This window comes from Bufo gargarizans, chromosome 10 (assembly GCF_014858855.1).
Source record: "Bufo gargarizans isolate SCDJY-AF-19 chromosome 10, ASM1485885v1, whole genome shotgun sequence".
NCBI classification, from domain to species: Eukaryota; Metazoa; Chordata; class Amphibia; order Anura; family Bufonidae; genus Bufo; species Bufo gargarizans.
In genome coordinates this window covers 39,754,192-39,898,370 of record NC_058089.1, presented here as the reverse complement: position 1 = coordinate 39,898,370, position 144,179 = coordinate 39,754,192, and the positions used below count along the sequence as shown (strand labels likewise).

Genomic DNA, 144,179 nt, shown 5'->3' with positions numbered 1-144,179 from the left:
AAAAACAAAACAAAACACCAAAACACATATGAAAGGAAGCCTTATGGTAGTTTCAGACTTGTGGTGGTGGCGTAGGTCTGCACCTTCATCAGTCTCATTCACCCACTGCAGTAACGGAGGTGAAGTATAAGTAAAAGCTTTAGGCTTCTGAATTTGTGGTTTTCGATAAGAATAGGACTAAAGGATGTAAAATCTGCCATCTGTTGATTAGATAGGATAAAAAACAAAAACATCTAGCCAGAAGCAACCTGCACTTACTTCATGATCCAAAGCACAGAGATTGCCAACAGTGAGAGGTAAACTCCTGGTTGCAGTGAAAGCCATCCACTCTTCCACCAACTTTTCTTTATTGAACCGATGAACAGAACAAAGTTCCACCACTGCAGAAAAGATTTTTTGAAAAAGTCATTAAAGGGATTTTCCGAGATTTTAATATTGATGGTCATTAGTCCGGATAGGTCATTAGTATCTGATTAGTGGGGTTCAGATACCAGGGAACCCCGGCAATCAACTGTTCGAGAAGTCAGCACTGCAACGTTGTGACCTTCTTGCTGCTTTTCTTAGGCCAGTGATGACACGTTCATCGGTCACGTGGTCTAGGCGCTGTGCTCGGTAAGCTGTGAGAAGGCTGCGACGCTCACAAGAGAATCAGCGCCTTCTCAAACAGCTGATTGGAGGAAGAAAAAATAATAATATCAGAGAGACATATAGTGAACCTTCAAGGCCAAAACTACACACAGACCCTTGCCTAAGGTACGTTACAATGCAACACTCCAAGTACACGAACAGGGACCCCACCCCCAAATCGCTGTAGGAAAGGGACCCTGCAGTGCAGTATGAGAAGGTAAACTAACTACTGTCATCATTTGGATATCTACAGGGTGAGTCAAAAGTCTCAAAACACCTCTGACACTAAAGGGAAAATGAAATACCTGAATACCCCAGCATGTAATGGGTGGGGAGGGTCCTATCTTTTAGGCTATATCCGGAACATGGCCGCCATCTTGGATCAAGGGCAAATTTTTCCAATGGGAAGGGGATCATGTAGCATATACCAGAATTTTCTCCGAAATCGATTGCCGCAATCAGGAAGTCAGGAACCTCCTAATAGCCCTATATGTCCCTGACGAGGGATAGATACCACCACCAAAGAGAGACCTACTGTAATTACTGTCCATCAAGATATATATAAAAAAAACAACAACAAAAATCTCTTAACTCACACATATTCTGTATGCACCTGAACCTCCAATAGCATCAAGGTATTTTGCTTACTAATAGGGAATTGGAGCACACATAATATGTTCCAAATACTAAACTTTGTTCTGACGTGTTTCTCTGATCCGTTTAATAGAATCAGTTCATCATGGGACCACATTAACATAGATCACCTCAGCCAAAATAACTTACTGCCTGAAAAAGAACCGTTAAAAACGATTTTATTTCTGTTATCATTAAAATGTGGCTACCCACCAAAATAATCAGATCAGGCTGAGTGCAGGAAAGTGGCGACCATCTGCTATAAATATTCTTAAAGTAGCCACCTTTCTGTCACACACAAATACTGTCATCCAATTTGGAGATATATATTGTTCAACATATGTTACACTGTTGGATACACTGTATCACCACACAGTGTTTCTCCACTTATAACATGGACAACATCTTAGGCTACTTTCACACCAGCGTTTTCAATTCCGCTATTGAGATCCTATGACGGATCTCAATAGCGGAAGAAAATGCTTGTTTTGACCCCATTCATGGCCAATAGGGGCAAAACTGAACTGAACGAAACGGAATGCTCCAAAATGCATTCCGTTCCGTTTGGTTGCACTCCCATCGCGGACAGAATAACGCTGCAAGCAGTGTTTTTCTGTCTGCGATGTGGTGCGGAGCAAACGGATCTGTCCTGACACACAATGTAAGTCAATGGGGACGGATCCGTTTTCTCTGACACAATAGAAAACGGATTCGTCCCTCATTGACTTTCAATGGTGTTCATGACGGATCTGTCATGGCTATAGAAGACATAATACAACCGGATCCGTTCATGACGGATGCATGCTGTTGTTTTATGGTAACGGAAGCGTTTTTGCAAATCCATGATGGATCCGCTAATGGGAAAGTAGCCTTAGATCTAAAGGAAAAACCAACAAAAGAGTGCAGCAGCACATCAAAATGGATCCTTGAGTGGTGGTGCCCGCGGTGTCAGGCGCCAGTCCGTAGCACCCCGTAGCATACAGCAAATACAAAAAAGTATATCACTGCTCACAGCTGTAATTTGGTGATTAAACGTTGGAATTATGAAGACATGAGAGTGCCACTGTATACTTTTTTGTACTTTTTTGTATTTGCTTAGATCTAAAGGAGCCATTACTAAATCTTTATGCCTATTGGTGAGTGCTATATATTTTTTTTTTAGCTCGCAAGGCCTACAGCACTGCTAACCACTAGCCCTAATAACTCCTAATCGCTACTGTATTTATTCCACAAAAATCCTTGTATGATACTGCGTCTACTCAACGCGTTTCTAATGCCCCCCTCACTTATATTGGCATGTCCTCACAAGCAAAGAGAGCAGAACACAAGGTCACATAAACACTAACCTCCCATATACTTAGCGTGCAGTTATTCTGTAGACACAAAGAGAACGCTGCATGCCTCTGATGCCAGGAGTGCAACACTGATGATGCGCAGGCTTCGGGAAATGTTTTTACAGTACAAATTAATTTATGAAGTTATTACCTGAAGTTTTGCGAGATTTCACAAAGCAATAACTTTGGCTCATTGGAGCCAATACATTCTAATGCTGTAATGGAGCTCCTGCTCCCTACAGTAATGGAACGAAGTTTTATGCAAAACATCCGAAGTTGATTCGCTCATCCCTAGCTGTCAGTGTATTACCAGTGTAACACACTGATAGCCTGCTTGTCTGAGAGACCCAGGGGGTTGGGTCTCACAGGCTTCCGATGAAGGCACCCCTGATGCCTGAGGAAGGCATTGGGCTGCCTTCCCTCCACTAATCCCATGCATGTCGCGGTCAGTGCTGACCGCGGCATACAGAGGGTTGAAACGCCAGCATCTGTGTTTTCACCGATGCCAGGGTATATAGCAGGGGATCGGCTGTCAGTGACTGCCAGCCCCTGCTACTAATTGGGTGCACAGGTGTAGAGGTTATGGTCACTGGGTGTACAGGTTATGGCCACTGGGGTGGGGCTAGGAGCTCTAGTCTAGCAGTGTGTTGTTTTTTTTTTTAAATATATTTCTGTAACAGGGGTTGACATATGCTCTCCGGTTACAGGGGAAACCCAGCCCTCAGAGAGACTGTATGCCCTAACTGGGGAGCTGATTTGGGTCTGCTAAGACCCAGCAGTTTGTGCAGATGCCCAGCCCCAGTGATCACATAAGCTCTGTGTAAGCTCTGCCATCTCTAGCACTGACAGCAGGCTACTGCTTTGTAGCTGAAGGCTAATAGAGCAGCTGCAATCTCCGCAAGGACGTTTACAAATGTCTGTTCAAAAAGATAAGTACCGACCGTCTGGGTGTATGTAGTCAATGTGTGTTAGGCAAGCGGTTAATCAGTAGCTTGCACTCAAATCGCCTGGCCAGTGGCGTACACACAATCCATGGGGCCCCGGTGCAAAACTGAACCATGGGGCCCCCCTCCCCGTCACCGCCCCCCCAACATCCCTCCACCAATAGCAGAGTTAGGCTACTTTCACACCTGCGTTAGGTGCGGATCCGTCTGGTATCTGCACAGACGGATCCGCACCTATAATGCAAACGCTTGTATCCGTTCAGAACGGATCCGTTTGGCTGCAAGCAGCGTTTTGGTGTCCGCCTCCAGAGCGGAATGGAGGCTCAACGGAGGCAAACTGATGCATTCTGAGCGGATCCTTATCCATTCAGAATGCATTGGGGATGAACTGATCTGTTTTGCACTGTTTGTGAGAGCCCTGAAACGGATCTCACAAGCGGACCCAGAAACGCCAGTGTGAAAGTAGCCTAAGGCTACTTTCACACTGGCGTTTCTGGGTCCGCCTGTGAGATCCATTTCAGGGCTCTCACAAGCGGACCAAAACGGATCAGTTTAGCCCCAATGCATTCTGAATGGATAAGGATCCGCTCAGAATACATCAGTTTGCCTCCGTTGAGCCTCCATTCCGCTCTGGAGGCGGACACCAAAACGCTGCTTGCAGCCAAACGGATCCGTTCTGAACGGATACAAGCGTTTGCATTATAGGTGCGGATCCGTCTGTGCAGATACCAGACGGATCCGCACCTAACGCAGGTGTGAAAGTAGCCTAACTCTGCTATATTTCTGTAGCCGGCAACCTCTGACTGCCCAGTTGGGCTGAAACTACTACACCCAACATGTTCTGGCAGTAATAGTAAATGGATATTGGTGTAATTCTGAGCTACTAGTCTATATAATACATATGTATTATATAGACTAGTAGCTCAGAATGGCACCAATATCCATTTACTATTACTGCCAGAACATGTTGGGTGTAGTAGTTTCAGCCCAACTGGGCAGTCAGAGGTTGCCGGCTACAGAAATATAGGAGAGCTAGTTATAAAGCCAGCCCCCAGCAGACCCTACTCTGAGTCTATTCTGAGCAATTATGAAGACCTTTTTTTTATTTTATTTTTCTTTACAAATCTAATCTTATCTTCATTTTGGACCGGCACCTGCATCTTCGCGAGCTTCCGGCGCCTTCTCCCTTCTGCGTCTCGGCGTCGTTGTGCGTCTGCGCAGCCTTGGGAAGCGTCATGTCCGGTGCGGCCGCCCAATAGGAAATGACGAGGCACGCCGCACCGCCGCACCCACGGGAGAATCAGGGGGAGGAGAATCAGGGGGAGGAGACTGAAGGAGGGTAGGGCTGGCACATAGCACATAACACTGGGAGGCGGGCCCGGGAGGCGGGCCCCGGGTCGGCCGCCTGGTTTTTTACAGGCAGGCACAGCACTACTGCAGGGCGGGGCCAGGGGTCCACAGGCGGCCGGGCCCCCTGGAGGGCCGGGCCCGGTCGCAACTGCGACCCCTGCGACCCCTGTATGTACTCCCCTGCGCCTGGCCCACTAATGAATTGACAGTGGTAAACTGGACACAGGCTTTTAACTCTGCCACTTTTGCCATATAACCAAAGCATTTCAGATGGGAATGTACGCTTTTTATTGAGGCACTGACTCGCCCCCTAAGATTCTGTGGTACATGTACAGCGGCACTTACAGTCTACACACCCCTGTTAAAATGTCAGGTTTTTGTGATGTAAGAAAATGAGACAAAGATGAATCATTTCAGAACTTTTTCCACCTTTAATGTGACCTATAAACTGTACAACTCAATTGAAAAACAAACTGAAATCTTTTAGGTGGAGGGAAGAAAACAATAAAATAATGTGGTTGCATAAGTGTGCATACCCTCTTATAACAGGATGTAACTGTGTCCAGAATTAAGCAATCACTATTAAATAGTATTCAGCATACACCTGACATCATTTAAAGGGCCTCTGATTAACCCCAAATAAAGTTCAGCTGCTCTAGTTGGTCTTTCCTGAAATTTTCTTAGTCGCATCCCACAGCAAAAGCCATGGTCCACAGAGAGCTTCCAAAACATCAGAAGGATCTCATTGTTAAAAGGTATCAGTCAGGAGAAGGGTACAAAATAATTTCCAAGACATTAGATATACCATGGAACACAGTGAAAATATGGCACAACAGTGACATTACCAAGAACTGGACGTCCCTCCATAATTGATGAAAAGACGAGAAGAAAACTAGCCTGGGAGGCTACCAAGAGGCCTACAGCAACATTAATGGAGCTGCAGGAATATCTGGCAAGTACTGGCTGTGTGGTACATGTGACAACAATCTCCCGTATTCTTCATATGTCTGGGCTATGGGGTAGAGTGGCAAGATGAAAGCCTTTTCTTACGAAGAAAAACACCCAAGCCAGGCTACATGTTGCAAAAACACATCTGAAGTCTCCCAAAAGCATGTGGAAAAGGTGTTATGGTCTGATGAAACCAAGGTTGAACTTTTTAGCCATAGTTCCAAAAGATATGTTTGGCGCAAAAACAACACTGCACATCACCAAAAGAACACCATACCCTCAGTGAAGCATAGTGGTGGCAGCATTATGGTTTGGGGCTGTTTTTCTTCAGCTGTAACTGGGGCCTTAGTTAAGCTAGAGGGAATTATGAACAGTTCCAAATACCAGTCAATATTGGCACAAAACCTTCAGGCTTCTGCTAGAAAGCTGAACATGAAGAGGAACTTCATCTTTCAGCATGACAACGACCTAAAGCATACATCCAAATCAACAAAGGAATGGCTTCACCAGAAGAAGATTAAAGTTTTGGAATGGCCCAGCCAGAGCCCAGACCTGAATCTGATTGAAAATCTGTGGGGTGATCTGAAGAGGACTGTGCACAGGAGATGCCCTCGCAATCTGACAGATTTGGAGTGTTTTTGCAAGAAGAGTGGGCAAATCTTGCCAAGTCAAAATGTGCCATGCTAATAGACTCAAACCCAAAAAGACTGAGTGCTGTAATAAAATCAAAAGGTGCTTCAACAAGAGGGTGCAGCATGTATTGCCAGCCATTTTCGGCATACATGCGCGTTCTCCGGAGGGAGAGCGTTTTGGGGGTTTCGCCGCTGACGGCGCGGTGAGTGGCATTTCCCCGCCATTCCTTCACCATTGTCTGTTTGGTGTTCCCTGTACTTTTCATTCCCTTACCGTGGTTTGTTTGGTGTCCGGTTGCACACCTTCGGAAGAGGGTGCAGCATGCATTGCCATGTCTTGTGGGGTGCATGCGCGGTCTCCGGAGGGAGAGCGTTTAGGGCAGCGGTTCTCAACCTAGGGGTCGCGACCCCTTTGGGGGTCGATCGGCCCTTTCCAGGGGGTCGCCTGAGGCTTCCTATTAGGGCTGCACGATTGTAGCGTTACATTACCTTACTTCGTGAGATTTCCCTACCTCCTGACTTCCCGTCGCACTGCTAATGACGTGAGGAGGCGTTCCTGAGTTTTGACGATCTGCGCACGCGCAAACCGGCAGTTTATGGAAAATCTCAGCGGAGTTCAGCTTTACACCAGGACACTGCGCATGCGCCGGCCGGAGTTAGCCGCGCTTGCGCACTGGGCCGTAATATTTCCCTACTAAGGCTCTCCATCGCATGCGCAGTGTCCCGGTGTAAAGCTGAACTCCGCTGAGATTTTCCATAAACTGTCGGTTTGCGCATGCGCAGATCGTTAAAACTCAGGAACGCCTCCTCACGTCATTAGCAGTGCGACAGGAAGTCAGGAGAAATCTCACGAGGTAGGGTAGTATAACGCTACAAATAGGAGAGAGATTGTTTCACACAGGAGTAACATACTTTACACGCAAAGACAGTTATGTGCGCAGTTTAGGACACATGAGGGGACACATAGGGCCATGAGGGGGACCAGCATAAGATGCTATATGTCTTATGCGGGCCCCCCTCATGGCCCTATGTGTCATAGCACACGTCCCCTATAACAGCGTACTCCACAGATCCACCCCATAACAGTGCCATCCACAGATCCCCCATAACACTGTCCTCCACAGATCCCCCATAACAGCGTCCTCCACAGATCCCCTATATGTCTTATGCTGGCCCCCCTCATGGCCCTATGTGTCATAGCACACATCCCCTATAACAGCGTACTCCACAGATCCACCCCATAACAGTGCCATCCACAGATCCCCCATAACACTGTCCTCCACAGATCCCCCATAACAGCGTCCTCCACAGATCCCCCATATAACAGCGTCCTCCACAGATCCCCCACAACACAGCGCCCTCCACAGATCCCCCACAACACAGCGCCCTCCACAGATCCCCCACAACACAGCGCCAATTACAGAACTACCTAACACCTTGTAATAGACTGGCATACATCCTGCATATCAGATATTTACATTACAATTCATACCAGTAGCAAAATTAGTTATGACGTAGCAAGGAAAAAAATGTAATGGTTGGGGGTCACCACAACATGAGGAACTGTATTAAGGGGTCACGGCTTTAGAAAGGTTGAGAACCACTGGTTTAGGGGATCACCGTTAATGGCGCGGTTGGTGGCTTATTCCCCGCCACCTTACCTTGCTGGTCTCTGGTTCCTGTGTGTTGCTCCAGAGGCTGGCAGTCGGATCCTGGTTCCTGTGTGTTGCTTCAGGGTCCGGCAGCAGTCCTGGGGAGACTCGCATACACTGGCGCTGTTTCCCCTATTTTTCCCTTCTCCCATCCCTTTTTGAGTTCCTCACTATTTTCCCTTTTTTTTTGGTGGGGGGGCTTTGAGGGGTGGGAGTGTCACGACCATGGGTATGGTCGTGACTCTTGATCCGCATGCGGTTGCCTGCGGTTTGGTATTGTTGTCAACCACATGGTGAGCGCTGCTTGTCTGTTGCCTCACGTGTGGTTGCCGCTAGCAACATTGTTACATTTGGCAGTATAGCAGCCTGAGCTGTTGCTGGGCAGCTTGCTGCCAGGTGCATGCGGTTGTACCCGGCAACCTGTCTTTATAGGTCTGCCTTTTATCTGTTTAGTGTGCATGGGGTTTATATGTGTGTGTGCACTGTGTTGTTCCTTTCACTTGCGGTTGTCTGCAGCAACGTCGTGTCTGTGTACGTGTGGTGGCAGTGTCTCAGCCTTCTGGCTGTTTCCTGGACATGGTTGCCACGCATGTCGTTGCCGGCGGTAACAGCTGCAGTGTGATACTTGTGTTTGTATTTCCCTTTAAGTGGTTTCACTCCCCTGGTTTGTGTTGGAAGGGTTAACTCCCTTTCCTGTGTGTTTCTGTCTGGGTGTGGCCACTTTGGGCTATAAAGCCTCTGTGGAGATCAGAAGTCTGAGTGGTACTCCAGGCATGTTGCTGGAGTCATCCTCCTGGTATCCTTTTCCATCTGCCAGTGAGGGACACCCTTGTGGTCATAAAACCCATGTATGATGTCTAGTTGATGTGTTCCTTTCTATGTTTATTACAGCTATAGATGTCCTGGTTTCCTGTGTGCTTTGTGTGTTCTGTCTACTTAGTGTTTGTGTGGACAGCAATACCTGGTGCATGGGTTCCAGTCAGCAAGGCTGTGGCAGGTTAGTTTGGAACTAGTGTGGTTCAGCTGCCATATCTATATGTCTGTATATGTCTCCCTCTCCTTGCAGCTTGGCCAGTGAGACTCCCGTTCCTCCGTATCCAGGAGGAACAGGTCGTCTTACCATGCTCCTAGTTAGGGCCACCCTGAGGGCTAGTAGGGACTTAAAGGTTCCGGAGTATGAGCCCTCCCACCATCAGGGTCGGCTCATACAGCTAGGAGTCAAGGTCATATTAGGGATGTTATAGGAGGTGACCTGCTCCGTGATCCTGTGCTCCTGGCCAAGTGGCGACTAACATCTTCTGGCATCGCACGGCTGAGGGTTTTCCCCATCCTCAGCCATGACAGCTATGGGTACTTCCCTCTGTAGCGGAGGCAACAGGTCTCCTGCTCCTCCTCATCCTTATCCAATTCGCGCTGAGAAGACAAAATGAGGGTGGTCTGGCTATCACCCTCTGTTCTGTCTTCCTACATTTCCACCTCTTTCACATGCAAGGCGTCCGCCTTCATTGTGAGCAGCGAGCGTTTGAGCAGATACAGAAGAGGGATGGTTACGCTGATAATAGCGGCATCGCCGCTCACCATCTGTGTTGATTCCTCAAAGTTGCGTAAAACCTCACAGAGGTCAGACATCCATGCCCACTCATCACTTGTGAAGAGCGGCAGATGACTGGAAAGGTGATGACCATGTTGCAGCTGGTATTCCACTGCTGCTCACAAAGTCTGGCCAACATGTGGAACGTGGAGTTCCACCGCATGAGCTGGCAATTGCAAGCACTGCTGCAGCGCTGCCAGACTGGTGGCAGCTGTAGATGACTTTCGGAAATGGGCACACACGTGGCGCACCTTCATCATTAGGTCAGGCAAATTGGGGTAGGTTTTGAGAAACCTCTGAACCACTAAGTTTAACACGTGGGCTAGGCATGGTATGTGTGTGAGCTTTCTAAGCTCCAAAGCCACCGCCAAGTTAAGGCCATAAACAGACACAACCATGTCTGGTTGTAGGTTGAGTGGCGAGAACCACAGCTCAGTCTGGTCCCTTATACCCTGCCATAGCTCTGCGGCGGTGTGCTGTTTGTCACCTAATCAAATAAGTTTCAGCGCAGCCTGTTGATGCTTCCCCACTGCAGTGCTACACTGCTTTCAGTTATTGACTGATGGCTGCAAGATGACAATTTAGAGGTGGAAGTGGAGGAGGAGAAGGGGGGGTTGCAGCCACTAACGTAGGTGGTGGTGGAAATCCTGATGGAAGTAGGGCCGCAATCCTTGGCGTTGGTAGCACCTGTGCCATCCCAGGGTACGACTCGCTCCCGGCCTCCACAACGTTCACCCAGTGTGCCATCAGGGAAATGTAGCATCCCTGGCCACAAGCACCTGTCCATGTGTCAGTCGTTAAGTGGACCTTCTCAGTAACTGAGTTGCTCAGGGAGTGGGTGATGTTACAGGACACTTGCTAGTGTAAGTCGGGGACGACACACAGGGCAAAATAGTGGCAGCTGGGCAGTGAGTAATGAGAGACGGCACCCGCCATCAGGCTGCGGAAAGTCTCAGTGTCCACATGCCTAAATGGCAACATTTCCAGGGCCAGCAATTTGGAAAGGTGCGCATTTAGTGCTATGGCCTGTGGGTGGGTGGCTGGGTATTTGCGCTTTCGTTCAAAGGCCTGGGTATAAACATCTGTGCGCTGAGCTGGGACACAGAAGTGGATGTGCTAGCTGATGGTGCTTGCGAAAGTCCAGGTGCAGGGCGCCATCTTCTTCTGATGCTCAAGAGTTTGGGAATCAAGGCACAAGATCTCCTCATGTCCCTCTTCAAGCGGGCTTGGCGAGAGGCCCAAATTAAGGAATGGCAATGAAAAGAGCTCCTCGGAATATCCGAGTATGGGATTGCTTATTGGCAAAAACTCTCCATGGTGGGAGGAAGGAGGATCAGGGCGAGGATTCTGTTGATCAGACTCTTGGCTACTGATACTGGCCTTTGTGGAAAACAGGGTGGTGCTTAACCGACTGGAAGCATTATTTGCTGCAATCCAACCGACCACCTGGTCGCACTGGTGTGACGTCGAGGGTGGTGTCCTGTGCTGCCCTGCAAACTGGGACATGAAGCTAGGTATCGTGGATGAGTGTGTTTCTTGTGTATGCTTATGCTTCCCTATATCCACGGATTATTGGAAGGAGTCTAAAGTGGTGTTTTTCCTGCCTTCTGGAGAAGCCCGGTCTAACTGGAAAAAGGATTGAGATTTATGTGAACTGTACCCACTTCACGATTGGTACCTGCGACACAGAAAAAGGCAACGTACCAGAGACTATTTTATTTATTTACCAGTAACCAACATGGCTACGGCATTATAGTGAGTGGTAGTACTTACCTGCACGTTTATTGGCTGCGTAGCAGTCAACAAACGTGCGGGGAGGAGACTCAAGCATCGCGCTCCAGCACACGCAGTATTCGGGCGAACACTGCCATGTGCCGAGCATCACAATGCTCGAGCCGAACTGGTGTTCGGCCGAGCATCCTCGATCAACACTAATGAATATGCTTTGATCTAAACCATTCCATTGTAGCTCTGACTGTATGTTTAGGGTCATTGTCCGGCTGAAAGGTGAACCTCTGCCCCAGTCTCAAGTCTTTTGCAGCCCGGTTTTCCTCCAGGATTACCCTGTATTTAGCTCCATCCATCTTCCCATCAACTCTAACCAGCTTCCCTGTCCCCGTGGAAGAAAAGCACCCCCACAGCATGATGCTGCCACCACATTTCATTGTGAGGATGGTCTGTTCAGGGTGATGTGCAGTGTTAGTTTTCCACCGCACATATTGTTTTGCATTTAGGCCAAAAATGTCAACTTTGGTCTCATCTCATCAGAGCACCTTCTTCCACATGCAAATTTCTTAAAATTTGTTTTGTGTTCAATTTGATTGATGTCTGAAATGATTCTACCCTAACCTAGAACTCATATTTTTTTCTCTTTTGCAAAATTTTGCCCCAACCCCTCCTTTAAGCTCTTTAACACAATGACAACAATGGCTAATTATGTGACGCTAACATTCCAAAATCTGTCCCTTATTGGGGGCACATGGTGTTCTTTTTACACTAACACTTGTTACATCTCCATGAGCTTTTGCTTTGATATAAATACCAGGGGGTGACATTGTTTATGCTCCAGTTGTCTTTGCTGACAAATTTAGTACCCTTTTTGAAGGGCCTGAGTATTTATTTATTTTATGCACTTATATAGCGCTACTATATTCCGCAGCGCTTTACAGACATTAGCATCCAACTGTCCCCAATGGGGCTCACAATCTAAGGGCCCTATCATTATGTCTTTGGAGTATGCAACTGATCCACTGTATAGCTATTCTTGGCCAGGCCAACACGTCTGACACAGCATGGCAATGCTTCACTTTACACATATGATAGGAGGGAGAGGGACACGAAGCAACGCCATCTTGTGTTTCTGTTGGAGGATGTCCATGGAGGCGGCGAATAAGCACCTGGTGTGGGATCCAGGTGAACACAGATGTGGAGGTGTCCTCCAAGTCCTGGCCTTGTTGCGACAATACTGCATCGCTGCTACCGTGAAAAACATTGACCCAGTGGGCCATGAAAGACATGTACTGTCCCTGCCTGTAACAGCTGCTCCATGTTTCCATGGTGGCTTGCAACTTGCTGCACAGGGTCAATTGCAAGGAGCAGCCCACCTTCTCTGCCACATGACAGTACAAGTTTGAAAAACCACAGGCGAATCTGAATTCCACTCAGTGATGAGGGGAATAGAGAAAACAAGAGGGATGGGGCACACAATAGGATAGTACATTCAACACAAAACAAATTGATTTGAGAATAAAGGTGCTCACCTTTTTCTGGTTGTGCTCAAAATAGGCACAACCCTATTGCAGACATGTAAGGCTACTTTCACACTGGCGTTTCAGGGTCCGCCTGTGAGATCCGTTTCAAGGTTCTCACAAGTGGCCCCAAATGGATCAGTTTAGCCCCAATGCATTCTGAATGGATGCGGATCCATTCAGAATGCATCAGTTTGGCTCTGTTCCGCCTCCATTCCGCTCTGGAGGCGGACACCTGAATGCTGCTTGCAGCGTTTTGGTGTCCGCCTGGCGGTGCGGAGCCAAACGGATCCGTCCTGACTTACAATGTAAGTCAATGGGGACGGATCCGTTTTCATTGACACAATATTGGTGCAATTGTAAACGGATCCGTCCCCCATTGACTTTCAATGTGAAGTCAGGAGTCCCTATTTATATACCATCGGATCAGAGTTTTCTCCAATCCGATGGTATATTTTAACTTGACGCGTCCCCATCACCATAGGAACGCCTCTATGTTAGAATATACCATCGGATTTGAGTTAGATCGTGAAAACTCAGATCCGACAGTATATACTAACACAGAGGCGTTCCCATAGTGATGGGGACGCTTCAAGTTAGAATATACTAAGAACTGTGTATGGTACATAACTGCCCCCTGCTGCCTTGCAGAACCCGATCTCTTACAGGGGGCTGTGATCCGCACAATTAACCCCTCAGGTGCCGCACCTGAGGGGTTAATTGTGCAGATCTCAGCCCCCTGATCGGGTGCTGCCAGGCAGCAGGGGCCAGACCCCCCTCCCTCCCCAGTATTAAAAGCATTGGTGGCCAGTGCGGTCCCCCCTCCCTCCCTCCCTCCCCAGTATTAAAAGCATTGGTGGCCAGTGCGGCCCCCCCTTCCCTCCCCAGTATTAAAAGCATTGGTGGCCAGTGCGGCCCCCCCTTCCCTCCCCAGTATTAAAAGCATTGGTGGCCAGTGCAGCCCCCCCTCCCTCCCCAGTATTTAAAGCAAAAGTGGCCAGTGCGGCCCCCCTCACTCCCTCCCCAGTATTAAAAGCATTGGCAGCAGTGGCCACAGGCTAACAACCCCCCTCCCCCCCATCATTGGTGGCAGTGGAGCGGCATTTATGATCGGAGTCCCAGTTTAATCGCTGGGGCTCTGATCGGTTACCATGGCAGCCAGGACGCTACTGCAGTCCTGGCTGCCATGGTTTCTTAGCTTATACTTACCTGCGCTGTCTGTGGCTGGCCGGCGCTCATCCTACTGGTAAGTGACAGGTCTGTGCGATGCGCCGCACTACTGTGTACTGGGTTTGATTGTTAGTGAGGCTATTTATCCCTCCTTCCCCCAGTGGCCTGTGCGGGTTATAGTTCTTTCCTTTGAGCTCTGAATGTGTGGTGGATGGTCTGCTCCAGCTCTGCTCAAGATAAGTCCTCTCCGTTATTTCCCATTGTGTCTTTATCTAGGCCTCTAGGGAGACGCTTGCTTCCTCTGGGTTTGAAAAAGCAGGTTGCCTCTTCCCTTTTCCCTACTGCTTAGGGTTTGCCCAGGGTGTATAGGTTTAGGCACGAGAGCATGTGCATATACACCATTAGGGTATGCACATGGGCATAGTAGTTTAGGTAAAACTTTTAGGGATCGCTAGGAGGTGACCTTTTCGCTCTAGCTTTTTGGCCTAGTAATTTGTTCTGTTTGTTTTCCTGTGTTTGGTTATTTCCCCGCTTACCTACCTATCATGACATTTTCCTCACTGAAAAAACGCACATTCTCTGCTACATGTGCAGATGGCCTTAGTGTGCATTTCCTGACCTGCTTTCTAGTGTTGTTGCACCTATATTGTTTATCTATATTGGGTGTGCTTTTACTGTTTTCCTTCTCTTGTTTTGTTTTAACTATAAGAAAACACAAAAAACAAGCAACATTTAGGCAACCAGTGCTTTTCTTTTAGGGCACAAGCAGACGGTCCAGTTTCCTGATGCAGTTTTGAAAAACAAAACCAGGAGTGAATTCAAAAAAATTTAAGTTGCATCTGTCCTTTATTCTTTCCTTTTATGATCTACTCCTCATCTTGGCTTCCAAAACTGCATCCAGGTACCTGAATTTGTGTGTACCCTTAGGATATGGTCACAAGTGGTGTTTACTGTATTGTGCAGATTTTCAGCAGTGGAATTGCATGTTGAAAATCTGCAGTGAATACTTTATTAGAAAAATGAGCGCGGAATCTGCACATAACCCGTCATATGTTGCAGATTTTAAATCCACAGCATGTCAACTGATGTGGATTTCACTCCACACAATGCAGAGGGTGAAATCTGCCGGTAAGTTATGCATATTCTGATGCAGATTCATCATGGATTTTGGTACAGATCTGTGATTAATTTTTCAATTAAAATTCACCACATAAAACAGTACCCTTAAAGAGGACCCTTCACAACTCCTGACATGCCCATTTTAATAGCTCCATGCATTCCCCACCTACTAACAATTCTGGAGCATCAATTCTTATGACTCTATGTTGTGCCATTCCTTTATTATTCGCACTATAAGTTATAAATAAATCGCTATTAGCCTTCAGTAAGGGTACAGATGGGTGGTAACCAGTTGGGGGGGTGTGCCTGCACAGACTGAAAATGGCAGCACTGATTGGATAGATTCAGACTGTGCAGGGACACCCCCCCAACGGGTTACCTCCCCTCTGTACCATTACTGAAGGCTAATAGCAATTCATTTATAATTTCTAGTGCAAAAATAGAGGAATGGCACAACATAGAGCCATAAGAATAGTTGTTCCGGAATTGTTAGTACGTGGGGAATACATGGAGCTATTAAAACAGGAATGTGAGGAGTGGTAAAAGGTCCTCTTTAAAGGGTTGTCCCATCGGGACCTATGGTCTATTAGGAAATATGGATTTCATAGAGCCACTGTGGACTTAAGCCATCCACCATTCTTCTAAATGGCTACCAGGTAATACCATAATTTCCCGGCAATGGCAGGACATTACCATTTTTAGCTAAATCGGTTTGGGATCACCATTGCTGCAGTCAGATTAAAGTCTCAATCAGACATGTTCGTGATGACATCCTTGACAAGATGGTCAGTGGTTCATCCGTTAAGATTTCTGTGAAGAATCCATGTTTGATCTGTGTGTCCCCCCCCCCCCCTCTGTTTATCATTCGCATACCACATACAATGCTAGGCTGAAAATTTATTTCCAGTTCATCTTCTACCAATGGTCCATGGAAATCACTGACAGAACACGGATGTCTCTGTTGTCAGTGGTTTTCACAGACCCATAAACTTCAATGGGAGTGTTTGGTCCACATCATGGACAAAAGAAGTGCAAGTCTCCATAGTTTTCACTGATGTATAAATAAACATGTTGAAATCAATCAGTATGTGTATGTTATTCACTGACGTGTAAAAAAGCCTTACAGGAGCCGTTTGTGATGCCCTTAGGGCCGCTTCACACGAGCGGATGCCGTGCGTGGCATCCGCTCCGTGAAAGAGTGCCAAGACCCGCTGCAGACTGCAGAGGCACGGAGCAGTAACATGACTGTTAATGCTCCGTGCCTCTCTGTGATCTCTTTACTACGAAATCACAGTGACAACTTTATCTTACTGTGATTTCGTAGTAAAGAGATCACAGAGAGGCACGGAGCATTAACAGTCATGTTACTGCTCCGTGCCTCTGCAGTCTGCAGCGGGTCTTGGCACTCTTTCACGGAGCGGATGCCACGCACGGCATCCGCTCGTGTGAAGCGGCCCTTAGGCCTCATGCAAAATGTGTCGTTCTGCATCCATGTGGACAAGCTGCAAAAGATAGGACATGTCCATTACTTTGCTGCAGCATAAGGACCCATGGAAACCAATGCACTTGGCATACACACAGTCGGTATTGCAAAAAACACAACTGGTGCAAATTATGTTACAAATCTGGGCAGCACGGTGTCTCAGTGGTCAGCACTGGTGCCTTGCAGCGCTGGGATCTTAGGTTCTAATTTGAGCAAGCACAACATCTGCATGGCGTTTGTACAGGTGAAACATTAGAATATTGTGCAAAGTTCATTTATTTCAGTAATGCAACTTAAAAGGTGAAACTAACATATGAGACTCATTACAGGCAAAGCGAGATATTTCAAGCCTTTATTTGTTATAATTTGGATGATTATGGCTTACAGCTTATGAAACCCCAAAGTCACAATTTTGAGGAACCCTTTGCTCAGGGGGTGATGGACTAATTAGCTGACTAGAGTGTGACACTTAACTCTAATTTTAAGCTGCATTAATGCAATTCCTTTTAATTTGCATTACTCAAATAAATGGACTTTTGCACGATATTCAAATTTTTTCGAGTTTCACCTGTATGTTCTCCCGGTGTTTGCGTGCGTTTCCTCTGGTTTCCTCCCACACTCCCAAGACATACTGATAGAGAACATAGATTGTGAGCCCCATTGGGGACAGCCTGATGCTAATGTCTGTAAAGTGCTGAGGAATAGAGATGGCTTTGCAGTTCGCCCGGTGGTCGTTTTGTGGCGAACTTTGCTCGTTCGGTGTTCAGCGAAAGGGCGAACATAAGGCAATGTCCACTGGCGCCATATTCTTTTATATTTTGAAGAACTTTGACCTATGACACATCCATCAGGTGGTACAGGACAGACAATTAAGATGTTTCAGCACATGGACATACCCCCTACCTTATAAATAAACCCCTTCTGGCCGCCATTTTACATTCAGTCTTTTGCCAGTTTAGGGAGAGGTTGCTGTGTGGAGCAGGGACAGACTGTTAGTGACACCAAACGCTAGCTAATAGGGCCACAAAAGTCCTTTTAAGGACTAGTATTGGTGTGCTATACTGAGGGGTGTGATATACTTATAATATACTTTCTAGCATAGAAAGTATCTTATAGTGCATTTGTATTGTGCAGCAGTTGTGTGCGGTTCTGCTGCGATACTACACAGAGGGACAAACGCTATTGGAACAAATAATTTCTACTGGTGTGATATAGTGATCTAAACAATTGATTGAAGCAGGGGTGTTATATACCAGAAATATACTTTCTATATAGTGCATTTAGGTTGTGCAGCAGTTGTTTGCAGTTTTGCTGTGTTACCTCTGCTACAGATAGCGACAAACGCCATTGGAACAAATAAGTTCTACTGGTGGACATACCAATTGCCCCTCCAAAAAAGTGATTGAAGCAGGGGTGTGATATATCAATTATATACTTTCTATATAGTGCATTTGGGTAGTGCAGCATTTGTTTGCGTTTTAGCTGCGTTACCGCATCTACAGATAGTGACAAATGACATTGGAACAAATTATTTCTACTGGTGTGATATACCAGTTGCCCCCCCCCCCAAAAAAAAGTGAGAAAAAAAAGTGGGCTACAGTAAAATCGTTATTCAGTGACCGCATAATGTACCTCGAGCCACATAATCAGAATATCTTTTATGTCAGGTGAATGCCTAATTTTTAAGGCCCGTACTCCTGTGGCCTAAAATAACATTTTCTAGGCTCCAACAGGGCACATTTCAGAGAATTTCCCTTTAAGACTCAAAAAATGTCCCCTGATTAAGACACATATTTTTTGTTGGAATTTTTGTCATTGATCCCCCTCTAGTATGTCACTGTCCATGTTGTGGGACTATTTGTGCACTTCTACTATGTATTTGGTGGCTGCAAATATGAGCTGAAGATTTTTCAGGTTCGCCTGCCATTAAAGTGAATGGGGCCCGCCGCGAACTTGCGGTTCGCGAACATTTGATCGTGTTCGCGCTTTCGTGAACCGTCCCGGCCGATGTTCATCCATCACTACTGAGGAATATAGCAGTGCTATATAAGTGAGTATTATAAATAAATCTAATCTGAATTTTTATTGCAAATATTTTTGTTGTAACAAAAAAACCTATATTAAATATTTTTTAGAATAGGTTCTGTTCTACAATAAGCGTGTCTCTTCTGAATCATGGGACCTGGCTCCTGTATGGACTTTTTGTACTTTTTCTAGAAATAAATTGTGATTTTATTGGACTAATTCTGGTGCTGGATATGTTCTGCTATACTGCTGGTCTGAATCATTACCTGAGCCGAGAGCGCTTTAACTTTCATAATAACAGCTGTTAAGAAATCAGTGACTATTGCACAAATAATGGATAATCACTGATGGATCAAAAAAGAACTTTGACCCAGAAAGCTCAAATCTAGTTCAACCAAGTATGGAATGTAAATGAACTGGATATGAGTAGTAGACTCATTTAGTAGTAGTAGACTCAGCAGCATTTCATCAGACAGAGTCACAGTGCAATGCAGCATTAATGAAACTTGTGCACAATGTCAGTGTTTCCTTATGAGGGACAAGTTGCTCAACGGTCAGAAGAACTCCAATATGGTTACTTTTATCCTCATAGGCCAGGGGAGGAGAACCTCCACCCCAAGGGCCGCATACGGCCCCTGGGATCAATTCATGTGGCCCCCGGCCAGAACATAAAGTGAAAATGTTAATGAGGGAGGCAAGGGAGGTGAGAACACGACTGCACTGGCTGTCCTCACCTTCCCCCGTCTTCTTCTGGCCCCGCTCTGCACGTAGATGCGCACTATGACCTGACGCTGTGCGCTGTCAGGTCACAGTACAGCGCGGCAGGAAGAAGACCATAGAGGGTAAGTGAATGTGCCAAGTGGCAGCGCCGTCCGGAGCTGGAGATTTAAGTTTATTTTATTTTTTATCGTCTTATCTGAGGTCTGTTTGGATGCTGGGGGGTCTAATACGAGCTGATCTGAGGCTAATTGAAGATGGGGAAGTCCGATCTGAGGCTGAGGGGTCTGATGGGGTCTGATCTGATGCTGGGAGGGGGACTGATCTGAGGCTGAGGGGTCTGATGGGGGCTGATATGAATCTGGGAAGGGTCTGATCTGAGGCTGGTAGGTCTGATGGGGGCTGATCAGAGGCTAGGGAGGGTCTGATGGGGGTATGATCTGAGGGTGAGGGATCTGATGAGAGTCTGATCTGAGGCTGATGTAGACTGGGGGGTCTGATAGGAGGCTGATGGAGGTAAGGGGGCAGATAATTTAATGTAAAATACATAATACATCATCAGATGAATAACATATTAGGCCTATGTTATCTTTTAGGCTGTATATATGTGTTATAGACTAGGCTGCGGATAAACTTTATTAAGCCTGTTATATACATGCTGTCTATGACCACTTAGGACGCAGACTGTGTATCTCACGGACATCCGGGGAATTCCCACATATTGTTGTACCACGCTGTATAGTCCCCCATTGGGGTGTTATTTACCATCAGTGATACATACTTTGGGTGCCTGTGAGTCACAGTATCTGACCTGGTACCCATTAAGTGCTTATTAGCCTTGTGGGGATACATGACAGTCCAGCTGTATATTTTGCCCTTCGCTTCTCTGTATACTTTTTTCCATCTTGCCTTTTTCTACATATTTTAATATACAATACAATTTACATTATTTTGGATATATTATCTCCACTGGCTTTTTTTGTTACAGTGAACAGGTAAACAGTGAAGAGAACGCAGCTCTCTCATAAGCGATACATGCTCTTCAAACAACGGATCAGTAGGGGTGCCAGGAGTCGGACCCCTGCTAATCGATATTGATGACCAAACCAGAGGATAGGTCATCCATATTAGAAACCAGACAACCCCTTTAATATGACAGAAAGACCTTAGGTTAGTGTTCTTACACTGGACTCTAAGGGGCACGTTTATTAAGACCTGCATTTTAGACGCTGGTCTTAATAAGGCCCTGCATTGGCGGTGGATCTGCTGAAGTTATAGAAGCGGTCATCAGCATGTGGGAGGCACAGGAAGATGAGAACAGCACTGCACTGGCTGTACTCACCTTCCCTGGTCTTCTTCCAGCCTCGCTCTGTGTCCTGACACGTACAATGTCGTGAAGTAGGTCACGGAGACGCACACTATGACCTGACGCTTTGCGCTGTCACGTCACAGTACAGCAGGTCGGGAAGAAGACTGGGAAGGGTAAGTTAATCTGCCAAGTGGCAGCTCCTTCCAGAGCTGGAGTGGTAAGTTAATTTTTTTTATTGGATTCTGGAGGGGTCTGATAGGGGCTGATCTGAGGCTAATGGAGGGTCTGATGGGGGTCTGATCTGGGGCTGGGAGAGGGTCTGATATGGGTGTGATCTGAGACTGGGGGGTCTGATGGTAGCTGATCTGAGGCTAGTGAGGGTCTGATGGGAGTCTGATTATTATTTATTATTAAAGCGCAATTCATTCCACGGTGATGTACATATGAAAAGGGGTGTACATACATAATACAGAATATTGCACTAAGCATGTACAAGACGAGTTACAAACTGGTACAGAAGAAGAGAGGGTCTGCAATCTATGAGGTATGGAGGAAGGACACAGTAGGAGAGCCTGATCTGCTCTGAGGCAGATGTATGAGACATAGGAGGCTGATGAAGGTGGGGGACAGATCTGATGCTGAAAAAGGGACAAAGGCAGGGTCAGTTGTGGGATTATCTTGGCTGACATTAATGCCAAAAAAGAACAAAATATATAACATTCTGAACTTAAAAATTAGACTTCTATGTTTGGTCAAAATGGCGCCTGTACTATATGTAATATTTTGTGATGCAAAAATACAATGCTCTAGATTTTTTTTTATTGAAGCGCAATTTATGTAAATTACCCCTAAGTCAATTATATGTTTAACTAAATATATCAGTCAAATTTTTAAGTTGAGTATTTTGTATGACCAGCAAAAATGTTCCCCACCCCTGATTTAGACCATTTTCTACACCTTAACCAGACATATAAAATGGTAAATAAGACGGGCCTGCTGGCCCTTCCCGGCTCACACCATGGCCACTTTTTTAGACCTGGCGTGAGCGGGGAAAAGTTGTAGAATGTGGCGCAAAGGACCTGCACTCTGCGCTAGAAATATGCCTAATTTAGGCGTATTTCTGTTTAATAAATGACCCCCTAAGTCTTCCTAAAGGCCCTTTTTACATTAGTGTATTGTTGGCCGAACCCTCCAAGAGCATTTAGTGTGCATAGGAAGCTCCCAAATCGTCCCCCGACAGAAAACTGGTGTAAATGATACATGTGTTGGGCCAATGGGCCCAACCATGTTGTGGCCCCACACCCCTTTTAGAAAAGCAGCGAGGGCAGCACCCTTTTTTTGATAGTTGACAGCTGACTGATGCCAGTTTGCCTTTCTTCCGAATCTTTTAATCTGGTGTCACATTTTTGCTGGGTGACGCGATGATGTAGGCACGCTACGTTGCACCTCCCTCCTCCCGCTCCACCTACCACGCCGTCTAACTTATGTACCGCTCTGAACGACCTGGGGGCCTCACCGCTGGTGAACCCTGGTTCTGCTCGGATTCTCAAGGATGCTCCTCGTCTTTCTGCAGCGACTGTTCATTCCTGTTCGCTGCTCCATGGAGGGCTCTTGTCTCCAGTCTTTGCCTGCTTAGATTTGCCTCTCCACTCCCTGCTCCTCCGCCTCCTGCCGGTCTTGGGACTAAGGTTTGAGGAGACGCTGTTTTGTGTCCTCCCTGGGTTTGTTCGCTTGATTCTTCCTCCCTGCTAATTCCTTCTGTGTGTCCTCCGCCTAGGGTTGCCACCTTTCCCAACAAAAAATACTGGGCAAGTTAAGCCACGCCCTCACAACAACACCCCTTTTGGGGTGTGGCTTAACTTAGCTTAACACAGGGTGTGAAGTCGCTGTCATACTGTGGCTCCCCAGGAATAATAAAACCCCCGCTAGCACCCCCAGTAATAGTAATGCACCCAGTAATAGTAATGCCCCCTCAGTAATAGTAATGCCCCTATTAGTGTGGCCTAGTAAGAGTAATGGCCCTATTAGTGAGCCACAGAATGAATAATGCCCCCTATTAGTGCTCCCCAGTAAGAATAATCCTCCCAGTAAGAGTAATGTCCCCATTAGTGCCACCCATTAAGAATAATAACCCCATTAGTGACCCCCAGTTACAGTAATGTGGCCCTCATCCCCCGGTAACTGTCACTCGGGGCCGGCACAGTGACTGTAGAGTGTTGTGTGAGATTCCGACAGCTTTCCTGGGCCCAGTAACGGAGACCAGGGGAGAGGGGAGGTGTCATGATAGGAAAGGAGCGCAGCAGAAAAGCCGGGGATGGGAGGAGCGCAAGCCCGCGTCTCGTCTCATTGTTATCCGTCCTGACCTGGGAGTTAGAGCAGCTCAGTCCCGGCGCGGCCGCCATGCTGTGGGGCAAGGGTTTGCTACTCTCCTTCAGCAGCGTCTTCGTCCTCCTGCTCCTGACCATCCGCAGCCCCTAGCTCTCCCGCTTCCAATCCATCCTGACCGTCAGCCTCGTCCTCTTCAGGTTCGAGCTGGTCCCCGAAATGCCGGCCGCTCACAGCTTGCCGCCGCTCACTCGCCGCCAGCTGTCAGAACCGTGAGCGAGCAAGTCAGACAGTCTGCACTGCAGTTTGAAATTAATCCTGTGTCCGGGTCTTAGAAAGGCTTGTACCCAGACACAGAATTACAAACCCGGTCTGTCCGGGTCAATCCTGTATGGGTGGCAACCCTACCTCCTCCCCTCCTGTGTCCACTTTACTACAACAAAGGCTTGTTATATTTATTACTCTTGTGAATATACTATCGGACTGAAACTGGTTTTATCTTGGGTAGTATTTCCTACTTTGGTAATCAACAAAGAGGGGAGGGGAGGAAAAGAAGGGGGAGGAAGGAGAAAGAAAGAAGGGAAAAGGAAGGAAGGAGGAAAGAAAAGGAGGAGGAGAGACGAAAGGGAAGTAAAAAGGGAAGAGGAAAAAAGAGAGAGAGAAGAAAACGAAGAAGGGAAACGGAAAAGGAGAGGGGAAGGAAAAAGGGGGAAAAAAAATTAAAGAAAATGGCCCCCAAGCAAAATAGGTGTTACTGCTAAGTATACATCTGCCAAAGCAGGTCAGAAATTGGTAGAATCGGACAAAATTGAACAATTCTTGAAGTCCCCAAAGGTTGTAACTACAAGAACGGGACAAAAAGGGTTGTACGATTTGGATGTAGAAAAAAAAACTAATCTAGAATGGGAGAGGTATTGGATCGTTACATCCAGGAGGTGGGGGCGGAGAGAGATGATTTAAATGTTCTGTCTAAAGATGAATCCTCACCACTGAATGAAATTTTGGGTGCAGTAAAAAAAAAAACGGAGAGCTAATAAAAGACATCTTAACTCAACTTGGGGTAATCCAGACTGATGTGGCTTTGATAAGAGATGACGTCTCCAAAATACGGGGGGACAGAGTAACTACCATAGAAAAAACTGTGGACTTCTTGGAGAACGAAGTTAAAGTCTTTAAAACAGAAAACCCCATGTTAAGATCTGAGGGTAACATCTTTAAAAAAAAAAAGATGTCCGATCTTGAAGATAGGTCTTGGGGATGTAATGTCAAAATTGTGGGCCTACCCGAGGGAATGGAAGGAGACAATCCTGATTACATGATACAGAATTTAATTTTGGAAAGGTTTGGAAGGGAGCACTTTACTCCATTATTTTTTGTGGAGAGGGCCCATCGGGTTCCAGGAGGTAAACCAACTCCAGGAAGGTATCCACGGACACTTCTGGTTAAGATTCTTTATTTCATGTGATAGAGACATGATTTTGAGAAGGGCAAGGGAGTGCCCCCTATTCTATACAATGGAAATAGACTGTCTTTTTTTCCTGACTTTTCTAAGGATATCCAAGAAAAGAGATGTACTTACATCGAGGTTATAAGACTACTTTGTGAAAAAAAAATTAAATATTAATTTGTCTATCCGGCTAAATTGCGGATTATCTTTAATAGTGGGACTTATTTTTTTTATACTCCTGACCTTGTAGTAGAATGGCTTAATCAAAATAACATCTGATCCTTTTTTTCAGCTTTTTCATTGTGGTGGGTGGGGAGGGAAATGAAGAGAGGTGGTCTTAGTTGAGAGATATGTCCTAAGATGGTGGGGGATCAAGAGCTGGTGGTTTTGGGGGGGGCGTGATGTATGCAGTTTTTGGGGGGTGGGTTGCGATGTGTCTCCCAAGTTGTGGGGGAAAGAGGTAGGAACTGTTAATCTTTTTTTATTTTATTTTTTCTTTGATTGATATTGGTTAGAATCCTAACTTGGAATGTCCGGGGTCTAGGTGATAAACTGAAAAGACAGGAAGTTTGTGTTCGGGTTCGGAGACATCTTCTAGCAATTGTTAGTCTACTGGAGACCCACTACTGAGGGGGAGATTCCTCGACTCGGTGTGGGATTTACCAGCTATTCAAGAGGAGTAACAGTGTTAATTCATAAAGGGATTGATTTTGTCTGCCGGGCCTCCTCCACCGATAAGCAGGGGAGATTTGCCTTTCTTTATGGAAATGTATCTGGGAAATTATGCATTTTGGCTTTTATTTACATTCTTCCCCCTTTTTCTGAACCTCGACATACTCACATTTTCACCCAGGCAGCCCACCTGATGTTAGCATCGGAGTATCTCCTGCTCCGATGTGCTCCCTTGCCCTGGGCTAGATCGCGCAGGACACAGGCTCTTTTGTTTACAATAACACACTGCTGGGTGGAAGCTTCCACCCGACAGTGTGTTCAGTGACGTCACCGGCTCTGATGGGCGTGCTTTAGCGCTGCCCTAGCTGGCAGCCCCATGGAGAGCCCAGTTCGTCACCGGAACTCCTGAAAATGCCTTTTCCCTGAAAGATTTAGTGCAGGGCAAAGGAGAGCATCGGAGCATTAACTGCTCCGATGCTCAAGTCAGGGGGGCTGCCTAGGTGAAAATGGAGGTATGTCCGGGTTCAGCGTTAAACCCGGACAACCCCTTTATATGTTTACTATTTTTATGGACCAGTGGCCTGAAGGCATTCAGCCCTGTCATTGTGACAGGGGACTTTAATTGTGTTATTGATATAGAAAAGAATAGGGTTTCTATGGAGACAGATAAGTATACTTCGCGCTAAGGGTCTCTTTTGTCCCATTTTTTGCCAGGAATCTGGCTTCGTGGATATATGGAGATATCTAGGGAAGGGGAAATGATCATATTTTAGTGTTAGTAAATCTGGGAGGTCGATGTCTAGAATAGATTTAGCCCTGATAAATAAAAACTATCTGAAATATATAAAATGTATGAAATATGATGCTAGGTCTTTACCCGATCATTTACAGGAGATCTAATTTTTTGGGGATACCAATTATAATTCAGCAAGGACCTATTTGGTATTGGATGCATTTAAGGCCTTCATTAGGGGGATGTTCATTAGTAACATCTCTAACCTAAGAAAGAGCTATGCTAAGAAAGAGATTTGCAAGAAGCAGCAGCAGCTAGTATGGATGAGTTTTCCAGTAAAAAACACAGAACAAACTACGGAAATTATGCAGAGGACAAGTCAGGCTTTTTCAGACTTTCTTCTGGATAAGGCCCAGCAAAGGCTTTTTTTGAGAGGACAAAAGTACTTCTCTGAATCAGGTCGCCCCCAGGGAAAATGCTAGCTAGGGTGATCTTGAATCAGGATTCCAAAAATTGAGATAGTTAGTATTCGCTCTTCTTGAAGGCATAATAATTCAAGATCAGGAATGCATTAAAGAGACATTTGTGAAATATTTTTTTGTCAGATATATAGAGTAAATCAGAAAATAGTGTTTCAGATGAAGCGATTGATTCATATCTGGATACTATCTCTTTTCTAGTCCTTACAGATATTCAAAGAGAATCCCTCCCTTGATGCGGACCTCTCTTTGCAAGAGCTAGAGGCCTGTACGGGAAACTCTTCTCCAGGATCTGATGGTTTCCCATATGAATTTTATTGCAAATATAGGGAGGTTGTTCTTCCCCGTCTCTTGAAGGTATTTACTGGGGCAATAAAGGACGGCATCTGGAATCCAAGACAGAGGCGGTAATAGTATTAATACTTAAAAAAGGCAAAGATCTTTTAGATATGGGTTCATATAGGCCTATCTCTTTACTAAATACAGATGTTAAGCTCTTCTCAAGGATTCTTACTACTAGGTTGAATAAACTGAAGTGGTATGTTGAATATACGCCTATAAATACAATCGAGCAAATAATGTGAGGATAGGCGCTAAAACAAAATAATAATATCTTTATTAATTGTCTGATTAAGAAGAAAGGGGGTATCAACCGTCAGTATGGTGTTCAATACTGACTATAACAATTGTGAAAACACTGATATATGCCAAACAGCGCCACCATCTGGAATACCAGAGTAGTCTCACAAGCTACTAACACATAAGGGGCTCAATACACCACAGGGTTCAGGATGTGTGACCCAGGGTGAAAGATATCGAGGGGATGTATTGGTATGGGAATTTCACCAAACACCACTCCAAAACAGTGAGAGCCAGCGCGCAGACTCTCACTGCACTAATAATCACAGGTGCTGGACTATGGCAGAGCAATAGCAATCACTCCAGGTGGATTAAAGGAGCAATGGTTGCCCTGACATATCCCTTATTGGCAACAGCTCAACGCGTTTCCATGCATTGGGGATGAATTTCATCAGGAGCTATGTGCACCAGGTTAATGATAGAGCCCAGAGCCTCAGTGTTGTTTCACTGACCGAGGTAATGGACGAACAAACAGTGATAGAGATCCCTGCCTAGCGCCGTTTTCCTCTGGTGTGAGGTACGGAGCTTTTACAAACAGTCACTATCCTGCCTGAGCTAGCAACCTCTAGGCTGAGGTGCTGCGTGCTAGTGTGCATGTAATCCGGCACTGTGATGGCCGCAAAGCGGCCCACAGAACGCCGAGCTTTACAGGGTGAAACCCCGCCCTGTTAGACACGCCTCCGTCAATCAGCCAATCCGGCCAGGAGGCACGGCACAAGGCAAACCAAAGGCTGGAGGAAGGAGGAACACAGTGAGTCTCAGGGAAAGCGCAGAAAGCGCCACATAAACAAAACAAGGAATTAACAAGGCGGCTTTACATACAATTACCGCAGCATGGACACCTTTACAATAGATATACAGTGAAGGAGGATCACTCCAGGAGATGTATATAAACGGACAGACACATAAATTCATGTGTATATCCATTTATATCAGTAATCATACACATGAATCCACTCCTCATAGTCCATTGTACAGTATCACAAAGAAATCAGCCTAGTCACTAAATAAACGGGACGTATGAGATCGCATCATTAAGGCCAGATGGTTTGATGGTATTCAGAGAAAAAATCCATCTCGCCTCTTTTTGTAACAATATGCGATCATAATCACCGCCCCTTGGTGACGGCTTCACAGAGTCGATCACTTGAAATTTGACCGATGATGTATCTAGGTTGTCCAAAGTTATTACATTACATCCTGACAAAAATGGGTTTATCCATACTAAGGGTACTCATTATAATTTGCATTGCCTTTTTGCTAACATTCAGTCCTCCCGGGGGGTCTCTCGCTCCATCCTGTCTTTGGATGCTTCTAAGGCCTTTGACAGGGTGGAGTGGAGATTCCTCTGGAGGGTGTTAGAGAAGATGGGATTTGGTATTAAGTTAATAAATATGGTTAGGCTTTTGTACAAATCCCCAAGGCGAGGTTAAATATTAATAACATGCTTACAATGTGTATCTCTTTGGAGAGAGGTAATCGTCAAGGATGTCCACTCTCTCCACTGTTATTTGATGTTTATATTGAGCCCCTTGCTGTTAGGGTCAGGCAGGATCCTGGGATTGAAGGGTTTGGTACACTGGGAACAGAAGATCGTATTTCTTTATATGCCGATGATGTCTTGTTTTACATAATCACGAAAAAATGAAGCTGACTTTCGTGTATATGAAAATCCCAAAAGCTTTATTGTAATATAAATGAACAGTACATACATGTATTATAAAACAGGCAGCACAAGGCGGGACACACAAACGAGGAGCAGGACCCAAGGAGAGGCCGGGAGATCAGTGCACGAAAATACAGGGAAAAAGAATACTAGCTAAGGCTACTTTCACACGAGCGTTCTGCTGTCCGCTCGTGAGCTCCGTTTGAAGGAGCTCACGAGCGGAGCAGAACGCTTCCGTCCAGCCCTGATGCAGTCTGAATGGATGCGGATCCGCTCAGACTGCATCAGTCTGGCGGCGTTCAGCCTCCGCTCCGCTCGCCTCCGCACGGCCAGGCGGACACCTGAACGCTGCTTGCAGCGTTCGGGTGTCCGCCTGGCCGTGCGGAGGCGTGCGGATCCGTCCAGACTTACAATGTAAGTCAATGGGGACGGATCCGTTTGAAGATGCCACAATATGGCTCAATCTTCAAGCGGATCCGTCCCCCATTGACTTTACATTGAAAGTCTGGACGGATCCGTCTGAGGCTATTTTCACACTTAGCTTTTATATGCCAATATAATGCAGACGGATCCGTTCTGAACGGAGCCTCCGTCTGCATTATTATGATCGGATCCGTTCAGAACGGATCCGATCGAACGCTCGTGTGAAAGTAGCCTAAAAGAGCATACCTCAGAGCCTCATGGCAGCAACGCCCCAAACACAATGCAAAAGAGGCAATTGTAGAGACGGAGGTTAAGATGGAAGGAACACAAAGGAACACAATTAAACATACCCTGAATAGTGCAAAGATCTCTCAGCCAACTCCTGACCCAATGCCGTTTCGCCAGTAAATCTGGCTTCTTTCGGGGAAACGGAAACACATAAAAACATCTCCCCTATATAGTGCCCACACAGGCGTGTAGAAGATAATTAAGATTGCAGGACCTGAATGACGTCAGCACCAATGGAATTGGAGTCCCAGTACTTAAGAGCCAATAATAGAACCAAAAGCACCTAATGGGGGCAGGACTAAGCTGACAGAGCGAGCATGTGAGCAAGCACATGACCGCAGTGTCAGAGGTGCATCATAAGACACGCCCTGACCATGCCAAGAAAGCCAATCAGTGGCCCATGTAGTCATATGGAGGAGGAACTGGGGGCAGTGACAGCGGCACCAACAAAACATGAGGCCTCCAAGGGGCGGAGGGATAGTGATGCGGCGATCACGTGACACAGCACGCGACCGCGATGTCACGGGCGCTGCCAACGCAACGCCCCCTCTGCAAAAGCACAAGCAGTCGTGAACGCCCCACCCCGGCAATGCAGGCAAGCCTTAGTGACGGAGCGGTCACGTGATGCAGCACATGACCGCGGCGTCACACTTAGACTACTTTCACACTTGCGTTCAGAGCGGATCCGCCTGGTGGCTGCACAGACGGATCTGCTCTTATAATGCAGACTTTGGGATCCGTTTTTTTCTTTTTTCTCTCTGAACTATAATGCAGACGGATCCCGTCTGCATTATAGTTCAGAGAGAAAAAAGAAAAAAAATGTTTTTATTCCCCCCCCCCCTTATTTTACATGCAACATACTAACACTATACTCTTGAGGGTTATTCGAGTTATTAACTCTTTTGGTGAAGTTTCAGGTCTTGACAATAACTGATCTAAAACTATTCTTCTGCCCTTAGATAGATTAGAACCTTTTACTAAGGAGTTGCTTAGTAATTTGAGGATCCCTGACTCACTTGAATATTTGGGGATTACTATTTCTTCAAAGATTGAAGACTTCCTACAGCTTAATTTGACCTCACTGATAACTAAATTGAGATTTAAAATAAAGACATGGCTCCGGCACTGACGGATCCAGGGGTAGGGGGGGGGGGGGGCAATGGGGCAATTGCCCCCCCCCAGCTGCTCAGAAGTGTGTGTGTGGGGGGGCAAAGGGAGATGAGCGCGTTGTGGAAGCACTCATCTCCATAGTCATCTGTATCGTCGTCCTCAGGACAGTGATACAGATGCCTATGCTGTGCGGCAGGGGAGGGAGAGGCGTGTCCCTTCCCCTTCCTCTGATAGGCTGCAGGCACTAGGCTGGCAGCCTATCAGAGGCCGGCGCAGGCGGATCGCGCCTCCTGAGCCGTACAGCGCGGAATACAGGCCGGAAGAGGCCTGCATCGCTGCCAAGGAGGTAAGTATAAGTGTTTATTTATTTTTTATATGTACAATAGTTTTACTGGCACATTGGTGGGGGGCCTCTTGTTTCTGGCACATTAGGGGTTCTCTTGTTACTAGCACATTGGGGGGCCCTCTTGCTACTGGCACATTGGGGGGGCCTATTGTTACTGGCACATAGGGGGGCTCTTGTTACTGGCACATCGGGGGGCTCTTGTTACTGGCACATTGGGGGGGGCTCTTGTTACTGGCATATTGGGGGGGCTCTTGTTACTGGCACATTGGGGGGGCTCTTGCTACTGGCACATTGGGGGGCTCTTGTTACTGGCACATAATGAGGAGCCTTTTATTACTGGCACATGATGGGGGTGCTTATTACTGGCACATTATGGGGGGCTCTCATTACTGGCACATGATTGGGGGGCATCTATGGGGGCACATTTTACTGGCACATTATTGGGGGCACTTATTACTGGCACATTATTGGTGGGCACTATAGGGGCATCTACTGAGGCCACAAAGAAGGGGTATTTTATATGGGGGGCTCTGTACAGTGCATTTTATACTGAGACACATTATGGTGGGTACTATGGGGAAGGGGGGAGAGGAGTACTATGGGGTCATCTCCGGGGGCACTAAGAAGGGGTATTTTATACTTTCAAATTATGGGGGACACTGAGGGCATCTACTGGGGCATTTTATACTGGTACATTATGGGGGCACTAGGAGGAAGAGGGGAGAGGAGCACTATGGGGGCATTTACTGGGGGCACTATATAGGGGTATTTTATACTGGCACATTATGGGGGCACTATCGGGACATTAGCTCACCTGGGGGCTATACAAGGGTGTTTTTTTTTTGCACTGTCACATTATAAGGATAATTATTTCTACTGGGGGGGCATTATGGTGGGCTTTATTACTCCCCCATGGTATGACCCCTAGTAGCAGCACCGGCCTCTCCCTGCTCTGCTATCCCTCTGCCCCTTCTCCAAATCCTTATTATGAAATCTTTCTCATTAGGATAAAACACAACATCAGCTCCACCGAGCCCGCGGCCAAAGTGTTGAAGTGGTGTCCGAGATCCCCAAGGGCCAAGCCAAGTAACTGTAAGTTTTCATGTGAAATATGTTTATGTTATACACATATAGCATACACTGTGCCACACAATATACTGTATACCTCTATACTGTGCCCCACAATATACTGTATACCTCTACACCGTGTAGTCTGTTCTATAAGCACCATTGTTTTGTGGCGGCGGACAGAAAATAATCTGGAAGTGCCCCTCCCGAGACCAGGCTCTGGATCCACCACTGGCTCCAACTCCCCTTATCTAGAGCCGACAGAATATCTCTAGTTAAAATGGTGATTTTGCCCCAACTACTGTATATCTTCAGGAACTCCCCAGTGTGGATTGATGATACATTTTTTAAACTGATAGAGAGAATCATTAATGATCTACTTTGGGGGAGAAAGCGAGTTAGGTTTAAATTGGAGCATTCTTATAAACCGATGGAACAGGGAGGATTAAATCTTCCCTGTTTCAAGGGTTATTTTATAGCATCACAGCTATGGCTGTATTATGAATGGAGAAGAGCCCACTTTGTAGAACTCTGGTGAAGAATTTTTCACATGATAATATTTTTGCCTTATTGCAATCCGGCCAATTAATTAATCCCCAACAAGAATATAAAATAGCTGCAAAGCTATTTATTAAGTCCTTGAGTACTATTAGAGACTGGTTTGGAATAAAGGGATCCCTTTGTTGTACGCCCCTCTGGCATAACCTTTATTTACATCTTTAGCCCCTTGAATGCTCTTACAGGTCATCTGTGTGGCGGCGCTGCTAAGTTTTCTAACTCCGCTACTGTCGCTACGCTAAGCGCAGCTGCGCATGGAGTCCTGGTCAGCGAGTCCTGGTCATGGAAAGGAGGGGGCCCCCCGCCGGCGGCCGCTCTGAGCCCTGCTAAGCCTGCCTCTTTAAGAGACTCGATGAGCAGTGGCTGTGAGTGAGCGTGCTGCCGCGTCTGTCTGACGTTGCCACAGCTCCGCCCCCAGAGCAGAGAGGAAGAACCAGCGGCAGCCAGCCACAGCCCACAGACTCTGCCAGGGAAGACCCGCAGCCCGCCGCCCACACACAGAAGACTCTTCTGAGACTGTGACAGGAGGCAGCCAAGTTCCAACAGTTACTGGTAGGTAGGTTGGTTAAAGGGGTTGTCCGGGTTCAGAGCTGAACCCGGACATACCCTTATTTTCACCCCGGCAGCCCTCCTGAGCCTGGCATCGGAGCATCTCATGCTCCGATGCGCTCCAGTGCCCTGCGCTAGATCGCGCAGGGCACAGGCTCTTGTGTTTTCAATAACACACTGCCGGGCGGTAACTTCCGCCCAGCAGTGTGTTCGGTGACGTCACCGGCTCTGAGGGGCGGGCTTTAGCTCTGCCCTAGCCGTTTTACTGGCTAGGGCAGAGCCAAATCCCGCCCATCAGTGCCGGTGACGTCACCGGGCTGCCTGTCAGCCCCATAGAGAGCCCGGTATGTCACCGGAACTCAGAAAAATGCCTTTGCCCTGCGCGATTTAGCGCAGGGCAAAGGAGAGCATCGGAGCATGAACTGCTCCGATGCTCATGTCAGGGGGGCTGCCGGGGTGAAAATGGAGGGATGTCCAGGTTCAGCTCTGAACCTGGACAACCCCTTTAATTATAACAACTTAGTTACTGGATACCATTCCCACCATCTCACCCGTCCCAGTAGTGCCAGCCAGTGTACTGTAACTAGCCCGCCCTTGTTCTGTTTGGACTGGACTGGAGAAATGTGCATTGGGGGGGAGTCATGAGAGAGATGTCTGTGCATGTGCTGGCACTGCTGGAGAAATGTGCATGGGGGGGCGAATGACTCAGAGTCGTGAGAGAGATGTGACAGAACTAGGGCGGCCCCATGGCACATTTCTCCAGCAGTGCCAGCACATGCACAGACATCTCTCTCATGACTCTGAGTCATTCGAACCCCCCCATGCACATTTCTCCAGTCCAAAGAGAACCAGGGCGGCCCCATGGCACATTTCTTCAGCAGTGCCAGCACATGCACAGACATCTCAGATTCATGACCCACCCTGGTTCTGTTTGGACTGGACTGGAGAAATGTGCATGGGGGGGCCTTATTGTTTTTCATCCCAGGGACCCATTTCACCTAGAACCGGCCCTGCCTGTGGAACGCATTTGCGTTCTGCAAAGCTGGAGAGGGCGTGTACATCTCATATCACCCATATTTCCTTCCACTATTATCATCACACAGGAAGCTGGAGAAATCGAGGGTGTACACACCTCCTTCCAAACGTCGGAACGTGCTGCGTCACAACAGGAAGTGACGAGGGTAGCGAAAGGTAGTGAAAAATTTTTGGGCTCTTAAAAGAAATTTCAATCGCGGTTTTGTTGATATTTGGCTCAGTTGACTAAAAAGTTTGCCCACCACTGCCCTAGACGAATTGGTTGGGATCAGTATTGGCAAAAGAACAATATTTTTTATCTTGCACAGGTGGTCGGGAATGGGCTTTTTTTTAATTTATTTTGGAGTTAGCACAAAGAGAAAATATATCTAATCTATCTTGGTTTCGTTATTTTCAGTTATGCTCGGCACTAGCTAGTATGAAAGATAAATCCTTTTTATATACCTCCACATTTTTGCATGATTTAATAGTCAAGCCAGCACAGAGGGTTACGATTTATCAATCTTATAAATATTTACTCAAAGCACGATTTACTAATGGTCATTCTCCTGGGCAAAAGGCCTGGAGAAGGCATTGCCCAATGTTTCAACTGGACGATTGGGATAATATATTGGTGAATGTGGGATTAGTTTCTCATATTAATCATATATTGGTTCAATTTAATATTTTATACAGAATTTACATTACACCTTTATGGCTTAATAAACGGGGTTTGAGAAACACTTCTAATTGTCCACGGTGTGATTCACCGGAGGCTGATCATTTACATATGTTTTGGACTTAGAGTCTTGGATTTTGAGTGCCATAAGTACAAACGGACTCTTCTGGTTAAAATAATGTTTTTGGCAAGGCTTCTGATTGCACGGGCTTGGTTCTCAGTTAATGCTCCAAGTATGAATACTTGGTTAAATCTCGTTGATAAGATTAAGGCTACTTTCACACTAGCGTTCGATCGGATCCGTTCTGAACGGATCCGATCATAATAATGCAGACGGAGGCTCCGTTCAGAACGGATCCGTCTGCATTATATTAGCAAAAAAAAGCTAAGTGTGAAATTAGCCTGAGCGGATCCGTCCAGACTTTTACATTGAAAGTCAATGGGGGACGGATCCGTTTGAAGATTGAGCCATATTGTGTCATCTTCAAACGGATCCGTCCCCATTGACTTACATTGTAAGTCTGGACGGATCCGCACACCTCCGCACGGCCAGGCGGACACCCGAACGCTGCAAGCAGCGTTTAGGTGTCCGCCTGCTGAGCGGAGCGGAGGACAGACGGTGCCAGACTGATGCATTCTGAGCGGATCCGCATCCATTCAGACTGCATCAGGGCTGGACGGAAGCGTTCGGGTCCGCTCGTGAGCCCCTTCAAACGGAGCTCACGAGCGGACAGCCGAACGCTAGTGTGAAACTAGCCATAAAGGTATGAAAACATCTTATACAAACAAAGAAATTCAGAGGATAAATGGTTTAAGGTATGGGGAGAATGGAATTCTTAATTTTCCTTGCCTCAACTTTCTTACTATCTCAGTTCTGTCCTTTTTTTGTCAGGGGAGATGGGAGACGCATCGCAAAGGGGTGGGAGTTTAGGAGTGAATGAGAGGGTAAAGGAAATGGAAATTTTAATTTTGTATTTATTTTGTATGGAAATATTATTGTTCAATACAAAGAAAAATTTTACAAAGAAAAAAGAAAATCTAGTGTCACATTTTCAACTAGTAATGTTTTAACCAGCCTAAAATTAAAGATTACAGAGATGACGATGTAGTGTGAGGGGTGATTAGTTCCCATTATATTAGAGCAGCATTTCACAAGGACAATCAGCACCGTCTTATACTTCTTACACAGTGCCTGTATTGGTAGAGAGCATCAGTGTGGGCATACTTAGGAAGAAGGAGCTAAGACTGCACTGGCACATAAGGTTTTTTTTCTTTACTGTCCAGAGTATAATATAGAAAGTGAACTAGAATGGGATTTAATGACCTCCTAGAAATTGTTGGGGGGCTAGGGAGATTTCAGGTGATCAACACTACTGTGCTTCTGATCCCCATGTTATTTATGGCCTGTCATAGCTTTCTCCAAAATTTTTCTGCTGCAATACCGACCCACCGCTGTTGGATACCAGGTGTGGATAATTCTACAATTACTTATAACCAAAGTCACTTGGCTGCCTTCATACCACTGGATGAGGATCAAAATGCCAAGAGCTGCATGCGGTTCACAAATTTGGAACCTTTTTCCTGGACAAACGGTACTTTCAAGAAGGACAAAGAAGTTTGTAAAGATGGCTGGGTCTATGATAGGAGTGTCTTCTCTTCCACTATCGTCACTGAGGTATGTGAGCCTGGGTTCATTTCCTTCCTTAATTGCCAGTATTCCTTTCATGTAAATTCCATGCATATACATACTGTAAATACAGTTTTTTTTATGGTTAATCATCCTTTAAAATATGTTTTTTTAGTTCTCATGTGGCAGTAAGCACTATCGAGTCAGACTAAAATGCAGGCAGATTCACAGACCGGCTGAAGGTGGCCCACCAGCAGGAACAGTATTTAGCCCTCCCCTTAGCTCTCTAACAACCCACTAGTAATTGTGGATCTGATCTGGACCCATTCATTTCAATGAGGCCCCAAAAAATGGGTACAGCACACCGTGTGCTGTCTGCATCCATATGTCCAATCCTCAGCCCCACAAAAAAGAACATGTCCTATTCTTGTCTGTTTTGCATACAAAAATAGGAGTTGTTAAAATGGGTCCTCAAAAAAAGTGGAAGCAACACGGACGTCATCCAGATTTTTGCGGATACACGTTTTGTGGACCGCAAAATACATACTGTCACGTGAATGCACCCTAATAGATGATACGAAGCTGCTTCAATGTAGGCCCTTGTACAGCCACACAGGTTGAATATATGGTGTATTTGCCTTTGGCATGAAAGGAAGGGGATATTTGTCACATTAAAATATCAGGGCACAAGCCCCAGGTCTAAGTCCCTAACCGATGGGGAGAGAGTCACCAGTGAATCTCATTAACAAAATAGTTGCACCTCAGGATGAAGAAAGAAACTATTCTTATACCTGGATCCTGCACATCCTCTCTATGCTTAGTCAGTGAAAAAACTGTAATGTTTTTTCCCTCCATGTCACATGCAGGGATATGTCAGATGGAATAATCCTGCATATGCCATCCCCCAGGGCCCTCCTATATCGCGTCCCAGGTGCTGAGTGGTATAGTGCGGCCTAAATGTCTCTTTATGTGTCACGGTGCTCCAACCTGTATACGGCTGGACCGCAGACTTTGGCTGCGAAGCAATGAAAGGGGGGAATAATTGAGGGATTGACAAGAATAACTTGAGTCCAGACCTTGAGATGAAGTTCAGTGGCAGCTTTAGTTTCTTCAAACAGTTTCAGGCTTTGTCTTGGTTCCAGCAGGCTTTAGCATTAAACTGGCAGGCAAACTCAACTCTGCTATAACTGTTTCTCTCTGACTCTGCTATACTGACAGGCTAGCTGTATAACTCAGCTTCTTCTTTATACTGCACTTCTTCTCTGTAGTCTCACTCTAGGTTATGCTAGGGAACTTTTCTCCTGGCTCCTGAGGTTTCAAGCTTTGGCCTCCATGGCCAGCATAGCTTAAGGTGCTCTGGCTGGCGTGGGCACGTCCAGCAGAGACATTATCCTGCACACCCTTCCCCTGTCTAGGAAAGACCAGACTGCAACTAACTGGTCCCCACCCTTACTGCAGGAAATATCCCACTCCACTACAGAGGGAGGGGGGGGGGGTTAGAATGGAATGGAAAGTTCTATTCCATCTAAGTACAGCTCTGCCATATTTGCTGCCACCTGCTGGTGAACCAGGTATTTTACATGAACAGTTACATAACAACATTATTAGGAATGCACAGTGTGGAGGACCTGCATAAGATGACATGAGGTTAAACCAATAAAGACAGTAGCAGGGCGCAGGAGTGTTACACATACAACATTACAAATAGGTAGAAGTTAAAGGGACCGTGCAGTGGCATCATATTGATTACCTACTCTAAGGATAGGGGATCAATATCTGCAAGGGTCTAACTCGGCACCCCCGCCAATCAGCTGTTTGAATGGCCGTCTCCATTGTAGCGGTGGTACAATGTCCTTACGACTGCTCGTCCCTATCTCCTGAATATTGATGAGCGATCCTGAGAATAGGCCATTAATATTATGCCACTGAACAACCCCTTTAACCTCTTAACATATAATGCCGTACATGTACGGCTTTATGCGCAACCAATTGTATGGAAGCGGCTGCTGCTGTGCACCCGGCTGCAATGACAGGGAATGATGATCCTTCTGAATCCCGTAGTTTAACCCTTCAGATGCCACAATCAACGCTGATCATGGCATCTGTGGAGTTACTGAGCCCCCGCAGTGAAATTGTGGAGCTCTGATCAGTTACCACGGCAGCCTGGACACTGCTGAAGCCTTTCATGGCTGCCATTAGGGAGGAGCGAATCAACTTCAGATTAAACATCCAAAATCGATTTGCATAATACTTCGTTAGAATACAGGGAGTGCAGAATTATTAGGCAAATGAGTATTTTGACCACATCATCCTCTTTATGCATGTTGTCTTACTCCAAGCTGTATAGGCTCGAAAGCCTACTACCAATTAAGCATATTAGGTGATGTGCATCTCTGTAATGAGAAGGGGTGTGGTCTAATGACATCAACACCCTATATCAGGTGTGCATAATTATTAGGCAACTTCCTTTCCTTTGGCAAAATGGGTCAAAAGAAGGACTTGACAGGCTCAGAAAAGTCAAAAATAGTGAGATATCTTGCAGAGGGATGCAGCACTCTTAAAATTGCAAAGCTTCTGAAGCGTGATCATCGAACAATCAAGCGTTTCATTCAAAATAGTCAACAGGGTCGCAAGAAGCGTGTGGAAAAACCAAGGCGCAAAATAACTGCCCATGAACTGAGAAAAGTCAAGCGTGCAGCTGCCAAGATGCCACTTGCCACCAGTTTGGCCATATTTCAACATCACTGGAGTGCCCAAAAGCACAAGGTGTGCAATACTCAGAGACATGGCCAAGGTAAGAAAGGCTGAAAGACGACCACCACTGAACAAGACACACAAGCTGAAACGTCAAGACTGGGCCAAGAAATATCTCAAGACTGATTTTTCTAAGGTTTTATGGACTGATGAAATGAGAGTGAGTCTTGATGGGCCAGATGGATGGGCCCGTGGCTGGATTGGTAAAGGGCAGAGAGCTCCAGTCCGACTCAGACGCCAGCAAGGTGGAGGTGGAGTACTGGTTTGGGCTGGTATCATCAAAGATGAGCTTGTGGGGCCTTTTCGGGTTGAGGATGGAGTCAAGCTCAACTCCCAGTCCTACTGCCAGTTTCTGGAAGACACCTTCAAGCAGTGGTACAGGAAGAAGTCTGCATCCTTCAAGAAAAACATGATTTTCATGCAGGACAATGCTCCATCACACGCGTCCAAGTACTCCACAGCATGGCTGGCAAGAAAGGGTATAAAAGAAGAAAATCTAATAACATGGCCTCCTTGTTCACCTGATCTGAACCCCATTGAGAACCTGTGGTCCATCATCAAATGTGAGATTTAGGAGGGAAAACAGTACACCTCTCTGAACAGTGTCTGGGAGGCTGTGGTTGCTGCTGCATGCAATGTTGATGGTGAACAGATCAAAACACTGACAGAATCCATGGATGGCAGGTTTTTGAGTGTCCTTGCAAAGAAAGGTGTCTATATTGGTCACTGATTTGTTTTTGTTTTGTTTTTGAATGTCAGAAATGTATATTTGTGAATGTTGAGATGTTATATTGGTTTCACTGGTAAAAATAAATAATTGAAATGGGTATATATTTGTTTTTTGTTAAGTTGCCTAATAATTATGCACAGTAATAGTCACCTGCACACACAGATATCCCCCTAAAATAGCTAAAAACTAAAAACAAACTAAAAACTACTTCCAAAAATATTCAGCTTTGATATTAATGAGTTTTTTGGGTTCATTGAGAACATGGTTGTTGTTCAATAATAAAATTAATCCTCAAAAATACAACTTGCCTAATAATTCTGCACTCCCTGTACATCCGAAGTCGATTCGCTCATCCCTAGCTGCCATGGTAAGTTCCCTGCTGCTCTGTGCACGAGGCACAGTGCAGCAGGGACAGTGTAAAATTCCTATTTACCCTAATAGATTTCTATTAGGATGAATGGGACAAGGAATCAAAATATCCCAGGTTCTAGCCCCCTAAGGGGGCTAATAGTTAATAAATAAAAAGTTAAAAAAAGTTGGAAAAAAATAAAGATACGTTTAAATCCCCCCGTTTCCCAATTTTACATAAAAATAATTTTTGGGTCCAAAAATGTCTGAACTATTAAAATATAAAAAATCCTGTGCTGTGAATGCCATAACAGGAAAAAAATGAAAGAAATGGGATTCACAATTTTTAAGTCATTCCAGTGATCAAAAAGACATACCAAAAATGGTACCAATAAAATTTACAGTTTGTTGAAGGGATTATCCCATGACTAATGTAAAAAAAATAAATCAGACATCATATAGTACATGACAATGTCTTTCTAACAAAGCTAGAACCAGCCCTGTACCTCACATGGGTCCAGAGATCTCCTCATTCTTTGCTATGCTAGATATATATCACGCTGACAGCTCAAGGGGAGTGTCTCTTCTGCTGCAGCTAAGGGGGTGTGTCCATGTTCTCCCTATCACAGCTCAGAAGGCAGTCGAAGGATGGAACTGAGCATGTGCGGCCATCTCAGTGAGCCAGACAAAGAAATAACATAAAAAACAAACAGCAGGTGGCGCGATACAGATACATTTTATTGAATAACTCAGTGGCTTTGCTAAATTTTTAATTACATGCAATTACAAAAGTATTTAGATCTAGGTGCTGGTTTGAAAACTGTAGAATATTTTTCATGGGACAACCCCTTTAAGCAAAAAATAAACCCTCGTACAGTTTTGTAGATCAAAATATAAAAAGTTATGGCTGTCAGAATATTGAAATTTAGATATTTTATTTTCAAATGTTTTTTTTTTTAAAGTAATTAGACAAAATATAAACTATACAAGTTTGGTATCACCACAATCCTATTAAGCCACAGAATAAAGATGTCATGTCATTTTTAGCACACAGTTAATGCTGTGATTTTAAAAGGCCAAAAACCTTGGCTGAATGGTGTTTTTTTTTTTTTAAATTAAATTTTACCCCACAAATAATTTTTTGCCTGTTTTCCAATACAATACATGGTAAATTAAACGGTGGCATTAAAAAAATGTATCTTGTCCTGCAAAAAATAATCCCTCATATTGCTATGTGAACGTTAAAATATTGGAACATGGGAAGGAAAAATCACAAATGTAATAATGAAAATAGGCCTGGTCAGCTTGTGGTGCGTTTTTTTTTTTTTTACCTTTTTTGTCCTTTTTTAATGGCGTGTTTTTCTAAATAAGTGAGTGACCTGCAATTTTTATGGCTTTTTCCCTATAGAGAAAGAGATTTAAAAACACCAGAAAAAATGCCAGACCTCCAGCATGTTGCGTTTTTGAATGAATGCAGTAAGACAAATGATGCTACCTAATGAACGACAGAAGCAAAATAACACTTTTTTGTCCTACATTTCAGATTTCCTATTGACTTTCTTCTAATATGGAGCTGATATTTTTACCACACACACAAAAAAAACTGTTGAAAAAGGAGGTGCAAAAAAAAACCCACAAAAAATGCAAATGTACAGAAAAAAACGCAAAAACATAAAATTCTAGCAATCTATTATTACAAACTTCTATGGATTCTATGGAAGTGATTATATTAAAAACACACTCTTCCTTTATTGCCTGTGCAACGTGCCAGGGCACAGGGGATAGGTATGTGAGTGTACTAGTGATGAGGTGCCGAGGATAGTAGTACTCACAGTTCAGTTGTCCCCTAGGTGGGCAGTGCAGTGGATGGGAAGACAGCACAAAATCTTCCGAGCACTCTCAGTTGCAGGGCACACAAGCCAGATGTTGGTTGAGGTTCCCTTGATGGTAGTAGGTATGCTTAAGGTGCTTTGGTGGCTGGGCCCCTGGTTTGTGACGCCAGCACCGCAAGGTGCAATTAAGAAATGGAACAGAAGAATGAGGAATGAGGCAGTAGATAAACCAAACAGAAACTTTACTTGTCAGATGTACTAGTAAGGCATCCAATATCATCACTTTGTCTTGCTTACAGATGGCAAAAAGGGTAAAGCTGCAAATCCAAATTAGCAGACTCCTGGAGGTGAAGTGTAGAGGTTAATTCCATCTCACTTTAGTAAAGGTAATGTTCTTACTTGTACTTGGTTCCTGATCCTGCTTTTATCTCTCAACCTTTCAGTAGTAGTTCATATCCTTTGTAAATAAGTATTCTGACAGATGGCCTTTCTGTCTTTAGTTATGGTGGGTAGCTTGTAGCTTAGAATCTCTTCACCAAATGCAAAGGTGACTAAAACCTGGTAAACGACAATTATCTTCCTTCGCCTATATTCTTTATTTCAATGATCAAACAACCCCAGGGCGATCTCCCTCACGGCAGTCAAACACTCTGCTTAATTATTTGAATAGGTTGTGGTCTTCAGAGTAATAATTCACTTGATACCCTGGAAGGGTAATCTACAGTGTAGGATTATGCAGTCCCAATCTTGGACTCAATCAATGGTTGAGGCAACTTGGTTCCCCTGGGCTAGGCCCAGGAGGACAGAGACAAGCCTGTCTCTTCTCCTTCCTCCTAACTCCTCCACTCCTAATCTCAACTCCTCTCAACTCACTCTAACTTCCTGTGTCTGCACTACAGTATATAAGTGGTGTGATAGGGACCTCTGGTGGTGAAAGTATGTAGTGCATATTACCAGCCTATAATATGGATTCAGCAGCATAGACAAAGAAATAGTGCAAAATAACATCATAATACACAACAATTTGGAGTGGACCATACACACATATGTGGGACACTATACCTGTATACAGTAGACAGTACAGCAGGCTATTGGCTATTGAGTGCTGAGTTAATCGGCAGAGAAACTTCACAGACTATTACAGTGCCCAAGAAATGATGGAGTACACCAGAGATCATGAGATGCAACCTGTAGTATATCCTAGAGCTGCATTCACAGTTCTGCTGGTCTCATTGGAAACAATCAACAATTTTGTTGCCAGACATCTTTAACGGCTTATCTGAACTCATACTATGCAATGGGATAGTTAGGTTTCCTGCATCAGATTACTGTACAGTGCATGGTGTAAAGATGACCTTTTTAGATATTGACTCCATTAAGAAATGCTGGAATATTTCAGCCATGTAGACAGCTGTAAACTATACTGTAATCAACAAGTGCAAGTACCAAATTAAGACAACAGTAACACGTGCACTTTCAGGAGGAATAACAGAGGGTCAATGCACAGTTTTCAGTAAAGATGCTCCAAAATTACAAACCGGATTCCAAAAAAGTTGGGACACTAAACAAATTGTGAATAAAAACTGAATGCAATGATGTGGAGATGGCAAATGTCAATATTTTATTTGTAATAGAACGTAGATGACAGATCAAACGTTTAATCCGAGTAAATGTATCATTTTAAAGGAAAAATAAGTTGATTCAAATTTTCACGGTGTCAACAAATCCCAAAAATGTTGGGACAAGTAGCAATAAGAGGCTGGAAAAAGTAAATTTGAGCATAACGAAGAGCTGGAAGACCAATTAACACTAATTAGGTCAATTGGCAACATGATTGGGTATAAAAAGAGCTTCTCAGAGTGGCGGTGTCTCTCAGAAGCCAAGATGGGTAGAGGATCACCAATTCCCACAATGTTGCACAGAAAGATAGTGGAGCAATATCAGAAAGGTGTTACCCAGCGAAAAATTGCAAAGACTTTGCATCTATCATCATCAACTGTGCATAACATCATCCGAAGATTCAGAGAATCTGGAACAATCTCTGTGCGTAAGGGTCAAGGCCGTAAAACCATACTGGATGCCCGTGATCTCCGGGCCCTTAAATGACACTGCACCACAAACAGGAATGCTACTGTAAAGGAAATCACAGAATGGGCTCAGGAATACTTCCAGAAACCATTGTCAGTGAACACAATCCACCGTGCCATCCGCCGTTGCCAGCTGATTTCTTTTTGGAAATCTGGGACGCCATGTCATCCGGACCAAAGAGGACAAGAACAACCCAAGTTGTTATCAACGCTCAGTTCAGAAGCCTGTATCTCTGATGGTATGGGGTTGCATGAGTGCGTGTGGCATGGGCAGCTTGCATGTCTGGAAAGGCACCATCAATGCAGAAAAATATATTCAGGTTCTAGAACAACATATGCTCCCATCCAGACGTCATCTCTTTCAGGGAAGACCCTGCATTTTTCAACAAGATAATGCCAGACCACATTCTGCATCAATCACAACATCATGGCTGCGTAGGAGAAGGATCCGGGTACTGAAATGGCCAGTCTGCAGTCCAGATCTTTCACCTATAGAGAACATTTGGCGCATCATAAAGAGGAAGGTGCAACAAAGAAGGCCCAAGACGATTGAACAGTTAGAGGCCTGTATTAGACAAGAATGGGAGAGCATTCCTATTTCTAAACTTGAGAAACTGGTCTCCTCGGTCCCCAGACATCTGTTGAGTGTTGTAAGAAGAAGGGGAGATGCCACACAGTGGTGAAAATGGTCTTGTCCCAACTTTTTGGGGATTTGTTGACACCATAAAATTCTGATTCAACATATTTTTCCCTTAAAATGGTACATTTTCTCCGTTTAAACTTTTGTTCCGTGGTTTATGTTCTATTCTGAATAAAATATTAGAAGTTGGCACCTCCACATCATTGCATTCAGTATTTATTCACGATTTGTATAGTGTCCCAATTTTTTTGGAATCCAGTTTGTATTTCATGGTAAATATAAGTATTTAAAGGAGTTTTTCCATGTCAGTCAATGGGTGCATATAGCTAGGGCATACCCCCATTGTCTGATAGGTGCGGGTCCCACCTCTCGGACTCTCACCTACAATGAGAACGGAGTGGGGAAATGAACAGAGGGCTTACTGCACATGCGCAGCCACCCTCCATTTATTTCTATGGGGCCGCTAAAAATAGTTGAGCACTGGCTCTGCTATTTCTGTCTGCCCCATAGAAATGAATAGGAGCAGGGGTCGCGCGTGCAAGGTGTGCTCCCATTCACTTCTATGGGAGCAGCGGGGAGCAGCACTTGGTGGTGAACAGACCCCGGAAAATCCGGAGTACTCCAACCACAGCTCTCCGTTCTCGTTGTAGGTGCGGGTCCCAGAGATGGGACCCCCACCTATCAGACAATGGGGGTATGTCCTAGCTATATGCATCCATTGTATGTGTGGTGAAAATACCCCTTTAATTGAAGAGTTTTGAGAGCTGTTAATTTTTGGCTAGAGGTAAACTATGGCATACTGTAAAATTCCAACACCTTTTTCTTTTAACTTTATAAGACCATATTGCCTAATTTAGTCATTATAGATCTGTATGATAAGACATAAAGTTTCTTCTCTCTCCTGCAGTGGGATCTAGTCTGTAACCATCGTAAAATGAGGCAGATCGCCCAATCAATTTACATGGCCGGGGTGTTGGCTGGAGCTTTCGTGCTTGGGAGTTTGTCTGACAGGTAATCTCTCATAGTGTGCACAAATCACAGCCGCACACCCTTCTAGTCCCCTCGCTCATTGAAATGTTGTGCTTTATGAACTAATGACTAGTTAGTTTTCCTTTTTTTAAAAATTTTTATGTAAACTTTACATTGGTAAGGAATTATGTACATAACTTAGGGTGGGTTCACATTAGCGTTATGGATTCCGTTATGGCTTCCCGTTATAACAAGGTTATAATGAAAAATAACAGAATCCATAAGACAGAAGGACATATTCGTTATGATTCCCATAGATTTCTATTATGGCGGATCAAAACGGAATGCCTCTTAACCCCTTCACGCAACATCACGTACATGTACGTGGGGGAATGTGGTGCCTCACCGCATCCCCACGTGCATGTACGTGATCGGCTTTCACTGTCAGCGCAGGGACCGAAGCGCTGAAGTTTCAGTGAAGCCGGCGTGCTGGGGTTGCTAGGAAACCAGAGAAGCCGGAAGGAGCTGTATTGGAGCCCTGACCCGCCCACGATTGCTGTGATTGGTCCAATACTGCAGAGGGACCAATCACAGCGCATCGAGGCAGGTAAGGTGGGGTTAGGGAGGGACTGTGTGCTTCTCCTTCTCTGATCGTCCCAATTCCTGTCAGGCAGGCGATCAGAGAAGGAGAGAGCGACAATCTGCTGTACCTATGACATGTATACTAGTCATGGAGCACTGCTACTTAGCGCTCCATGACTAGTATACTCGTCATCGCGGGGCGGTGCGGCAGTTGCGGGAGGCGGGCGGTGCGGCAGGCGGGATCGCGATCCCCCGCCCGCCTCCCATTATAATAATCGTTGGTGTACAGTGGTATACCAGGGTGTCAGCACATTGCTAACACCCTGGTATAAACGGCTGACATCGCTGATGCGATGTCAGCCGTTTAACCCTTTCCATACCGCGGTCCGTACGGACCGCGGTATGGAAAAAGTTAACAGCTCAGGGAGCTCCCTCCCTCTCCCATCGGAGGGCTGCTGTACCTTTGCAGCCCCCCGATGGAGAGGGAGAGAGCCCCCAGACAGCGCCCCGAGAGCCCCGTCCTTACCCTTCCCCGTCTGTGCAGTTCTGACCATAACTGAGCAGACAGGGAAGGTTCCCATGGCAACAGGAAGCCTTCTCAGGCGTCCTGCTGTCCATGGTGCTGAACAGATCTATGCTAAAAGCATAGATCTGTTCAGTGTAAGTAAAATATAGTACAGTGCAATATATATTGTACTGTATTATACAGACATCAGACCCACTGGATCTTCAAGAACCTAGTGGGTCTGGTTCAAAAAAAAAAGTAAAAAAAGTGAAAAAAAAAGTAAAAATCAAAAAACACATTTATCACTGATTAAACATGAGAAAAATAAAATTCCCTACACATGTTTGGTATCGCCGCGTCCGCAACGACCTGATCTATAAAACGGTCATGTTACTTTTCCAGAACGGTGAACGCCATAAAAATAAAAAATAAAAAACTATGATGAAATTGAAATTTTGCCCACCTTACTTCCCCAAAAAAGGTAATAAAAGTGATCAAAAAAGTTGCATGGACGCCAAATTTGTAACAATCAAACCGTTATCTCATTCCGCAAAAAATGAGACCCTACTTAAGATAATCGCCCAAAAACTGAAAAAACTATGGCTCTTAGACTATGGAAACACTAAAACATCATTTTTTTTGTTTCAAAAATGAAATCATTGTGTAAAACTTATATAAATAAAAAAAAGTATACATATTAGGTATTGCCGTGTCCGTATTGACCGGCTCTATAAAAATATCACATGACCTAACCCCTCAGATGACCACCGTAAAAAAATAAAAATAAAAACGGTGTAGAAAAAGCAATTTTTTGTCATCTTACGTCACAAAAAGTGTAATAGCAAGCGATCAAAAAGTCATATGCACCCCAACATAGTACCAATCAAACCGTCATCTCATCTCGCAAAAAATGAGACCCTACTTAAGATAATCGCCTTAAAACTGTAAAAACTATGGCTCTTAGACTATGGAGAAACCAAAACATTATTTTTGTTTTAAAAATGAAATCATTGTGTAAAACTTACATAAATAAAAAAAATTGTATACATATTAGGTATCGCCGCGTCCGTGACAACCTGCTCTATAAAATTACCACATAATCTAACCTTTCAGATGAATGTTGTAAATAACAATAAAAAAAAACGATGCCAAAAAAGCTATTTCTTGTTACCTTGCCGCACAAAAAGTGTAATATAGAGCAACCAAAAATCATATGTACCCTAAACTAGTACCAACAAAACTGCCACCCTATCCCGTAGTTTCTAAAATGGGGTAACTTTTTTGGAGTTTCTACCCTAGGGGTGCATCAGGGGGGCTTCAAATGGGACATGGTGTCAAAAAACCAGTCCAGCAAAATCTGCCTTCCAAAAACCATACGGTGCACCTTTCACTCTACGCCCCGCTGTGTGGCCGTACAGTAGTTTACGGCCACATATGGGGTGTTTCTGTAAACGGAAGAGTCAGGGCAATAAAGATACAGTCTTGTTTGGCTGTTAACCCTTGCTTTGTTAGTGGAAAAAATTGGTTAAAATGGAAAATTAGGCAAAAAAATGAAATTCTCAAATTTCATCCCCATTTGCCAATAACTCTTGTGCAACACCTAAAGGGTTAACAAAGTTTGTAAAATCAGTTTTGAATACCTTGAGGGGTGTAGTTTATAGAATAGGGTCATTTTTGGGTGGTTTCTATTATGTAAGCATCGCAAAGTGACTTCAGACCTGTAGTGGTCCCTAAAAATTGGATTTCTGAAAAATTTCAAGATTTGCTTCTAAATTTCTAAGCCTTGTAACATCCCCAAAAAATAAAATATCATTCCCAAAATAATTCAAACATGAAGTACACATATGGGGAATGTAAAGTCATCACAATTTTGGGGGGTATTACTATGTATTACAGAAGTAGAGAAACTGAAACTTTGAAATTTGCAAATTTTTCCAAATTTTGGGTAAATTTGGTATTTTTTTATGCAAAAAATAATAATTTTGGTACTTAATTTTTCCAGTGTCATTAAGTACAATATGTGACGAAAAAACAATCTCGGAACGGCCTGGATAAGTCAAAGCGTTTTAAAGTTATCAGCACTTAAAGTGACACTGGTCAGATTTGCAAAAAATGACCTGATCCTTAAGGTGAAATAAGGCTGTGTCTTGAAGGGGTTAAGGCTTCAGTTTTGACTTCCGTCTTATGGATTCCGTTATTTTGCGTTATAATCATGTGATAACGGAAAGCCATAACGGAATCCATAACGCTAATGTGAACCCACCCTTATCAGTATGCACAGACCTTGTATGGGAACACACAGAATCCCTACAGTTCTGTATCACAGCCCTATAGGCACAGTGTTTTGTGCCTCCTTGAGGCATTATATCAGACCCAGACTGAAAATGTGTTGTTCTGTCAGTTTCCAGAAGAGCAGCTCAAAGTAAGTCTAGAAGTGAAGGTCTCTTGTACAAAAACTATACACAAAATAATATAAAGTGAGATTAAAGGATAGGCCTGTCTCATTTACAGTTGCAAGAAAAAGTATGTGAACCCTTTGGAATGATATGGATTTTGGCACAAATTGGTCATAAAATGTGATCTGATCTTCATCTAAGTCACAACAATAGACAATCACAGTCTGCTTAAACTAATAACACATAAAAAAATTAAATGTTACCATGTTTTTATTGAAAACACCATGTAAACATTCATAGTGCAGGTGGAAAAAGTATGTGAACCCTTGGATTTAATAACTGGTTGAACCTCCTTTGGCAGCAATAACTTCAACCAAATGTTTCCTGTAGTTGCAGATCAGATGTGCACAACGGTCAGGAGTAATTCTTGACCATTCCTCTTTACAGAACTGTTTCAGTTCAGCAATATTCTTGGGATGTCTGGTGTGAATCGCTTTCTTGAGGTCATGCCACAGCATCTCAATCGGGTTGAGGTCAGGACTCTGACTGGGCCACTCCAGAAGGCGTATTTTCTTCTGTTTAAGCCATTCTGTTGTTGATTTACTTCTATGCTTTGGGTCGTTGTCCTGTTGCAACACCCATCTTCTGTTGAGCTTCAGCTGGTGGACAGATGGCCTTAAGTTCTCCTGCAAAATGTCTTGATAAACTTGGGAATTCATTTTTTCATTCGATGATAGCAATCCGCCCAGGCCCTGACGCAGCAAAGCAGCCCCAAACCATGATGCCCCCCCACCATACTTCACATTTGGGATGAGGTTTTGATGTTGGTGTGCTGTGCCTCTTTTTCTACACACATAGTGTTGTGTGTTTCTTTCAAACAACTCAACTTTGGTTTCATCTGTCCACAGAATATTTTACCAGTACTGTTGTGGAAGATCCAGGTGCTCTTGTGCAAACTGTAAACGTGCAGCAATGTTTTTTTTTTTACAGCAGTGGCTTCCTCTGTGGTATCCTCCCATGAAATCCATTCTTGTTTAGTGTTTTACGTATCATAGATTCGCTAACAGGAAGGTTAGCATATGCCAGAGACTTTTGTGAATCTTTAGCTGACACTCTAGGATTCTTCTTCACCTCATTTAGCAGTCTGCGCTGTGCTCTTGCAGTCATTTTTACAGGACGGCCACTCCTAGGGAGAGTAGCAGCAGTGCTGAACTTTCTCCATTTATAGACAATTTGTCTTACTGTGGACTGATGAACAGCAAGGCTTTTGGAGATACTTTTATAACCCTTTCCAGCTTTATGCAAGTCAACAATTCTTAATCGTAGGTCTTCTGAGAGCTCTTTTGTGTGAGGCATCATTCACATCAGGCAATGCTTCTTGTGAAAAGCAAACCCAGAACTGGTGTGTGTTTTTTATAGGACAGGGCATCTGTAACTAACACCTCCAAACTCATCTCATTGATTGGACTCCAGTTGGCTGACACCTCACTCCAATTAGCTCTTGGAGATGTCATTAGTCTAGGGGTTCACATACTTTTTCCACCTGCACTGTGAATGTTTACATGGTGTGTTCAATAAAAACATGGTAACATTGAATTATTTGTGTGTTATTAGTTTAAGCAAACTGTGATTGTCTATTGTTGTGACTTTGATGAAGATCAGATCACATTTTATGACCAATTTGTGCAGAAATCCATATAATTCCAAAGGGTTCACATACTTTTTCTTGCAACTGTATAATTTTTTTAATTATTATTTCAATTGTGTCCATGCTTTTTTTTATTTTTTTTTATAACAACTAGAGCAACCCCCTTTGAAGATAAGGCTCTCTTCACAACATCTTAGAACCCTACGTGTGATGAATCCATAGGAATCCACATCCTTTTGGTATCTGTCAGGCTATTATTCTCCAGTATGTCTTATTTCTCTGCATAGGGTATCATAGTAGACTATGACATCCCCCCCCCCCCCAAAATATATATATACTGAGCTGTAAATGTTTTTCCCTAGCATGGAAGCAAATAGGCAAAGTTTGCCTATATAGTGAAATACGTCAGAGCCATGCAACACAGGTATAGAGTATGAAATCCTCTTGACATAAGTCTAACAAGAGGGTCTCATGTGATGTGAACAAAATACACAGGGGCAGATAAGGCTACTTTCACACTCAGTACCGGAAAAAAAAACATTTTTGTTTAGTCCTCATTGTGGCAGACGCATCAGTATGAAGTGCCTTTTGTGCTGTGGCATTAGAAGAATTTTGGTATCTCTGACTTTTAGTCTAACCAGACTGTCTATTACTCTGTAATTCCTCTAGCACTGTTCTATGGAAACAGTAGGTTTAAAGAGCACACCAAATGCTTGAAATAACTTCTTTATTAACTTTTCTTCATATAAATCACTGCTGCCTCTGCAGCAGATAGTCCATGTACATAATACGTGTTGAAAAAATATCACAAAATGGCGGTATGCATAAAATAGTGGTTTACCTGTTCAATCTTGTCATTCAACATAAAATGGTGGATATATTTTGCACTTGAGTATCTGTACTCTCACATTAAGTTATTTAAGCACTTTATGATCTCTCTGAGAGGTATAACTGATAGTTCACTTGCTGAATTTGGTAGCAATTTGCAATATGCAGTTAGCAGTAACTATTTGCAGATTGGTTGAGTATGATCTTGTATGGTTGTATGCAATTTGGATTGCAATATAGAATTTTTATTTGGATTGTGAACTTTGTAGTTTGCAATTGGTGAAACTGTAAGTAAACACACATATAACTGGTTCAGTATACAGTTCTAATCACTATATTAACAGTAGGAACATTATATAACTGTTTTAAATACCTATTTTGGCCTCTCTGCTTCCATAAAACACAGCTCTTAGTGGAGTGAATGTCTGTTTAGCTTCTCTCTCTGGTGAATAATAATTTCTAGCAGCTGATGCTAGTGAATTTCCCACACAGGCTGTGTGTGAGGCTGGCTGTGATTGGTCTAGGCTCCTGCCAAGCAACAACAGTTTAACAACAGTTCCCACAAAATGGTATCAATAAAACCGCCGCAAAAAATGAGCCCCTACCTAAGATAATTGCCCAAAAAATTAAAAAAAACATAGCTCTCAGAACATGGAGATAATAAAACATAATTTTTTTGTTTCAAAACTGCTATTGTTGTGCTAAAGTGAAATACATTAAACAAAAATAACAACCACGTAACAACTAGCTGTATAAAAATATTACCCGACCTAACCCCCTAAAGTAAAAAAAAAACATATTTGTCACATTACATCACAAAAATTGCAACAGCAAGTGATCAAAAATGCGTATGCCCCCTAAAATAGTACCAATCAAGCCGTCACCTCATCCCGCAAAAAATGAGATCCTACCTAAGAGAATCGGTAAAAAAATTAAAAAGCTATCACTCCAGACAATGGAGACACTAAAATATGATTATTTTTAGCTTCAAAACTGCTATTATTGTGCTAAAGTGAATTAAATTAAAAAAATTATACATATTATGTTTTGCCACATCCGTAACAACTATCTCTATAAAAATATCACATGACCTAACCCTTCAGATGAACACCGTAAAAAAATCTAATAAAAAATCTGTTAAAAAAAGCCATTTTTGTCACCTTACGTCACGAAAATTGCAACACCAAGCGATCAAAAAGGCATATACCCTCAAAAATAGTACTAATGAAACCATCACCTCATCCCGCAAAAATTGAGTCCTTACCTAATACAATTGGTGAAAAAATTTAAAAGCTATGGCTCTCAGACTATGGATACACTAAACTATCATTATTTTGGTATAAATGCTATTATTGTGTAAAACTTAAATAAATAAGAAAAAGTAGACATATTAGGTATTGTCATGTCCGTAACGATCTGCTCTATAAAAAAAAGTCACATGACCTAATCCCTCAGGTAAATGCTGTAAAAATAAATAAATAAAAACTGCACCAAAACAACAATTTTTTTGGTCACCTTGCCCCATAAAGTGTAATAATGAATGATCAAAAAATCATATGTACCCAAAAATGGTACCAATAAGAACACCAATTCTTCCTGCAAAAAACGATCAGCAGAAAAATAAAAAAATAGGGTGTTTAGAAAATGGAGATACAAAAACCTGAAGGGAAAGCAGTCCTCTTACACAGTCGTGGTGCTCGCGTCCAGGGTATGAAAAGCCCACTTGCAATATAGAACAGAAGACCGGCACTTCACAGGTAGAATCTTCACACTTTTATTTCAGCATAGGAGGAAATAGCGCAGAAGCGACACGTGTTTCGGCTCAGGTGTGAGCCTTTGTCAAGCATAGTAAATCATTGCATGAAACACATTTAAATAGCCCGCCTACATTGGCGTCAAACGTGATGAAGTCACATCACCATGGGAACGGAGATACAAATCATAAGGTGCAACAATTCTATACATTGTTGCAACAAGGTACTATGCTGTATGTGATACAATTACATCTTTAAGAGTATTACAGAAAAGAGAAATAAATGGTAGACATGGGATACAAAAAATCTAGTAATTGCAATAAACATATTAAATGTAATCATAATAATCATCTATTTGAGAACTAAATAACCCACTGGCTATATCAAGGTATCGGCATATTAAATCTTGCTGCTCTTTTTTTCAGCTGCTTCATTATTTTCATTTTCTCTGTGACTGAATGAATAAAGAATACATATAGTACATTAAAAATGTAATAACAGTAGAAATTCCTTTGTATCTTACAGGAATGCACTCAAATCATATTCTCGATTTAAACCTTTAGGTTCAATGGTCTGCAGGGTATGAATCCAAAAACTTTCACGTTTTTTAAGTAATAGCAACCTGTTGCCACCTCTGCGCGGTGGCAGCACCTGCTCAATTATTTGAAACCTTAGTTGTGAGACATTGTGAGCACACCTGTCAAAATGAAGGGGAATAGGCAATAGCAGATTTTTCTTGCGTATGGTCGATTTATGATTACTAAACCTATCCTTCATTCTGACAGATGTCTCACCAATGTACAATAAGCCACAAGGGCATTTTAGCAGATATACAACAAAGTTGCTATCACAAGTAAAGAAACCTTTTACTGGAAATTTCTTGCCAGTATGTGGATGAAGAAAGGATTCGCCTTTAATTACTGCAGAACAGTGAACACACTGTAGACAGGGGAAAGTGCCTCTTTTTGGTGTGGAAAGAAAGAGTTGACGGGGCATGCTGGTAGTACCACCTATGTCCGCTTTTACAATAGTATCTCTAAAGTTCCTGGTTCTCTTATAGCAGATCATAGGGATATCGTGGAATTCGGCAACATCTGGATAAGCTGCGCGCATGATCCCCCAGTGTTTATTAACCACATGACGAAACTTATTTATCCAGGGATGATATTTGACAATAAACGGTAACCGCTTATTTTCAACATGGGGCTTAAATGTCTCAATCTTACATTTCTCTATCGCAGAATCTAAGAGGGGTTTAGGATATCCCCTGAGCAAGAATTTTTCTGCCATTTCATTGAATCTGACCTCCCTCACTGATGGATCTGACACAATCCTCTTGATACGCTTAAACTGTGAGGAGGGTAAAGACCTTTTCACAGACAGTAAATGGTTGCTAGAGTAGTACAACAAACTGTTCTTATCTGTTTTTTTTATATATAAATCAGTCTGTACACAACCATCATGACCCTTTATCACCAAAGTATCAAAGAAAATAATTTTGTTATGGTCATGCTGCACTGTAAAGCACAACTCGGGCCATATATTGTTAATGTACTGGGTAAGTTTTTCCAAGGACTCAATGCCGCCCCGCCATACGCAAAAAATGTAGTCTATAAAACGATGCCAGACAATGCATGATTGTTTGTATAGTGGGTTTGTATATATGAATTTCTCCTCAAGCCACGACATATAACTATTTGCGTATGGCGGTGCGGCATGTGAGCCCATCGCGGTACCCCGTTTCTGCTGGAAGAATGTATCCTGGAACAGAAAATAATTTTCTTGTAAAGTCAGTGCCAATAATTGTAGAAAAAATTGTTTCTCTTGAACAGAATATTCTGACAGTTCCAGGATCCATTCTACAGCAGTGAGACCTTTTGTGTGCTCGATAGATGTGTAAAGACTGCATACATCAAATGTTACCAATAAATCTCCTACCTCAAGATGTACATTTTTAATGTCTGACAAGAATTGATTAGTGTCTAGTACAAAAAATTGCATTTTTTTCGTTAATGGGGTGAAGACATTTGGATTCATACCCTGCAGACCATTGAACCTAAAGGTTTAAATCGAGAATATGATTTGAGTGCATTCCTGTAAGATCCAAAGGAATTTCTACTGTTATTAAATTTTTAATGTACTATATGTATTCTTTATTCATTCAGTCACAGAGAAAATGAAAATAATAAAGCAGCTGAAAAAAAGAGCAGCAAGATTTAATATGCCGATATCTTGATATAGCCAGTGGGTTATTTAGTTCTCAAATAGATGATTTATTATTTTATGATTAATAGAATTATTACATTATTACATATGTTTATTGCAATTACTAGATTTTTTGTATCCCATGTCTACCATTTATTTCTCTTTTCTGTAATACTCTTAAAGATACAAAAACCTAATTTTTGTTTTCAAAAATGCTTTATTATGTAAAAATGAAACAAACATTATAGAAAGTAGACATATTTGATATCATTGTGTCCGTAACAACCTGCTCTATAAAAATTGCACATGATCTAACCAGTCAGATGATTGTTGTTAAAAATAAAAACGCTGACAAAAACGTAATATAGAGCAATTAAAAATTATATGTACCCCACAATAGTACCAATAAAACTGGCACCTTATCCTGTAGTTTCCAAAATGTGGTCACTTTTTAGAGTTTCTACTGTAGGCCAGCATAACGGGGGCTTTAAATAAGACATGGCATCTAAAAACCAGTTCAGCTAAATCTGCCTTCCAAAAACCATATGGCGTTCCTTTCCGACTGCGCCATGCAGTGTGCCCTTACATCAGTTTACGATCACATGTGGGGTGTTTCGTTAAACCACAGAAACAGGGTAATAAATATTGAGTTTTGTTTCGCTGTTAACCCTTGCTTTGCTACTGGAATATTTTTTTATTAAAATGTAAAATCTGCCCAAAAAGTGATATTCTGAAATTTTATCTCCATTTTCCATTAATTCTTGTGGAACACCTAAAGGGTTAACAAAGTTTGTAAAATCAGTTTTGTATACCTTGAGGGGTGTGGTTTCTAAAATGGGGTCATTTTTGGGTGGTTTCTATTATGTAAGTGACTTCAGTCCTGAACTGGTCCTTAAAAAGTGGGTTTTTAAGATTTTCTGAAAACTTTCAAGATTTGCTTCCAAACTTCTAAGCCTTCTTACGTCCTCAAAAAATAAAATGTAATTTTCAAAATGATCCAAACATGAAGTAGACATATGGGAAATGTAAAGTAATAACTATTATATGAGGCATCACTATCTATTATAAAAGTAGAGAAATTGTCATTTTTGGTAAATGTGGGATTTTTCGCACAAATATAAGGTGAAATATGTTGACTACAATTTATGACTTTCATGAAGTACAATATGTCACGAAAAAACAATCTCAGAATGGCTTGGATAAGTAAAAGTGTTCCAAAGCTATTACCACATAAAGTGACACATGTCAGATTTGCAAAAAATGGCCTGGGCAGGAAGGTGAAAACTGGCCCGGGGTAGAAAGGGTTAAGGTTATCGGCAGGTCTAGCTGTATAAACATATAAGCTATGTTAGCAACCTAGGACAGGTCTTAGCTGGCCAGCTACACTCCCACCAAAATTACCTATAATTCTATGTTCTCAGTAGTAGGACTTAAACATGAATTTGAGGAATTTTCCATCATGTTCTCAACTCTCAGGTGTCTTTTATCACTCTCAAGTAGAACAGCTTATATCTGTATAGAACGTTCCAACTTGAGTGGAGTAGCGAGACGTTTTCCTTTTTTGTCATTTTTTTGAGTCTCCTATTTGTAAAAACACTCTTCTTACTCGTTTGTATTCATCCCTTTGAACTTCTAGAACTTTGGCCAATTTCCATTGACTTCTAGGTAAATCTTCTTCTTTCAATAACACTATGTCACCAACTTGGACATTTCTTCTGGGTGTTTGCCATTTAGTTATTAGCATCAGATTGGCTAAGTACTCTTTCCTCCATCTATTCCAAAACTGATCTGATAGATATTGAACTCTTCTCTATCTCCTTTTAGCATATAAATCCTCTTTGGTGAACTTGCCAGGTGGTGGCTGTATGTAATCAGACTTAAGGTGAAGTAGATGGTTGGGAGTTAAAGGGACCAAACTTGTTGGATCGTTGATGTTATCAACTGTAAGTGGACAACTGTTAACAATATACATTACTTCATATAATAGGGTCCTAAGTGAAGCATCATCTATTCTTCTGGCGTTCCTTTTAAACACTGAACTTAACACATTTCTTACAGTTCTTACAGTTCTGATTTGTCTTTCCTAAACTCCTCCTGTATGGCTTGCATGTGAAGCATTCATGTGAAAATTACACTGTTTATCTAACAAATACTTTTTCTTTATCGATCTCTTTTAGAGCTTTCTTCAATTCATTCTTTGCTTTGTCAAAATTAGATCCTTGGTCAGATCTAAGCTCTCTGACAGTACCTCTAATGGCTATGAAACATCTCAAGGCATTGATGAATGCGTCAATTGACATATCCTGTAACATTTCCAGGGGAATTGCTCTGGAGCTCAGACATGTAAATATTAGTCCATATCTCTTGTACTCCTTGCGGTTCTGTTTGGTGATGAATGGGCCAAAACAATCCATTCCGCTATAAAGAAATGGTGGTGATGAGTTTACAAGATCTGCCGGTAAATCTGCCATTCTTTGATCTTCGGTAGGTCTATGTGCCTTTCTGCAGACTACACATTTACTATATACTTTGCTATAACTTTGCTTCCATTCACTATCCAGTAACCACCTTCTCTCAAACAGCTTTCGGTAAAGCTTCTTCCTTGATGCAAGGATTTGTTGTGGTAGTGAGCAATAATCAATCTTGTGAAGGTAGAATTTTTGGGTAGAATTGCTGGATGCTTCACTCTGCTAGGTAACGATGCATTTTCCAGTCTCCCTTCCACCTTCAGTATACCATCCTGCAGAACAAGATTAAGCTTGTACACTGGGTGTTTGTTTGGAAGCCTTTTAGCTTCTTGGCTAAGTCTCTTCAACTCTTCACTGTAGAATCTCTGTCGAATGTTTCTTCAGCTCTCATTCTTTCCTCTACATTCAACAATTCCTTCTTTCTGATTCCCTTTGCCAAACGTTGAATTCGAGCTACTACATTTTTTGACCGTATTCCATTGTGAGCATCTAGCTAGTCTTTCAAGTATGTCATCTTGACACTTGGCAGCAGTGCTCAATGTTTGTACAACTTTTACTTCTGGAACACCCATAGACAATTCTGTGTAACCTTTACTGGGCATGATTTACTTTTCCCAAAGGAACTCTGGGCCTGTGAACCAATTAGAATTTTTCAATTCTGTTACATTCAGGCCTCTTGAAGCATGATCTGCTGGGTCATGCTTTGTGTCAATATGATGCCAATGTTCTGGATTTGTTACTTCCCGAATTTTCTCAACCCTGTTGGCGACAAAGATATGGAATCTTCGAGCTTCGTTGTTTATGTATCCTAGGACAACTTGTGAGTCTGTCCAAAAATAACTCCAATTCTTATCTCAGAAACTTGCTTACTGATGCTGAAACTACGGCTGCTGTAAGTTTAAGTCTTGGTATTGTCTGAATACTGGTAGGTGCAACTCTGACCCTCCCCATAACCAGGGCACAGTGTATCTTTTCTTCTCCTATCACTCTGATGTAGGAGCACTGACCATAACCATAACTACTGGCATCTGAAAAGTGATGAAGTTCTATTTTTTTGTACTTTCCAAAATCATGAGGTACAAAACATCTGGGTATCCGAACTTCTCTCAAGTTTTGCAAGTCTCTTATTTAACTCTCTCACCTTGACCTAAAATTTTCAGGTATGGGCTCGTCCCATCCCAAATTCTGTCTGCATAATTATTGTAGTATTTCTTTTGCTCTGAGGATTACTGGGGCCAAGAATCCCAATGGATCAAATATAGAAGCCACTGCGGAAAGAATGGTACGTCTAGTTGCAATTTTCTCTTCAATAGATACTTCAAAGAAGAACTTGTCATTCTCTACATTCCATCCCAAATCAAGTACGTTCTGGACTGGAAGATTATCATAATTGAGATCTACATTCTTCATTGTGGATGCATGTTCAGAGTCACTGATGGATTCCAGTACCTCTCTATTGTTTGAGATAAATTTATGAAGGTGCAGGTTTCCCCTTGCACATAACTCTTGGCTTTCTTTCACTAGTTTTATTGCAGATTCTGTGGACTCTAGACTTATGAGACCATCATCTACATAAAAGTTTTTCTTCAGAAAATTTTCTGCTGATGGACAATCCTTTTTATTCTGATTGGCCAGGTACCTCATACCATAATTGGCGCAACCTGGAGATGATGCTGCTCCAAACAAGTGTACTTTTATTCTGTATTCTGCTGGCTCTGAATCTATATCTCCGTCCTCCCACAATAGGAACCTCAGAAAGTCTCTATCTTCATTCTTCACATGAAATTGGTGGAACATCTTTTCAACGTCACACATGGCTACTACAGGATACTAATCTACAGAGTACTCCAGGCAGAGGGTTTGTAAGATCTGGTCCTTTTAGTAGATGATCGTTCAATGCAACATCATCGTACTTTGCTGAGCAATCAAATACCACTCTAATCTTATCTGGTTTCTTTGAGTGGTAAACACCTTAATGTGGGATGTACCACACTTCTCCTTCTTTAGGCCTCATGCACACAACAGTATTTTTTCACGGTCCGCAAAACGTGGTTCCGTTGGTCCGTGATCCGTGACCCTTTTTTCGTCCGTGGGTCTTCCTTGATTTTTGGAGGTTTTGGTGTCCGCCTGGCCGTGCGGAGCCAAACTGATCTATCCTGAATTACAATGCAAGTCAATGGGGACGGATCCGTCTGACGTTGACACAATATGGTGCAATTGGATCCGTCCCCCATTGACTTTCAATGTAAAGTCAGGAGTCCCTTTTATACCATCGGATCGGAGTTTTCTCCAATCCGATGGTATATTTTAATTTGAAGCGTCCCCATCACCATGGGAACGCCTCTATGTTAGAATATACTGTCGGATATGAGTTAGATCGTGAAACTCAGATCCGACAGTATATTCTAACACAGAGGCGTTCCCATGGTGATGGGGATGCTTCAGGTTAGAATATACTCAAAGAACTGTGTACATGACTGCCCCCTGCTGCCTGGCAGGTGCTGCCAGGCAGCAGGGGGCAGACCCCCCTCCCCACCCGTAGTTAACTCATTGGTGGCCAGTGCGGCCGGCCCCCCCCTCCCTCCCCTGTAGTTAACTCATTGGTGGCCAGTGCTGCCGGCCCCCCCCTCCCTGTAGTTAACTCATTGGTGGCCAGTGCTGCCGGCCCCCCCTCCCTCCCCTGTAGTTAACTCGTTGGTGGCCAGTGCGGCCGGCCCCCCCTCCCTCCCCTGTAGTTAACTCATTGGTGGCCAGTGCGGCCGCCCCCCCCTCCCTCCCCTGTAGTTAACTCATTGGTGGCCAGTGCGGCCGGCCCCCCCTCCCTCCCCTGTAGTTAACTCATTGGTGGCCGGTCCTGCCGGCCCCCCCTCCCTCCCCTGTACTTGTTAACTCGTTGATGGCCAGTGGGCCCTCTCCCCTCCCTTCCCCTCCTAATTAAAATCTCCCCCCTATCATTGGTGGCAGCGGAGAGTACCGATCGGAGTCCCAGTTTAATCGCTGGGGCTCCGATCGGTAACCATGGCAACAGGACGCTACTGCAGTCCCGGTTGCCATGGTTACTTAGCAATTTGTAGAAGTATTATACTTACCTGCGACCTGCGATGTCTGTGTCCGACCGGGAGCTCCTCCTACTGGTAAGTGACAGGTCTGTGCGGCGCATTGCTTAATGATCTGTCACTTACCAGTAGGCCGGACACAGACATCGCAGCTCGCAGGTAAGTATAATGCTTCTACAAATTGCTAAGTAACCATGGCAACCGGGACTGCAGTAGATTTTAATTAGGAGGGGGAGGGCCCACTGACCACCAACGAGTTAACTACAGGGGAGGGAGGGGGGGCCAGCCGCACTGGCCACCAACGAGTTAACTACAGGGGAGGGAGGGGAGGCCGGCCGCACTGGCCACCAACGAGTTAACTACAGGGGAGGGAGGGGGGCCGGTCGCACTGGCCACCAACGAGTTAACTACAGGGGAGGGAGGGGGGGCCGGCCGCACTGGCCACCAATGAGTTAACTACAGGGGAGGGAGGGGGGGGCCGGCCGCACTGGCCACCAATGAGTTAACTACAGGGGAGGGAGGGGGGGCCAGCCGCACTGGCCACCAATGAGTTAACTACAGGGGGGGGCGGATGCACTGGCCACCAATGAGTTAACTACAGGGGGGGAGGGGGGGTCTGCCCCCTGCTGCCTGGCAGCACCTGCCAGGCAGCAGGGGGCAGTCATGTACTCAGTTCTTTGAGTATATTCTAACCTGAAGCGTCCCCATCACCATGGGAACGCCTCTGTGTTAGAATATACTGTCAGATCTGAGTTTTCACGAAGTGAAAAATCAGCTCTAAAAAAGCTTTTATGCAGACAGATCTGCGGATCCGTCTGTGTAAAAGTAGCCTACGGCTACGGACCACGGATGTGAATGCCAATCTTGTGTGCATCCGTGTTTTTTCACGGACCCATTGACTTGAATGGGTCCGTGAACCGTTGTCCGTCAAAAAAATAGGACAGGTCCTATTTTTTTGACGGACAGGAAACACGGATCACGGATGCAGCTGCAAAACGGTGCATTTTCCGATTTTTCCATGGACCCATTGAAAGTCAATGGGTCAGCGAAAAATCCGCGAAAAAAAAATGAAAACGGCACAACAGCCACGGATGCACACAACGGTCGTGTGCAAGAGGCCTTAGACTGATTATTAACTTTCTCTGCATGTCTTTCTTCAAAGATGACTTCCATGAAATTCTAATAATCCTTCTTTAGTTTGGAATCTCTTACCATCCTTTTCTTTAAACATTTAAATCTTGCTAGGGCAAGATTTCTGTTATTTGGCAGACGATGTTGTTCTCTAAAAGGTAAGGGCATTTCATGATGACCTTGTTGATTCTGCTGAATACTTTCTTTTAGAGTGTGTAAAAACGTTATGTCTTCTTGGGATACACTCTTTTCTTTAGAACTTTATGTCTGCAAAGTTGGATTCAAGGATCTTGATTACTTTTGCTGGACTTACATTTGGTAACTCTTGGACAGATATTCGATGACACAATCCTGTCACCTGTCTTGAGTTTGCGATCTGCTGTTTTCCTCCAACAACAACCCATCCTAGATCAGTTTTAACAGCGTAGGGTTCACCCTTTCCTCCTGTGATTACCTTTTGTGGTACCAAGGCTTCAGGACAATCGTAGCCTATCAACAGTCCAACACCAAACTCCTTCAGCGGGGACATTTCATGAGATATGACAGATAGGTGTTCCCATTTATTGGCTGTTTCACAGGTAGGTATGCGATCTGGATCTTGAGGTATATCTTCTTTTGTATAAGCTGGAGGTAGATCTAATGTGAAGTTTGAATGAAGTCCTCTAACTCTCAGTCCTTTGACCCTTTGACTGTTCACTAATGTGTCTCTCCCCATCATTGTGGTGAGTTTGAGCTTCACTGGTTCTGTAGCCACTTTAATTTCTTGCAGATTTCTTGATCAATGAAGGTGACGTCACTCTGGGCATCCAGTAGCGCATAGGCATATACCTTCTTGTTCCTCCTTTTAGGAGTTGAAATGCACACTGGTACAGCCATTGATATGCCGTTTCTTTCTCCTTCCCTCACTCTGCAAGAGAATACCGATACTCTCTTTCCTTCCTGATTATCTTTAGGTATTGAGTATTTATCTTTCTTTGGACGTTCTTCATGTAGTTGGGTAGGATGGTGTCCTTTGCACACGCTGCATGTGGCCTTTTTCTTACAGTCCTTAGTAACATGGCCTTTTCTTAGACATCCGAAACACAGTTCGTTATCTAGCACAAATTTTTTATTTTCTTCTGGGGACTTCTTCAATTTTCGGCACTTGTGTATGGAGTGGTTCTCTCCACAGAACATACATTTTAAGGTAGTCTAAAGATTTGTCGATTCTGTCTCTCTACTGATCTAGTAGTGACTGTAGTGAATTTGAACTTGCTCTCGTAGGTATCTGGACCTTTAGCTGATGTGTTGGTTGCAAAGCTAGTTGCTCTGGCACGTCTTATCTCTCTCACAGGCCTTTCTTCTAAGGATTTTAAGACATAAGAGGTTGTTACTGGATTACATGCTGTCTGTGCTTCCTCATTGACGAACTCAGAGAACTCTTTAAAACTTGGGAAGTCCTTACCTAGATCTAACTGTTTAGTCACATAGCGATTCCATCTAGAAGCCACTTCTTCAGTTAGCTTAGTTACCATCCTGTGGTTTTCTAGATAGTCGTTCAGTACTTCCAGTCCTTGAACATGTGGGATGGCATTGCTGCATGCTTGCAGGAAGTTACCATACTTTTGGAGTCTGAAATGTTCTTTAGGACCTATTTTAGGTCAGTTATTCAGTTTCTCTCTAAAAGCTCTTTGTACTAAGAAAGGATGACCATATCTTGCATTCAATTTTTCCCAAGCTTGCTTGTAGGCTTCTTCATCTTTTCTATAGAAGTTACCTTCAAGAACTTCCTTGGCTTCTCCGCCAACATATCTCTGAAGGTAGAATAACTTGTCGACTAGACTGAGGCAATGATGCTCAATGATCATTTCAAAGCTTGCCTTCCACTCTATGAACTTTAGTACGTCTCCTAAAAATACAGTAGGTTCCAGAACGGGAAGTCTAGCGAGGACTGTTCTTTGTGGCTTGCTGGGACAATGGTTGTAACATTCTCCTGACTGTTGCAGTGACATCTAGGAATAGAATCATCCAGTTATTTTTCTCATTTAGTTCTGAATTAGCAGAGTCCTCTTCTTTATTTTTTCCATTAGAGATAGAAGGTAAGTTCCCACACCTTTTTCCTAACACTGGACTAGGTCTCTCTCTTTGTCTTTCTGAGCAGGGATGGAAGGATAATGACTTATTTCCTCACTAAGTGCTGGAGATTTCCTTCCATTATCTTGGGCATATGGAGGAAAGTTTCTTCACTTAGTACAGATTTGAACCTAAGACTACTCTGATTCATATACTCTTCATGTATTCTAAGACTGGCTTCTATGATCTTAACCTCTTTTTGCCTTTCCAGACTTTTCATCTGTTGGCGCTGTGCCTCGATTTCAGCTTCCTTTTCAGCCACTAGTTGGCACTGCGCCTCAATGGCAGCTTCCATCTTAATTTCTGCTGTCTTGACAGCAAATTGTTCAGCTAATTCCTTTCTTTTGACTGAAGTACTTGAGCGAAGGAAGTCCCACTTGTAATTGTGCTTCCTCCTAAGGACCTAGCTCATAAAGAGCTTGTTCATTCTCCTTCATGCTTTAACTTCATCATAGTTTTCTGCAGATGATAATTCTCTCATAAGCTCTACTAAATCTTTAGTGACCGCAGTACATGTGTCCATGTTACTTACGATGTCCTGGGAAGGTGTCGAAAGTGACCGCAGGTTGACATATGCTGCCATAAGCTCTGATTCAGATTCTTCTACCATCTCTACCATATCACTCAAGTTCCCTTTTATACTTTCTTGTTTTAGCTTTCCACGAATGCCTCTAATGTATAATTTCCAGTTCTCATGCATTCTGGCGAACTTTTTTCCTTTTAATGATGCATCTTGCTCCAAATTTTCCAGTATCTTTGGGGTCAGTTTTCTGGCACGTGATGAACGTCGTAGTTCATCTGTTTGGGCTATATTTGTTTGAGGCAAGACTAATGCTGCATCAGACTCTTATAACTCAGACAGGTTATCTTGCTCTTCCCCCTCTACTCTATCTATCTTTGCATCCTCTAACACTGGCATAGTAATATCAGGTTCAGACATTTTACTTTAAATGCTATAACAATCAATACGAATATTAAAGAACCTTTTACTTTAAATGCAATACTGACAAATGCAGAAATAAATTACTTTCACTTTAAATGCAATAGCAATAGATGCAGGCAATAAATGACTTTCACTTTAAATACTTTAGAGTCTGTGTAATACAAACTGTCTTTTGTTTTACTTTATTCCTAAACACAAAAATGTCTCTTTATGCCAAAGCTTATATGTAATGATAAGTAATAAAAGGAAAGCTCAGACCTTATTCTGAAGAGCAGGATACTGTTATCTGAAGGTTGCTGGAACAAATGTCTGTCTTAAAGGAGACTTGTCTTTTCTTGATGTGATGCAATGTTCTGTGCTGACTTGCGATGCACCGTGCTGACTTGCGATTATCTGTGCTGACTTGCGATAATCTGTGCTTAGATACGCTATCTTGCAATATGCTGGTTTGGATACGCTGACTTGCGATGCGCTGGTTTAGATATGCTGCTGCAGGCTTTGGGCCTAGTGGCTGCAGTACGTGGCCTCTTCGTGGATAGTGGTGCGGGCACTCTAGCTCTAAACTTTGGCCTACAACCATGTGTCTCTTTCTCTCTCTAGGGATCGCAGGAGGGTTGGCGCTCTTTCTCTGACTATTTTGCCTTTGCCGTTCTGCCACTTTAAGAGTCGGCTGCAGTTTGACTAATGCGCATGCTCTATGGCCTCTATGATAGCTCCGCTGAGGTGTCGTTGCTTGCTCACTTAGGAATCAGTTGCTGTGCAGTGGTATATATGCTGGCGCCCCACTGCTTTAATGTACTCTTTCCTGTGCAAGTTGAGGAGCGCTATCGCTTTGTCCTCTGAGGGTAATAGTTCCACTGTGGCAGGCGCAGCACCATGAAGTGCCTTTTGCGCTGTGGCATTAGAATAATTTTGGTATCTCTGACTTTTAGTCTAACCAGACTGCCTATTACTCTGTAATTCCTCTAGCGCCGTTCTATGGAAACAGTAGATTTAAAGAGCACACCAAATGCCTGAAATAACTTATTTATTAACTTCAACTTTTCTTCATGTAAATCACTGCTGCCTCCGCAGCAGATAGTCCATGTACATAACACGTGTTGAAAATATATCACAAAATGGCGGTATGCAGAGGATGGTGGTTTAACTGTTCAATCTTGTCATTTAACATAAAATGGTGGATATATTTCTCTCTTCAGTATCTGTACTCTCACTTTAAGTTATTTAAACACTTTATGATCTCTCAGAGAGGTATATCTGAGGTCTAACTAATAGTTCACTTGCTGAATTTGGTCACAGTTTGAAATATGCAGTTAGCAGTAACTATTTGCAGATTGGTTGAGTATGATCTGGTATGGGTGTATGCAATTTGGATTGCAATATAGATTTTTAATTTAGATTGTGAATAGAGTTGAGAGAACACCTGGATGTTCGGGTTTGAGAAGTTCGGCCGAACTTCCCGGAAATGTTCAGGTTCGGGATCCGAACCCGACCCGAACTTCGTCCCGAACCCGAACCCTATTGAAGTCAATGGGGACCCTAACTTTTTGGCACTAAAAAGGCTGTAAAACAGCCCAGAAAAAAGGGCTAGAGGGCTGCAAAAGGCATCAACATGTAGGTAAATCCCCTGCAAACAAATGTGGATAGGGAAATGAATAAAAATAAAATAAATAAAAATTAACCAATATTAATTGGAGAGAGGTCCCATAGCAGAGAATCTGGCTTCACGTCACCCACCACTGTAACAGTCCATTGTCATATATTTAGGCCCCGGCACCCAGGCAGAGGAGAGAGGTCCCATAACAGAGAATCTGGCTTCATGTCAGCAGAGAATCAGTCTTAATGTCATAGCAGAGAATCATGCTTCACGTCACTCAACACTGGAACAGTCCATTGTCAGATATTTAGGCCCCGGCACCCAGGCAGAGGAGAGAGGTCCCGTAACAGAGAATCTGGCTTCATGTCATAGCAGAGAATCAGTCTTCATGTCATAGCAGAGAATCAGGCTTCATGTCACCCACCACTGGAACAGTCCATTGTCAGATATTTAGGCCCCGGCATCCAGGCAGAGGAGAGAGGTCCCGTAACAGAGAATATGGCTTCATGTCAGCAGAGAATCAGTCTTCATGTCATAGCAGAGAATCATGCTTCACGTCACTCAACACTGGAACAGTCCATTGTCAGATATTTAGGCCCCGGCACCCAGGCAGAGGAGAGAGGTCCCGTAACAGAGAATCTGGCTTCATGTCAGCAGAGAATCAGTCTTCATGTCATAGCAGAGAATCATGCTTTACGTCACCCAACACTGGAACAGTCCATTGTCAGATATTTAGGCCCAGGCACACAGGCAGAGGAGAGAGGTCCCGTAACAGAGAATCTGGCTTCATGTCAGCAGAGAATCAGTCTTCATGTCATAGCAGAGAATCATGCTTCACGTCACCCAACACTGGAACAGTCCATTGTCAGATATTTAGGCCCAGGCACCCAGGCAGAGGAGAGAGGTCCCGTAACAGAGAATCTGGCTTCATGTCAGCAGAGAATCAGTCTTCATGTCATAGCAGAGAATCATGCTTTACGTCACCCAACACTGGAACAGTCCATTGTCAGATATTTAGGCCCCGGCATCCAGGCAGAGGAGAGAGGTCCCGTAACAGAGAATATGGCTTCATGTCAGCAGAGAATCAGTCTTCATGTCATAGCAGAGAATCATGCTTCACGTCACCCAACACTGGAACAGTCCATTGTCAGATATTTAGGCCCAGGCACCCAGGCAGAGGAGAGAGGTCCCGTAACAGAGAATCTGGCTTTATGTCAGCAGAGAATCAGTCTTCATGTCATAGCAGAGAATCATGCTTCATGTCACCCAACATTGGAACCGTCCATTGTCATATATTTAGGCCCCGGCACCCAGACAGAGGAGAGGTTCATTCAACTTTGGGTTGCCCCGCAATATAATGGTAAAATGAAAAAAAAAATAGGATTGAATGAGGAAGTGCCCTGGAGTACAATAATATATGGTTAAGGGGAGGTAGTTAATGTCTAATCTGCACAAGGGATGGACAGGTCCTGTGGGATCCATGCCTGGTTCATTTTTATGAACGTCAGCTTGTCCACATTGGCTGTAGACAGGCGGCTGCGTTTGTCTGTAATGATGCCCCCTGCCGTGCTGAATACACGTTCAGACAAAACGCTGGCCGCCGGGCAGGCCAGCACCTCCAAGGCATAAAAGGCTAGCTCTGGCCACGTGGACAATTTAGAGACCCAGAAGTTGAATGGGGCCGAACCATCAGTCAGTGCGTGGAGGGGTGTGCACACGTACTGTTCCACCATGTTAGTGAAATGTTGCCTCCTGCTAACAGGTGGTGCAGTTAGCTGTGGCGTGTTGACAAAACTTTTCCACATCTCTGCCATGCTAACCTTGCCCTCAGAGGAGCTGGCCGTGACACAGCTGCCTTGGCGACCTCTTGCTCCTCCTCTGCCTTGGCCTTGGGCTTCCACTTGTTCCCCTCTGACATTTGGGAATGCTCTCAGTAGCGCGTCTACCAACGTGCGCTTGTACTCGCGCATCTTCCTATCACGCTCCAGTGCAGGAAGTAAGGTGGGCACATTGTCTTTGTACCGTGGATCCAGCAGGGTAGCAACCCAGTAGTCCGCAACGTTAAAATGTGGGCAACTCTGCTGTCATTGCGCAGGCACTGCAGCATGTAGTCGCTCATGTGTGCCAGGCTGCCCAGAGGTAAGGACAAGCTGTCCTCTGTGGGAGGCGTATCGTCATCGTCCTGCATTTCCCCCCAGCGACGCACCAGTGATGGGCCCGAGCTGCATTGGGTGCCACCCCGCTGTGACCATGCTTCATCCTCATCCTCCTCCACCTCCTCCTCATCCTCGTCCTCCTCGTCCTCCAGTAGTGGGCCCTGGCTGGCCACATTTGTACCTGGCCTCTGCTGTTGCAAAAAAACTCCCTCTGAGTCACTTCGAAGAGACTGGCCTGAAAGTGCTAAAAATGACCCCTCTTCCTCCTCCTCCTCCTCCTGGGCCACCTCCTCTTCCATCATCGCCCTAAGTGTTTTCTCAAGGAGACATAGAAGTGGTATTGTAACGCGGATAACGGCGTCATCGCCACTGGCCATGTTGGTGGAGTACTCGAAACAGCGCAACAGGGCAGACAGGTCTCGCATGGAGGCCCAGTCATTGGTGGTGAAGTGGTGCTGTTCCGCAGTGCGACTGACCCGTGCGTGCTGCAGCTGAAACTCCACTATGGCCTGCTGCTGCTCGCACAGTCTGTCCAGCATGTGCAAGGTGGAGTTTCACCTGGTGGGTACGTCGCATATGAGGCGGTGAGCGGGAAGGCCGAAGTTACGCTGTAGCGCAGACAGGCGAGCAGCGGCAGGATGTGAACGCCGGAAGCGCAAACAGACGGCCCGCACTTTATGCAGCAGCTCTGACATGTCGGTGTAGTTGTGAATGAACTTCTGCACCACCAAATTCAGCACATGCGCCAGGCAAGGGATGTGCGTCAAACCGGCTAGTCCCAGAGCTGCAAGATTTCGCCCATTATCGCACACCACCAGGCCGGGCTTCAGGCTCACCAGCAGCGACCACTCGTCGGTCTGTTGTTGTATACCCCGCCACAGCTCCTGTGCGGTGTGGGGCCTGTCCCCCAAACATATGAGTTTCAGAATGGCCTGTTGACGTTTACCCTGGGCTGTGCTGAAGTTGGTGGTGAAGGTGTGTGGCTGACTGGATGAGCAGGTGGAAAAAGAGGAGGAGGAAGCCGAGTAGGAGGAGGAGGCAACAGGAGGCAAAGAATGTTGCCCTGCGATCCTTGGCAGCGGAAGGACGTGCGCCAAACAGCTCTGCGCCTGGGGCCCAGCCGCCACTACATTTACCCAGTGTGCAGTTAGGGAGATATAGCGTCCCTGGCCGTGCTTACTGGTCCACGTATCTGTGGTTAGGTGGACCTTGCCACAGATGGCGTTGTGCAGTGCACACTTGATTTTATAGGATACTTGGTTGTGCAGGGAAGGCACGGCTCTCTTGGAGAAGTAATGCTGGGAACAACATACTGTGGGACAGCAAGCGACATGAGCTGTTTGAAGCTGTCTGTGTCCACCAGCCTAAATTACAGCATTTCATAGGCCAGTAGTTTAGAAATGCTGGCATTCAGGGCCAGGGATCGAGGGTGGCTAGGTGGGAATTTACGCTTTCTCTCAAATGTTTGTGAGATGGAGAGCTGAACGCTGCCATGTGACATGGTTGAGATGCTTGGTGACGGAGGTGGTGGTGTTGGTGGTACATCCCCTGTTTGCTGGGCGGCAGGTGCCAACGTTCCTCCAGAGGCGGAGGAAGAGGCCGAGGTGGCAGCAGCAGAAGAGGCCGAGGCGGCAGCAGCAGAAGAGGTAGCAGGGGGAGCCTGAGTGACTTCCTTGTTTTTAAGGTGTTTACTCCACTGCAGTTCATGTTTTGCATGCAGGTGCCTGGTCATGCAGGTTGTGCTAAGGTTCAGAACGTTAATGCATCGCTTCAGGCTCTGATGGCACAGCGCGCAAACCACTCGGGTCTTGTCGTCAGCACGTTGTTTGAAGAAGTGCAATGCCAGGGAACTCCTTGAAGCTGCCTTTGGGGTGCTCGGTCCCAGATGGCGGCGGGTGTTCTGCTTTTGCCCACTGCTCCCTCTTTTGCTACGCTGTTGGCTCGGTCTCACCACTGCCTCTTCCTCCGAACTGTGAAAGTCAGTGGCACGACCTTCATTCCATGTGGGGTCTAGGACCTCATCATCCCCTGCATCGTCTTCCACCCAGTCTTGATCCCTGACCCCCTGTTCAGTCTGCACACTGCAGAAAGACGCAGCAGTTGGCACCTGTGTTTCGTCATCATCAGAGACGTGCTGAGGTGGTATTCCCATGTCCTCATCATCAGGAAACATAAGTGGTTGTGCGTCAGTGCATTCAATGTCTTCCACCGCTGGGGAAGGGCTAGGTGGATGCCCTTGGGAAACCCTGCCAGCGGAGTCTTCAAACAGCATAAGAGACTGCTGCATAACTTGAGGTTCAGACAGTTTCCCTGATATGCATAAGGGTGATGTGACAGACTGATGGGCTTGGTTTTCAGGCGCCATCTGTGCGCTTTCTGCAGAAGACTGGGTGGGAGATAATGTGAACGTGCTGGATCCACTGTCAGCCACCCAATTGACTAATGCCTGTACCTGCTCAGGCCTTACCATCCTTAGAACGGCATTGGGCCCCACCAAATATCGCTGTAAATTCTGGCGGCTACTGGGACCTGAGGTAGTTGGTACACTAGGACGTGTGGCTGTGGCAGAACGGCCACGTCCTCTCCCAGCACCAGAGGGTCCACTAACACCACCACGACCATGTCCGCGTCTACTAGATGTTTTCCTCATTGTTACCGTTCACCACAATAAGAAAAATATTATTTGGCCCAATTTATTGAATTCAAATTCAAGCCTTTTTTTACAGACACCTAACACTATCTGGCTATTTATTTAGGTACCGTATTACACTAATAAAGGCACAGCAGTAACGACAGATTTAGCTCAATATAAATTTGAGGCCTAGTATTTAGGCGCTGGATGACAGGTATACGTTTACGGACAGAATTAGACTTGGAAATGCACGGTAGCGTGTGAAGTTATTGTGGATGACCCTATCAGCACCTTGAATCTAATATACCCTTTTAGGGATAGATTTAAAGTAGGCCTGATACAGCAGAAACCACTAATTTAGAGAATTGCTAAGTTGGGAATTGTATTTCAACCCAGAACAAAAACTGTGCTTTGACGGACCCAAAATAACTTGACCAACCTCAGCAATAACCACAGATTTAGATAAATATAAATTTGAGGCCTAGTATTTAGGCGCTGGGTGAGAGGTATAGGTTTACAGACAGAATTAGACTTGGAATTGCACAGTAGCGTGTGTGTGAAGTTATTGAGAATGACCCTATCAGCACCTTGAATCTAATATACCCTTTTAATGAATAGATTTAAAGTAGCCCTGATACAGCAGAAACCACTAATTTAGGAAATTGCTAAGTTGGGAATTGTATTTCAACCCTGAACAAAAATATATCCTTTGCCAGACAGCAGACAGTATTACAATTGGCTGGCCACAGCTGAAACACCAGATTTAGGGTACTGCTATTTTGGCAATTGTATTTCACCCCTCAATAAAATAGCAAGCACAGCCAAGCCCCTGATGTAGGATATAGCCAAAAAATAACCACACTATTGATGGTTAAATGCACTTGGTGACAGCTTGCCCCTGATGTAGGATATAGCCCAAAAATAACCACACTATTGATGGTTAAATGCACTTGGTGACAGCTTGCCCCTGATGTAGGATATAGCCCAAAAATAACCACACTATTGATGGTTAAATGCACTTGGTGGCTGCTTGCCCCTGATGTAGGATATGATATGGTTCTGGATCTGACTCCAATAGTCAGTGATGTATTGTTGATGTATTGCTCCGAATGATATAAAATGATTGGCATACGTACGCCTTGAAAGAGATCACACACAGACTGTCACAGAGAAGTCAGTCAATGCAAGATGCTGCGTTTATTCAGATACATGATTTTTTATAGCAGAAAAGAGGAACTTTATGACTCGGCTAATTTGATGATCTAATTGTCACTTTACTAAGTCCCATGACACGGTATCACATTATCACTCCATACTTTAGCAATGTCAGCACTATGTCAGCAATTTCAATATCATAAAGTGTTTAGTAAGGGATTATTAAGGGAGCTGGCTGCTACTTCAGGGGCCATTTTGTTTGTTAAGCAAACTGTTAGATATAATACAAGCAAGTATACATTTGATACTAGATATATAGATATATGATTCCACAACAGTCCCCCCTTGTAGACTTGATTGTAGACTTGATTGTAGACTTTCCCTAAACCTAGCGAATCCCCTGGCATACCATTCGTATCCTCTTCACCCACAGTGGCGACAACTTATCCCTTGTGAATAAGTTCCCGATTGAGCGGACTTCTGGTAATACCCTGGGATTCATTTGTCCCTAATTCTCATCATCTCTTGGATCTTCAGGTCTGGGTGGAGGAGCTTCATCAGCGGGAGTTGGAGAAGGCGGGGGTGTCGGGAATGTAGGGGGTGTCGGGAATGCAGGGACGACATCCACATCTATTGCGGTGCTAGCCATTTGTTCATAGAGAAGTAGTATGGCTTCTTCAGCAGGCTTCTTTCTGTTGGTGATACGGTTAATGCAGGAAACAACAAATTTGATAAATATGTAGATTACCATCAATATTAGGGCTATCTGTAATATTCCCTGAATTATTCCCATCGTCCATCCACTAATTCCCTTGAACCAGTTACTGGGATTAAGGAATGAGAAAGTGTCAGACCACCATGTTGACTTATCTGCACTGTGAGCCTCTAGCCATTCATCACGTATCTCACTCATCTTTTCCAAACCAGCTTTTACTTGTAGATTACCTTGTGGATCGATATAATGACAGCATGCGGTACCTACTACCTGACACATACCTCCATCCTTTGCAGTCAAGTAGTCTAATACTAAAGTGTGTTGATTAGTGACTATGATGAGTTGATTCTGGACAACATTAGATGTATTCATCAGTTTCATAATTTCCCAAATCTGATCATCCAAGTAGTCGGTAGCCATTACTAGTTTGTCATATGTTTGTGTAAGCATAGGATAGATTAATAGAGTACTAAAGAACTTGTTGGCACCACTCATTTCTACAAGATGGGGTTTTCCATTTGGTCTAGGAATGTTATCTGCGGCTCTTTTATATAAGGTGTGTTTGGGGATAGCATTGACATTTAATTTTCCATGAGGCAGTGTAAAAGTGGCTGGTGTGAGCCTAGCAATTGTACATAAACCTTTGAAATCCGAAGGGAGCCATTTATATGCCCTGTGTCCACATACTAGGTATATATTTTTTTGGGACCGAAACCACTGTACTATTGAACAAACGAGTGATTAAGTGGGCTAGTTTGATACCTTCTGCTAGTTTTTGACCCTTTTCTTGACCCTCTGTGGTTTTACTAGTCATCCCTATTGTCAAGTCCTTTACACTGCGCCGGGCGCAGGCCAGATCACCACTTGCTTCAGCATATATACCAATGCACTGTACTGGACTGTCTGGGTTGGAATCATTACAGCCTGATCTGTTATGGGAACTGAAAACCATACCATGGGTTTGTACCTGTAGGCAGTAACAGTGGGTCCAATTTGGGAAGCAGGATACATTGCTCCACATATAGTCATTCCAGGGCATATTGCTATTCTGAGCTGAGGGTCCTGTTCTGTTTATCATTAGCCATGGGGACCCATCCCATGCTACTACTATTAGGGAAGCTTTCCTGTTGCCATTTTTGGTATTGACCTCTTTTATGCTAGAAAGGAAAACAGCTGATCCTGCCAAATCTTTTATCTCTTGGAAGGTTAGGGGCACAGCTAAATAAGGCATAGCTCTAGCATTTACTGGGCCATGTGTACATATCCAACAATCTTTTAGTGAAGAGGTGGTGGTGTCAGAATCACCTTCCTTCAGACTTTTATACAACACTTGATGATGTTTGACAAACTTATTGTCCCACCCGTCATCATCCATTTCCGCCGGGGGAGGAATGTATACACTGGTGGTGAGTGTCACCAGTGCTAGCAGATAAAAGAAAATCATTTTGCTATTTCTGAATCTGGCGGGTTCTTTATCCTTTTGCAGTGAGAGGCGTGGATCCAGGTGGATCTCCCTTCGAGCTTTACAGAAGTTGGAGTGGTCAGTAGTACTTGGTAAGGCCCCTCGAAGCGTGGTTCTAGGGTACTTCTGACGTGTTTCTTGACCACTACCCACTCTCCTGGTTTCAGAGTGTGGCTGCCTTCTAGGGAGTCAGGATCTGGAATGGAAGAAAAGACTTGTACATGGATGTTAGACAACTGTTTGCTCAAAGCTATCACATACTTTGCAACAGATTCATAATGCATTTGCAACTGTTGAGGGAAGTACAGCCCCATCCGGGGTCCCGACCCAAACAATATCTCATGTGGAGTCAGCTTATGGGGAGGTTTGGGAGTGTGTCTGACTGCAAAGAGTGCTATTGGTAAACACTGAACCCAATTGAGCCCTGTCTCCCTAGTCATTTTCAGCATTTTTGACTTTAATACCCCATTCAGTCTCTCGACTTTGCCGCTACTTTGGGGTCTGTAAGGGGTGTGGAATGCCAGGTGTGACCCTACCATCTTCCAGACCTCTTGGGTTAGGTTAGCAGTGAATGCTGGGCCCTGATCACTCTCAATGACCTCAGGTACCCCGTACCTACAGACAGTTTCCTGTATCAATTTTTTTGCAGTAGTTGTTGCTGTCTGATTCCTGACGGGGTAGGCTTCTGGCCACCCAGAGAACATGTCTACCACTACTAACACGTATTGAAACCCTTGGCACATTGGCATCTGGATATGATCAATCTGGATCCTCTGGAAGGGGTATAAGGCTTTTGGGAGACATTTTTTGGGCGTGGGCTCAGTCCTACCTGGATTGCATTGGGCACAGATTAAACATGACTGGACATATTTCACTAGTACAGGAGTGATTCCTGGGGCTACCCATATTTTATCGATGAGCTCTTTCATTATTGTCTTAGATTGATGAGTGGGCCCATGGGCCACAGAGGCTATTACAGGATAGAGTGCTCTAGGCAAGCACACTTTCTTCCCTTGTGTCCAAAGTCCGGATTCTTCTTCCAGGGCTGACTCCTTTAACCAGGTTTCCTTTTCTGAGCGGGTGGCTTGCTTCTGCATCTGTTTCAGTAGATCCCATGATATTTCTTGTTGCTTGACATTCGGTTGTGTTAACATGATTTTATCTGGCTGTGCTCTTTCCTCTTCCATTGCTGCCTGTTTGGCTGCTTGGTCCGCCAATGCATTTCCTTTGGCTTCTGGTGTGTCAGCACGGGTATGTGCCTTTACTTTGATTACTGCTACTTTGGTGGGCAGGAGTACTGCAGTCATCAAAGCCTCCACTGCTAAAGCATGTTTAATTGGGGTTCCTGCTGCTGTAATGTAATCTCTGGCCTTCCATATTATTCCGAAATCATGAACTACTCCAAAAGCATATCTGGAGTCTGTGTAGATGTTAGCAGTGGAGTCTTTTGCTATGTGGCAGGCCTCAGTAAGGGCTATGAGTTCAGCCTCTTGTGCTGACTGGTCTGGGCGCAATTGCCTTGCACACAGTACTTCATACTCACTAGTAACTGCCATGCCTGTATGGAATTTCCCTTTGTCATCGGCATACCTTGAACCGTCTACAAAGAGTGTCCAGTGTGGGTTTTGCAAAGGAGTATCCTGTATTGATGGTGGAGTTCCTACTTCAGCTTCCATCATTGTAATGCAATCATGTTCTTGTTCTTTGTAAAGAGAGTCGGTTGAGGCCCATAGTTCTTCTTCCTGAAGATCTTCTTCAGCACGTAGATCAATAAAATCTGCAGAATCTCCATCTGCAGTACACTCCCCCCTTGGGAGAGGAAGGAGTGCAGCAGGATTGAGGATGTGGCATCTCTGGATGGTGACATTATCTGGCAGAAGCAGACTACACTGGAGCCTGAGGTGGCGTTGTGCAGTGAGGTGTTTAGGTTGTGTTTGTTGCAGGATAGCTGAGATGTCATGGGGAGCCATGATGGTGAGTGGGTGTCCCAGGACGATGTCAGCTGTAGCGTTCAGGAGAGAACTAGCAGCATGAACGGCCCTGACACAGGAAGGGGTGGCTCTGGCTACAGGGTCTAGACGTTTTGAGAAGTAGCCTAGAGGTCTACTACGACCCCCATGGCTCTGGGTGAGAACTCCAGTGGCATGACCCTGACGTTCCATGACATAAAGGCGAAAGGGAAGCTGATAGTTAGGGATGCCAAGAGCTGGGGCAGTGACAATGATTTGTTTGAGAGATTGGAATGCTTTTATGGCTTCTGCAGTCATTTGGAAAGGAACAGTAGCAATACGGGGTATGCAATCAAATAGTGGCTGCATCAGAACGGATGCATCAGGGATCCATGGTCTACAGTATGAAATGAGTCCCAGAAAGGTTTGCAGTTGGTGAGGGGTATCTGGCAGTGGGATGTCTGAGACTGCTTTCTTTCTGGCATCCGTAAGATGCTTACTGCCTTGAGAGATGCAGTGACCTAGGAAAACAACTTTTGGAAGACACAACTGTAATTTAGAACGTGAGACTCTGCACCCAGCATCCGCCAGGTAAGCAAGAAGTGAGGCAGATGAGTTCAGGCAGACGGGGTGTGAGTCAGCACAGAGGAGTAAATCATCCACATATTGTAAGAGTTCCACCTCTGGGTGATCTGCTTGCCATGGTTGTAAGATGGATGCCATTGCTTTGCTAAAGCAGGAAGGACTATTATGAGCTCCTTGAGGCAACACCGTCCAGGTGTATTGTTTTCCATCATGTGTAAAAGCAAAGAGAAATTGGGAGTCTTCATGTAAAGGGACAGAGAAAAAGGCATTTGCTAGATCAATGACAGTAAAGATAGCAGCCACAGGAGGAATGCTAGCCAGCAAAGTGTGGGGATTTGGTACAATGGGGGTTTCAAAGACCGTAGCCTCATTAACTGCTCTGAGGTCTTGTACCATGCGATATACAGGAGGCTGTCCCTTCACACTCTTCTTTTTAATTGGGTATAAGGGAGTGTTACATGGTGAGGTGGTAATTTTAATAGCTCCATTTGCAAGAAGAGCCTGTATCTGGTGGGTGATAGCATCTCTCTGGGAAATGGAGAGAGGGTATTGTGCTTTATATGGCAGTAAGTTAGGATTTTTCAAGGTTACAGTGACTGGTGGGACTTTGAGACGCCCAATGTCTTGGGGACCTTTGGTCCAAAGGGTATCAGGGATGAGGTGCAAAATGCTTTGCAGCGAATCCCCTTGTTCATGTGATTCAAGTGACTGGGATTTTAATGCCATTAGGAGGCAGGTTTCTTCAGGACTCAATGCCGTACCTAAAACAACTGTACCATTTTCCTTGAACTGGATGTTGGCACGTATTTTCTGAAGAAAATCTGAGCCTAATAGGTTATAAGGACATGTCTGGCTTACAACAAATTGTGACATTACTCCAGTGGGCAGATGTAACTGTGGAGATTGGCTTTGGGATTTAGTAGAGGGAGTAATCAAGAGAGGTTTAGTAAGAGGGTTGTGCTGGGTGACCCCTTCTAAACCAGAGCAGGGTAAATGCATATCTGTGAGCCAGGAAGGGAGTATGGCGGTCTCACATAACACACTGCGGGCTGCACCAGTGTCTACAAGGAATGAGAGTTCCTTCCCTGCCACATCGAGGGTGATTCGAGGGGCGGGGCCTGCAGGAGGGGCAGAGACTGCCATACACGGGGTGTCCCCTCCCAGCAACACTGGTTTGCCAACGTCCTAGTGGGATGGAGCTGGCCATGGAGGAGGAGTTCCTCTTTGGCTCTGATCTGCTGGCCACAGATGTTTGGAGCGACAGTTTCTCTTAATGTGCCCTGGTTTGCCGCACCCATAACAGACACGGGGCGGGGGTCTTTCCTCTCTTTCTTCTCCCGTCATGACTGCCATGACTGATATGCGGGATTTCTTTGTGCTACTCTCCAGCCCTTTTGCAACTTGTTCTAAGATTTCCAGTGTTAATGATTTCCATTCTGGGCGACAGGTTACAAGAGCTTTGTTCAGATCTGGCCTAAGGCCATCTACAAATGACCGTGCTAGGAGTCTTAAGTGCACAGGTTCATTTGGACTGAATCCCATATCTTTATAGTTTTGTTTAACTCTTTGTACAAACTTTTCTACTGACTCTGCTTTATCCTGCACCATGTCTTGCAGGGTCGTGGACTGCTCTGCTAGTCTGTCTTTCGCCCACTTATATAATTGCTGAATGAAATCACGGCCAGATTCTGAATCACGAGTGTCATAATTTGCTCCAGGGAGTTCTGGTTGGCGTATGTGATCCATTATAAGTGAAGAAAATTCACCAGTTTTATTTTGTACAATACTTTGCAAGTCTGACCAAGTACACCCGTAGGTTTGATAAACTTGTGCCAATTTTCTATAAAAGGGCATGATTATGTGGGCGTGGAGCACCACAGGCTAAGCACGTATCACGGGGGGCAGGGTTCTGCTGACCACAATGTGTACAAGTCCAACTTCCCCTTTTTCTTTCAGCTGCGCCACTGTTATAGGGCGGTGGCTGTTCCTGTACTAAGACTGGGCCAGGCCGATAGTAATGGAGTCCTGATTTTTCATCAAACATTGCTTCTCCTTTTGTCTGTTCAAATTCTTTGCTACAGTCCAGCCATACCCTGACTGTATCTATCAACTTATCATCATTCAATTTGCCTCTTTTCTCAGTCAACAATGTCTGCCACATAGCAGAACACAATACACCTCCTTTTGCAATACCATAACTCTTTTCTAACTTGCTTAATCCTTTGACATAACTTTTTCCTCTCCGGTCCGCCACGTACTGTTCAGGTGAACAATAGCCCTTCGGGACACTATTTCGGTTACCCATTTTTTTCAAAACAACACGTTCTGGAGCCTTCAACACTTTCTGGAGCCTTCAACACTTTCTGGAGCCTTCACTTACTGTCTCTGATAGTTGGATTAGCACAGACACTGACAAACAAACACCTTGAGCTTGAGATTAACACACCACTGGGTTATCAGCAAGCTGTCTCCTTCCCTTCTACTATTTCTTGGGGTTACACACCAGGGTTACCCCTCAATGTAGGCACTTTAGGAGACTTCTATTGTTCTGTCAGTCTATGCCTCTCCTTTCTCCCAGAGACCAGAGAAACCAACCATACACAAAAAAATAATAAAACACAATACATCAAGCTTATCAATACAATGGGGTTCTTACTTTCATGCCCCTGAGGATGCCTCACTGTCGGTGCACCCCTCCCTAGAACATATATGGATAGACTAAGCCAAGGGACACAGAATAGGTAAGATGAATATATTTTCTCACCTCTTATTACGGGCCGCGGTCCCGGTGTCCGTTGGCTTGTCTCTCTGGGTCCAGTCTCTGGGGGTACGCCAGCAGGAGGTCCAATCCTCAGGCCCCACGTCGTTTGGCGCCAACTGATATGGTTCTGGATCTGACTCCAATAGTCAGTGATGTATTGTTGATGTATTGCTCCGAATGATATAAAATGATTGGCATACGTACGCCTTGAAAGAGATCACACACAGACTGTCACAGAGAAGTCAGTCAATGCAAGATGCTGCGTTTATTCAGATACATGATTTTTTATAGCAGAAAAGAGGAACTTTATGACTCGGCTAATTTGATGATCTAATTGTCACTTTACTAAGTCCCATGACACGGTATCACATTATCACTCCATACTTTAGCAATGTCAGCACTATGTCAGCAATTTCAATATCATAAAGTGTTTAGTAAGGGATTATTAAGGGAGCTGGCTGCTACTTCAGGGGCCATTTTGTTTGTTAAGCAAACTGTTAGATATAATACAAGCAAGTATACATTTGATACTAGATATATAGATATATGATTCCACAACAGATATAGCCAAAAAATAACCACACTATTGATGGTTAAATGCACTTGGTGACAGCTTGCCCCTGATGTAGGATATAGCCAAAAAATAACCACACTATTGATGGTTAAATGCACTTGGTGACAGCTTGTGCTGGCGCACCACAAGACACAAAATGGCCGCCGATCACCCCAGAAAAAAGTGACTGAGAAACGCTCTGGGCAGCCTAAAAACAGTGAGCAATTGAATAGCAGCAGTTCAATGATCCACAGCTGTAGATCGATCACTGACTTAAGTGTTTTGGAGGAGTTAATCACTGCCTAATCTCGCCCTAACAGTCGCAGCTGCAACCTCTCCCTACACTGTTCAGAGCAGAGTGATGTGCAGCGCTACGTGACTCCAGCTTAAATAGAGGCTGGGTCACATGCTGCACTGGCCAATCACAGCCATGCCAATAGTAGCATAGTAACAACATCAGAAGGGAACTGTGCAAAAAAAAACTGTATATGGGCTCCTTCCCAAGTGGGGACCAGTGGAGATTCGACCACAACACAGCAAATTGCACACTGGTTTTCGTCTGACCGATTCTCAGCATCTTTGCCAGGTTGCGGCATAATCTCAGCCAGTCCCTATTATAGTTAATGAGGCCGGACCGCAAAGCTATAGCTTCCAGCAATCCTGGAATGAAAAGAGATCCGGCAGGCTGTTCCCTACCGGAACACCCTACTGGATATAAAAGCGCTAGTGTGAAACTAGCCTTAGCTGACTGACACTATTTGTGAGTAGCTATAGAACTAAAACATTCTTCTGGGCTGTCCATAGATGGAGTAAACACTATGGATATGCTTATGGCAAATATGCAGCAGTGTACAGTACCAGCAAAAAGGTTGAGACTTAAAAAAAAATGTAGTGCCACGGACAGATATATCAAACATTTTGCCATAAGACTGACACTGAGCTTCTGTGACAATCTACATGCCCAGAATACCTCCACTACATCCCTATGTTTAGCACGGGAGGAAAGTTACCAAAAGAAGTGTTCTATGACAAATGACTTCTTCAGGAACAGCAGCCGACCATCCTTGGACAGTGGCACAATCTGGGACTGTCTTCTTGAAGCTAGAACATATGGGAGTGTGAATGTGGCCTTATGGAGACTATAGGTACCAATAGCTAAGCACTGTATCTAGCGATAATCGCACTGAATTACAAATAAACCAATAAATAAGAATAAAGTCGTTGTGGCAAAGCACAGATAAAAGAGACGTTTGTCCTGTTGATACATTGATATAATACATATTGATTTTCTCTTTATTAGGTTTGGACGTAAATCCATTCTGACCAGTTCGTGCCTGATGATGGCTGTATCTGGCACATGTGCAGCCTTTCTTCCCGGTTTTGTGACTTACTGTGTCTTCCGGTGCTTGAGCGGGATGGCTTTCTCTGGAATTGTTCTCAATACCATCTCTTTGAGTATGTGAACAGCTTTCTTACCTGTCATACCACATGGAAACGTTTTAAGTGCCAGCAATTTTCTATATTTGAAGGTTGTCATTATTATATTTTATGCAGTATTCATTTATTAAAGCTTAACTGCCATTTTTTTTTCTTCAATGCCACCAGATCTAAGGCAGCTCTCCTATAAGTCAATGCTCAACCCTTTAAATAGGCCTTGAGACATGACTTGGATAGTAATTAAGCCAGCACCTCATCTGCAGACAGATGTTTTAGGGTGATTGCCCCTCATCAGTGCAGAGCAGAGAGTACTGTCTTAACTGGGTGAGAGGCCTAAGTCAAGATTTGGGGGGGTACTATCTCTCCTTGGGGAGAGACCTCCTTTTTTCCTTCTTTTATTTGTATTTTGTCCCCCATTAAAAGATCTATGGTGACACTTCCACTTTTTTGTGTGTGTTTTTTGTATTTGCATATACTTGAACTTCTTTTCATCTGCAAAGATCAAGTTCAGAATGTATCAACATGGTTAGTAATTTTTTTTTTCCAAAACATGAAAAATGGACAGAACATGGATGGTATCTACAGACGTGGACAAAATTGTTGGTACCCTTTGGTCAATGAAAGAAAAAGTCACAATGGTCACAGAAATAACTTTAATCTGACAAAAGTAATAATAAATTAAAATTCTATAAATGTTAACCAATGAAAGTCAGACATTGTTTTTCAACCATGCTTCAACAGAATTATGTAAAAAAATAAACTCATGAAACAGGCATGGACAAAAATGATGGTACCCCTAACTTAATATTTTGTTGCGCAACCTTTTGAGGCAATCACTGCAATCAAACGCTTCCTGTAACTGTCAATGAGACATCTGCACCTCTCAGCAGGTATTTTGGCCCACTCCTCATGAGCAAACTGCTCCAGTTGTGTCCGGTTTGAAGGGTGCCTTTTCCAGACTGCATGTTTCAGCTCCTTCCAAAGATGCTCAATAGGATTGAGGTCAGGGCTCATAGAAGGCCACTTTAGAATAGTCCAATTTTTTCCTCTTAGCCATTCTTGGGTGTTTTTAGCGGTGTGTTTTGGGTCATTGTCCTGTTGCAAGACCCATGACCTGCGACTGAGACCAAGCTTTCTGACACTGGCTAGTACATTTCTCTCTAGAATTCCTTGATAGTCTTGAGATTTCATTGTACCCTGCACAGATTCAAGACACCCTGTGCCAGACGCAGCAAAGCAGCCCCAGAACATAACAGAGCCTCCTCCATGTTTCACAGTAGGGACAGTGTTCTTTTCTTGATATGCTTCATTTTTTCGTCTGTGAACATACAGCTGATGTGCCTTGGCAAAAACTTCGATTTTTGTCTCATCTGTCCACAGGACATTCTCCCAGAAGCTTTGTGGCTTGTCAACATGTAGTTTGGCATATTCCAGTCTTGCTTTTTTATGATTCGTTTTCAACAATGGTGTCCTCCTTGGTCGTCTCCCATGTAGTCCACTTTGGCTCAAACAACGACGGATGGTGCGATCTGACACTGATGTTCCTTGAGCATGAAGTTCACCTTGAATCTCTTTAGAAGTCTTTCTAGGCTCTTTTGTTACCATTCGGATTATCCGTCTCTTAGATTTGTCATCAATTTTCCTCCTGCGGCCACGTCCAGGGAGGTTGGCTACAGTCCCATGGATCTTAAACTTATGAATAATATGTGCAACTGTACTCACAGGAACATCTAGTTGCTTGGAGATGGTCTTATAGCCTTTACCTTTAACATGCTTGTCTATAATTTTCTTTCTGATCTCTTGAGACAGCTCTTTCCTTTGCTTCCTCTGGTCCATGTCGAGTGTGGTACACACCATATCACCAAACAACACAGTGATTACCTGGAGCCATATATATAGGCCCAATGGCTGATTACAAGGTTGTAGACACCTGTGATGCTAATTAGTGGACACACCTTGAATTAACATGTCCCTTTGGTCACATTATGTTCTGTGTTTTCTAGGGGTACCATCATTTTTGTCCATGCCTGTTTCATGAGTTTATTTTTTTACATAATTCTGTTGAAGCATGGTTGAAAAACAATGTCTGACTTTCATTGGTTAACATTTATAGAATTTTAATTTATTATTACTTTTGTCAGATTAAAGTTATTTCTGTGACCATTGTGACTTTTTCTTTCATTGACCAAAGGGTACCAACAATTTTGTCCACGTCTGTATGTTCGGTCTTTAGTTTTCACAGACTGATAGACCTCAATGGGCGTATTTAGTCCACTAAATGGACTGATGTTGTGGATCTCTCTGGACATCTGAATAAACACAGACAGCACGCTGATTCACTGTAGTGTGAATAAGGCTTTACTGTAACTGGCGTTCAAGCATGTCTGTATCTGCTCCTTTCGGTTGGGGGGCCTCCCCTGTCATTGCTGCTACCCTGGAAACTAAGGTAGCTTGTCCCGTAACTTATCACTCATCATTTCATGTCCTGTTCTCTTTTGAGGTTTAAATTAGGACTTTGACTAAACCAATCCAAAAGCAGATTGGCGAGAAGGCAACAACTGTTGGTGCAATTATTAGAAAATGGAAGAAACACAAGATGACTGTCAATCTTCCTCAGTCTGGGGCTCCATGCAAGATCTTGCCTCATGGGGTAAGGATGATTCAGAGAAAGGTCAGGAATCAGCCCAGAACCACACGGGAGGACCTGGTCAATGACCTGAAGATTGTTGGCACCACATTCTCTGTTAGTTACTGTAACACACTACGCCGTCATGGATTAAAATCCTGCAGGGCACTCAAGGTCCCCCTGCTCATGCCAGCACATTTGAAGTTCACAATGACCATCTGGATGATCCAGAGGAGGAATGGGAGAAGGTTATGTGGTCAGATGCGACCAAAATAGAATGTTTTGGTATCAACTCTACTCGCCGTGTTTGGAGGAAGAAGAAGAATTAGTGCAACCCATCAACACCGTCCAAACCGTGAAGCATGGGGGTGGAAACATCATAATTTGGGGATGCTTTTCTGCAAAGGGGACAGTATGACTGCACCGTATTGAAGGGAGGATGGATGGGGCCATGTATCGCGAGATTTTAGCCAACAACCTCCTTCTCTCAGTAAGAGGATGGAAGATGGGTCGTGGCTGGGTCTTCCAGCATGACAATGACCCAAAACACAGACAAGACAACAAAGAAGTGGCTCCGTAAGAAGCATTTCAAGGTCTTAGAGTTGTCTATCCAGTCTCCAGACCTGAAGCCAATTGAAAATCTTTGTAGGGTGCTAAAACTCAATGTAGCCCAGTGACAGCCCAGAAACCTGAAAGATCTGGAGAAGACAGGTATGGAGGAGTGGGCCAAAATGCCTGCTGCAGTGTGTGCAAACTTGATCAAGAACTACAGGAAACGTCTGACCTCTGTAATTGCAAAGAAAGGTTTCTATGCCTAATATTCAGTTCTGTTTTTCTTTTGTATCTAATACTTATTTTCTTCACTGTATATAAGTAGGAAATTAAGTATAACCAGTTCATTCTCTATTGCAGATCTAGAATGGACGGCACCCAAAGGACGAACTTTGGTTGGTACGCTGTTTGCTTATGGTTTTACATGCGGACAGCTGATTTTGGCAGGAATTGCATATGGGATTCGAGACTGGCGATGGCTTCAGTTTAGTGTTTCTGCACCATATTACATCTTCTTCTTAACTTCATGGTAAGGCTGTATATTCAGTAAATGGGAGGCTGTCATTTTTCCTAGTAAAGATGTGCAAACAAGAAGGTGAGAAGAATGTGCAGCTCCCACTTTAGATTAATTAACTTAGTCATGTATTACATAGTAGCCGATTCACTTGAATGGATAAAATGAGATAATGCCACATTTTCAGCCACCAAGATTAAAGGGGTTGTCCGAGTTGTAATAAAACTTTCCTGTTTTCCCATAAATATATTAAATAACAAAGGAACATTTTTCTGCGCTATGTTCTGGTCCTCGCTCCCTGTGCCACACAGTGGACACCAATGGCAACCAATGGACTACAGTGGATAACAATGGACCCCATTTTAAGTCATTAAAGTGTTTTATTAGTTTCAATGGGGGAAAAAAAAAACTGGACGATGCAGAGCTTATTCCGTCAAAACTGTGAAATCTGTGATGGAGGCTCCTAACCCCACTGTAAAGCCTCATTCATATGACCGCATTTTTGGTCCGCATGAGGCCACAAAAATGTGGACAGCACACTGTGCTGTCGGCATCTGTATGTCTGTTCCAATGCCTATTCTTGTCTGGTTTGCAGACAAGAATAGGCATTGTTACAATGGGTCCACAAAAAATGGATTCAACATGGACATCATCCGTATTTTTTGCAGAATCGCGCTTTGCCGACGTGTGAGTGCACCCTTAGCCATCTATATGCCCATATACAGCTAAGGAGTTGTCATTGTGAGGTTACTCTTATTGGGGATAATACTGAGGCTATGTTCAAGCATGCATTGTTATTTTTTCCAATAAAGTGACAAACCACGGCAGAAGCAGACACGTCCATTATAAGTCGAGAATCGCTGTTTTCTGCTGTACAGGGGATGTGACGGTTCATCATATTTTTAATATGTAAAGGAAAACACAATGCAGATGTGAACAGAGTCTTAAGATGATATTTTAAACATTTCTTTTTAATATACAGTACAGACCAAAAGTTTGGACACACCTTCTCATTCAAAGAGTTTTCTTTATTTTCATGACTATGAAAATTGTAGATTCACACTGAAGGCATCAAAACTATGAATTAACACGTGTGGAATTATATACATAACAAAAAAGTGTGAAACAACTGAAAATATGTCATATTCTAGGTTCTTCAAAGTAGCCACCTTTTTCTTTGATTACTGCTTTGCACACTCTTGGCATTCTCTTGATGAGCTTCAAGAGGTAGTCACCTGAAATGGGTTTCACTTCACAGGTGTGCCCTGTCAGGTTTAATAAGTGCGATTTCTTGCCTTATAAATGGGGTTGGGACCATAAGCTGCGTTGTGGAGAAGTCAGGTGGATACACAGTTGATAGTCCTACTGAATAGACTGTTAGAATTTGTATTATGGCAAGAAAAAAACAGCTAAGTAAAGAAAAACGAGTGGCCATCATTACTTTAAGAAATGAAGGTCAGTTAGTCCGAAAAATTGGTAAAACTTTGAAAGTGTCCCCAAGTGAGTCACAAAAACCATCAAGCGCTACAAAGAAACTGGCTCACATGCGGACCGCCCCAGGAAAGGAAGACCAAGAGTCACCTCTGCTGCGGAGGATAAGTTCATCCGAGTCACCAGCCTCAGAAATCGCAGGTTAACAGCAGCTCAGATTAGAGACCAGGTCAATGCCACACAGAGTTCTAGCAGCAGACACATCTCTAGAACAACTGTTAAGAAGAGACTGTGTGAATCAGGCATTCATGGTAGAATATCTGCTAGGAAACCACTACTAAGGACAGGCAACAAGCAGAAGAGACTTGTTTGGGCTACAGAACACAAGGAATGGACATTAGACCAGTGGAAATCTGTGCTTTGGTCTGATGAGTCCAAATTTGAGATCTTTGGTTCCAACCACCGTGTCTTTGTGCGACGCAGAAAAGGTGAACGGATGGACTCTACATGCCTGGTTCCCACCGTGAAGCATGGAGGAGGAGGTGTGATGGTGTGGGGGTGCTTTGCTGGTGACACTGTTGGGGATTTATTCAAAATTGAACGCATACTGAACCAGCATGGCTACCACAGCATCTTGCAGCGGCATGCTATTCCATCCGGTTTGCGTTTAGTTGGACCATTTTTCAACAGGACAATGACCCCAAAACACACCTCCAGGCTGTGTAAGGGCTATTTGACCATGAAAGAGAGTGATGGGGTGCTGCGCCAGATAACCTGGCCTCCACAGTCACCGGACCTGAACCCAATCGAGATGTTTAGGGTGAGCTGGACCGCAGAGTCAAGGCAAAAGGGCCAACAAGTGCTAAGCATCTCTGGGAACTCCTTCAAAACTATTGGAAGACCATTTCAGGTGACTACCTCTTGAAGCTCATCAAGAGAATGCCAAGAGTGTGCAAAGCAGTAATCAAAGCAAAAGGTGGCTACTTAGAAGAACCTAGAATATGACATATTTTCAGTTGTTTCACATTTTTTTGTTATGTATATAATTCCACATGTGTTAATTCATAGTTTTGATGCCTTCAGTGTGAATCTACAATTTTCATAGTCATGAAAATAAAGAAAACTCTTTGAATGAGAAGGTGTGTCCAAACTTTTGGTCTGTACTGTACATTACACCACTAAAGAGTTGATGATCTTCCCGATGTTCCAGGTTGTCTCTTAACCATATCCTCTTCGTCACATTGATCCTGAGTTTAAAATTATTGTGTGTGTGCTGCAGGTGTGTTCCCGAATCTGCCCGCTGGCTAATCATAAATGGCCGTACCCATCAGGCACTTAGAAATCTGCAAAGAGTAGCTTGGATTAATGGAAAGAGAGAAGAGGGGGAAAAGCTTTCAGAGAAGGTAACAATCCAGTACTTTTATTTATTTTTAGCATAGAATTATCTAAAACAAGGGTTACCTAATCTGTAGGTTTAGGCTTGTCTGAAAAGGTGGGTTTCAGGTTTCTTTTGAAAGATTCCATGGTAGGTGAGAGTCAGATATGTTTTGTCAAATTTCTTTTTATTGAAGTAATGCACAAAGTTATGTAAAATAACATACATCACGTGGACCAGACGCAGCTGGAAAATTAATTAATCAGCAAGTACACTACATCTCAAATGGTGGCATACATAACACGAAACACAATCAATTTGCGAAACAGATATATGGTGGGGAGAACACGACAAGACAAAGGAAGGGTAGAACTAAGGGAGGGAAGGGAAGGGTAGAGCAGATGTCAATCTTGTATCTTTCCGTCTAGTAAATCAAAGCTCAGAACTTGCGGAATCGTTTCCAGGGGAGCCATATTTTTTCAAATGTCGCTCTAGAATGACCTTCCCAGTGGGCCAGTTCTTCAAACCGGTATAATTGGTCAATTTTTTCGGTCCACATCACGACCGAAGGGGCCGCATCGTTCTTCCAGATGAGAGGGACCAGTAGTCGGGCTGCTGTTATAAGCATGGTTGGTAGGCTAAACTTAGAAGGGGTCAGCGTGCTATTAGGGCACCAAAGTAATAGAAGCTTTGCATCTAACCTGACCTGGGTGTTACATATCTTATTCATAGTTGTAACCACTTCTGCCCAAAAAGGTTTAATTTTCTCACAATTCCACCAAATATGTGATAAAGAGCCGGGCCCTACTCCACACCTCCAGCAACTGTCTGGGATAGCGGGATTGAGCTTATGAAGGAATTCTGGCGTTTTGTACCATCTTGTGAGTAATTTATAAGAGTTAGCTTGAATCCTGATGCAACGGTTGAATCCGTGCGAGTGTGTGAGGATAAACGCCTTTTCAGGGTCCGATAGAGACATAGACAGCTCTTTTTCCCAGGCCGCTAGGAACCACAGATCTGGAGGTGCAGAGGAGAGCAGCTCCCTGTAAAATGTGGAGAGAGGTTTCTTAGGGCGAAGTGCGGTAGAGAGCTTCCCTTCTATCCACGAGGGGTCAGTAGTAGGCCTGGGGAGCGTTGTCAAGCGCGCCAAGTCTTTTTTAAAGGCCATGGCCGCTAGGAAAGAGGCCTCCTGGACTCTCGGAATTGCGTCCGTTTTGCTCCAGTCTAAAGCACCCGTCTCAGTCATGACGTCTTGTAGTTTGGAGCCAGAGAGCAATGCCCAGATTCCTGATGGCCTAGAGGTGGTTGGGTGAATATATGCCTGTAGCAAGTGTAAGGGGAGATGCACACTGGGAAACTGGAGGGAGGAAGATCTATATAATTTGGACCACTCCAGTAATAAACCTTTCCATAAGGGCGATATGAACTTATTGTTGGCGGTGCATTTGCGTAGACCCCACAGAACTAGCTTGTCGTTGTATGAGAGCATATCACACTCCAGTCGGGAGACAAGGCCGGGGGGGCGCCAAGACAAGAGGCTCAAAGCTCTATTCAGCAGTGCTGCTCTATAATAAAGGTACATGTCAGGTAGGCCAAAGCTCCCAACCTCCTCTCCCTCCTCTCCCGGGTGAGAGTGGCATAAGCCAGTCTAGGGGAACTGCCTGCCCACACAAATGCCGAGAAGATTCTGCGGACCTCCACAAAGAAGGAATGGGGTAGCCAAATAGGGAGTGTTTGGATGAGATAGAGCAGTCTGGGGACTATAAAAGCTTTAATGTAGTTCTTCCTGCCGATCCATGAGATAAACGGCAGTTTTAGGGAGTGTAGGTGAGATTTAATGGATTTTAGCAGGGGGGCCTGGTTCAGCTCAAAGAGCTCCTCTGGATTAGCTGAGATATTAGGAATGGGATTGACTTGGAGGCCCACGAAAAAGCAGTGGAACTTTTAAGCGTCTCAACAGTAGAAGGTGGGCAGGTGATATTCAGGGCCTGTGACTTTGTATAATTAATCTTAAAGTTTGAGACCTTACCGTATTCTTCAAAAAGGGCCTGAAGTCTGGGGAAAGAAGTTAAGGGATTGGACGTTATGACTAAAAGATCGTCTGCAAAAGCAGCCGTCCGATGAGCCTGCGACCCTAAAGTGATACCTAGAATGTCCGGGTCCTGCCTGATCTTGGCCAGCAGGGTCTCCATGACAATAACAAAGAGAGCAGGTGAGAGTGGGCAGCCCTGTCGCGTCCCATTGGTGATAGGAAAGGATGGGGAGAGTGTCCCATTAATACGTATTCTGGCAGAAGGGAGCGAGTACAGCGAGAAGATAGATTGGATGAACTGATCCGGAAGGCCAAATTTCGACAATGCACGTGACATGAATTGCCAACTAATCCTGTCGAAAGCCTTCTCTGCGTCAGTACTAAGCAAGGCTAGCAGTATCGAGTGCTTCCGGGCATGTGTAATCAATTGTATGACACGGACCATATTCTCACTCCCCTGTCTGCCAGAAACAAATCCCACCTGCTCTTCGTTGATAATGCCAGGGAGAACCGCCTGAATCCGCTGAGCCAGGATCTTGGCCCACCACTTCACGTCCGTATTTAGAAGCGAAATTGGGCGGTAACTCCCACAATTTAGGGGGTCTTTATTTTCCTTGTGAATTACCGTGATGTGGGCTGAAAGCGACTGGGGCGGGAGGATACCTCCTTGAAGTAGATAGTTACACAGGGTGTTAAACCTGGGGATTAGAATATGCTTAAAGGTTTTATAGTAAGAAATGGTGAAACCATCGGGGCCTGGGCTTTTCCCTGAGGGTATGGAGGAGAGCACCTTACTAATTTCAGTGTCCGTGATGGGAGATAATAGCTGGGCTGACTGAGCTGGGGAGATAGCAGGTAATTGTAGGGAGGAGAGAAATTTCTCCGTTGCTTCTCCTAGCTGTTCTGGCGATAAATCGTCTGGTGTTTTAAGATTATATAGGTCTCTATAGAAGGCACAAAAGGACTTTGCAATGTCCGGAGTACTCTTATGCAAAGCGCCATTTTTGTCCTTAACTGCAGCGATAAAGGAATCAGTTTTCTGCTTCTTCACTAGGGCGGACATTAACCTATTTCCTTTGTCTCCGTGGGCATATGAACGGAATTTGGCTCTGAGTAGCAGCTTGGCTGATGTGACATTCATCAGGTTTTTGAGCTTAGTGCGGGCTTCTGCAAGCTCTGAGGCACAGCTAAGAGCTTGGGAGGTTTTATGTGATAGCTCCAGAGCCTGAATCTGAGAGAGAAGTGTCGCCATAGCCTGACTCCGTTGTCTTTTAATATGGGCACCTAAGGCTATTAGTTCCCCTCTCAGGACCGCTTTATGGGTTTCCCAAATAATGGAAGGGGAGGGTGCATCAGGGCCTGAAGCGTTAGCTGTGAAAAAATCAGTTATGATAGAGGAGAGTTTAGCAGCATGGGAGGGATCCGAAATAATGGTCTCGTTTATACGCCAGTTCCATTCCCTCTTTGGGAGGTCCTGCAGAGAAATACTCAGGAATACAGGGGCATGGTCAGACAGGGTGATGTTCCCTATGTGAGAACCGGTAGCCCTGTGAGCAAAGGACTTAGATAGGAATAAATAGTCTAGTCTATGATAGGACAATTTAGCTGCTGAGTAAAAGGAAAAATCCCTACCAGTGGGGTTAGTGGTCCGCCATATATCTAGAACACCCAACCTCTGGAAGGCGCGTTTAAGACGTCTTAAGCGAACGTGTGTAATGGCAGATTTCCCAGATGAAGAGTCTAACGCAGGTTCAAGGGTAGCATTAAAATCGCCTCCTAATATAACCATTCCCTCCTTGAAGGAGGACAGTAAGCCAAGGGTCTGAACGAGCCAAGCAACCTGTCCTCTGTTGGGGGCATATACAGTTGCCAGGGTAACAGGAGTGTCAGCGATAGTGCCCTTAACAAACAGGTAACGACCCTCAGGGTCTGCAGAGACGGCAGAGTGCTTAAAGGGGAGCTGCTTGTGGATCGCTATGCTGACACCCCTGCTAGCCGAACTATAAGTGCTGTGGAACCATTGGGAAAACCTTTTGGGGGGTAATTTGGGGGTCTTACCCTCTCGGAAGTGGGTTTCCTGAAAGAAGGCTATAGACACTTTATCCCTCTGTAAAAGGGCCAGGATTTGGGACCGCTTGCAAGGCTCGTTCATTCCCCGGGCGTTAAAGGACGAAATCACAATAGACGACATTCTGAAATAAAAAGTGGACAATAAGCATCAGACAATGCAATATATGACATCTGGTGGTGGTGGAGGGGGGAGGGGGACACACAAGGGAAGGAGGGGAGACAAACAGGTGAGGTACATAATAGTGCAAAGACATATTGCAGAGAGAGCTCTACTGAGCACCCGACTGTGCGACCCTTTCTCATTACGGCTACCAGCCGGGGTCTGTCAGGTGGGGGGTCCCGCAGAGCTATAGCGGGCCATTTACTGGCCATCACACAGGGGAAAGGTGACCCAGAGGTAGTACCGGGTTAACCCCTGCAGATTGAGAAAAGGGCAGGTGGTACGCAAGAACAAGAACTACAGATAGACCGTATGAAAAATTAGAACTAGGTGAACTGAAACTGGAAGTTGGGAGCTTGGTTTCCACAACAGGCGGACATGAACTCAGGCCCATATCTTCCAGCAATCAGGGAAGCTTCAAGTCACTTCACTGTAAGGCACTAAGTCCCAGGCAAGCTAACTGGGGTTGGAACTAAATGAAAATCCTCCAAAGGATGATCCCTGATCATGTAGGGGAGTTAGCAGACTTCTCAGCCCTGGCTTTGGGCGACTTTATATTATAGACATGTCGCCAGTCAGCTGCACGAGGTGGCGGGAGAGGGGGGTCCTCAATGTCGGCCGGCATCCAGGAGGGGATGTCAATCGGATTCAAACCCAATTGATCCCAGCTGGCCTGAAGATACCTCGGCGTACGAATGGAGACCTGGCGTCCGTTTTTGAGGACCGCGATCCCGAACGGATAAAGCCACCGGAACGGGGTGGCTGATGCTCTAAGCGCATCAAGGAGCGGCTTGAGGATGCGCCTTTTCACTAAAGTGGACGGGGCCAGGTCCTGAAAAAACATAATCTGGGTACCTTCATAGTGCAGGCGATCCGATTCTCTACCAGCCTTCATGAGCACAGCGGTATCGATGTAGCTAAGCAGACCGCAGATGACATCTCTTGGGGGATCGGTATTCTTAGGCTTAGGCCTAAGCGCCCTGTGGATCCGCTCTATCACTATGCGCTCCGCTCTCTCAGGCCCCAGCAGGTCAGCAAACACTTCCAGCTCCACCTTCTCCAGCGCTTCACTTGCGATTACTTCAGGGAGCCCACGGATCCTCAGATTTCTCCTCCGGCTCCGGTTCTCCTGGTCTTCAACCCTCAGGAGCGCATCGTTGAGGAGGTCAGTATGGGAGCTGAGTGTCTTGTACGTCTTCTCTTCCCTCTTGAGAGCCGCCTCCTGCGCGCCTTACAGGTCCGGCACGCGGTGACCAATGCTCCGGAGATCCTCTTTAATCTCGGACAGGTCCCTCTTGATAGGGGCCAGTGCCGAATTTAGCACCTCCAGAAGTGCCGCTTTAGAGAATGAGCCTCTCTGCCTCCTCGACTTGCAGGTGGAGGCATCCGAGAAACTGCCGCCATCTGTATCCTCCTCCATGTCCGATGCCGGGGCTGTAGCGGGGGCCATCTTAGGGGTCTCAGCCGACCGCAGCTTCGGATGCTTCTTTAAGAATTTATCCATGTCGGACTGACTGGATCTCAAGGGAGATGGATCAGCTTGATCTTTAAAACGATCTTTGCCCGTTCTGCCCATAAAAGCGGTGCTGTGTGCTGAATTAAGGGGTTAATTCACCGGTAAGGATGAGGAGCTCAGCAGGACACAGCCATTCAGCTAGGCAGCCAAGCTCCGCCCCCGAGTCAGATATGTTTTGGTAGGGTGTTCTCATATGGAGGATGCATAATCTTGGAGGCAATCATTTGAAAAGCAGATAAGAGGAGAGTAAAGAAGGAGGTCTTGTGAAGACTGGAGATTCTGTGTGGGAAGGTACCAGGTGTCAGGATAATGACTACCGTCAGATGCAAACAGGGATAGTGTAGCCCTAAACTGCCTGGACCCACTATCCCTACCTAGTTGCACGATCACCCTAGACAGTGACCCACAACTGGTCAACAGTCCCTATACTGCAATATGTGAAGGCCGACACACAAACACAATAAGAGTAGTCGTATGGAAAAAGAGTCAAAAGCCAGATGATCAACACAGTACAAGTATGCCAGAGGCAAGTGAGAAAACCAAAACACACCAAAGAGTCAGAACCAAGAGATCAAATAGGATACCAGAATGCCAGGAGCCAAATTGAAATCCACAAAGTCACAGCCAAGTGAGTCTTCACAATTGCTGGAAACAGTAGGAGCCAGATCACAAGAAATTTACCGGCACCTGCACACTGCAGGTGTAGGCCTTGTACCGGGGTGGGCTCCCCAGGATACAAAAAAGTCACAAACGAGAAAAGCAACTCTGATACCAGCTTTTTACTGCAATATGACTCTGAACGCAAACCCCAACCTCTGGAAACACAAAATGGATTTACATACACTCAGCCTGAAGGCTGAGACTCTCGTGTTGCACAGCACGGTGCTCTACAATGGCTACCAGAAAGAATCGCACAGTTTGCCTATTGGCGGGCACAAATAAAACGGCCACATGACTGTAGCTGTGGTCGCAAAATGTTGATCCCATGCTTGGATGTGACTGTGTCTCTTTGTCCTCTCAAAATGGCAACTTCCTCTTTCTCCTTCAGCCTGGCAACTCCACCTCTCATGAATATGAAAATATGTATATCTAGTCAGTAGCTGTGCCTCGAAAATGGCGACATCTTGTGGCCAAACAGCAAAACGTCAGTCCAGAACATTTAATTTAATTCACATAAACAGTGTTCAACAATGATAGTTGTTTCCCCATCTCACATACCACCCCACTAGAGATTGTCGCCGTAGGACACCCTAGAGATTGTCCTTGCTGGACACCCTGGGAGCAGATCCACTGTTGATCTTATTTCTCAGTGATTCTGGTGGCCGGGTTTACGTAAGAGTGTTGAGGGCTATGTGGCAGCTTGTGAGACCTGTGCACGTGCCAAAGTGACCATACTCGGCCCTCAGGATCTCTTCTTCCTTTGTCCATCCCATCCCATCCATGGACACACTTGTCCATGGACTTTATCACCGATTTGCCCAGTTCTTCTGGAATGACGGTGATTTTGATGGTGGTTGACCACTTCAGTAACACTTTATTCCACACTTTATTCCATTTTCTGGTCTACCCAATGCCAAAACTCTGGCTTGGACATTTGTTGATAACATTGTGAAATTACGCAGCATTCCCTCTGATGTGGTGTCTGATAGAGGGACTCAATTTGTTTCCAGATTTCGGAAGGCTTTCTGTAATCACCTGGGGATTTGTTTGTCCTTCTCTTCGGCTTTTCACCCTCAGTCGAACGGACAAACTAAATGCACTAACCAGAATCTGGAGACATATTTGAGGTGTTTTGTAGCAGAGAATCAGGAGAAGTGGTCCTCATTTTTGTCGTTGGCTGAATTTGCTTTGAATAACCGTCGTCAGGAGTCCACTGATAAGTCACCATTTTTTGGTGCATATGGGTTTTACCCTCAGTTTGGTACGTTCTCTGGGAATAATTCCTCTGGTATTCCTGATGAGGAGAGATTTGCTTCTTCCTTGTCATCTATCTGGTGGAAAATTCAAATCAATTTAAAAAAGATGGGCGATAGGTATAAACGTATGGCTGACAAGAAACGTGTCTGGTCCGGACCTGAATGTGGGTGATTTGGTGTGGTTGTCCACTGAGAACATTAATTTGAAGGTGCCATCCTGGAAGTTAGGTCCAAGATTTATTAGTCCATACAAGATCTCTGCCATTATTAATCCGGTTTCTTTTCGCCTTGAACTTCCGCAGGCTTGGAAGATCCATAATGTCTTCCATAAATCTTTGTTAAAGAGTTATGTGGAACCTGCTGTACCATCTCCCTTGCCACCTCCACCTGTCATGGTTAATGGGAATCTGGAGTTTCACATTTCCAAAGTTGTTGACTCTCGTGTCCATCGGGGTTCCCTTAAATACCTCGTTCATTGGAAGGGTTACGGTCCGGAGGAGAGAATGTGGGTCCTGGCTACTGATGTGAATGCCAGTCGGCTGATGAGGGCTTTTCACAGAGCCCACCCTGATAAAGTTGGTCCTGGGTGCCCGGATGTCACCCGTAGAAGAGGGGGTACTGTCACCACCGGCTCTGGGAGAGATCTTAGAAGTCCAGATAGACGGAAGACTCAGGAGTCGATCTGACAGATGTCTATTGTTTTCATTGTTGCTGACAGGTTTCCACCCCTTCGCAGGTGTTGCTCATTATCAGTCAGGTGACCCCTTTATATGTTCCACCTTTCACTGAGTCGATAATAGTTCTTCTGAGGAGTGCTCTGCTTGTGTGGTGATTCTCCTGTTCCAGTTGCTTCTCAAGCTAAGTCATTTCCCTTTTCTTGTTGTGTCTGTCCCGACTATGCCTCAGGGAGACACTGGCTCCTTCAGGTTTGAAGGAGCCAGCTGCCTCTTTCCCTGTTCCCTAAGCTGAGGGTTTGGTACAGTGTGTCAGTAGCCTCAGGTTCCAGTGCATTTCTACCTTTGAGATTTGCACATGTGGTTAGCAGCTTAGGGAGAGAGTCAGGGATTGCTAGGAGATGACCTCTTTATTCCCTTGGCTTGGGGCCTAGTTTGTAGTTGTTTTGTTGTCGTTCCCTTTGGTTGTCTTTCTTTCCCGGTACTACCCGTGACAGCTGCACTCCGACCCTGTATCAACTAGGCAGCATACCTTCTGGCCTTCCAACTTGGCTTCCATAACTGGCATACAGGTCATGCTCCTCATGCATAGGGCTTAGCTTCTGGTGTACCACCGCAGGACGCCCAGCAACTGCGGCAGTCGGAAGTTTAACGTTGGCTTGGACTTCATCTGTTCGGGGCACTCTCTGGCCATATGGCCGTACTGTTGACAAGCCCAGCAGAGGGGCCCTCTTTTGACGTGTCCCCGCACATGAGTTATCCTGGGTAGAGTCGCTCAGAGTGCTGAGGTCATTCCCGGAGGCTGGGGAGATTCTACCTTCATCTGGGACACTTCCAGCCGAAGTTCTCTCAATTCTGTTAAGGACTCTAAGTCTTCGGACCCTAACCGGTCCCCTGTAGCATGGGTGCTACTCACTACTCTCGCCGCCACAGGCATGTGCTCTTCCTCTCTCTCCGCGGCGGCTAGGTAGACGCTGTAGAATGTCATGTCGGCCGTCGGCCGGGTCATCTCTTGCAATTTGTCCAGTAAGAACCTGTTGGAGAGCCCTACTATGAACTGGTCTCTCAGTAGCCGGTCCATCTCCCGGAATGCTCCCATGGCCTCTGGGTCTCGCCGCTGTATTTCATGTAGTGTGTAATGCCCTGCTCTGACTATGTGCGGAGGTGGGTCAGAATAGCAGCACGTGTTTAGTGTTTGTTTTGGAGTCGTACTGGATCCGCCTCCCATCAGGTGCACTGGGTGGGGTCATTAGTTTAAATGGCTCTCAATTCCAGTGCTCTGAGCGGGTTATAGAAATCAGTCTGGCCTTGGAAGCAAGGAAGGAAGGTTGTCTGTTCCAGCTCAGAAAAGATAAGTGTGGTTTCAGTTTTTGTGTCATCTCTCCTATCCAGGTTCTGTGCGAGCAGACTGCTCCTATTTCGCCTTTTCACCATCTCAGGGAATCTAGGGTGTTTTAGCCCAGGCACGGGGACACATCATTCCTACCACCAAGGTCTGAATGTGGGCTGAGAAGTGCAGGGAGAGAGGTCAGGGATTAGCTAGGAGGTGACCCTTCCCCTGCTTCTCTCCTAGAGCCTGGTTGTTGGTTTATCTGTGTGCCTGAGTGCTCGTCCGCCGTGACAGTAGGGCATTGGCATACTGCATCAGGGTCTTGCCCTCTCGCTTTGGTCGGTTGAAGAAGTGGCTCCGCAACTGCACTACTTTAGCAAGCCCCTCTTGGGTTCTCTCCAGCAGGGAGAATATTTTCTCTAGGGTGTCTCTCTCTGTTTCGGGCCTTACCATCACTGTCTGTCTGATGCCACCCTCTAGAGCCCCCAATGCAACTGTAACTGGTCCCATGGCACGTGCCTGCATATTACTCCTGCGCAACATGCTGATCTGGATTGAGCCGGTGAGACGTCTATCAGTTCTCAACTGTGCAATGTCTCTTTTTATTATGGAGTCCTTTTGTGAACCGTAGAAACACTTTTTGGCCTAACACATGAAACAGAGGCCCTAACTAGCTAACTACAGGCCTGGTCTAGTCTCTAGACGCCAATATTGCAATGAGTTGCATGCACAATCTTACCGACCCGGGTCTGCTCTGTCGGGTCTCTCCGCTGATGACTCCGAACCAAACAAGCAGTCTATTCAACAAACATGCGGTACCGCAGAGCAAGTAGTTTGTTCCTCAGCTCTCATCAGCACTCCTGGCAGAAGTCTTCTGACCCCTGGGCAGAAGCCGGGTCCTGAACAGCGATCAACTTAACTTGACTGTAGCTGTGGTCGCAAAATGTTGATCCCATGCTTGGATGTGACTAGATTCACTCCTCTCTGTGTCCTCTCAAAATGTCGACTTCCTCTTTCTCCTTCAGCCTGGCAACTCCACCTCTCATGAATATGTCAATATGTATATCCAGTCAGTAGCTGTGCCTGGGAAACGGCGACATCTTGTGGCCAAACAGCATAACGTCAGTCCAGAACATTTAATTTAATTTACATAAACAGTGTTCAACAATGATAGCTGTTTCCCCATCTCACACAGGTATCGGCCTTTATACTCAGAAAAAAAAGCAGCTGATGTTAGCGTGCCTGCATGTTGGGTGGAACACCTTGACGTTTGAGAGCCCCAGCCATCTTCCTCTTTGACCTAGGGCTCCGACATCAGTGAAGGGCGGGATGTACTCATGGTTCCCCCGACTGCCGCCTCTGTACGGCAGCAGCATCCAGTTGCCGGGGGAACCCTGACACCAGGAGATCAGGTCACAGATGCATGGAGAGGGCAGGGTGTGGACAACCTTTCATGTAATAGTTAATGTTTTGTATTGGATTCGCTGAGTAATGGGAAGCCAGAGAAGGCATTACTTGTCCTGGAAAACCCAGGTTATGTCTGTGGAGTAAGGTTGAAGAAAACTGGTGCAAACTTGCTAGAAGCAGACCTACCAAATGATCAGGGTGTAAGGATTAGTAGACGAGTAGGGCCAAAACCAGAAGTCAATTCAACAGACGAGGGGTAAATCAAGAAAAAAAAGACACATCTTTATTGGAAAATGGGAACTAGGGTCCTTTGCTGTTAATTGTGGCGGAAATCTGACTTTCTGTGGCCTACAATCTGCCATCTCAGCTGCACAGACTCCCTAGGCACTACATGTGGTCCCAGCCACAACTGCTCTGCCTCCTGTTATCAGCCCCATTTGTATCTTGTGTTGTGGTGATATCTTGTGGCAACTAGTAACATTGCAGTTGTGCATGAAATACATTGGATTATATTAGTTTGCAGTGCAAAACACAATGCAAGTAATAACAGTTGACAATACCTAAACATACTTTAAGGGGCAATTGTGTCCCTTACTGTCCACCCCCCACATTGTCTGACAGAATAATCAACAGGATGCATAACTTTGTGTTGTTTCAATCTTCTGTAAATTTCTGAATGCACTTCTGAAGCCTTATTTTTTCTGACACCTTTGTATTTGTCATAAAAAAGTGTTAGAAAAGCTTCATAAAAACTAGAATAACTACATTGATAAATCTGCCCCATTTTGTTTCAGTGATGGGTCACTGCTTTTGTCAAAAAAGTGATTCACTACAGAAGAACAGTATCCTCATGATTCTAATGACTTTTTGTGCAGGTTCTTATTTCTCACATGCAGTCTGAGTTAAATAATATGAAGCAGGAGCATTCACCTCTGGACTTATTCCGCACTGCCGGGATGCGCAAAGTCACAATTTGTCTTATGTTGGTCTGGTGAGTAACCTTTGTTGGGCTGAGTTCACATTGGATATTTTGTGTATTTTTTCTATTGTCTTTGATGATAGGAAAAAGATTTTTGCTTTTAAATAGAAAACCACACAATACAGTACGTGTGTGTGTGTGTGTGTGTGTGTGTCTGTGTGTAGAGCTCAATTTCTCCAATCATATAGTGCACTTCATGATCTGGGCAATCTACAGTGCTAGATACAGTATGTCTAGAGAAATAGTGCCATCTGGTGGTCAGATCATTAACTTTTCATTAAAAAGAAACTGGCATTTCTGACAGCTGTTATTAATCACCATTGTTCATATCTAAAAATTATCATTTTATTACTGTGTGCATTGTGAATGATGGACTAAGTATATGACACACACACACACTCAATAAAGATTCCTCAGACTTCTCAATTGTGCAGACTAGGATAGGATGCTGGGGATTGTAGTCCATTGCACTGTAATGGATGAAATCCACAGTGAAAGTGCAGCATTTCTCCCAACAGATAGGGCATGCGGCAGATCTGGAAAACTGCAGCATGTACTGCAGATTTTATACTCTCTAAGTAAATAGGGTTTGTTAAAAGTAAAACCCATTCACTTAGGGTACAGCCACACATTCAGGTTTTTGATGCAATGTTTGAAGCAAAAATCAGAAGTGGATCATAAAAGGAGATAGTCTATTATCCTCAGGATAGGTCATCAATATCAGATCGGAGGGGGTCCAACACCCAGCACTCCTGGTGATCAGCTGTATGAGAAGACGGCGGTGGCACATGCCGTCTCCCTTCTCTCTTCCTGCGCTGCCACTGCTGTCTATGGCAAAGCAGCGGTGAACAGGAAGAGAGAATGGAGACGGCATGTGCGCACTGTGCGCGCCCTCTCCTCATACAGTTGATTTGCGGAGGTGCCGGACACCCACCAATCTGATACTGATGTCCTGAGAACAGGCCATTAATGGAAAAATTCTGGACAACCCCTTTAAGGATAAAGGTATTACGGACAGATACGACTTCTCTTTTGAATCCACCCTTAGTTTTGACTTAAAAAACTGCACGAAAACCTGTCCATATAGCCTTCCCCTTATTTTCTGCTGTACTTAATGGTGGCTTTTGGGAGCCACAAGTGAAATCCTAAAACAAATGCACAGTGTGTGAACCCAGAGAGCATGTTGTTTTAGACTACATGTTGTTTTAGACTACAGGGTATATATGATTGATAGATAGATAGATAGATAGATAGATAGATATAAGATAGATATTTTATGCATTGCATATTAGGCCTTGTTCCATCGCCTTAGATTATTTTTCACAAGCTGATTTTTGCCCTCATACAGGTAACCTGTAGCAGTCACTGGACTCTTATACTAGTGCCACTAATAGGACAAGTATTTTATGGAAAATTAATGCCGATGTATAGCTTTATATTGTTTTTGTGATTCATTTCAGATGTTCTATGACTTTGCTTCTCTACAGGTTTTCCACTAGTTTTGTATTTTATGGACTTGGCATGGACTTGCAGAATTTTGGTGTTGATATTTTCCTGCTGCAGTTTGTCTTTGGATGCATTGATTTACCATCTAAGCTGGCAGGTGCCATCCTAATGAGCTACACTGGGCGACGAGTGACGCAGGCTGCTTCTCTGATGCTGGCTGGTGTCGCAGTGCTATGTAATGCTTTTATACCTAAAGGTGAACTCATCAGCCATTGACATTAAAGGGCTGTCTTACTTTAGCAAATGGCATTTATCATGTAGAGAAAGTTAATACAAGGTACTTACTAATGTATTGTGAGAATCCATATTGCTTCCTTTGCTGGCTAGATTAATTTTTTATACCCATTATACACTGCTCGTTTCCATGGTTATAGCTAGAGATGAGCGAATTTTTCAAAAATATGATTCGCTGGTTAGCCACATTTTTTTGAAAAACTTTGGTTCAATCCAAATTTATTTGTGGCGAATTTCGTTAAAAAAAAAAGCTTTTTCCTGGCTGCAGAGAGCCTTTATAGTGGTGTAGAACACTGTGCCTTGCAGTAACACGCATAGGGAGTCTACTGTGGTAGTGAAACAATACTGTGAGTCATGTAAATGACAGGCGTCGCTCTTAGAATCACTGCACGCTTCACTTATTTGGGCAGTTACGGGGCCAAAACTGACCAAATAACTCAAGTGTAAACTCAGCCTTACAGGTCGATGTTACCGTCAAGAAAAAGCGCACTTCTTTTACACCGTCGTCATCTCATTCCACATAGATGCCTACAGAACCTGTTTTATTAAACACTTATACAAGTAGAGCCCCCTCCGACAGAGTGGAGAGGCTGTCAGCAGTAAGTTTGTGATCCGTCAGAACAATAACCCACAAAAAACGGATCCTGTCTGTTGAGCATCCACCTTCACTCGGTCAGCATTTGGTCAGTAATCCATCTGTATTGCTAATGCCCCCCAAAAAAAGGAGTGGATCCAAAACAGATGACACGTGGAATATTTGCATGTCTTCTGTGTTTTGTGCCCACTTCTGCTTTTAGCTACCAAATTACAAGCCAATTATGATGGGACCATGCAGGCCTTACAGCTGCTACACAGACCGGATCCGTTGTGCTTCTAATTTTTCCTTCCTTCTGACAAATCACAAGAAGGGTCAAATAAATGATGATGTCAGCCAGGCCGAAAGGAAAAGTAGTGGCCCAGTCATGAAGTGGGGAGGGTGGGAACAGCATGAGAAGTCCACAGAGTGGCCCTATGACAGAGTCTGGAGGTGGCGGCAGCATCAGGAGGGGGCTACAGAGTGGCAAGGTGACATAGTGTGAAGGTGGCAGCAGCATGAGGAGGCCACAGAGTGGCAAGGTGACATAGTGTGAAGGTGGCAGCAGCATGAGGAGGCCACAGAGTGGCAAGGTGACATAGTGTGGAGGTGTGGCAACGTGACATAGTGTGGAGGTGGCAGCAGCATTAGGAGGCCACAGAGTTGCAAGGTGACATAGTGTGGGGGTGGGTGGCAATACCAGTACCCGCTGAAGATGGTGGATGAAAGAAGGAGCACTTGGCATCAGATGTGTGGCATCAGGCAGGTAGCAGCATCAGAATAGTAGCTGAGGCAGGCAGCCAGAAGAAACTGGTCTCATTTGTCAGTGTTTTTGTGGCACCATAGATGATCTAGTCTGATACATTAGACATTGGTGGGTGGAAATCCTGGCTGATCCACGCCTGAATTATCTTGACAAAGGTCAGTCTCTCCACATTTTGGGTGGACAGGAGAGTTCTTCTTGCAGTAACTATGGCCCCCGGCACTAAACACCCTCTCTGATGCCACACTACTGGCCGGGCAGGACAGCTTTTCCCGGGCAAACTCAGCCAGTTGCGGCCACAAATCCAGTTTGCTGCCCAGTAGTCCAGGGGATCTTTAATGACAGCTGGCAGGGTGCACTCCAAGTATGCCACCACCTGCTGGTTCAGGTTCTGCTCTATGTCTAGCTGCTGGTGAGTAGTTTCTTCACTATGCGGGTGAAGAAAGCTGCTCATCAGCGACTATAGACTCAGGCTGCTGCTGATGGAGCTGGTACTGCTCCTGCCACCCAACCCTTCCCCAGCAGCCATGGCAGTGGAACGTGAGCACAGAGGGCCCCCCCGGTCATACCTGCGAAAGGATAGATAGGCAGATAGGCAGCGGCCAACTGACTACATAGGATGTCTCTATAGTAGTTCATTTTGTCCTCGCTCTCAGTGAGTGTAAAAAAAACAGCCATTTTGGACCAGTAGCGAGGATCCAACACGGTGGAGAGCCATAAGTCATTCCTCTGCTGAATGGTGACAATTCGGCTGTCACTACGCAAGCAAGTAAACATGCATCGGGCCATTTGTGTAAGTGACTCGGAGGGACTTCCTACCTCTATCTCCACTGCATACTGCCACAGTGTGTCTGGGTCCTCTGCCTAAGCTTCCTCATCGTCCTGTAGTTCCTCTGGCTGGTCCTGCTCCTCCTCTCCTGTCACCTGTGTAGAAAAACCACCCATTTCTCTACACATTGCTTGTGCTCCAATGTTCTCCTCCTCCTCTAGTTCAGCCCCCACAGGACTCATGTGGCCATGAGGTCTAGGCGCCATGTCTCCAGTCCCCTGACCAGCCAGATTTACCAGCATCTGTTCCAGGACATGAAGCAGTGGAATGACATAATTCATCCCGTAGTCCTGGCCACTGACAAATAACGTGGCCACCTCAAAGGGCCTGAGCAAACGGCAGGTGTCACGCATGAGCTGCCACTGGCTGACATCAAACTTACACAGGGGAGTACTCCTGTCCGCTTGGATCATCAGGAAATCATTTATGACCTTTCTCTGTTCGTACAGTCGGTCCAACATATGGAGGATGGAATTCCAACGGGTGGAAACATCACATATCAACCTATGTTGGGGGATGCCCTTCTGCTGCTGCAGCTCAAGGAGGGTGTGCTTTGCGGTGAAAGAGTGGCTGACGTGCATGCAAAGTTTCCTGGACATTTTTAGGATGTCTTGCAGATGGGTAGAAGACTTCAGGAACCGCTTGACAACTAGATTGAACACGTGTGCCATGCAGGGCGCATGGCTCAGCCCTCCTTGCGCAGCGCCAACACAATGTTCTTTTTGTTGTCGGTCACCATGGTCCCGATTTTCAGTTGTCGCGGAGAAAGCCAGGATTCTATTTCTTGATGAAGGACATGGAGTAGTTCCTCCCCTGCGTGACTCCATTCGCCCAGGCAAGCGAGGTGCAGAACAGCGTGACACCGCCGTGCCCTGCACATGTGGTATGCTGGAGGGGCACTGTAAATTGTCCCTGCAGTGGAGGCTGAGGACACAGTGGAGAATAAGGAGGCAGAAGCGGACATTGTCGCAAAACCAACGGTGTGGCAGTGTGGAGGCGGAAGCGGTGTCTGGTCAAGTTGCTGGTGTGGCTGTGCAGGAACCACATTCACTCAGTGGGCCGTAAAGGAGATGTATTGTCCCTGACCGTAGTTACAGCTCCACACGTCGGCGCTGCTGTGCACTTTGGCAGACACCGACAGGCTCAAGGACTGGCTGTCACGACCATGGTAATGGTCGTGTTTCTTTGGTCGCATGCGGTTGTCAGCGGTTTGTTCTTTGTTGTCAACCACAGGTGAGGGCTCTGGGTTTGTTGCCTCACGGCATGGCATGGGGTTGCCTCTGGCAACGTGTTCTAGTTTTAGTGTTCACTTTCTTTGTTTGGTGTTAGGGAGTTTGTTCTGTGTACACTTCTCCTTTAAGTGACACTTACCTTCTCTGGTGATGAAAGGGTTAACTCCTTTCCTGGTGTGTGTGTGTGTGTGTGGGTGTGGCTGCTTGGGCTATTTAGCTCCTGCTGGAAGCCAGAAGTCTGAGGGGTACTCGTGCCATGTTTATGCTGGAGTCATCCTCCTGGTTCATTTACAATCTGTCGAGTGAGGACCACCCTTGTGGTCATAAAAAGTTATGCATGATGTTAAGTTGATGTTGTAATCCTTTCTATGTTTATTGCAGCTATGGATGTCCTGGTTACCTGTGTGTTTTGTGGTGTGCTGTTCCTTGGTGTTTGTGTGGACAGCAGTACTGGAGCATGGGTTCCATTCAGCGAGGCTGTGGCAGGTAGGTTTGGAACTGGTGTAGTTCACCTGCCATATCCATATGTCTGTATATGTTCCCCCTTCTTTGCAGCTTGGCCAATGGGACTCCTGTTCGTCCGTGTCTAGGAGGAACAGGTCGTCTTACCCTGATCCTAGTCCAGGGATCCCTGAGGGCTAGTAGGGACCCGATGTTCCAGTGTATGAGCCCTCCTACCATCTGGGTTGGCTCATGCGGTTAGGAGTCAGGGTCAGAATTAGGGATGCGATAGGAGTGACCTGCTCCCTGATCCTGTGGTCCTGGCCTAGCAGCTACCATCCATCCTCTTACATCGCACAGCTGAGAGTTTCCCTCACTCTCAGTTGTGACAGTATGACCACAACAGCTCCTTGCTTGGATCTACCTTTGGAAGAGGGTGCAGCATGCATCGCCGTCAGTTTTTGGGGTGCATGCGCGTTCTCCAAAAGGAGAGCGTTATGGGGGTTTCACCATTTACGGTGCGGTAAGTGGCTTTTCCCCGCCATTCCTTCACCGTTGTCTGTTTTGGTGTCCCTTACTTTTCATTCCCCACCCCCCTCCCATTGTTTGTTGGTGCCCCACCAACTTTCCCCTTTTGTGTTGGGGGGGGGGCTTTGAGTAGTGGGTGTGTCTTTGCCTTCGGAAGAGGGCGCAGCATGTGGCGCCTCTTGTTTTCTGGCACGCATGCTTATCCTCCGGAGGGAGGGTGAACCCTAGTACAGTGCAGTTCTCTGTAGCAGCGGCTGCAGTGTGTATGAACTTGCAATTGTGCTTGGGTCTCCTCTCCTCCACGTCTCAGTGGTTCTCTGACTTGTGTCGGTGTGGCTGGCTGCAGTCCTTGTAAGACTGGCTTTGGTGTATGCTAGTGAAGGATGCAGGCTGGCAGCGACCTGGTGGGAACCGTGTCCTGAGTGTGGACGCAGTGTCAGTGCGGTCTCTCCTGGCTGTTTGTTCGCTGGCGCCCTGGTTTCTGTGTGTTGCTCCAGGGGCTGGCAGCAGTCCAGGGAGACTTGCTTTGCGCTGACACTGATTCTATTACTTTTTCCCCTTCTCCTATCCCCTTGTTGCGTCCCTCACTAGTTTTCCCCTTTTTTTTTTGGTGAGGGGCTTTGACGGGTGGGAATGTCACAACCATGGTAATGGTCGTGAGTCTTTAGTTGCATGCAGTTGTCAGCGGTTTGTTCTTTGTTGTCAACCACATATGAGGGCTCTGGGTTTGTTGCCTCACGTGTGGTTTTCGTTGGCAACATATGGTTGTTGGCAGTGTAGCAGCTGGAGCTGGTGGCTAGGCGGCTCGCTGTCACGGCATGGGGTTGCCTCTGGCAACGCGTGCGTTTTAGTGTTCACTTTGTTTGGTGTTAGGGAGTTTGTTCTGTGTACACTTCTCCTTTAAGTGACACTTACCTTCTCTGGTGATGAAAGGGTTAACTCCTTTCCTGGTGTGTGTTTGTGTGGCTGCTTGGGCTATTTAGCTCCTACTGGAAGCCAGAAGTCTGAGGGGTACTCCTGCCATGTTTATGCTGGAGTCATCCTCCTGGTTCATTTACCATCTGTCCAGTGAGGGCCATCCTTGTGGTCATAAAAAGTTATGCATGATGTTAAGTTGATGTTGTTATCCTTTCTATGTTTATTGCAGCTATGGATGTCCTGGTTACCTGTGTGTTTTGTGGTGTGCTGTTCCTTTGTGTGTGTGGACAGCAGTACTGGTGCATGGGTTCCATTCAGTGAGGCTGTGGCAGGTAGGTTTGGAACTGGTGTAGTTCACCTGCCATATCCATATGTCTGTATATGTTCCCCCTTCCTTGCAGCTTGGCCAATGAGACTCCTGTTCGTCCGTGTCTAGGAGGAACAGGTCGTCTTACCCTGCTCCTAGTCCAGGGATCCCTGAGGGCTAATAGGGACCCGAGGTTCCAGTGTATGAGCCCTCCTACCATCTGGGTTGGCTCATGCGGTTAGGAGTCAGGGTCAGAATTAGGGATGCGATAGGAGGTGACCTGCTCCCTGATCCTGTGATCCTGGCCTTGCAGCTACCATCCATCCTCTTACATCGCACGGCTGAGAGTTTCCCTCACTCTCAGTTGTGACACTGGCCCCTTCTATTCTACATGTGTGTGCAGGGCTGGTACTGCCTTTTTGGCAAAGAAATGATCGCTTGGGACTCTCCACCTCGGCTCAGCACAAGCCATCAGTTCTCTGAAAGGTGCAGAGTTCACTACTTGGAAAGGAAGGGACCGCAGCACCAGCAACTTGGACAGGAGCACGTTCATCTTCTGCGCCATTGGATGAGTGCACGCATTCTGTTGTCTCTTGGAAATCACTTTGGTGATCAATTGCTGATGGAATGACTGACGAGGAGTAGGAGGGCTAGGAGCAGGAGCATCAGGACCAGCAGATGATGGGAGGAACAGACAGCTCCCTTCGGGTGGGGTGGTGGAGCCTTGACTGCCTGAAACCGGGTGCGTGCCACTGGGTGATGCAGCTGTTGCTGTGGCAGGCTGGACCACCACATGGGACCCACGGTTCTCCCAGGCCACATTATGGTGACGTTCCAGATGTTGACGCAGGGCCGTGGTGCCAACATTGGAACCCTGGCCATGCTTCACCTTCTGGCCACAGATTCTACATATGGCCATGTTCAAAAAACTGCCACACCAACGAGTAGGTGATTTTACCCCCAACACTATGCACTGACTGACTGCTACCACCGATGCCTCCTTGAACTCGTACTCTGCTACTTCCCGGGCAGGTAGGCTCCTGCGAAGCAGGTGGTCTACCGCAGGCACGTTTGGCTCCTGACCTTCCACTGCTGCCACCCGGCCACGCTAGCGACTTGCTGGCTCACGGGAAAGCTGCCACCCTCTTCTCCCGATGATGAAGCCCCTTCGTCACCCGGCTCCCAAGTGCGATCAGCTACATCATCATCGTCTGCACGTCACTGATGTCCTCCTCAACCGTCCCTTGGTTGACCGCTTGCAACGCCACTCTCCTCATCACTACTTGCTCGTCTACCGGAGGAAGCGGTGGAAGTCTCCTCCAGAACTAGGCTGGGCAGTAGCCACTGACTGTCCTCTAGTAGCTCGTTCTCACTGAAAAGTGGAGCCGAGCCTACGGCATATAATACTTCTTGCGCTGAGAGAACTGAAAATGAAAGAGGAAGGTTCAGGACAGGTGGGGGCACAGGGACTGCTCCCGGGCCATGCCACCTAAGCGTCGTGTCAGAGGAACCCAACGACTCTTGGCTGGGGGTGTCTGATGTCACTTGGAACAAAGTGGATGACCGAGTCAACCATTCAAGAACCGCTGGGTTGCTGGTCAAGACACGACCGCTAGATGACACTGGGAGCTCAGGCCTCTCGCTGCGACCCCTGCTGCCACACCACCTTCCTCTGCTGCGACCTGTGCCTGCGCCAGAAACATTTAGGCCTCTGCCACTCCCCTCTGCAGGGCCTGGCACTTCTCTGTCTGACATACTGTTAGATCAGATAAATAAATAGGAAATTAAAACAACCCAAAAAAGTCTGTAATTTTCTCACTTCAGCACATAACGGCTAATAAGCCCCTTTTTTTTACCATTAATACACGTAAAAAAGGGCTTTAGAACATATAACTGCACCGCTGAACGGCAAATATATTTTTCTTTTGCCACTAATACACACCAAAAAAGGCTTTAGAGCATATAACTGCACCACTGATCGGCAAATATATTTTTTCTTTTTCCACTAATACCTGCCACAAAAGTCTTTAGAACATATAACTGCACCGCTGAGCGGAAAATATGTTTTTTCTTTTTCAACTAATACACTCCACAAAAGGCTTTACAACAGATAACTGCACCGTTGAACGGAAAATATATTTTTTCTTTTTCCACTAATACACGCCACAAAAGGCTTTACAACAGATAACTGCACCGCTGAGCGGCAAACATATTATATCTTTTTCCACTAATACACGACAAAAAGGGCTGTAATTTTAGCACTTTACCACACAATGGCTAAAAGCTCTTTTTTCTCACTAATACAAGCCAAAAAATGCTTTAGAACACATAACTGCACCGCACAAGGGCAAATAAGACATATAAATATTTCCTTGTAATAAACCCTGTTAATGCCTGTATCAATCAGCACTTGCACCCTAATAAGAACGGTTTGCTGAAATTACAGAGCTGTATAATGGCAATTTGGATTTCCAGTCAGTGCTGCAAGGTGTAACAGGATTGTTCCTATTACCTAGGCTGTAACCTCCCCTACTGAACCCTGTTCAACATAAAAGCTGTGGAATGATTCCTCCCTATCCTTTCCCTACACCTTGAATAATCTTTCCCTGCACTTGTAAATATTTTTTTAGCACACTGAAGCTTTTTTGAACACTGTCCCTAGCGCCTGCAGATGTCTCTCTCTGCACTAAGTACACTGGTAAATGACAGAATCTAAGATGGCTGACGCTATTTATAGAGCTGTGACATCAGAGGGCTGGCTGGCTGCTGATTGGCTGCATGCATGGCATTATGGGTGATCCCGCCTTCCCAGAGTTCTTTTCTCCATGTCCTCACAGATGCAGCAGCCATTTTAGGAAAAAATTGGATTTGTTACCACGAAGCTTGAGGAAATTCAGCTTTGGTTCAAATAGAATGTTTCCTGAAATTCAGATTTTATTCCACTTTGTCAGCTTCTATTCACTCATCTCTAGTTACAACCACCCTGCAATGCAGCAGCTGAAGCCGTGCTTGCACACTATAGGAGAGGCCAGGACCATGGGAGTGCAGATGTCTTGGTGCTATTAAAAATATGGCGCTATGCCAGGTAAACAAAGAAGGGGACCCAGCACTCACCAGGGCATCCTAACCCCTTCAAACAGCTGATTGGCAAGGGTGCCGAAAATCAGACTCCCACCAATATGACATTAATGGTTTATCGAAAGGATACACCATCAGTTTTAAAAACCATAGTAGCTTGGTAGTACCAAATGTATGAAACGATGCATGGTTTTCATGTATTTGGTGAAACTGCACTGTGTTGAATGACTTAGAAAATACACCAGGGGCTGCCCGGTTTAGGATGCAACTTGTCTGCAACATTTTATGTGTAAATGTGCCATAATCAAGGTCTAATCTCACTTTTCTGCTTTAAACATAGACCACTTTTAAAAGTGGCGTGTGTCCAAAATGTCGCAGAAAAGTTGCAATTGGCATGCCGTGCAACATTTTTACACCAAAAACCTAATGTATCTGGTTTTATAAATGTCCCCTCATATACATGTAAGATCCTGGTTGGTACAGCACACTGTCATCATTAGGTGAGTCTCTGCCTTTTATTCTTATTGGCATTGGGTAAAGGTGACCTCTTATATCTGGTGATCACTGTGAATATACTCCAGTCTATGCACTTTAGCATATGCAAGTGGTTTTTAACATCTTAGCCATGTGGTCAATGTTATTGAGACTCATCCTGTATATCCTTTATATGCATCATTTATTATATACTTAAATGTTTGGTAACTATATTACATTTAGATACGCTTGTTAACTCCTTTGACACGTGTGCAGCGCCAGGATGGCATTTTTCTGTCACTCTACATAATTTTTAGTGGCTTATTATATACATTTGAATCATGTTACAATAAAATTATATGTTTTATAGCGGTACTGTGTGAGCTCCGTTTTCTGTTTGTTTGCTTGTTATACTCGGGAGCTGGTGCCGAGTCATTTGTATAGGTGGCCCTTGGTTTTGTTGGGTGGGCACTCATTACCACTCTCACCATTGGATCATCTTTGGTCTCTTTTCTAATAAGTTCATGTTTGGTAATAAAGACAGATATATAGGAGTAGTTGGTATGAGTTATAGCTATATTAGCTTTTTGAAATTCAAAGTTGAAGAATTTTTTTCTGGGATCTAACATAAGTTGCCTATATTTAAGCAAGGCCATTGTGATCAAAATCCAACATTCTAGATCAAGACCCTAGCCGATCATCAGAATGAAGGCGTTAAGGAACTTCTTAGCCCTTATACTTCATTAGCCAACACAACATCATCAATGTCCATGTGGCTGTGTCTGGTTCTGCAACACAGCGCTATTCTGGTGATTGAGGTTGTGCTAGAGTGGAGTTAAAGTACCAGACACAAGAGGGACAGCAGCTCTTCAACTATCCAGACAGCTGCCTAGTGCCTACCAGCATATGATCTTTTCTAAGGATAGGTCATTAAAAGGGTTTTCCAGAGGATATGTCTTGGACTTTAAAGATGGAGCGGGCATCATACCTGCCTGGTGCCAGCTGTTTTAAATAGCAGGCACCTGGGACTAATGTCCACGACCAGCAGTAATGCTGATCACAAACTTTGAACCCTTTAATGCTAATGCATTGGGACTAGCAGGCACTTGGGACTAATGTCTGCGAACAGCGGCAATGCCAATCACAAACTTTTAACCCTTTGATGCTAATGCATTGGAGTGTATGAGAGAAGCAATGTAATGATTGCTTGTTATAGTTCCCTAAATAAATGTTTTTAAAAATAAAAAATATTAAAATTCAAATCACTGATTCACAATTTTTTGGTCACTTCACCTCTCACGAAAAATAAAATGAAAAGTGATCAAAGCATGCAGACCCCAAAATGGTATCAATGAAAAGTACAGATGGCCCTGCAAAAAATGAGCCCCCACACAGCTCCGTATACATAACTGCAAAAAAGTTATAGGGGTCTCACGATGGGGAGTGGGGGAAACCCCCCACCGTACAATATTAAAATTTAAGGAAAGCCACTTGGCCTGGATGCCGGGATAAGGGGTAGGTCACCTCCTAAAGCGTCCCTTATCCACGCCCTAACTACTCACACCATACGAGCAGACCTGGATGGTAGGATGGCTCATACCCAGGAAACCTAGGACCCTTAGTCGCCCTGATAATCCCTCACATAGGAGCAGGGGAGAGACGACCTGCTCTTCCATGACACGGATGAACAGGAGTCTCAACCGGCCTAGCAGCAGAGAAAAGCCAAGTGGAATGGCAGGTAAGTATCCAGTGGTAGCAATAACCACTGAACCAAGAACCCTGGAATGCATGGTAACTTACCTGCCACAGCTGCTGGACAGCACAACAGAAGACACACCAAGTAGAACTGGAACCCATACAAACGTACTGCAATCCGAATACAATACCGGACTCAGTACGTACTGACAAACAAAGGAACCAGCACTCCAGCAGCAGCTCACTGACTAGACTTTTGGTTCCCCCTCCGGGGAACCCCAGGGACCCCCTTCCGGAGGGACAGACAAACAGGGGAACATCTAGCATCCTTGCTGGACTGAATACACCAAACACTGACCAGAAACGGAACAACAACTAGACGTAAAACAACCCCAGAACATATACCCACACCAAACATAACAACAGGTTAGGTAGGGAAAATGGAGGAGACATAAGGAAGACATCGCTGGAGACATCGATGTCCCATAAGGTGGCCCTCAAGGACTGGGCAGATGGAATAGCACCAGCTCCTCAAGACATTGAAGACAAAACTCAACACAGGCTCACAGCTCAGAACATAAGAGCCATGAGGCCACACCCAGCTCCACATAAATCCTCTTAACCCCGTGCTTACCAGAATGGGAAGGAAGAGAGCCTTAAAGGGGAAATGCACACGCATGTAATAGAACACGTTGCCACTGGCAACCAGCATGCGCAACAAAAGTGTCACGGCAAACTACCACCAAGCCGTGACAAGGGGTCAGAATATGGTAATAAAAAGGAAAAAATGTCAAGGTTTTTATTTTTTTCAGTATTAAAATGAAAGAAAAACTATACATGTAGTATTACCACAATTGTACTGTCGTGGAGACTCAAGTTAACAGATCAGTATACCCTATAGAGAACACTGCAAAAACAAAACTCATAAAACTGTTGCGGAATTGCTTTTTTTTCCAATTTCACTCAATTTGATTTTTTTTCCAGCTCCCCACTACATCGTATGCAATATAATAATAAATTATGGAATTAGAAAATGCGACTTTTCCCACAAAAGCAAGCCCACATACAGCTATGTGAATGGAAAAATAAAAAAGTTATGGCCCTGGAAAGCAGAGAGGGAGTAAAAAATGAAAACACAAAAATGAAAAACCCTCTGTGGCTGAAAGGGTTAATGTTAGCCTTGAACACGCTGAGTGTCATCAACTTGGCAAATGAGGTTGAATATGGATAAATGTAAAGTTATGTATGCATTTTGGTAGCAATAATCTCCGTGCTTCATATGTCCTAGGTGATGTACCGTAACACTGGGAGAGTCACTTATAGAAAAGGATTTGTAGATGGTAGTGAGGCAGGCGCAGCACTATAAAGTGCCTTTTCCGCTGTGGCATTAGAAGAATTTTGATATCTCTAACCAGACTGTCTACTACTCTGTAATTCCTCTAGCGCCGTTCTATTTTGGCCTCTCTGCTTCCATAAAACAGAGCTCTTAGTGGAGTGAATGTCTGTTCAGCTTCTCTCCTCTGGTGTAATGATTCTAGCAGCTCCTGCTAGGGAAATTTCCCACACAGGTTGTGTGTGAGGCTGGCTGTGATTGGTCAAAACTCTTGCTTTGTGTGAGTCTGGCTCTGATTGGTAAAGACTCAGCAACAACAATTTAACTCTATGTTTTCTGCTGTTTCTGCTGTGTCGTTGAGCTTACCTTACATTATATAATGAATCTTAAAGGCATATTATCTTTTCTGCTTCTCTGAACACAATATATATAACAGTTATATGACATCCAAACATGAAGTCACTGTAAATAACTCTGCTTTTGTCTTTAGCACACAAACATAGGAACTGTATTAAGGCTATTGGCAGGTTTAGCTGAATAAACAGATAAGCTATATTAGCAACCTAGGACAGCTACACTCCCACCAAAATTACCTATAATTATAATATATATTAGATACTTTGTGCCATGAGTACTTTACCCCTCCAGATGGAAGGCTAATGACTTATTTCCTCACTACAAGCTGGAGATTTCCTTCCATTATCCTGAACGAATGAAGGAAACTAGGAGTCTGTTTCTTCACTTAGTACAAATTTGAACCTATGACTACTTTGACTCATATCCTCCTCATGTACTCTGAGAATGGCTTCTATGATCTTAACTTCATTTTGCCGTTCCAGACTTTTCAATTCAGCTTCCATTTGATGGTGCTGTGCCTCCATTTTAGCTTCCATTTGATGGCGCTGTGCCTCCATTTCAGCTTCCATCTGATGGCGTTGTGCATCCTTTTCAGCCATCAGTTGGCGCTGCGCCTCGATGGCAGCCTCCATCTCAATCTCTGCTCTCTTGAAAGCAAGTTGTTCAGCGAACTCCTTTCTTTTGGCTAAAGTATTTGAGGACTCTGATATGTGGGTGGCACTTCTGCTAGCGAAGGAAGTCACACTTGAGATTGTGGTACCACATAAGGACCTAGCATAGTCTCTCATAAAAAGCTCATTCATTCTACTTCTTGCTTTAACTTCATCATAGTTTTCTGCAGATCATAGTTGTCTCATGAGCTTTACCAAATCTTAAGTGACCACAGGACATGTGTCAATGTTCCTTGCAATATCCTGGGAAGGTGTCGTAAACGACCGCAGGTTGACATATGCTGCCATAAGCTCTGATTCAGATTCTTCTACCATCTCTTCAATATCACTCAAGTTCCTTATTATACTTTCTTGCTTTAGCTTTTTACGAATATCTTTAATGTATAATTTCCACTTATAATACTTTCTGGCAAACTTTTTCCTTTCAGCGCTGCTTCCTGCTCCAAATTTTCCAGCATATTTTGGGTCGGTTTTCTGCATGTAATGAATGTCTCAGTTCATCTGCTTGGGCTATATTTGTTTGAGGCAAGACTAATGCTGCATCAGACTCTTCTACCTCAGACAGGTTCTCTTGCTCTTCCCCCTCTACTCTATCTATCTTTGTATCCTCTAACAGTGGCATGGTAATACTAGGCTCGGACATTTTACTTGAAATGCTATAACAATCAATACAAATAATAAGATGCCTTTCACTTTAAATGCAATACTGACAAGTGCAGAAATAAATGACTTTCACTTTAAATGCAATACTGACAAAATGCAGAAAATAATGACTTTCACTTAAAATACTTTAGAGTCCATATACTACAAAATGTCCTTTATTTTTACTTTCAAGTCTCTTATTTCTGAACACAAAAAATGTCTCTTTATACCAAAGCCTATATGCAATAATAAGTAACAAGGAAAGCTCTGATCTTATTCTGAAGAGTAGGAACAAATGTCTGTTTTAAAGGAGACGTGTCTTTTCTTGATGATGCAATGCTCTGTGCTGACTTGCGATGCTGTGCGATGACTTGCGATGCTCTGTGCAGACTTGCAATGCTCTGTGCAGACTTGTGATGCGCTAGCTTGGATATGCTGCTTGTGATGTTCTGTGCTGACTTGCGATTCTTTGTGCTGACCCGCTATGCGCTGGCTTGGATACGATGCTGCAGGCTTTAGGTCTAGTGGCGGGAAACTAGTTGGCTGCAGTACGTGGCCTCTTTGTGGATAGTGGTGCAGGCACTCTAGCTCTGGACTTTGGCCTCCCACCATGCGTCTCTTTCTTACTCTAGGGATCACAGGAAGGTTGGCACTCTTTCTCTGAGTATTTTGCCTTTTCCGTTCTGCCACTTTAAGAGTCGGCTGCAGTTTGACTAATGCGCATGTTCTATGGCCTTTATGGTAGCTCCCCTGAGGTGTCTTTGCTTGCTCACTCAGGAAACAGTTGCTGCACGGCGGTATATGCTGGTATATGCTCCGCTGCTCTAATGCGCTCTTAACTGTGCAAGTTCAGGAGTGCTATCACTTCAACCTCTGAGGGTAATAGTTCCACTGTGGCAGGCACAGCACTATGAAGTGCCTTTTGCGCTGTGGCATTAGAAGAATTTTGATATCTCTGGCTTTTAGTCTAACCAGACTGTCTATTACTCTGTAATTCCCCTAGCGCCATTCTATTTTGGCCTCTCTGCTTCTATAAAACACAGCTCTTAGTGGAGTGAATGTCTGTTCAGCTTCTCTACTCTGGTTTAATGATTTGAGCAGCTCCTGCTAGGGGAATCTCCCACACAAGCTGTGTGTGAGGCTGGCTGTGATTGGTCAAAACTCTTGCTGTGTGTGAGGCTGGCTCTGATTGGTCAAGACTCCTGCCCAGCAACAACAGTTTAACTCTATGCTTTCTGTTGTTTCTGCTGTGTCATTGAGCTTACCTTACCTTTTCTGCTTCTGTGAACACAATATATATAACAGTTATATGACATCCAAACATGAAGTCACTGAAAATAACTCAAACATAGGAACTGTATTAAGGTTATTGGCAGGTTTAGCTGTATAGACATATAAGCTATATTAGCAGCCTAGGACAGGTCTTAGCTGGCCAGCTACAGGTAGATCAAATAACAGCATATCATGTCAATCAGCTGCTTCTAAGGCCACCAGGATATTGTCATGCATTAAACAAGGCATGGACTCATGGGGCAGGGATGAAATATTACCACTTTACAAAGCATTGGTGCAGCCTCATCTGGAATATGCAGTTTAGTTTTGGGCACCAGTCCATAAACAGGACGCACTGCAGCTGGAAAAAGTACAGAGAGCAACTAAACTGATAAGGGGCTTGGAGGTCTTAGCTATGAATAAAGATTAAAACAATTTAATGTATTTAGTCTTGAGAAGAGACGTCTAAGGGGGGACATGATTAACCTATACAAATATATAAATGGGCCATACAAAAAATACGGTGAAAAACTGTTCCATGTAAAATGCCCTCAAAAGACAAGGGGGCACTGCCGCCGACTGGAGAAGAAAAAGTTCAGTCTCCAGAGGCGTCAAAGCTTCTTTACTGTAAGAACTGGGAATCTGTAGAATAGACTTCCTCAGGACGTGGTCACAGCAGGAACAGTGGAACGTTTTAAAAAGGGTTTGGATGATTTCTTAAAGTTAAACAACATTAATGCTTTTGAAAACGTGTAGAAATCTGAGTCTCACGTCCTACTGGGATTCACGTCCGCACCTATCCCTTGGTTGAACTTGATGGACTCATGTCTTTTTTTAACCGTATCAACTATGTAACTATGTAGTCCCCGGATAAAAATAAAAAAAGGATTTTATGAACCTGATATAACTTGGTTATGGTTTACCAAAACTGAGGTTAATTGAGTTATCCAGGATTAGAAAATTCACTTCATTCTGCAGTACCAGGCACAAGACTTCTGTTTCTAAAAGAAGGCAACCCTCTTTTTCTAATCCTATACATCCATTTTAACTATTGTCAGGGTTATCAGTTTAGTCATATTATTTTAATCATATTTTAATCATACGGTTTCATTTCTCTTTTTCAGAGATGAGGATGGCGCGGTTGGTGTTGGCCGTTCTTGGCAAAGGTTCCGTGGCTTCATCATTTTGCTGTGCTTACATATACTCTAGTGAGCTGTTCCCTACTGTTATCAGGTAATGTGAGGCATAGGGCATGCCTGGTTTTGAGGGATATGTAACTGGATTGAGGCTGCTGCTAATTATTGCTTTCTTTTTCTCATGTAGGCAGAGTGGCATGGGAGTTGTTGGTATGAAAGCTCGCTTGGGCTCGCTTGTTGCCCCCTTGGTGCTGATGCTGTCAGAGATCTCTCCTATATTACCCCCCGCTATCTATGGTGTTGCTGCTATTATATCTGGGACTGCTGCAATATTTTTAAGTGAAACGTCTAACCAACAGTTGCCAGATACTATAGAAGAAGTGGAAGCCAGGTAATATATTATTTTCTGCAATGTTATTACAGGTGTGAGGACAGTGATTGGCTCCAGAGGTCACGTGCCCTATCCCGGCATGTCACCACTGTGAAAACAAACAGCGGCAGGAGTACTGGTCCAATAGCGCAGAGAAAGGCGCTGTAGAAACAGGTGAGTATATACTTTTCTTTATATTTCATTGACATTGTAGGCATATATCAAGATTTTTAATTATCTAGGACAACCATTTTTTTAAGTACCAAACCAGGCAACTCTTTTTCAGTCTGTCCTCTGTGGGCCAGGGAGCAATTTTCCTGACTTGGTTCCCTGCTTACATTGCTGGAGGAAGGGACAGAGTGTCCCAGACACTCCCGTGACAGGTGCCAGGAGATCAGAGAAACTGGCAACATGTGGGGTAATCTGACTGGTTCCTTGTGGATCATTTGGGTCTGTGTTGTTTTGGTAATGACCACACCTCTTGCAGGTGTTGTTGGTTTGGTCATTTAACTTTCACTATTTATTACTGCTTACCCCTTCTGGGGGTGCGGTTTATAGCTTCATTTTCTGGACTCTGGGCTAGCTGGTTGTTGGATCTCGGTCGAGCTCCTGGCGCGGCCTTTGCTCCACGTGAAGTTAAGTGTCGTCTTTCCTATTTGTATTTTGTCTGTTGTATTTATTTGTCTTTTGGATCTAGGCCTGAGGGAGATTCCTGTTCATCTTTGTGGTGGAGGAATAGGTTTTCTCAAGTCCTGTTACTATACCAGGGTCCTACAGGATGTGTTAGGGCTCTAGGTTCCTGTGTATGAACTTTCCTACCTCCGAGGTCAGTTCATACTGATAGTTAGTCAGGACTTGGATTAGGGTTGTTTTAGGAGGTGACCTTCTCCTCTACCCTAGTTTCCAGGCCTAGTTCCTGTCCCCTTTCCTCCTGTGCTCGGTGTGGGGTTTCCCACCCACACCGCATCCGTGACATTATAAACTGCCGGATCACCATAATTTTTGTTTGTCTGCATCAGTTCAGCCATGGATGCTATCTCTGTACTGGCCGGACAGCTGCAGGGGCTGTCTCTGGAGGTAGCCGACCTCCACATGGCTGCCTCACAGATTCAGAGACCACAGGCGGCTGATCCTAGTGCTGGTTACCAGGCCTGTCCTGAACCTAAAGTTGGATAGATAGATTCTCGGGGGAAAGTGATAATTTAATTTGGTTCAGGGAAGCATGCAAATAGTATTTTAAGATATGTCCACACTCATCTGGGAAGGAATTATTTCAGCTTCCCCAGTGATGCCCCCCAGTAACTTGTGGGGTCTGCCAGTTACAAGGGACCACTGTTGTCCTGTTCTTATATCCTAAAGATCCACTGATCTAAGGACTATCTTTTTGCACCTATCCCGGATTATTTCCCCTGATGATAGACCACTTGAAACGTGACACATTGGGAACTATCCAATAGGGCTTAATAGGGATACCTCCCTATTAAGGTTAGGTATTCAGACAGGGCCGCCCCTTGCGGGGTAGGAACTCTGTATAGACAGGCAGGGCCGCATTAGCAATGGCCCCATCCCCAACCAGGGATTTCTAGGGACATCGGTTCCCTGCACTGTCTACACCTAGCAATTACCAACGACCATACCTAAATACCAGCCTAGACGTGGTGCATCCTCTTCACCACGCTCGGTTGATCTCAACCAGGGTTGCGTCGGAATGGTAAGACTGTTCCTTATCTCTTAAGCCATATTTATCATTATCACCATTTATTTGTATGTGGCCCTATGTTTTAACTATATTAGTAAAAGTTATATTTTAAGCTCCCTCATTACTTCTGTTATTTTCACACTCATCTGGGGATGAGAGTCAGAGAGAGGGTGTGATTATTTCGTTGCTTAAAGGGGATGCCCAGTCTTGGGCTTTTTCTCTGCTAACCGGATCATAGACCCTCTGATCAGTGGATGAATTTTTCAGAGCTTTAGGCCTCATCTATAATCACCCGGATCGGTCCTCCCTGGCCGAGACCAAGTCACTGTGTCAGGGAGAGCGTTCTGCGGAGATCTATTGCTCTGAGTTTAAGAGGTGGGCTACGGATACTGAGTGGAACGATCTGGCTCTCCTTAGTCAGTTCTGTCAGGGATTATTCGAGAGGCTGAAGGACGCTTTGGCCTTTCATGAGACTCCTGAGTCTTTGGAAGCCGCTATGTCTCTTGCTGTACGTGTTGATAGACGCCTGAGAGAGAGATCGAAGAGCCCACTCTCTCAGGACATTCTATTACATAACGTGTCATATTCCTCTGACACTTTGGTTGAAGCTACTCCTGGGTGTGGGTCGGGTGTAACGGTCACGTACACACACACACAGGGGGGAGGAAAGTGACCACTGCACTCCACCCCCACCCCTGGCCCTGCCTACTTGCCTCGCAAGTCCAAATGACAGGGGACAACTGGACGGCTATCCCTAGCTTGGAATAAGTGCTGGGAGGACAGACCATACAAACAACAGAACGTGAACGGACCGAGTCAATACCAGGAGAGCAAAATACTGCATCAGCAGAACCAAATACCACAGTGCAGCACAATATACTGCCGCACGTCCCACAGTATGAGGGCTCCGGCCGTTTGTGCACTGCATCGTGGATGCAGACCCATTTACTTGAATGGGTCCACAATCCGGAAGGTGATGTGCGGAATGGAGTGCTTCCATTGGGTTTCTGACCATGCCTGTGCACCGCAGAAATATAGAACATGTTCTATTTTTTTTTTTTGTGGTGCGGAAGGATCACGGACCCATTCAAGTTGAATGGGTCTGCATCCGTCTGGGGAAACCGCACGGTCCCCAATGCACGGAACAACCGGCACATATTCGTATGCATGAGCCCTGAAGCTGCATAATCATCCTGAGGACAGCAAAATAATTGAATTCAGGAGGGCACCTGCGGCCACTGTCCAGGTGCATAAGTGCCTGATGCTCCTACATTAATTAATGCTGAGAGAATCAGATCTTTACCTTGCTGATAGCTAAGAGGAGGGATTAAGTGGCCCCCTGGGCATTTGCCCACTGGGAAATTTCCCTGTAGGGTCTATGGCCAAATTTGCCCATGCATGTGGTGCCTCTTGGCTAATTGGGCAGGGAAGAGTTGTAGTTGGCAAAGAGCACCAGCTTTTAACAGCCCCTGAAATTGTAGCTTTTGGTGCTGTTCAGAAGGTGAAATAACCCCAGCTGAAACACATTACTGTGCGCATCTTAAAGAGGCCCATATATGTAGCGGTAGTGGGCTGCACGTGGTAATGATAGATTCACTTTTAGGCTAGGGCTACACTGCCACTTTTTGTAGTGTGACTGATTGACTTTAACTAGGGAACTACAGCTACAGTCAGGGGTGTAGCCATAGGGGATGCAGAGGTAGCAGTCGCTACTGGGCCCAGGATCCTGAGGGGGCCCAAAGACCCTTGTGCCGCATATGAAAACACCAGTATTTTAGAATGTGCATGCTGGAAGTTACAGGAGGGAAGGAGTTAGGTCAAAAATTTGGCATGGGGGAGGGGGTTGCTGTTTAAATCTTTGCCTCGGGCAGCATGAAGGCTATGTGCTCCCCTGCCCCTGGCTGCAAAGCACTGAGGGAACGGGGGCCGAAGCTGAACTCTTTCACCAGGGCCCATGAGCCTTTAGCTACACCCCTGGCTGCAGTCTAAATGAATACATTCAGTTCAATGTAATCCTACGGACTGCAGCTGTAGTTCAATAGTTAAAATCAATCAGTCGCATTACAAAAAGTTGCAGTGTAGCCCAGGCCTTAATTATTGGTTGCATGTAAGTAATGTTCTTAACTTGTTTTGTCTCTCTAACACATCTCTGTACTTCTGGGATGTGTTCTTGTACAGTGTCCCACTAATAAAATCTTTTAATTTATTACAGGTCTAAAAAGAGAGAATTACAAAATGCCATCCATAAAGAGGAGGTGCCCCTTACCCAGAGCCAGACTCTATCTCACACACAAAAAAGACTCCTGATAGACACTGTGTAATTATTCCTATGCTTAGATGAGCCAAGCGATTGTTCTACATGGATTTACTTTAAAGGCTATGGACACTGTAAAAGGGAATATTAACTATTAATATTTTGGATTAATATCAATAATTCATATTTATAAATAGACATAAATCATCTTTTGTTGATTCCGCCTATTTATTCTTTATCCTACCTGTTGCTCTACCTTTTCCTGAACTACGTGCGTTGAATTGCAACGGCGACAAAAGACTATAAACTGTGCCTGAACAATAAAGTATTAAACAATTACAAGTCTACAGTCAATTATTTATGCTATATATATTTATATCAATGGTTATATACCGTAAATATATATATATATATATATATATATATATAGAAACAAAATGCGGGTCTCAGCAGCACAAGACAAAAAAACGGTGCACGTCCTCACAGCCGTGGGCTCAGGAGGCTATATATAGATAAGCATCAAAAGGATAAGGCAGCACTCCAGGTAAAGTGAAAAAAGGTGGATCTTTATTCCCTCTGCAACGTTTCAACCGTCTCGATGCGGTCTCGATGCTTGAGAAAGACCGCATCGAGACGGTTGAAACGTTGCAGAGGGAATAAAGATCCACCTTTTTTCACTTTACCTGGAGTGCTGCCTTATCCTTTTGATGCTTATATATATATATATATATATATATATATATATATATAGGAAAAAAGGCAATAGGAGCCGCACAGCGAAAAAAGGTGCAAACGGAGTGCCAGCGGCTGTGAAGGCGGTCCCCCTTTAAGGCATACAATGGAAAGAAATTCCGCGGCACTTCCAAGGCGTAAAATAAAGACGTTTTTTATTTACCAGACAGCAACGTTTCGATCCTTCTCTCTGGGATCTTTCTCAAGCAGTGACAACATATACTAGTATTGAGTGCTTTTTATACAGCTTAGCATAATAAATCAATCAAAATATCTTAATTAATATATATATGTGACATAATTAAAATACATAACTCAAACAAGTGAACATATATTCTGTGTCAATCATGTGTCTCATATATATGAGATATACATTTTACATCAAAAATAACACTTTGTGATAAGATACAAAAAAAAATCGACATGATTCATGATTATATCCATCTGATCGTGATTTAACAATAGTGAATGTGCAGGTGTACCTGTTAAAAACACTTATAATCCAGGAAGGTCCTTGAGTGGAGGTGGGACGCAGACCACATGGAATTCGGCGTATCGCTATTGTAACTGCGCATGTCCAAGGACCTTAAAGAGCCAGCTCATCATGTGATCTATGTTTTGATCACATGATCGCTCATGTCATAATGTCTTAGTTCACGCCCTTTCTTGAAGTAGCGTCAGGCGTTCCAGCGTGGAGCGCAGGACGTCAACTTGCATGGGAAGCGTCCCATAAGAGAATACCTGCGCTCCAACTGACAAGTGACGCGCAAGCATCTCTATGGAGACCAGCGCCCGTCAGTAGGTATCGACCAGTCACGGCATACACCCCACGGCATGGATAAGGTCGCAGCATATCTCAGAACCAGCATATGGGAGTATATCAAGGATGTGACATCAGATCAGGGAGAAGTCGGATGTAGCTTAGTATATTTAGGAATATCTGAACCCAATCAATAGTTTAAGGAATGTATATTAACACCTTCGATAATCAATATATCATATAGGACCAACTGGCCTGAATATATAGTATATACCCCTAGTCTTACGAGGAGTCGTGTCTGTGAATCCTGTGTATGTGACACAAGTCCACAGTATCGAATTGCCACCATCCCTGGGGGTTAACATGACAAATTGATAGCTACATCCTCTGGATTACGGGGAATAAGATTCTGTCCCAATAAGCAAAAACCACTAATCCCAGTTTCTAACACATCCAGGTATACAACACCCAAATCGCTGTGTCTGTTCGTCTACGACCAATACCAGGCCAAAAGTACAGACCGTGAACGGTACGGCACCCACAGCGGGTGACTAATCACAAAACAAGTGATCAAGTGTAGGGGCTTTTAATGATATATATGTATTTAAAAAATTTAACAAAACATAGAGTCGCAATCATATTAAAATATTATTATATTCCATGATCAATCAATGGTCTGCTTGTCCAACTTGATTAAATTTCCACGTCCACCTTTCATATTACGGACCAAACTTGGATTATAAACTGCAGAGACAAAAAAATATATACAATATAGTTACATGGTATATCACCCACAGTATTTAAACAGGGGGCACTAGTATATATACCCAGGAACATAAAAGTCAACAACATCCAAAATGCCATTCAGGATAGGATCCACGGTCTGAAGTCTACATTCAGTCCAGCCGGTTTTAACGTATTAAGTCTGGAGATCCATAGAATCTCACGTTGTTTCAAAAGGAGCTGTCGATTCCCACCTCCTCTAGGGGTAGGTATGTGATCTATCAACATACACTTCAGATCGCGTTCATGGTGCTCCAGATCAACAAAGTGTTTGGGGACAGGAAGATCCATTCGTTTTTTACGGATCGTGTACCTATGTTGGTTGATTCTGGATTTAAAGTCCAATGATGTCTCACCAATATATAATAATTGGCATGGACACCATAATACATACACCACATATACAGAATCACACGTTAGGTAATGTCTAATTGTATATTTTTTATGTGTCGTAGGATGTATGAACACACTGCCCTTATGCATATATCGACAGTTCACACAGTTCAAGCTAGGAAAGCTGCCCAATTTGGGACAGCGTAAATATGTTTGTCCACTTAGTCGTTGTGGGCCAATGTCTGTGTGCACCAATATATCCTTCAAATTTTTTGGTCGCTTATATGACATAAGGGGAGGGTGCTTAAATTCCTCAATCTCATTAAATCCACTTCTCAGAATAGGCCAATGACGTGCAACTATCTGTTGGACCTGTTTACTGTTCTCAGTGTATGTACTGACTAGTGGAATTCTATTGCTATTCTTTCTAGTCACTTTTCTTTTTTCTAGTAACTGATTACGAGACCTATGTTGTGTGGTCTCAAGGTGTTCACCTAGCAATGATGATGGAAATCCTCTGTCTCTAAAATTCTGTGTCATGTACTCAAGTGTGCCCAAAAGTTCACTATCATTACTTACTATACGTTTTGCACGTAAATATTGACTTAGCGGTAGCGACTTGACCTTGGCCCTGGGATGTGCACTGTTAAAACTCAATAGGGTGTTTCGGTCCGTTGGTTTGCGATACACTGTCGTGGAAAGTGACTGTCCTGTCAATGTAATGGATGTATCAAGAAAATGTATCTGTGTCTTTGAATATTCAAGAGTGAATTTAATGTCAGCATCTATTGTGTTTAAAAATTGAAAGAATTCAAGAAGCAAAGATTCAGGACCTATCCAGATCAAAAAAATATCATCTATGTATCGCCACCACCTCAGAACATGACGGAAGTGGGGCGACACATAGATGTGTGTATCCTCAAGGAAGGAGACCGCCATGTTTGCATAGGTCGGCGCCACATTAGACCCCATGGCGGTCCCCTTCCTCTGGAGGTAAAAATGGTCACCAAACAGAAAATAATTACATGTCAGGACCAGATGTAATAGCTGTAGAATAAAGTCCTGACACTCTGCTGAGTACCCAGAATCAACCAAGCCCTTGGTCACCACCGCTAAGCCAAAATCATGTCTGATAGAGGTGTACAAGCTGGTAATGTCCAGGGAGGCCAAAATGGCCCCACCCGGTACAGAAACATTAGTTAATTTGTTAGGAAGTCTGAAGTATCTTGAATATAAGACCGAGCAGTTAAGGCATACTGTCTTAATACCTTATCTAAAAAGATGGATATATTACATAAAAGGGACCCCCTCCCTGAGACTATAGGCCTTCCTGGGGGGGTCTTTTCATTTTTATGTATCTTGGGAAGTAGATACAAAAAAGGAGTCATAGGGTGTATAACAGAGAGAAAGTCTTTGAGTTTATCATCAATGAGGCCTGCCTGTAAGGCCTCATGTAGAACCCCCTGGATTCTTCTCTCTATATCCCATCTGGGATCAGTATTAAGCCTTTGGTACACGTCACAATCATCAAGCTGCCTCTGTGCCTCTGCTATGTATTGATGAGTGTCCATGACCACAATCGCACCACCTTTATCCGCAGGTTTGATGGTGAGACTGTGGTCACGGACTAACTCATCAATAGCGTGCCATTCTAATTGAGTCATGTTGGGATGTCTAAATTTTTTGTTACTGTTAGATTTTAAAACATTTATATCTTTCATTACTGCCTCTATGAATACATCAATAGCAGGAGAGGTTGAAGGTGGTATAAAATCACTCTTATTAAACAGACCAAAGTCACATAATCGCATCTCAGTAGTTTTAGTGCCTAGACTTTTTTTATGTGGATGTGTGTTAAACCAGGTTTTGAGCTTTACCCTGCGGAAAAATTGGTGTAAATCCGCCTCCAATTGGAGCCAATCGGTATTACTATTGGGGCAAAAGCTCAATCCCTTGGATAACACTTTCAATTGTACATCAGATAATACATGTGATGAAATATTTACCACAATGTTAGATTGAATCAGTTCAGTTTTTTCACAAGGGTTTTTTTGCTCCTGGTCTTTATGTTGGCGGTATCGGTGGTGTTTTCTACCTCCGCGTCGTGTTGGTTTCTTGTAGTTTGATTGATAGTGTGGTCTAAAAAAGGCTCTGGCAACTTGTTGTTATGCTGAGAGGAACCGAAGTCCTTAGTAGGAACCTTTTTATTCACTCTTGAATACCGAGATTGAGGCGGTGGCTGGTGGTTCGTAGACCAATTGTATACAGTTCCTGTGTTATAGTCAGCAGCATCACGTTGCCATTTGCTCCGCTTTGTGTCCTGTATTTCTCCTTTTAATTTGTCCAAAAATGGTTGTAGTTTGGAAATATGGTCATGATAATTCATGCGCAGTTACAATAGCGATACGCCGAATTCCATGTGGTCTGCGTCCCACCTCCACTCAAGGACCTTCCTGGATTATAAGTGTTTTTAACAGGTACACCTGCACATTCACTATTGTTAAATCATGATCAGATGGATATAATCATGAATCATGTCGATTTTTATTTGTATCTTATCACAAAGTGTTATTTTTGATGTAAAATGTATATCTCATATATATGAGACACATGATTGACACAGAATATATGTTCACTTGTTTGAGTTATGTATTTTAATTATGTCACATATATATATTAATTAAGATATTTTGATTGATTAATTATGCTAAGCTGTATAAAAAGCACTCAATACTAGTATATGTTGTCACTGCTTGAGAAAGATCCCAGAGAGAAGGATCGAAACGTTGCTGTCTGGTAAATAAAAAACGTCTTTATTTTACGCCTTGGAAGTGCCGCAGAATTTCTTTCCATTATATATATATACATATAGATGCACACAGTAATACACTAACAGCACTATAATACACCTAACTACACTAACACAATACAATCTACAATTTTTGTTTCATCAGCTGGGGGGGCTCCCTCAATTAGGGGTATATATAGTATATATAGACATGCATACAAATTACTGGGGCATATATGCATATCTATATATTTATAGATACTTATTGGCCTATACAATATATATTCCCACTGGCCATTCAGGGCCTATATATACAGACGTGGACAAAATTGTTGGTACCCTTTGGTCAATGAAAGAAAAAGTCACAATGGTCACAGAAATAACTTTAATCTGACAAAAGTAATAATAAATTAAAATTCTATAAATGTTAACCAATGAAAGTCAGACATTGTTTTTCAACCATGCTTCAACAGAATTATGTAAAAAAATAAACTCATGAAACAGGCATGGACAAAAATGATGGTACCCCTAGAAAACACAGAACATAATGTGACCAAAGGGACATGTTAATTCAAGGTGTGTCCACTAATTAGCATCACAGGTGTCTACAACCTTGTAATCAGCCATTGGGCCTATATATATGGCTCCAGGTAATCACTGTGTTGTTTGGTGATATGGTGTGTACCACACTCGACATGGACCAGAGGAAGCAAAGGAAAGAGCTGTCTCAAGAGATCAGAAAGAAAATTATAGACAAGCATGTTAAAGGTAAAGGCTATAAGACCATCTCCAAGCAACTAGATGTTCCTGTGAGTACAGTTGCACATATTATTCATAAGTTTAAGATCCATGGGACTGTAGCCAACCTCCCTGGACGTGGCCGCAGGAGGAAAATTGATGACAAATCTAAGAGACGGATAATCCGAATGGTAACAAAAGAGCCTAGAAAGACTTCTAAAGAGATTCAAGGTGAACTTCATGCTCAAGGAACATCAGTGTCAGATCGCACCATCCGTCGTTGTTTGAGCCAAAGTGGACTACATGGGAGACGACCAAGGAGGACACCATTGTTGAAAACGAATCATAAAAAAGCAAGACTGGAATATGCCAAACTACATGTTGACAAGCCACAAAGCTTCTGGGAGAATGTCCTGTGGACAGATGAGACAAAAATCGAAGTTTTTGCCAAGGCACATCAGCTGTATGTTCACAGACGAAAAAATGAAGCATATCAAGAAAAGAACACTGTCCCTACTGTGAAACATGGAGGAGGCTCTGTTATGTTCTGGGGCTGCTTTGCTGCGTCTGGCACAGGGTGTCTTGAATCTGTGCAGGGTACAATGAAATCTCAAGACTATCAAGGAATTCTAGAGAGAAATGTACTAGCCAGTGTCAGAAAGCTTGGTCTCAGTCGCAGGTCATGGGTCTTGCAACAGGACAATGACCCAAAACACACCGCTAAAAACACCCAAGAATGGCTAAGAGGAAAAAATTGGACTATTCTAAAGTGGCCTTCTATGAGCCCTGACCTCAATCCTATTGAGCATCTTTGGAAGGAGCTGAAACATGCAGTCTGGAAAAGGCACCCTTCAAACCGGACACAACTGGAGCAGTTTGCTCATGAGGAGTGGGCCAAAATACCTGCTGAGAGGTGCAGATGTCTCATTGACAGTTACAGGAAGCGTTTGATTGCAGTGATTGCCTCAAAAGGTTGCGCAACAAAATATTAAGTTAGGGGTACCATCATTTTTGTCCATGCCTGTTTCATGAGTTTATTTTTTTACATAATTCTGTTGAAGCATGGTTGAAAAACAATGTCTGACTTTCATTGGTTAACATTTATAGAATTTTAATTTATTATTACTTTTGTCAGATTAAAGTTATTTCTGTGACCATTGTGACTTTTTCTTTCATTGACCAAAGGGTACCAACAATTTTGTCCACGTCTGTATATATATATATATATCTCAACAATGGGGCATATACGGTACATATATATATATATATATATCTTGTATCGCCTACCAGCCACTTCCGTCTACAATCCCCCTGTTGTCGAGAACACGACAATAATGTTTGAGGGAAGTGTTGGGATGTATTTGCCTCCTCTACCCCACTCACTGTTGGTAACAGTTCAGGAAGGACTGAAGTATAATTCGGCCCTTAGGTACCTAGACATCACCCCTCGTGGCTGTGACCTCTTCCCTGCCCTTCACCGTTACCCAACGTCTCTATCCACAGAAAAAAACATTTTCGCCTTTCTCTGGATCTTGCTCTGAAACTTTCTTGGCTCCAGAATGATGCTCTTTCACTTCTGCTGTCTGTCAATGCCAATCTTCAAGTATCAGCTACTCCCAATGTCGTCTTTTATTGGTCAGACTTCTGGGATGGCTTCACCCTCAGCCTCTAGGACGATTCACGTAGCACCTCCTTCTTTGTGGGGTACAGTAAACCGTGGAATGGCCTCCTTTTAGCAAAGGCACAACTTTCTTCTGACACTTCTCCTTTCTTCTTTATTGAAGAATCTATTGTTGAGGAGGTTCTCTTATGGATAGATACGTAGGTTTACAAGGCAGGTCAGAATTTCTGAGTAAGAGGTGATGTCATAGTACCTAAATTCTAACTGCGGGAAAGAACATCGCAATTACTGACATTCAGTCCCTCTCTTATGAACTCCAGCGTTCTTGGGGTTAAAGTGGCAAATATCGTAGTAAAGGATGTGGCCTGTCCCTAGGAGATCTACTCTTTTCCCCATTCACACAAAAACATATCCTCATCTCTCCCCCAGCCAACACCCAAACCAATATGACAGTAACATATTTACAAATAAATAATATTTACGATGTTATGGGGCTTCAGGACTGGGTGGAGGGCCTGTCTCGAAGATCCATAACCATACATATGAATCCCAAGGTTCCCAGACTTCTCAGATGTTAGACCCTGAACCTTTTCCGTCGCTGTCTCGCATGTAGTTCTGCCTGGTTCTCCTGTAACTGGTTGGCCTGTCTCGTCACCCTCCGGTAGACCAAACACAATCCCAGGTACATGGCGATGAACAGAACCAGCAGAACGATCATGGTGTGTATCTTTTGGGCTGTATCTGAACAAGCTCTCCCACCAGGACACCTCCGAGTCTTTCTCCAAAGCATGGGAGATCCCCATTATCTTAGTCCTTAATGCTCCAGGTGGATTGTGGCTTAGTTCTCCGTCTCTTGAAGACCTTTGTTATCTTCTTCGCTGAAGTCTAACAAGAGTCGCTTGAGCTGACTGCCAAAACCGAGTGGGATCCTCTGGAGCCTCACGAGAGTGTCAGGGCGGATATCAATTCTCTTCTGTGGCATCATCGGGGTACTTCTTTCTGCTCCAATGTATGCATACCTAGGGCAATTAGTTGCCAAATACCAGCACCAATACCTTTGACCCCAGTGTAGAGAAAGGTATTAGGCTGACCTTCATCTGACAGGACCCCTTGTTATCCCAACACTGGTGTCTGTACACCCAACCATCAGAGGATCCCATCCTCTGATTTCACATCCCTCTGCACCAACAGATAAGGAAGGCCACGCTAATAGGTTAGGATATCCGAGGGGAGCTGTGGACGAAGCACGATCTTGTTATTCAATGGCACTGTATCCTGGTCTTACCCATGTGTATTCAGGCTGATTTACCCCTGTTAACCTGTCTTATGGAGGCCAGTAGAATATATGGCATAGGTCATGCCTTGACTCTTCAGGACTCAACAACACAACAATGCAGGCCACACTCTGCTGTCAATCACTCTGTGTCCAATCTCAACCAGAGCTGTGTTATCTGTCCGGACCAGAAAGTAAGTGCACAGTGCAATATCACACAGAACCTTGTGTAATGTCCCAGAGTGACATTACCATTTCTTTTTGGCGCCTTGCTACTGTTTCCTATGTGCTAATTTATATTACCTAATGTACCTCTTATCATCTACTAATAATGTGCACAGTGGCAAACATAGAGAAGTAAGGGTCCCAGAGCTTAAACCAGGCCCCTCACACAGGACAGAAGGGTTTCCGCCTAAACCCCTTTCAATGATCCATGGGCTATTTTTTTGACTGTCTCATTTGCTAAAATTTGTTCCTTTAGAGAGTAGCGTCCTGACCAAATTTTCACTCCTCTTTTTTTGGGCCCCATAGCAATCGTATGGTCTGCCACTATGGTAGTTACGCCCCTGAATGTGCATATTCATTCATGTAACTGGTTATGTTCATGTAATTACCTGGTACACCAGCAGATCGCGGCAGCATTGGCAGAGATAGTTTCCCTGGAGAGAAACCTTCTGGTTCCTCCCAGCCTCTTTATAGAGGGAAAAATTTAGTTAGTCAGTGAGTGAGTGTCTAGTTCACCCTCCGTAGGGAGAGGTTGTGTGCTGGGCCCAGAGGCCCTGCCTCTGAAGTCTACATGGTTGCTTGTCCCCTCCTGGGCTTGCATTGCCTTCATCCAAGCTGAAGTTAGAGCTTGAGGTTCCCCAAAGTAAGGGACAAGAAGTTCCTAGGATTAAAGTAAGAAACAAACTACAAACAGCTAAACTAAGTTCCAGCAGAAGAGGAAAGTTCCTATTTACTCCAGCTAGCATAGCAGAACTGAGATTGTTGCAGCAAAGTATTTGCCTGTCAAAGTTAAAGAGGACCTTTCATGGGTCCAAACATTATAAACTAAGTATCAGGATATGTAGGGGATAGTGCAGGGATCTAACTGCACTTACTATTTTTCCAAGGTGCCGCTCCCTTCTGCCACTGTGGCCCCCATTTTATTATCCCGCCTTGTATGCTAATTAATAGCATCAGAGCAATGAGGAGGAGACTAAGTCTTTCTTCATGGGCATCTCTTTATCCTCTGGCTGTAGCGCTGTCCAATTGCAGCGGAGAGTGTCACAGCCAGGGAGAAGGTGAGTTGTTGTTTTTTTACGCTCTCCGCTGCGATTGGACAGCGCTACAACCAGGTGAGAAGGAGACGCCCATGGAGAAAGACTCAGTCTCCTCCTCATTGCTCTGATGCTATTAATTAGCATACAGCGCAGGAAAATACAACGGGGCCACAACGGGGGGAACGGAGCGGTGCCCAGGAAAAATAGTAAGTGCAGTTAGATTCCTGCACTATGCCATACGTTTCCTGATACTTAGTTTATAATGTTTGGACCCATGAAAGGTCCTCTTTAAGCCAATACCTGCTGATGAGCAAGATACCTTTTGGAAACTGTTTGGATTACCGTTTATGCCGAGTAAAGCTGCATTCAACGTTACTACAAAGTCTGGACTCCATTTATTCTACTTATTCATCATCCAAGTGCAACAACCCCCTTTTGCACTGCTTCGGACCACACCACATCTGGCATGAAAATACCCCAGATGCTGTCAACCGCCTGCTGCAAAGCAAGTGGCGTCTCGACAGGCCAGGGACTCCTTTCACTTTAAGGGATCCCTGGTAGGACCCCATCCATTGCACTTGTGCCAATGATGCCTGTCCGCAACCCACTACCTGCCATAGTCCACAGTATAACACAGCCCTACGGAAAACCTTGAACAAAACAGCACTACCTGTCCGGATCTGATGGATTGGCTGCACAACAAAACATTACACTGCACCGTGTACCAATGTTCTCTGTCTGCAAACCAACACCTTCCTCAGTCCACAGTATAACACAGTTCTACCCAAAGAACACACAAGAGTAAATAAAAAACAACTGCGTCTGGACTCACAGCGGGGAATGCAAACTACAAAAATTAGCAGGGTGAAACACATTCATAAACAAGGACTACCGCCATCAACATGAAAAACACATAACATGGACATACATGGGGAACAAATGGTGTAACAAATAGTACAGGGGTGTCAAATATTTTTTTCTAGCCTAGATTGGCCATTTTGACCCCTCAGCACCTGGTGAGGTGTATGCTGCTGAGAGGTAACCCCTTTATGGCCAAGCTGACTAGGCCCAACTGCACGGTTTGTTACTTGGCTACTACTACTGGAAACATTGCAATTCCTTGCAGTGTGTCCTTTATTCCCACACCTGAAACACCTAACTTGTATCACGGGACGCGTGCAGCATCCTCAACTCCTAGGTGATAGGGGGCAGGACGGACCGGCCGCACACGTCTCCTCAGTGCGGCCGGCGTCCTCAGTTCCCCCGGCAACCAGGGGAGGTCTGAGCACCGAGCTGGGCACTCGGTGCTCAGCTGTATTAAGCAGCGTGGGTCATGTGACGCTGGCCACGTCACATGACCCCAGCAAGTCAGTATTTAACAGGCAACCTGTAGACCTTGTATTGACTTAGCTTAATAAGATGACGGTCAAGAATCGCTTTCTTTTGTCCTTGATACCTGATACTCTTTAACCAGATCCAGGGATCCAAATGGTTCACCAAGTTAGACCTCTGGGTGGCGTATAATCTCATCCGCATCAGAGAGGGGGATGAGTGGAAGTGGTTTTAATATCCTGTAGGGTCAATTCAAATACTTGGTAATGCCATTAGTAAAGCTCCTTTGGTCTTCCAAAATGTTGTTAGTGATTTGTTTAGAGAATTTGATGGAATAATTTTGATTGTTTATCTTGATGATATTCTGGTATACTCTCGTAATTTGAATTCTCATGCTCGACATGTTAAGTACATCTTACAGATTCTGTGAAATTGGAAAAATGTCAGTTTGAAGTCAAAGTTGTGTTATTCTTGGGGTATGTCATATTCTCAGACTCTTCACATGGATCCAAGTAAGGTTCAGGCAATTAATGACTGGGTGCAACCTAAATCTCTCAAGGCCTTGCAAAGGTTCTTGGGATTCACAAATTCTTATAGAAAATGTATTAAAATGTTTTCCGTTTTTGACCTTACCAGGAAAGGTGCTGACATGGTCAATTGGAAACCTGAAGCTACATTAGCCTTCAAAACATGTTTGGTTGAAGCTCCCATTCTTACCCAAACAAATCAGGATAGACCTTTCATTGTGGAGCTGTTTTGGCTCAGGGTACGTCTATGTTTGCTTGTTTGAAACCTTGTGTGTATTTCTCCATAAAATTTTCCTCTGTAGAAGCTAATTATGATATAGGCAACCTGAGCTTCTGGCCATTAAGTGGGCTCTTGAGAAATGGCACCATATTCTTGAAGGGGCTAGACACCAGGTAGTGGTTCTCACGGACCACAAAAATTAGACATTTCTAAAGTCTGCCAAAAGACTAAACTCTAGGTAGGCATGTTGGGCTTTGTTCTTTACATGTTTTGATTTTGTTGTCACTTATAGGCTGGGTTCCAAGAATATCAAGACAGGTGACTTTTTCAGAAGCTTCTGCACCACCCAATCCCCGAGGTCTGAGCTGGTCTTAATTTTGCCTGCAGGCATTGTCGTTTCCGCTATTTCTCTAGCCTCAGAGATATCCGCCAATCAGAATCAGGTACCCAAGGGTATTCCTCCACGTACATTTTTCATCCCGGAGGGGTTCATGATTCTGTTTTTGAGCAGACACCGGGGTATTGAGGGCATTTTGAAGATCATTTTGCGATCATTTGGGTGTCACCCTCTTGTTCTCTTCAGCCTTTCACCTGGAGACTAAAGGGCAGACAAAAAAGTTGAATCAGACCCTTGAATAGTTTTTGAGGTGTTATTGTCACGGTGCAGTGTGGTAAATACACTCCACACAGAATGGAAGGAAAAGGGTACTAGGCTTGGAAACTAGAGATGGGGGATGGTCACCACCTAGTGAGTCCCTACGCCAAGTCCTGACTGCTATCAGTATGAATAGACCTAGATGGTAGGAATGTTCATACGCAGTAATATGAGCTCTATCCCTCCCTAACAGGGCCCTGCAGATAGTGTCAGGACACGGATGGCCTATTCCTTCCCAGATGAAGGAATAGGAGAACCCCTCAGGCCAAATATCAGATGGTAGGGGAAAACAACAAACAAAGAAGGAAAGACACTTAACTTCCGAAAGTATGCGAACGAGCAGGAACTCCAAAGAGAACCAACACCAGAGCTTCCACAAACAAGGCGCTATCAACCGCATAGCATGATGGGTGAGACCAGACTAAATAGAGGAGAAGGAATGACCACTTAAGCTACACCTGAGACAAGAGGTGTGGTCATCCCCAGAAACAACACAAAAAAGTGAAACTAAAAGAGGCTGTCAATCAAGTGCAGCCAGTCTCTTCGATCTACTAGTCCCTGTCACAGGCTGGACCGTGACAGTTATATGGAAAACTGCAGAAAGAGGTCTCAAGGAGTTAATTTTGTGCTGGGTGACAAAGTGTGGTTATCCACTAAAAACATTAAGTCTTAAGTCTTCATCAAAAAAATTTGCACCAAACTTTATTGGTCCGTTTGAGATTATTGACATTATCAATGATCGGTTGACTAAGAGATTTCATGAGTCACACTCTGACAAACTCGCTCCTATTGAGAGTCCATTGGCCCCTCCTGAAGGGGGGTACTGTCACTGTTCTTGGCAGTGGTGTCCCGTTGCCAGGGAAAACAACATTGTGATTCAGACCTCTCAGCCTCGGGCTAATGAAGGAGCACGTCAGAGCATTAGGGCATTCAACTCACAGCTCCACCAGACATGCAGAGAAGCCAGTTGGAGATCATTCCAAGCTATCTGTATAATGACTCATTCACATGTCAGTATTTAGATCAGTGACTTCCATCAGTGATTGTGAGCCAAAACCAGGATTGGAGCCTCCATGTTATATGGGAAAGATCTATACCTCTTTTGTGTTTAGAGCCGCACCTGGTTTTGGCTCACAATCACTGATGAAAATCACTGACCAAAACACTGACGTGTGAAGGAGGCATTGCTCTCTCGTTTCCGTCTGGCAATTTTGGCACTTTGTTGACTGACTGGCTTTTTACCCTGGTACTCAGGGGCGCAGCTAAAGGCTCATGGGCCCCGATGCAAGAGTTCAGCTTGGGCCCCCCTTTCCTCAGTGCTTTGTGGCCAGGGGCAGGGAAGCACATAGCGTTTTTGACCTCACCTCTTCCCTCCAGCCAGAGATGTAACTTGACCAGCATGCACTTTCTGTAATACCGGTGTCTTCTTATGCACCGCAAGGGTCTTTAGGCCCCCAGGCTCCTGGGCCCGGTAGTGACTGCTACCTCTTCACCCCCTATAGCTACGCCCCTGTTGGTACTGTACGACTACTCTTGTGTCTATTTCTTTATTCCCTGTTTGTGTGTCACTCTTTCACATACAAAGTATATGGACAGTCGACCAATTCTGGGGTCACCGTGTAGGGTGACCATGCAAGTAGGCAGAGATAGTAGGTCTGGGGAGTTTTAGGGCTAATCTATCCCTGTGTGTGTATGCTACATTGTCGTCATATACTGACAGCAGGCTTCTAGCTATGCCTTTCCTGAATTGCGGTGATAGTGTCTTAACGTGTTTCCCCTCACCTTGAGGCCTTTTTCACACGACCGTATGGTTTTTTCTGTTTTTTGCGGTCCGTTTTTCACAGATACGTTGTTCAGTTTTTTGTTTCCGTTTCAGTTCCAATTTTCCGTATGGCATATACAGTAATTACATAGAAAAAATTGGGCTGGGCATAAAATTTTCAATAGATAGTTCCGCAAAAAAGTTATTTTTGCAGAACCATTGACTTGAATGGAGCCACGGAACGTGATTTGCGGACAATAATAGGACATGTTCTATTTTTCAATGGAACGGAAAAACCGAAACAGAATGCATACGGAGTATATTCCATTTTTTTGCAGAACCATTGAACCGAATGGTTCCGTTACAGAAAAAAAACTGCCCGTAAACTGAAAAAAAAAAAATAAAAAATTTTGAGTATGAGTCTGTATAGCTTGATGGCTTGATCACTTTGCTGACACAAATATGCTGTAGCCTGGGACCCCGGAGAAGTGGTCCTCCCAGAAGAGCTGACTTTGTGGTCCTCATGGCCCGGAGGAGTGGAAGCTGCATCGCAGGGTCCTTCACTCTCCTCCCTAACTAGCTCAAGAGGGAAGGTTTGGGATGGCAAGTCCCATTCCAGTTGCCATCCACTGCCAACTGTACTACATCTGCTGGTGTACTAAGTGTATAGTGCTAGATGTGAAATAACATGAACATTACAAAAGCAATACATTACAAACCATTGCAGTTACTGCAGAAACAGTATTTGTCCATGCTGAAAAAGAATTAAAAACAGCAACAGGTAAAGTACAAGACAGATTACAATGATATGATATTGTATATTTGCAGACTACATAGGCACATTTACACGCACCAACTGAGCAGGCAATTATTGGGAAGGAACTATTCCTTCTTGATAACTGCCTACTTGTCAGTGGAGGTAAGAGCTGGATTTACATGCAGCAATCACCTCCACTGTATGGGGATGAGCAATGACTACTGTGATTGATCGTCCCCATAGAGCAGTGGTGGCGAACCTATGGCACGGGTGCCAGAGGCGGCACTCAGAGCCCTCTCTGTGGGCACCCGCACCCTGGAAATAGTCTATGGTGTGCCAATATGCCTTAGACATTCTTCAGTGCAGGACGCGCTATGAACAGCACAGGCAGCACACTGAATGTAGGCAGGCTATTATAGCTAAATGATAAAGTACATGGAAGATACACTATACTGGACTGTAGTATTCAGGTTAAATTGCTGTGTTGGCACTTTGCAATAAATAAGTTGGTTTTGGGTTGCAGTTTGAGCACTCGGTCTCTAAAAGGTTTACCATTACTGCCATAGAGAATCTGGGCAGCAGGTCTAAATTTACACAGCATGATCTAGGCATCAGCATAAACAATACCTTTAGATGGTATAATAATCCCATGTAAATGCGCCATTAGTTAGATAAAAGCAGAAGCTTCCTATTAAATTACAAATTCAGCTCAGCTACATCTGCATATTACATTCTAGATAAGGTAATGATACACATTTCGCACATACAGTATAACACCTTGTTTACGTAGAACATAGTAATAATAGTAATAACATAGTAATAATAGTCTTCATAGTAAAGGTCCTGACTAGATAAAGCTGGTGCAGACAATGTCCATTTCTATCATTTATAATATACTGGGCACAGGTTGTACAGTCGTGGCCAAAAGTTTTGAGAATTACACAAATATTAGTTTTCACAAAGTTTGCTGCTAAACTGCTTTTAGATCTTTGTTTCAGTTGTTTCTGTGATGTAGTGAAATATAATTACACGCACTTCATACGTTTCAAAGGCTTTTATCGACAGTTACATGACATTTATGCAAAGAGTCAGTATTTGCAGTGTTGGCCCTTCTTTTTCAGGACCTCTGCAATTCGACTGGGCATGCTCTCAATCAACTTCTGGGCCAATTCCTGACTGATAGCAACCCATTCTTTCATAATCACTTCTTGGAGTTTGTCAGAATTAGTGGGTTTTTGTTTGTCCACCCACCTCTTGAGGATTGACCACAAGTTCTCAATGGGATTAAGATCTGGGGAGTTTCCAGGCCATGAACCCAAAATGTCAACGTTTTGGTCCCCGAGCCACTTAGTTATCACTTTTGCCTTATGGCACGGTGCTCCATTGTGCTGGAAAATGCATTGTTCTTCACCAAACTGTTGTTGGATTGTTGGAAGAAGTTGCTGTTGGAGGGTGTTTTGGTACCATTCTTTATTCATGGCTGTGTTTTTGGGCAAAATTGTGAGTGAGCCCACTCCCTTGGATGAGAAGCAACCCCACACATCAATGGTCTCAGGATGCTTTACTGTTGGCATGACACAGGACTGATGGTAGCGCTCACCTTTTCTTCTCCGGACAAGCCTTTTTCCTGATGCCCCAAACAATCGGAAAGAGGCTTCATCGGAGAATATGACTTTGCCCCAGTCCTCAGCAGTCCATTCACCATATTTTCTGCAGAAGATCAATCTGTCCCTGATGTTTTTTTGGGAGAGAAGTGGCTTCTTTGCTGCCCTTCTTGACACCAGGCCATCTTCCAAAAGTCTTCGCCTCACTGTGCGTGCAGATGCGATCACACCTGCATGCTGCCATTCCTGAGCAAGCTCTGCACTGGTGGCACTCCGATCCCGCAGCTGAATCCACTTTAAGAGACGATCCTGGCGCTTGCTGGACTTTCTTGGACGCCCTGAAGCCTTCTTAACAAGAATTGAACCTCTTTCCTTGAAGTTCTTGATGATCCTATAAATTGTTGATTGAGGTACAATCTTAGTAGCCACAATATCCTTGCCTGTGAAGCCATTTTTATGCAACGCAATGATGGCTGCACGCGTTTCTTTGCAGGTCACCATGGTTAACAATGGAAGAACAATGATTTCAAGCATCACCCTCCTTTTAACAGGTCAAGTCTGCCATTTTAACCCAATCAGCCTGACATAATGATCTCAAGCCTTGTGCTCGTCAACATTCTCACCTACGTTAACAAGACGATTACTGAAATGATCTCAGCAGGTCCTTTCCACTGCAATGAAATGCAGTGGAAAGTTTTTTTTGGGATTAAGTTAATTTTCATGGCAAAGAAGGACTATGCAATTCATCTGACCACTCTTCATAACATTCTGGAGTATATGCAAATTGCTATTATAAAAACTTAAGCAGCAACTTTTCCAATTTCCAATATTTATGTAATTCTCAAAACTTTTGGCCACGACTGTACACTTACTCATTGCTGGGTTCAGACTGTTATGCTGATTCACGTCTCTTTCACTAAATCTTATTCTGGCAACCAATGAAAAAAAGCATTGATGAGCCTGAGAACAGTGGATTCTTTCAGGGCAATTGCTGGATGCGAGTCGTGCCCATTACTTTAGTGTTCAGTCACTGAACCAGAATGTGAGAAGCTGTCTTTTGTAATGGATTTGGTGGCAACTGGTTATGTTGCAAAATGAATGATTAATACTGGATAAGTGTACGGACTGCGTACTGCAAGAACATGGAAGGTGAGTCACTGCTATAAGTAAGGGACAAGCATTGTCTGGAAGGGGAACTAGGGTCTTTTTCTCTAGAACTAGCAGCTCACTTGTATGTGGGCTGTTTAGTATGGCAGCTTAGCTCCTTAAGGACACAGCCTAATTTCACATTAAGAACCAGGCCATTTTTTGCAAATCTGATGTCACTTTAAATGGTGATAACTTTAAAACGTTTTGACTCATCCAGGCCATTCTGAGATTGTTTTTTTGTCACATATTGTACTTCATGACACTGGTAAAATGAAGTAAAAAAAATAATCTTTTTATTTATAAAAAAAATACCAAATTTACCAATTTTTTTTTATTTCAAATTTCCAAGTTTCAATTTCTCTACTTCTATAATACATAATAATATAAAGTGGTTTATTGATCGACTGCATCCAAATAGTTGATAGTGCTACTGGGGGAAGGGGGGAATAAATTGTCCCTATGCTTACCCCTATCCTAAAGCCTCAGCCCAGGGAGGACCCCTGATGGTGAAGACCCCCTGTCCACGTTCCTAGGCTATTATTGACCCGGCATTATCCCTAAGGGTTTATAGTCTGGATACCCCCGGGTATGAGGCAAGGATAAAATAGTGTAAAAAGTACACAAAATATACTGGATGCTTCAAACAAAGTGCATATACATATAATCAGGGTTAACAATATAGCCAACACCCAAAATAAACCTCGACGCGTTTCCCCCTAGTCAATACTATGGGATCATCAGGAGGTGAAGATATCAATAATAATGATCTATCAAGCACTGATGTAACACAATAAGTACTCGGGCAATACCAGGTTACATAAAGGGATAGCCGCTATACATATAGTCTAAATAGGGAGCGTTCTGAGACCGATCAACTTAAGGTATAGCACCGTTCAAGGTCAGCCACAGCCAAAGATCTCATATGTGGCTATAATATCGGTGCTGCGGTCGCAGGTCCTGAAGGCCATAGACAAGTGTGTTCCACATCCTGTTGAACAAAAATGATCATATACCAATATCAATATGATGTTCCATAATGATATACATCAAGTAGCAATGATATAATGTACACTCACAGTTAGGGGTATAGTGCACCCTACTCAGACAGCATTCCTGTCGTCCCACTGCGGATAGCCTTGATAAGGCCCACACTGTGATCAAAAAACAGGATCACCAAATGTAAATCAGCATGTAAGTATCGATCCATTCAATGTATATAATTGGTTTAACTTACATATTTCAGGCCTCCTTATATTCAGCGCTCTCCTGGTAAGCGGTTATACTGGTATGTCCCTAATCATATTTAAAGCGCTACCAATTAGCACCACAGAACCCATTGGTGGACAGCGGGACTTCCGGCAATGACGTCACTTCCTGGTCATGGAACGCAGGAGCGTTCCAAGGTATGATTTCCGGTGTCCGGAAGGCAAATTCCGGGTTGTGGAGCGCACAGCGTTCCAAAGCATAGTATCCGGTGCCCAGGTTCCATCCGGTGCCCACATATTCCAGTCACATGACCTGTCCAGTTTCCTGTTGGTGAAACGCAGGTTGGGCTCCTATTTTCAGCATCTTGCGTTGCACAGGTATCGGATCGCATGTTAGGGATACTGGAGACACCCAGTCATAAATGCATCATATAGTGGGGATTTATATAATCGATAATTGAAGCCCACTTATTAAAGAGCATATCAACCAGGTAATCATAAGGTCATGTAATCCCTAAATGTGGCTCATTAATTGAAAAGTAGCATAAATATAATTTTAATTCAAGACAGGAGACTCCATTATGTTAATATCTTTCTTTTTTACTCCCAGCAGCAAAATAGTTAACAATGTAAACATAGAACATTTTTTATAAAATATGTAAATGAGCCTCTAGGACTATCCAATGAACAGCCAACAAAGGTTATATAAGGTTTAGCCCCACATAAAAACGTCCTTCTTTCTTGCTGCTCCCAGAAAGATATGTATTGAAGTTCTTTTGTCATATAAATATAATTATATAGATTATTTTATATACTTATTATAAATATTTCTATTATTGATTATTTATTCTTCTACATGGTTGTGGACAACGTATGTTGCCACTTGTTTTGTGGTTTTACCAAAATGCTATGCTGCATGTGATTATTTTTCATAAAACTTTGGTTACACTCACATATTAATGTGTTTTCTCCTGCATTCAGTTCCCCCTGATTAGAGTTATTGCCTGCTTTGCATTTGCACCACTATTTTCCTCTATGCTGACTTACCTGTAGTAGTCCTGTCACTGTTTACTTTCACTTTACCTCAGCACCCGATCCCCAGTGCGCATGTGCAGCTGGTCATCAGCCTGCCCGACCTTTTCTCCTCATTCAGAGATAGCATCTGTTGCTGGTTTCGTCTCAGAAGAAAACTGCTAGCTAATTTCATTCCTTATCCTCTGCTGCCACCTAGTGATAGTTTTCATAATATCCTTTACATATACTGTTCTTCATTACAATTTCTTTATATTGGTGTATATGGTGATATTTTACAATCCCTTACAATTTCAGCATTTTTCCTTAATTGGTTATATATATATTATCAGCCAACATGTCCGCTGAAAATCATA

At 44.4% G+C, this 144,179-nt stretch overlaps 1 protein-coding gene across 1 annotated transcript; it reads left to right on the top strand.

Annotated features, from left to right (window-relative positions):
* The first annotated feature begins 35,936 nt into the window (after positions 1 to 35,936).
* Positions 35,937 to 123,626, top strand: LOC122920495 (solute carrier family 22 member 20-like). The gene is made up of 10 exons (XM_044270032.1): positions 35,937 to 36,453; positions 45,704 to 45,807; positions 82,259 to 82,413; positions 85,934 to 86,102; positions 88,798 to 88,921; positions 100,874 to 100,989; positions 102,465 to 102,679; positions 118,956 to 119,064; positions 119,155 to 119,358; positions 123,249 to 123,626. Exons 1-10 carry the CDS (start codon positions 36,088 to 36,090, stop codon positions 123,355 to 123,357), a joined length of 1,671 nt encoding a protein of 556 aa, XP_044125967.1. The 5' UTR covers positions 35,937 to 36,087; the 3' UTR covers positions 123,358 to 123,626.
* Positions 123,627 to 144,179: the final 20,553 nt, after the last annotated feature.

Bases quoted from the DNA above. Each gene is read 5' to 3' on its own strand.
- LOC122920495 (XM_044270032.1), top strand. From the start codon at position 36,088: ATGGGATTTAATGACCTCCTAGAAATTGTTGGGGGGCTAGGGAGATTT. The intron at 45,808-82,258 runs GTAATCTCTCAT...TCTCTTTATTAG, and splicing joins CTTGGGAGTTTGTCTGACAG to GTTTGGACGTAAATCCATTC. The intron at 82,414-85,933 runs GTATGTGAACAG...TCTCTATTGCAG, and splicing joins TCTCAATACCATCTCTTTGA to ATCTAGAATGGACGGCACCC.